Source organism: Lissotriton vulgaris, chromosome 7 (assembly GCF_964263255.1).
Source record: "Lissotriton vulgaris chromosome 7, aLisVul1.2, whole genome shotgun sequence".
Classification (NCBI taxonomy): Eukaryota; Metazoa; Chordata; class Amphibia; order Caudata; family Salamandridae; genus Lissotriton; species Lissotriton vulgaris.
The window spans coordinates 340,576,855-340,721,033 of record NC_141695.1 but is presented as its reverse complement, the minus strand read 5'-3'; positions in this window follow the sequence as shown (position 1 = coordinate 340,721,033).

Here is a 144,179-nt window from a genome sequence, read left to right as displayed (position 1 = left end):
GCCATAAGGAGGTGATCCAGCGCGGGGGGGGGGGGCGTTCCGGCGCAGGAACGCCTATTAAAAGTGGCTGAGTGAAATCTACAAGATTTCCCTCAGTCACTTTTAGGCCAATGCTGCGTCAAAACCCTGCCCCTGCTTGAAGCAGCATTGGAAGAATAGGCCCCCAGAGCATTGCTGGAGCTGCGTCGCGCTTGTGATGGAACTCCAAAAATGCGCCGCCTTTACGGCACAGATGCGTGACGCATCTGTGCCGTTTTTGCCCCATGGTGTGCCGCATTGTAAATGCGGCGTATCATGGGTGGCGGAGCTGCGGCGCACAATTACTGGCGCATCCCTGCTAATTTGCAGGGATGCGCCAATAATTGTAAATCTGCCCCATTTTGTCTGAAAAGTGTCTGTAATAGACTCCTACACATTAAAAATTAATGATAGAAAAACGCTATTTACAACGCTATTTACACATTTAGAACAGAGCTGGCTCTTTCAGTCACCCCCCCCCCCCCCCCCCCCCCCCCAAACCCACCCCTCCCCCTTTGAAAGGCTGGGGCCCTGAGCCAGAGCCCACCTTGCCCAGAGCCCACTTCGCCCATGCCTTGAAACGTCCCTGGAAAATGTGTCTCCTCTCTGGTAAGAGCTAACTCTCCCAGGAGGGGGTTAATTCATAAGAGTTGAAATGCTTCAGCTGCAGTGGGAGGCAGGGGTCTCCTCTGCTAAAACCGACGTGTCTGTTGGTTTGCTTTCCGTTTTAGCAGAGGAGTCATCCTGCCTCCCACTGCAGCTGAAGCTGTCAGGTGAATTAGCCCCCTCCTGGGAGGGTTAACATAACAAAAGCACGGGCACTTCCTGCCCTGGATTTCCCCTCCCTCCTCCCTCCAGCCATACCGGAGTTCTCCAAGGGATTACAGTGGAGTGCGCGACCCACAGATTGAAGAACTCTGCATTAAGGGGAAGAGGTGGGGCTGGCCGACAGCAACACAGTGCAGTGGGTGGGAACGATTAGCACTGCTTTCGTCTTTGCACTGTTAGGCGGCTCTTTCATTGGATAATGGAAGCTGCTGGGGGTGTGGGTTACTGAGCTCAGTTCAGCTCTTCTGGGATTTATCACGTTTTGGCTGACTGTTTATTAAGGCGTGCAAGTGCAATTTAACGGACGTACACCATCAAGTTGCTCCAGTCGATCTCGTGACCCACAGGGCTACAGGCACTCGTTACAGCAGTTTGTAGTTGTCTAAAACTGTTAAATACTTTGCCGGCTCCCTGCACAAATTAAAAGCGGTGCTTTGTAGTCCGCGCCTTATTTCAATTGAACTCTGTGCCACAACTATTTGTTTTCCTTTAGTGGCTACAGCCGGAGCCGGGCTCGTTTTAGCATTAACTGTTTATTCCACACACTGCTCACATAACTGATGCTACCACGTAAGCTGTAATGAGAAATAATACTCTTTGCAAGCAGTCGAACGTGCTGTTGACAGATGCCAAGGTGTGGTTTGTTTGTAGGAAATGATGAAAATAAAACATGTACAGACAAAGTTTGAATCCTTGATATGTGAGCATGAGCATTCTGCTGGTATGGCTGACTCCCTCTTTCATTCTCCCCACGTTGACAAGCTCATTATCATTGTCGGGTCAGATTACAGTATCTATTATTCAAACGTCGACGCATAGTGCATTTTGTATCATGTGCTGCTCTGTGCATTGTTTCTACCAACCGCACCCCCTGTCTGCTGTAGGCGTTTGTGGGGTCTATCATCCTCTTGTACCATTTTCCACGAGGCACATTCACATAGGTACAGTTTGTTTTGTCCTTTTTAACAGTCTTTAGCTCTGAACTATCCCCCCACCACCACCTCCTCCCACAGTTGAAATGAGGATGAATTCAGTGCTTTGGTGAATTGCTGCTTCTAATTATGTAGTGTGTTTCTTGTCACAATTTGCCACATGCTTTTTTAAAACTTTCTCGGGGGTAGAGGGAGAGAACCCCCTTTATGTTGCTGGGCTCGCTCGCTTCATGACGTAACACTCCTCACCCACTTTTACGCCCTACCACTTTGAAATGTCACCAGCCGCCACTGGCTCTGAGGCCTTCGTGCCTTGTCCACGCTATATAAAATTGCAAATATTTATTAAAACGTAGTAATTGGTTGTTTCATTTGCATGCCAAACTGACTGTGTTAAGTTTTGAAAAAGATTGTTTTACACTTTAACCCAGGGCTTTACGTGTGATTAATTAACTAGGGGAGGTGGGGGGTTCTCCAAGGGTTGTGGCCGATGTAATTATGGGGCGTGGCTTAAAAATATGCAAGCTAAAAATCTGTGCTTATTATAGTGTGCCGTTTTGCGGTTTCTGTCATTGCATACAGATGCATAATACAACAAGTAACGTTACACCTACAAGAAGTCAGGGTTATTGGCTTTGCCAATGGTTGTTAGTTGCGTAAGATAAGTAAGCAACAGCTATGGCTTCGTTGTACATAATATTAAAAATGCTTCCGTTTTGAAATTATGAGACTATGAAAGATCTATAACAAGTTTCATTGTAGAGACAGGGAAGGGTGGCGCTGCTGCAGAATTAAGATTTTTTTTTTTCACTGAGAAAGTGAGGGCGAAAATGGAGAGCCCAATAGGGACCTGTTTCAGCACCTGCCTTTTAGAACTGCCGGTGCAGAGTACTGGCAGCCCGCTTAAAGTGATGATTTAACCCCCTTCTGGCCATATTGGTTAAGCTTTTATTATCCCTTCAAAGACTGTTTTCACAAGCTGATCGTTCCTTAATGTGGTTGATCGCTATGAAGAACGGTGAACAAGGCAAGTAGGTACACTCCTTCTGGTTTATTTTCAGAGACAGCGAACGTGCTGGTGCCACAATTGCCTCTACCAGGCACTTTAAAGGCAATCCATTCCATCACAGGACTCCAACACAGAACAGGACTTGCAGTGCCTGGACCAGTGATATTCAAAGTACGGGCCAGGGACCGCATGCGGCCCTCCTCACCCTTTACATTTGATCCCCTGGGCAGCAGCAGCACTGGGCTGCTGTTTACTTGACTCCGCACTGACATGGAATTTTTTTTGAAATATGCAGCAATCACTTATTTAAAGGTTAATTGCAGTTAGGAGAAGGAAGTAGCTAGGCCCTTAACTAAAGATAGCTACTAGATATGCATGCTTTGCTTTCCCTACACCTATTTTACATCCCCCGCTGGCATCGGCCCTTCGGACACACCAAAGACCAAACTTTGCAGCCCCCGGGAAAATGTTTGTGAGTACCCATGGCCTGGACCTTCCCATTCTAGACAGAAGCTATATGTATGCAAAAAAAGAGAAAAGTAGAACTCTCATGTAAGATTCACATGACCAGACACTACAATATCAAACCACAACCTGAATAACATAGACTGGCCAATGGCTGAGGCAAGCGTACATGGTTGTGAAATCACAAAACCCCGCTAATGACCGGGCGGCGGCGACTCCTTGAAGGACCTTGTTCCAGAATACCCTCCCTGTGTTACTCATGCTTTCAGGTGCTTATGCAGATTGTGTTTTACTGAAGTGATTGTCACTTTCATCTCTTCTTTTCTACGATAATTTCCGTCAGACATTGCCCCTCCGACCATCCTCGTCCACACTACTCACAAAGTCTTGTAAAGTGTGACTTTTCACCCCGTGGGGTCTACAGGTGCTGGGTGGAAGTGGGGACCTCTTTCGGGGAGGTTGTGGTTGAAGATCCACGTCTTAGCTGTTTTCTGAAGTCCTTCAGGGATGGGGAGTTGCAAAGGTGAAGAGGCTGGTCGTTCCAGGACTTAGCGGCGAAGTATGAGAAGGAGCGACCTGCAATGAATACGGGGGATGTGGGCCAAGGCGAGGGTGGAGGAGTGGAGCTCTGGTGGGTTGGTGGAAAGTCAGGTGGCTGTCGATGTAGGCGGATCTAGTTCTGTGGAGGGCTTTGCAGGTGTGTGAGAGGAGCTTGAAGAGATCTCTCTTCTGGACTGGGAGCCAGTGAAGGGCTCTGAGGTGCGGGGTGATGCTGGATTTTCTGGGGACGTTGAGTAGAAGTCTGGCTGCTGAGTTCTGGATGGTTTGGAGGGGTTCAAGAGCAATGTTCCCTCTAATTTTTATCCTCTGTGTGCGGCAGTATAAGGTCTCTGTGCGCTGCATCTGAGGCTATGTGCGCGGGAACCAGACTGCGTATGTGGGGGCAGCGCCAAATATCACTCCAAACCTTTGCTTAAAAAAGTGAAAAGAGAGTGCATTTCCACACATGTAGTGCCGCATGAAATGTCTTAAGGCAGGTTTTCAATTTAGATACACACGCAATGACATGAATTGGTTACACAGGGGAGTACACTTTGGGTTTAGAAAAGCACAGGACTCCAATAGTGGTATCAAAATACGATTTTGCTGAAGATCCTCAGCTCAAGGACTGTTCATAGGGTGGGGAGTGTTGGGAGCCTATACAAGATCACATATATACACAATTACATAACATATTTACAATTAGACGTGCAAGCTACGGAGTAATGTCTGGATATCCCGTCAGAGATAGTTTGTCACCATTCCAAAAACGAGTCCCCTACACCAAGTCGTCGTAACAACTTCTAGGTGAGTGTGAGTGAATTGTTGAATACAGGTGGGTAAGTATGTGAATGAAAATAAGTGAGTAGGTGAATGAGGGAAGATTAGTGTGTAGCGGGGAGCAACATAAAGAGTTGGAATTGGAATTGGAATTGGAAGGTTCTTATATAGCGCATGGCTACTCGGAAGCATCCCAGCGCTTGAAGAAGGATGGAAATTGATGCAGAGACTAGGAGAAGGAGAAGACAGGTTATGGCCTAGGAAACAATAATGTTTTTAGTTGTTTTCGGAACACCAGAAGGCTGGGTTCTAGACGAAGTGATAGTGGTAGGGCGTTCCATAGTTTCGCCGCGTTTCGGGAGAAAAGGCGGTCCCCAGACCGGACTTTATTGGTCCTGGGCGTTATGAGGAGGTTTTGGTGGTTAGAGCGAAGGTGCCTAGATGGAACGTAAGGTCTGATCATATCCTTCAGAATGGGGGGGCCGTTCCCATGGAGAGTTTTATGTACCAGACATAGAGTCTTGAAATGGATTCGCTCCTTCATTGGGAGCCAGTGCAAAGCCCTTAATGCAGGGGCTGCGGTGGTACGATGGCTGGTTCCGGTAAGTAGCCTTGCTGCAGAGTTTTGAGCTATCTGCAGTTGACGGATGACTGAGGTGGGGGCTCCTAAGTAAAGAGCGTTCCCATAGTCCAGCCTGGACAGAATGAGGGACTGGACTATGGTTTTCTTCGCAGTTTCCGGCAACTGGGGAAGAATTTTCCGGATAGCTTTTATTAGACCGAAGCACGTAGCCACTGTCTTTTTCGCCTGAGTTTTAAAAGAGAGCTCCGTGTCGAGCCAGAACCCTAGGCTTTTTATCTCCGTTTTGGGGGTGGGCCCGGGTCCCATGCAGGAAGGCCACATGGAGGGGGTGTTAAAGGAAGCCTTTCTTCCGAGCAACATCAGCTCGGTTTTTCCTCCATTCAGTTTTAGTTGGGATGCATCCATCCATCCTGCGACTTCAACCAGGCAGCTACAGAGATTGTTTTGAGGGGAGTCTGCCTGGGTGAGAGAGACTACTAGCTGGGTGTCATCAGCGTAGCTCACCAGTTGGATTCCGAAGGGGGCTACTACCTCAGCCAAGGGGGCCATATACACATTAAACAGTGTGGGGCTAAGGGAGGAGCCCTGTGGCACCCCACACTGCAATGGTATTGGGAGGGAGCAGTTGGTGACTAAATAAAACATGCAGTCCTCAGTAAAGCCTCTTGATAAATAAAAAGCCAACAGTGAGTGGGTGAGTAAAGTGATTTGAGATAATCAGTGGGATTGTCAGTGAATAAAAATGTGTGTGGGTGGATGTTATGTATTATATTATGTACCAGAGGGTGGGAGGGAGCGTGCCATGGAATGCATGGTTGCATTTCATCACAGTGTTCCAGTCCAGGACATTGAGTCTTTAGCGGTGTCTTGGAGTGGAAGCCGACCTGCCTGGGTATCGGCTGTTCCTTTTTATGACTAGCTCAATAAAACTTGTTGGAGACATTACAGAGTACTTGGTTCCTTTAACAATTGGCGTCCCCAATTTGAAATGCTACTTGATGGCTGATGTTAGTGACAAGGGTTTGGGTGTGGTTCTATCGCAGAAATGTGTTGATGGTTGTGAAAAAATGATTTTGTTTGCATCAAGATCATTATCGCCCACGGAAACTAAATATCCAAAGGCAGCTATATGCGAGCAGTAGGATTGTAAACTGGAGTTGCAAAAGGCTGTTTGGGCGTATAGGGTGACTACTCATGATGCTACTGGTTTATCTCCTTTTGTGCTGATGAGAGGTAGGAAACCCAGATGTAAGTTCATTCCTGTTTGGCTTTCTGATGGTATGGTGGAGCAGTGGTCAGCGGCAGCTGTTAAAAATAGATTGAACGAGGTGCACAATAAAAGCAAGGTTTATTATGATAAAAGTCATAGTGTGAAGGACGTGAAAGTAAAGGTTGGTGATTGGGTTTGGGCTCGAGTGAGGAAGCCTGGTATGATTCCTAAGGGTGAGAGTCAGTTTGGAGCACCACAAGAAGTTGTGGAGCTTCTGTGTAATGCTGTGCAGTTGGATGATGGCAGAGTTTGGAATCTCAAAAGTATTGCCTTGGGATCTGGACAAAATTGTGGTGTCATGCGAGGAGAAATTCTGCGTGCCAATGGGGTGAAGGATGCAGAGTGGGTGGAAGATTTCTTTGTTCGGAGTGCTGTTCAGTCTAGTCTGGCTTCTGACCTTATTCCAGAAAAGGAGGTTGTTGATGAGAGAGTGGTGGGGAGCCAATGTTTTTTGGAAGCAGCGGTTGCTTCGGAGGAGGTGCAATCTGGAATGAATGAGGAGGTGCATTTGGGCACGATAGAACCAGTTGTTGTGGATGAGATTGTTGGTGACGGAGGAAAAAGAAAAAGGGTTCTTCCGTGATGGTTGAAGGGAAATGTAATGTGATTATTCTTTCTTTATGTTATTGTTTTAAGTTGCATATTTGCTTTAATTTATTTGATATTCTTTGTGTTGTAAAGAGGGGGGATGTGTTATGTATTATATTATGTACCACAGCGTGGCAGGGAGCGTGTCGCGGAATGCACGTTTGCATTCCACACGGTGTTCCAGTCCAGGACATTGAGGGACAGATTTACAAGCCCCCTGCACCTCTTTTAAGCCACGGTTGCGTCACTTTTGTGATGCAGCGGTGGCGCAAAAGATGTGCCATGGTGTGGGGTATTTACAACATGATGCATCTCCCAGATGCATCACGTTGTAAAGCCCTGCGCCAGAAGGAGGTGTTCCATCGTGGGAGGGGGGGGGCGTTACGCCACAGAAACGCCTCTCAAAAGTGGCTGAGTGAAATCTACAAGATTTCACTCAGTCACTGTTGGGCCCATGCTGCGTCAAAACCCTATGCCTGCTTGAAGCAGGCGTAAGGATTGACGCAGCATTATGGAGATAGGGCCCCCCAGAGCATTGCTGGAGCTGTGTCATGCTTGCGACGCAACTCCAGCAATGCAACGCTTTTACGGCAGAGATGCGTGACAGATCTGTGCCGTTTTTGCCCCATGGTGCGCTGCATTGTAAATGCGGTGCTTCCAGGGTGGCGGAGCTGCGGCACACAATAACTGGTGCATCCCTGCTGATATGCAGGGATGCGCCAGCCCTGAGTCTTTAGCGGTGTCTTGGAGTGGAAGCCGACCAGCCTGGCTCTTGCCTGTTCATTTTTATGACCAGCTCAATAAAGCTTGTTGGATACATCACGGAGCATTCGGTTCCTTAACAGAAGAGTCAAAAGATAATCAGCCCGATTCATCAAGCTAAATTGCGCTCTCAAAGGGCCAGATTCTGAGAATCTGGCCCTTTGCGAGTGCAATTTTTGCATTTGGGATTCATCATCCCAAATGCAAAAATCGCTATTTGCGAAATCGCATATTTGCGAGGAATTGGATTTAAGGAATCTCTATTAGAGATTCCTTAAATGCAATTCATTAACCAATTTGAAATTGCGAATTCGCAATATTTGGTCGCTATTTACCACGAAGTCTGACTTCGTGGTAAATAGTGAAAAATTTGAAAAAAGCACTTTAGTGCATTTTTCTCTGCTGCATGTTACACACACACATGTCCTTTGGACGTGTGTGTGCGCAACACCTGTGTAAATTTGCATTTCAGGGGTGCTACAGGGTGTCCTTTGGACACCCCTGGCACCCTTGAAATCGCTATCTTATTTGCGATTAGCTAATTTCTAATCGCAAATAAGGAATAACTCCCCATTCATTCCTATGGGCCTTTCTTCCTGCGCTGGTGCGCTGGTGCCATTTCAGAAGCCTAGCGCCAACGTAGGTACCCTTGCACTATATACAACCAAACGTTTTTTATATTTCGAGGCCTTCATTTACATATTTTGGCAGAGGGCAGCGCAGCAAGGCACCTTGCTGCACTGCACTATGCCAAAGCGAAAGGGCAGGAATGACAGGAATGAATGGGGAGTTATACCTTATTTGCGATTAGCAATTTGCTAATCGCAAATAAGTAAGATGTAGGAATCACAATATTTTCTGCAATTCCTACATGAATCCGTTTTGCAAGTCCTTAATAGCGATTCCTTATGAATCGCTATTACAGACTCGCAAAACGGGTCTTTGATGAATCTAGCTGAATAATCTTAATTCAGGCTTAAACAGAATGTATCCTGTAACAGCCTCTTGGCCAGGTTTGAAATCTCAGTGGATTTATGCATTCACCATGGAGGTGTGTGTTTGACTCCCTGGCCAGAGGTTCAATTCCCGGCATGTTCACTCATCCGCACATGAGGTCGATAATAAGAACAATTGAGTTGTATACGAGTGAATATGTGTTCTTCAGCTACAACACAGCCTGAGGTAAATATGTGCTCTGTGAATACATAAATGAATATTTCTGACGCTGGCTTTCTTTGACTTCGAGGTATGGATTCATAATATTCTTCAATCACTCCCTCTCATTGATAGAGTGGCCTTGATTTGTCATAATGGTATATATTGACGACGATTGCTCCTATTTAGAATTCATACAAAGTGGCACCCATCACAGAGCATTAATATACTGCTGCACCAAAAACACAAACTGTCACACAATGAACACACATACGGTCACAACTTACAGATCCGCACAGTTGCAGGCAAAGCAAATAGATTCCCTCAAATACACACAAACAAAATGCATACATGGGAAAACACGAGAGAGAAACACACACAAAGATAAACACAGCAGCACAATAAGTACTAACCTTAGCCACAGCCGTCACATAGAAAACTAGTGGTGCGCGAAGAATGCCAGTGCCCGATGCTCTGAAGTCCTCTGCCAGTGCAATTTAATGTCGGCCTCTTTATTTCACTGCCTGCCAGATACTTCTTTCAATGTTATCAGACACTTTGCATGTTCGTGTTTTCCCCCTTTGTGCCAGTCGGAAGTGTGGAGATGCAAGGGCTAAAAAGGTGTGAAAAAACGACAATGCTCATTAATGTGCTAATGGTCTTTTAATAACCCATGAAGTACTTGGGTGCGGCTGCTGGGTGACCGGGAAGCTGTCTCAGCCTGGGGGGTCCACACATGCGGGAGGGGGGGGGGAGAAGGGACGGCGGCTGAATCTGAAGTCTGAAGCACTTCAAGCAGAGGGGGTTTTGCATCTTTTCCTCTGCCTCTCGCCTGGATTTCGCGCTGCTCGCGTTTTAAAAGCGGCTGCGCGAACGGTCTGGTAGGGGTGTGCGTGCTAAAACCTGGACACTGCGCGCTCCGGATGACCATCGTGGGCGCGCGCCCACGCGCGCAGGTTAGTGGGAACAGTGTTCAAGAGCTATTTGGTGGTTTCAGCATAGAGTGCATTGCAGTAGTCGAGTTGGCTGGAGAGGAGGGCTTGGGTGACTATCTTCCTGGTTGAGATGGGGGATCCATGAGAATCTTGCGAAAGCAGGCAGAAGAGATGATGTGGATCTGTTGCTTCATGGTGAGATGGGAGTCTAGGTCGGTGGGGTTGGGTGCGTGGTCTAGAATGGAGGGCCACCTGGTGTCGTCCCAGGGGTAGAGTTTGTTTCTGAAGATGATTACCTCTGTCTTCATCCAGGTGGCGATACCAGTCATGATGGTCTGGAAGTTGGTTCTTGTGGTGTCTGTGTCTTTTGTGAGGGATAGGGCGAGCTGGGTGTCGGCGGCATAGGAGATGATGTTCAGTCCGTGGGTGCGGGCGATGTTTGCCAGAGGTGTCATGTAGGTGTTGAAGAGGGTGAGTCTGAGGGAGGAGCCTTGGGGACGCCTACTATGATGTCCTTGAGCATGGAGGAGAAGGGAGGAAGGTGGATCCTCTGAGTTTGGCTGGAGAGAAAGTAGGAGATCGAGTCGGTCCTTGCCCTAGATGCCTTTGTAGTGTAGGCTGGTGATGAGGATATTGTGGGAGACTGTGTCGAAGGCTGCTGATAGGTCAAGGAGTATGAGGATGGCCACTCCGCCTCGGTCAAGGAGGCATTTGATTTCATCCATTGCTGCAATTCGGCGGTCTGTGTGCTGTGGTTTGGCCGGAAGCTTGATTGGGAGGGGTCGAGTAGGTGATTTTCTTCGAGGTAGTCAGTGAGATTGCAGTTGATGGCTTTTTCCAGGACTTTGACAGAGAAGGGGAGGAGTGAGATGGGTCGGTAGTTTTTGAGTTTTTTGGGGTTGGCTGATGGTTTCTTCAGGAGGGGTTTGACCTCGGCATGCTTCCAAGCATCTGAGACGGTAGTTGTGGTGATGGAGGTGTTGAGGAGTACTGTAAAGGGGGCTCCGATTGCTTCTTTTCCTAGGTTGTAGATGCAATTTGTGCACGGGTCTGAGGAAGATCCAGAGTGAATGGAGCGCATGATGGAGGCGGTGTCTTCGGTCGAGAGCTGTTTCCAGCCGGTGATTCAGAGGGGGTGGGAGGTGTTGTTTAGGGTGCAGAGGTGGTCGTGGACGGTGGGTCCAAGTTGCTTAAGATGTTGGAGATCTTGTAGTGAAAATAGTCCGCTACGGTGTCGCAGAGGGCTTGGGAAGGTTGAATCGTGTTCTTGGTGGCAGACTGGCAGGAGAATTCTCGAACAATGCTGAAAAGTTCCTTCGTGTGGTTGGCACTCCATGTCGATGCGGGTGTTGAGTGCTTCTTTCTAGACTTCTCTGAGCTGGTGGTCGTACCTACTTCAACAATTTTTCTAGCTACAATGGATGGATTATCAAAACTCCACACCTTCCCATTACCAGTAGTTCAGGTCTGATCTGTATCCTTAGTGATCTACTCTGATGCTTGATTTACACTCGCAAACATGCCTGAAAATCTTGACTCTTGTCCACTAGCAACCCTTTGCCACTTCCATCCCTTTTCACCCTCACTATTTTTGAACTGAATACACCTTCTGACATCCACTACTTGGCTCGGCTTGAAAAGGCCCACATCCCCATGTTCCATCGACACCTGTTTTAACTTGGAACTCTTACTGTAGGCAAAATAAATGGTGCACACTAATGTTGACATAGATGGTGGTTCTCATAGTCCACAGCAAGGTCTGCCTCCACCCTACTCTGTTGGTCAAATCCAGTTCCAATTGGTCCTTAATGTCTCTGTTGACTCGCCCCACTAGCCAATTGCTGCAGGGGTGATAAAGGAAAGTTCTAACATGTTTGATACTAGCAGAATCAATATAGCTCCTCATCTCTTCAGTTATCAATATATCTCTTCATTTTTCAGTTATGAGCTTGCTTGGGTAACCCTCTCTTCCAAACAATTCCAGCAGAAACTCAGTCACTCTGTGTGCAATACATTATCCATTAAGTTAACCTCTACAAGTACCTAAGCACTTGGGTGTTGCCCCAAACGTCAAAGGGCCTGGAGATGGCTAGGGCTGCTTTGATCGACCAATACTGGTTATCTGTGTCTTATTACTAAGCATACATGTGACATTCCCTAACATATCCTTCCACAGATTTGTCAGGGCATGGCCACCTGAAATCATGTCTAATGTTTTGCTTCCATGCCCTGATACGGACACTATGACCCATGTGAGCAAGGCATAACACATTCAGTCTCGAAACTTTGTTTAAAAAAAATATAAATGCCTGTCTCAACTGTCCATTATCACTTGACAATTCACCAAATATTTGGCAAAATGAGGCGACTTCACATGGAGGGCTATCCCTTCGGCCAATATTCCATGAACTGCTTCAATAGCGTGTTCTTTTCCTTTTCTATAACTGCAACAAATGATGGACGGAATGCTGAATGATTCAAACATTCTCCCACAGTCAAGAGATCTGGTTTAAATCCATTGTTTTTTTTGTGCCAACTACGCCACCCCAGTTTTGACCCAGCCATATGCAAATCAGTCTTGACCCTGTGCCTCATGGGAACAGTCCAGACCGGACTGCCAAGCCAGGTCCTCCCTGGACCGGGAACAAGCATCCTGGATCCGGATTCGGGGTATGTCACCCTTCATCAGCCAGGCTAGCTTGAATCCAGTGGCATAGTGAGCAAGTGATTCACGACTGGGCATACCCGTCCCACTTAGGGCAAAAAGTGTAACTGCAACACATGATGGACGGATTGCTGAATGATTCAAACATTCTCCCCCAGTCAAGAGTTCTGGGTTAAATCCATCATTTTCTTGCCCACTATGCCAGCCCAGTTTGGATCCTTCCATAGGCGAATCGGTCTTTACCCTGTGCCTCATGGGAACAGTCGAGACCGAACTGCCAAGCCAGGTCTAACAAGCCAGAAAACTAGCATCCTAGGACCAGTTTTGGGGTATGTCACTTCATCAGCCAGGCTAGCTTGAATCCAGTGGCACAGTGAGCAAGGGACCCACATCTGGGCATATCCCTCCCGATGGACAGAATGCTGAATGATTCAAACATTCTCTCTCAGTCAAGAGATCTGGTTAAATCCATAGTTTTTTTGCCCACTACTTGAACCGCTATCATCAACCCCTCCATAATCACCACCACCTTTCCTTTTTGCTGGAAAAATGCAGAAGCCAACGCTCTATTGAAGAAACCAACAGTGATTCCCAACACACTCAGCAGCTACAGACCCATCTTGCTCCTGCCTATTCCAGCTAAAGTCATTGAGAAAGCCATCAATACCCAACTCGCAGACCACCTTGAACTCCATCAACTCCTAGACAGCTCCCAATCAGGCTTTTGCATCACCAACCGCACAGAAACGGGCCTCCTTGGGGCCCTCAAATAACATCCGAAGCATCTTTGACTGAGGAGAAACAGCAGCACTCATCCTCCTTTACCTCTCCACAGCTTTAGATACAGTCTCCCACAAGTCCTGTATCAGAAAGCTTCAGCGCTTGGGTATCTGCAGACCAGCCTTAAAGTGGATATCCTCCTTCCTCACGGCAGAACTCAGACTTTTCACCCTAAACTTCAGAACCAAAGAAACTATTCTGAGGAGTCCGTCGAGGATCGTCGCTCAGCCCAATAGTCTTCAGCATCTACATGATCAACGCCTACATGATGCCCCTCGTGGACATCGTCAGAGCACAGGGCATCAACATAGTATCTTAAGCTGACGACACACAGCTCATTCTCCCTCTTACCGACTCAACCAGTACTTCCAATGCAAACTTCTCCAACTGCATCAGCAACGCCGCTGCTTGGATAAAGAATAATTGCAGCCAGCTCAACATAGACAAAACCGAAGTCCTAATCTTCAGCAACAACCACTCCCCCTGGGATGCCTCTTGGTGGCCCTCCGAACTGAGCCACCAACCCACCCTGGCGGCCAATGCCAACAACCTCGGGATCATCTTGGACACCAACCTCTCCATGGACAGACAGATCAATGCCGTCTCCTCAATGCTTCTACATCCTGCCAATTCTATGCAAGATTTTCAAGTGGATCCCACTGAACACCAGACGAACAGCACTTAATACAGTAAACTTGATTACGGAAACACCCTTTACATTGGAATCCCAGTCCATGTCCTACGCCGATGCCAAACCTCCCAGAATGCCGCCGCTAGTCTCATTCTGAACATCCCATATATTTCCACTCCTCAACAATCTTCACTGGCTTCCTGACCAGGAAATATGTAAATTCAAGATACTCCCCCAAACCTACAAAGCTCTTCACAACACTGGTCCATCTTACCTCAACCAGTGCCTCAACTTTTACCAACCCAATAGACCGTGTCAATCTGCGTCCCAGGCCATTGGCATAATGAAACTGGAGCCCCCCCTGCTAGGCATGTTGAGGGGCCACCTTTAAACTCAATCAGGATATTTCCAGCCAGATTACTGTGCTGAGGGGGCCACTCGGAACTTAGGGGCCCCTCGCACTGCGGGGGCTACGGGGGCCTGTGTTACACCACTGTCCCAGGCAAGTGCTACGCAAACAATTGATGGACAGATCTGGGTTAATTCCATTGTTCTTTTGCTCACCATGCCACCCCAGTTTAGACTCAGCCATATGAAAATCAGTCATGACCCTGTGCCTCATGGGAACAGTCCAGACCAAACTGCCAAGCCAGGTCCTCCCAGGACCGGAAACCAGCACCCTGGGACGGGTGTCTGGGTATTACCCTTCATCAGCTAGGCTAGCATGAATCTAGTGGCACAGTGAGCAAGGGACCCACGTCTGGGCATACCCATCCACTTAGGGTGAAAAGTGCTATGCAAACAAATGATGGACAGAATGCTGAATAAATCATGCTTTCACACCCAGTCAAGAGATCTGGGTTAAATCTGTTGTTCTTTTTCTCACCATGCCAGCCCAGTTTAGACCCAGCCATATGGAAATCAGTCTTGACCCTGTGCCTCATGGGAACAGTCCAGACTGAACTGTCAAGGCAGGTCCTCCCTGGACCGGAAATAAGCATCCTGGGACCAGTTTCTGGGTATTACCCTTCATCAGCCAGGATAGCTTGAATCCAATGCATGTCGTGTGTATGACTTGTCGGCTCCAATGCATGTTCTGTGTATGACTTGTCTGCTCCAATGCATGTCGTGTGTATGACTTGTAGGCCCCAATGCATGTCGTGTGCATGACTTGTCTGCTTCAATGCATGTCATGTGTAGGACTTGTCTGCTCCAATGCTTATCGTGTACATGACATGTCTCCTCCAATGCATGTTACCAGTAGAATTAAGCAAATGAAACATTTGGAATCCGAGGGCATGAATATCAATTGTTAGATTTTCCTTCGACCTACAAGGATATGATCAGAACGTTTTCCTGCCAGACTTGTGGGGAAGGCTAAGCTCAGCCTCACGTGTATGAACAGAACATCCTTGAAGCTTCTGCCTCCTCTGCCAGTGTGCTGAGCTCAAGGCCCCTCTCTAGACAAGCGAAGAAAGCATTGGTAATTGGAAAACAATTTGAAAATCAAATGATGTAAAGTAAATGTGTACAAATGAATGCAAGTACCAGTGACAAGAAGGACAAACAGACCGGAGGGGGCAGGTAGGGATGAGACCGAGAGCACCTATTAATACAGAATTAAGGGGAGGGGCAAAAATACCTAAAATTATTCAAAGTGCTTGAGAGGTACAAAAGTCTCTAAAATCTCTAAAAGTTGAACTTAAAAATAACGTTGTAGAAAGTCCCTTTTGAAATGCAAAAATGTGCACTAAAGTTTCCTGCAAAAAAAAGGGTTTGCGAACTGTGATACATTTTCAGTTAAACTAACCCTGATTATAGAGGGCACGGATTGTTTTTGTGGGTGGATTTCTAGCTCTATGTTAAAGAGGGTTATTTGGATCAATTTGATAGAACATACATAACACATTACAGTCTGTGATAAGGTTTTTATGTTATGCTTTGTTTATGTAATGTTATGTTAAGCCAATTTATAATGTGCAACTTATCACCCATGAGGGTATCCAGGTGCTGGAATAGAAATGTGGGTAGGGCGGGTCTGCTTAAGTCAGGTCTTAAGTTTTTTGCAGAAGTTGAGTAGCAATTGGGTGGTCCTGATGTGTTGCGGCAGGTCATTCCAGGTCTTGGCGGCGAAACAGGAGAAGGATTGTCCTACTGACCTTCTACTGCGGATATGGGGGACTCATACAAAGGTGAGTGAGGCTGAGCATAGATGTGTGGTTGCATGATAGAGTTGAAGTCAGTTGTTAAGGTATGCAGGTCCGGCACTTGAGTGGGGTTTGTAGATGTGGATGAGCAGCTTGAATTGGCATCGTTTCTGGATGGGTAACCAGTGTAGTTCTATGAGGTGGGGAGTGATGTGACTGCTTCGGGGGACATCAAGGATGAGTCTGGCAGTGGTGTTTGGATTGTCTGGAGTCTTTGAGTGAGCCGGTTGGAGATGCCATAGTCCAGTTTGCTGGGTATGAGGGCCTAGGTGACGCGCGTCTCGTGTACGTGGGGAGCCATTTGAAGATCTTGTGGAGCATTCAACGTATGAGGAACTTTCACCTGTTTAGTCATTGTGAGTTTGTTGTCCAGGAGGTTTCTTGTGTGTTCTGTGGGGGTGGGCAGGGGTCCCAGTTCAGCAGACCATTAGGAGTCCAAAGGAGAGCTCTTGTTTCCGATGATCAGGATCTCTGTTTTGTCCGTGTTGAGTTTTAAGCGGTTCTCCCTCTTCCAGTTAGCCACGTTTGTCATGCAGGTTGGGAAGTTGGTCTGGTGGTGCTGACTCATCAATCCATCAGTTGATTTATAGAGCCGCTAATCACCCGAGAGGGTATCCAGGAGCTTGCAGGGTGCAACAGGCTCAGTCAAATAACCAGGTCTTGAGTGATCTTCAGAATTCTTGTCAAGATGGTGAGGTAAGGAGCTACAGGGGAGGTTGTTCCAAGCTTTCTCTGCTAGATAGGAGAGGGAGTACCATCCCCTTACACTTTTATTGATGCAGGGAGTGTGGGAGAGCGATAAGAAGGCAGAGCGTAGTTCTCTGGCTGGTTGATGGAAGGTCAGGTGGTGGTTGATGTAGGCCGGTCCTAGGTTGTGAAGGGCTTTGTATACGTGGATCAGTAGCTTGAATTGGCATCTCTTCTGTACTGGGAGCCAGTGGAGTTACCTGAGGTGAGGGGAGATGAGGGTCTGTCGGGCTGGTCAAGGATGAATGTGGTTACGTTGTTTTGGATGGCCTTTTGTCTGTGGAGGAGGTGTGTAGTGATCCCGAAGTAGAGGCTGTTGCCGTAGTCCATTCTTCTTGTGATGAGTTTTTTTTGTGACTGTGCGTCTAGTTTTCATGGAAAGCCACTTGAAAATCTTTTGTAGCAAGGGCAGAGTTAAGAAGCAGGCTGAGGAGACTGTGTTGATCTGGGACTTCATTGTCAGCTTGCTGTTGAGGATGATGCCAAGGTTTCTGGCAGAGTCAAATGGTGAGGGCGATGGTCCTAGTTCCACGGGCCACCAGGTGGCTTTCCAGGGGGTGGAGTTATTGCTGAAGACCAGTACCTCCGCCTTGCTGGCGTTGAGCTTCATGCAGTTGTCTCTCATCCAGTTGGCACCATTTTTCATGCTCCTGTGGAATCTGACTCTGGTGGTGGTGGTGGCGGCGTCCTTGGAGAAGGAGAGTTTGATTTGAATGTCATCTACGTTATCAGATGATGTTGAGCTCTTGGGATCCGACAGTGTTGGCCAAGGGTGTTGTGTGTGTTATAGAGGGCGGCTGAGTGATGAGATGATTTCCTTGAGTTCAGAGGTGAACAGAGGTAGGCAGATTTTCTGAGTTCTTCCAGTGAGGAATGAGGTTATCCATCGGAGTGCATTCCCTTGCATACCGATATTGTGATCGGAGTATGGTGAAATACTGTGTCGAACGCTGTTGAGAGGTTGACGAGTATCAGGGCCGCCATCTCTCCTTGGTCAAGGAGGGATCGGATATCATTTGTGAATGCGATCAGGGCGGTCTCGTGCTGTGATTGCTGCGGATTCCGGACTGGGAGGAGTCGAGACGGTTGTTTCGCTTGAGATGTGCAGTGAGTTGTGTGTTGATGGCTTTCTACATTACTTTGGCTGGGAAAGGGAGCAGGGAGATGGGCCGGTAGTTCTTGAGTTCGATGGGGGCAGCTGGTGGTTTCTTGAGTAGGGGTTGGAGCTCGGCGTGCTTCCAGTCTTCTGGGAATGTGCCCGTGGTTATTGAGGTTTTGAGCAGGCGGATGAGTTTGTGGCTGATTTAGTCCCTTCCGAGTTTAAAGATGTGGTGTGGGTAGTGGTCAATTTCAATTCAATTCAATTCAAAAATGCTTTATTCGGTATGTAAAATTACAACCATATAGCAACAGACATAGTAACAAACAACATACATATATATCAGATTTTTAAAATACATTTCCGCTAAAATATTTACAAAATGTTATCAGAGGTAAAGCACAAATGATTATAGAATTATTTCTACGTGCAATACAATATAGCGGCATTCATCTGATATTGATATATGTGCAAAGTAGCCAAATAAAGTGCAAATATTAATTCCGTCGTTACTAAAGTGCAATGTACATTTAGCAGCACAGAATCAAATACTTAAAGTGTCTAAGCTAAGCTACCTCATAATAAAGTGCAAGTGCTATGGCCTATTTTCAGTGCTCAGAGAAACGATAGCAGCAAGTATACAATATTCATATATGTGCAAATTTGCATGATAAAGTGCAAGGTGTCAGTAACATCATAGCAAAAATACACAATATGGTTAACAGCACAAATTTCAAGTACTTAAGAATGGTAATAAAGTGCAAATGCTATGGCCTACTTTCAGTGCTCAGAGAAACGATAGCAGCGATTATACAATATTAATATATGTGCAAATTAGCATGATAAAGTGCAAGGTGTCAATAGCATCATACCAAAAATACACAATACGTTCAACAGCCCAGATTTCAAGTACTTAGAAATGATAAAGCATTATTGGATGAGTTCATATAATAATTGACTTTCTTACAGAAATACATTTTAAAATATAAGTGGCCACATGGAAACATACATCTGGGGTCTCTAGATTGACCATCAGTTGCATTGCTTTTTGTATATTACACGTGTTATATTTTAAAAAGATGGGTTTCAAGTAAAATTTTCTATAAAAAGTGTAAAAGTTACAGGATAACATAAAGTGGCAAATGCTCTGCTTGGATTTACTGTCACAAGGACACAGACAGGTGGTAGGTTTCTTAACCACGGGAAAGGCTACTAGGTGGTGCACAATTCCCAAACGGAGACGGGTCAATACAAAACGGTGTGAGTTAGTACTAACAATGCTAAGATAATGTTGGAAGCCTTCATTAATATTGTATTCCAAATAGAGATTGAACGTACTTTGTTTTGCATATTTTTCCGCTCTAATCCCAGCCGAACGTTTAAGGAATACATTTTTAAGCTCCCGCTTTGATGGTACAAAATTAGTTACAGGGTCTTTAAAGATGTTTAGGCCGTAAAGTGACTTGTACCAACGTTGTATATGATTTAACCAGGGAATAGTTGATCGACGATCAAGTTTAATACAGTCATTAATTACATCCTGTGTAAACTTTGTCTCCTCTTTTGCCCAAATTGAGCGCCAAAGGGACAGAGGACGTAAAACAATTAAATCATTAACATGATTTATATTAAGTTCCCTGTGTGTTAATTCAGTTGAAGCAGTGGCCGGCACACTAATTAAACGTTTTAAAAACACATTTTCCTCACGTTGAATTATTTTGGCACTCTGTGCATCATATCCCCATACTCCGGCTCCATATATGGCTGAGGATATACATCTTGCGTTAAATATAGATATCATTTCATGAATTCTACGACCCCCTAATTTTGCAGCAAATCTAAAAATACAACTTGTATTCCTAACCATTTTAAAAAGGACACTTTTTTGTTCATTAACCCATCTACCATCTCCTGAAAAGGTAATACCTAGATAACAGAAACTATTGACAGATTCTAGTTTTTCCCCTTCTAAAAAGAAGGGTTTACATTTTCTCTGTTTCTTACCACAAACCATTGTAACCGTCTTTCCCTTATTAACTTTCAACTTCCTATTTTCAATAAAAAAAAGAAATTGATTAATTAGATGTTGCAGTCCATTATGTGTCCTAGAAAGGAGGACCGCGTCATCCGCATATAAAAGAATTGGGATTGGGTTACCATTAATGGTGGGTGCATCTGCATTAGTCTGTCTTAAAGTTTGATCTACCTGGTTAATAAAAAGCGAAAATAATAGAGGGGCAAGTACGCATCCTTGCCGGATACCTCTTCTAATTAAAAAAAATGGGGTACATTCACCATCTCTTCCGAATCTCACTTTGCTAGACAGATTGTTATACAGTCGGGCAAGCAGATGGATAATTTCAGTGGGGGCGCCCATCTCCAACAAGGTAGGCCAGAGCAGCGCGTGTTCCACCAGATCAAATGCTGAGCTCAAGTCGGCAAAGCACAGGTAAAGATTGCCAGCTTTAGCCTTAGTGTACTTGCCGACTATGAGCTCCAGGTTCACGCACTGCTCCATTGTACCCAACCCCCTACGGAACCCATACTGGACTGGGGATAGGATGTTCTTTTCCTCAGCCCAGGCTTCCAATCTCACTAATAGGACTCGACTAAGGATTTTAACTGTCGAGTTCAAGAGTGAGATGGGCCGATAATTTTAGGCCTCAGACCTAGATCCTTTTTTGTGGAGGGGAACAATGATTGACTGACCCCATGTCAGTGGCAAAGTATCTTCCACTGCAGCATTAAAGTAACGTGTTAAAATTGGGGCCCATAGGATTATTTCATGTTTGTAGAAATCCATGGGTACCCCATCCGGCCCAGGTGCTTTGCCACCCTTACTATTTTTGATTGCCTCTATGACTTCCTCCAGAGTTAAAAAGAGATGCATTTTCTGCCATTCAAGGCGTAATAATGCATCTACATTAACCCCTTCCATGCTGATGACGGAACGGTTCCGTCATCAGCATCGGTTGAGCTGTGCTGATGACGGAACCGTTCCGTCATGACTCCGCCCGCGCAAGGCGGAGTCAGCACAGGCGGGGAATACGCCCCGCACGCAAGGGGTTAATCAGAGTTAAAATCAGAGTTAAAAATCTCTGAAAAATGAGCAATCCAGGCCTGGCAGCTAACATGAGAGCTAACTTCGGGAATATTGTCATTCTTTAACACCTTGGCTGCTAATGGTTTTCCCCTCCTGTGCTGAAAGGCTTTGAAAGTCCATTGTTCATGACGAGCTCAGCTCGTCATCAGCACAGCTCAACCGTGCCTCATGACGAGCTGAGCTCGTCATGAGCATGGAAGGGGTTAAAAAAGGACCATTAACAATTTCCCAAAAAAGTTTGTGACCTTTGGTTTCAGCAGCCCTGTCTAGTTTATGCCAAGCATCATTTTGCAACTCTTTTTTCCTATATACCAGAGCTGATTTATAATTAATTTGTCCTTCTCTAACTCTTTCTTTGTCTCTTGGTTTATCATACAGCGCTATTTTTAGATTTTTTAAAGCCTGGGCACACTGCTTATCGAACCACACAGTTTTAATTCTTTTAGGCTTTCTATTTTTTGCCAAAGAGTTCTCAACGGTATTTGTTATTTTTAAAAAGTTAGAGAGTATAGTGGGCGCAGTCACAATTGGTGCTAAGCAATATTCGATCTCTGTATTACATTTACAAATAATATCCTTCGTCAATTTATTGGGGTCTATCTTGGTCCATTTGATCCTCGTGCCGTTTGGTCTCTCGGCCGTGATCCCTTGGACGGGCCTGCCATATACTGTTGTTTTCAGGCCCCAACCCAATAGTTCCACTGAGATGCTGTTGTGGTCACTCACGGGCTGCTCTATTACCCAGACATTGGAGTAAACAGAGCCATTAGTCACCAAAATATGATCAATGTTAGAGTGGGCGTCCCTCCCTCTAAACGTGGGGCACTTTTCGTTATTTTTGTTCTTTGTACATTCTAGTAGCTCCAGATTTAGTTTAGCTACCAGATTGTTCAGTGCACTACCATAGTTACTGTGTGGGAAATGGTTAAAGAAGATATTATCACCGCCCGGATACTCTTCATGATGTCCACAGATCCCCTTTCGGGCTTGACTACATGCTTGGATGTTAAAATCTCCTGCCCATAGTATCACAGTTCTGTTATTTGAGCGTGCAATTGCTGCTTCTATTGCGCACTCAACTTCAGGAACGATCTTATCCCGATTAGGACCCACAATATTGTTATAAAAGTTCACAATAATTAAATCCCTGCCTTTGCTGTGTATTAAGCGCAAGACTGAGGCGTGCTCACCCACCACCACATATCCTCCATCATTGAACTCCGTTAATGTTGTAGAAACCAAAGTCAGTAAACCCCCCTTTGCTCTGCCGGCCTTAGAAGCCACTGCTGCCACGCTGTGAGAGGTGTAACCATCAACTTGTATTTGTTCTCTGTGCCACGTCTCTTGTAAACAAATAATGTCGTAACCTTGTTTGATAAAGTTGTCCCAGAATGGTGTATTTAGTTTAGCAGCAATTCCCGCTATGTTCCAGGTGGTAATTACAAGGGAATCAACATGATTGTCTCTTGTGTCCTCAGAGTGATTAGATAACGATGGTGTTTCTATGCTTGGTGTCATATTGTTGATTTGTAAAGCATTGGTGGTCATCATTATTACATCATTATCTTTACTTAGTCCATTGTTGGGCACATTTAAAATTTGGACGGCTTCAACTCTTATACAGCTTTGACCCCCCAACTCTTTTGTCAAAGTTACTAAATCACCAGGTACAATAGTCTCAGGTTGTGCGACCGTAGATAATGCATTCAGTCAATCAGTCTCCTCTAATGAGTTGAACACCTGGAATCTATTGTAAGTTGGGACTGTAAGATTATCGTATATATTGAACAGTGGGGCCGGGATGGGGGGGGGGGGCATTTGGATGGTTAATATGTACAACTCTTGGATGCTGAAATGGATGTGAGGTGATTTTCCTTCCTGACTGATTCCTATAAAAATAATCAAGTGGGAATAAGGTGGTGTTATATTCCACATTAGATGGCATGGGTGCGTGTAATATCGAATCTCTCTCCCATTCGGTGGTCCTATAGTTTATAACTATGCAATCCCCATCTATCTCCTTTTTATTTGGTCCCACCCATCCTACCCTCTATGTAGAAATAATCTCTCCAGCCCCACGTATTGGGAAGCCACAATTTTTCACCAACCAGTGCAGGGTTTTATTTTTTAAGGTTTCCTGGTTTTCGAATTGGGTGGGCTGTAATTTGGGTACTTTAGCCAAGATCGCCACATATGGTCTACATTCCGGTGGTAAATTAATTGTAGCCGGAACGATATTATTGTTATGACGCCTAGGTACTGGCAGGTTCTTATTGTTATGAACATAGTCACCTGTGTTCTTCTGACCACCTGCGGTTTTTAGCCCATTGGTTATGTTAGGGTAAGTAGTCGCTGGTCTCTTGCTGCCACTTATAGTAGCTGCAGAGTTCACCGCCGGAGCAGTCACAGTAGGGGTTCTGTTTGCTACACTTGTTGTATTTTTATTCAATTTACCGGGTGGTACATTAGTTGTGGGGACCCTAGACTGTGTACCCAGTTGTTCTAAGACGTCCAGGTTAGCTATACCCAGTTTTTCTAAGTTCTCTATTTTTTTCTTGAGAATTTCTAAGGTTTCTGTCACTGGAGCGATATGGGTTGTTACGATTTTCTCAAAATATTGCATCAGTCCCTCAACGCTAGTTGGAGTTAGTGCTTCCTCGGGGTACATGTTTCCACTGTTTTGATGTTTCTCACCCTCCCTCTCACGGTCTACGTGAGTGTGTGTCGCTCTCTTTTTTTTTTACATCTAACTACCTTACCCTGCTTGCTGATTATCACCCTTTTCCTACAAAGGGTAGATTTCCTCTTAGGCTGCACAGACCCACAATCAGTTTCGCAACTTACCAAACTGATATCACTTGTTCTTACAGTGGGGGTGATACCGTTGGTATCACGACCATCTAGATCCCCTAAATCATTAGACGCGTCATTATGGGTTGCAGGCTGCGGTATGACACTTATACTCAGGTCTGGTGTTAGCGACAGTCTGCTATCCCTGACACATGTAATAGATGGTTCTAAATGTTGTGATACAACAGATTGATTATGGTCATTCCTTAGTAAACCGGCAAAAGATTGTAACAGAAGGGAGTCATGAGATAATGATGTTTCATTTGTGATGTCAACTAATGTGTTAACCAATTTGGGGGATTGAGTTATTAAACACATGCTAGCTGGCAGTGAGAGTCTTCTCTCCGTGTTCTCAATGGCATTAACCACAACCCCAATAGTTTGCTGTAGCATTCTATCGATAGCAGTTAGGGTGGGTAAAGGGGGTGGTACCAATGTCTGTTTTCTTGTGACCGAACGTGTATGCATAGGGTTTTTTTTTGCTACCACTCTACTTTTAGTTTTACCCTCCATCAGGGCTATTACCAGCTACTACTCTTTACAGTCAGACGTACAGGAGAGTTACCTTAGTGGCAATGAGAAAATTCAAAGAGTGTGGCCCAGCCCAGTCTCTTGCGGTCTCTGAGGGCCTCAGAGGGCCCGCCCTTTGCACGGGCTTAGCCCGGCACGCGTCCTCGCGGGACGAGGAAGTGGTATCTGCTTTATGCGCCTCCTGGCGCTGTGCGCTGATGATGGGGGAGGCGTCCTGCCCACAGGGCTGCTGGGGGCTGTAGTTGCACAGGCTCCCGACCGGCGGAGCCAAGCCGGCCAGCCGGAAGTACAGGGTGGAGCGCTGTAGCGGCAGAGCAAAGCCCGGCCGCCCCTCGGTCAAGATGAGCACGTTGCACGCCTCAGTGGAGCCTCGGCAAACAGGAGGTAGGCTCTCCCGGCGTGTGACCCTCCCAATGACTGCCACCAGGTCCTCGATAGTGGTATCTGCTTTATGCGCCTCCTGGCGCTGTGCGCTGATGATGGGGGAGGCGTCCTGCCCACAGGGCTGCTGGGGGCTGTAGTTGCACAGGCTCCTGACCGGCGGAGCCAAGCCCGGCCAGCCGGAAGTACAGGGTGGAGCGCTGTAGCGGCGGAGCAAAGCCCGGCCGCCCCTCGGTCAAGATGAGCACGTTGCACGCCTCAGTGGAGCCTCGGCAAACAGGAGGTAGGCTCTCCCGGCGTGTGACCCTCCCAATGACTGCCATTTGGTGCTCCTGAGTGGATGTTGTTCATGAAGGCAGCGGTTTCCGGGGTGGTGAGCAGATTCCAAGTTGTCAGTCGGAGTTATGTGCTGGTTGCGGTAGGGGAAATCAGTAGGCTCCGGTTGGAGTTTGAGGTTTTTGTAGATGGTGGAGATCTTGTCGGGAAAGAAATTGGCGAGGTTGTTGCAGAGCTCCTGCGAAGGAGTGATGCTGCTCTGTTACTATGGGGTTGGAAAACTCCCTGATGATGTTGAAGAGTTTCTTGCTGTGTTTGGAGCAAATGGTAGAGGTTTAGGTAGGTCTTGAAGGGGGTTCTGTCAGTGGTGTCTTGGTAGTACACCATTAACCTTTCCCGCGGGTTGCTGCCTTTGATGAGGGCGACGTTGTTGGTGCAGTTCGTGATCCATGCGTTGAAGTTCCAGATCCCACGAGGAGTGCAATGAAGTCAATGATGGAGTTGCAAAAGTTGGGGTGCAGTCCTGGGGGCGGTAAGCGAGGGTGCCTCTGATGGTCGATTTTCCATCAGTTTGGAGTTTGAAATTGGTGTTCCATTATCGGGGTGGGATAGTCAGTAGTGATGTTGCACTGGATGGTCTCTTTGTAGATGATGGCAATTCCTCCTCTAGGTTAGTTGGCGTGGTCCCTGTGGGTGATCTTGTGTCCTTCAGGTACCGCTGTGGCGATGTTTGGGTTAGATGAAGGGTTGAGCCAGGTCTTGGTGAGGAAGACTATGTTGGGTGCAAGGGAGGAGATGAAGTCCCACAGCTTATCTGGCATAGCATGTTTGCACAGAGAGCACGTGTTGAGGAGGATGCTTGGAAGCTAGTGGTGAGGCACTGTTGTGGCATGGTGTGAGGTCCAAGCAGTGGCTGTGTGGTGGGAAGTCAATGTGGTGTGCTGAGGCAGGTGAAGCTGAAGTGGGTGCAGTAGAAAGGGCCTTCCATGCAGCAAGGGGAGGTATGGCAGCAGGATTTGCTAGTGTGTCCAGTGTTCAGTGTGCGTAGTATATTGACAGAGTAGTTTAGGGCAGAGTAGAACCATGGTTTCTAGCACTGGGCTTGGTACAGGTGTAGACGAGCTTGCCTTTGGCATACCATTGGTGCAACCACCTTTAAATAGGTCCTGGGAGGTTGGAGGAGTGTGGGGGTGTGGTGGGAGGTGCTAGTAGAGGTGGGAGAAACGCTCAGGAGAGCAGCTATGGAGTAGGGGGAGGTCAGAAGAGAGAATGTAGGAGAGACTGTGAGGGGGAACCGGGGGGAGAGGTCAAAAATGAGGTGAAAGCAAGAAGGAAGAAGAAATGAGAGCAAAAAAGGCACAAAAAGACCACATCAGACAAAACAAGAGTGAGAGAAACTAGAGAAAAAAAGGCACCAGGCAAACCGAAAGTGTGAGAAACGAGAACAAGGAAGTCACAAAGACAAAACGAGAGTCAGAGAAACAAGAGCAGGCTCGAAAAGAGCATGCGTAAATAAGACACAGGAATGAAAGTAAAAAGACACAAAAAGGCAAGAGGCAGAGAAACGCAAGACTGAGAAAGGTGAGAAAGACACAAAGGTGTGAGAAATGCGGCGCAGACGGCGTACAGTCGGAGGCCCAGTCCAGGTAAGTGGCGAGCCTGGTCTGTGAGGGAGAGGAAGAGCTGTCTGTCATCAGCGTTGGAGACAAGGTTTATGTTGTGAGCTCTCTAATGCTGGGGATCGCCATGTACACATTGAATAGGGAGGATACTTTGGGAATTTCGCAGACTAGTTTCTTGGGTTTGGGGGAGTATGACTCATTGGGTTCTGTCAGAGAGGAAGAAGGCAATCCATCTCAGGGTGGGTCCTTGAATTCCTGAGTCATTAAGTCTTGAGATGAGGGCGCCATGGGATAAGGTTGCGAAACCCGCTGAGAGGTCGAGGAGAATTCTAGCAGTGGTTTCTTCTGTATCCGTGATGGTTTGGATATCATCTATTGCTGCCAAGAGGGTGGTTCCATGCTGTGGTTGCTGTGGTAACCTGACTGGGTGATGTCCAGGAAGTGGTGCTGTTCGAGGTAGGTGGCGAGTTGCCTGCTGATCTTTCTTCATGACTATGGATGGGAATGGTAGGAGAAAGATGGGTCTGCAGTTACTGAGTTCTTCCGGGTCTGCCGAAGGTTTCTTCATGAGAGCTTTGACCTTACTGTGTTTCCATTTATCTGGGAAGGTTCCACTATGGATGGAGTGTAAGAGAGTAGGATCTGCTTCTTATGATTATCCCCACTTTCTGCTGATGTATCACTGTTTTTGACTTAGACTGACTGAGATCCTGCTATCCAGGACCATAGTCTATCTGCTTTCTCCTATAAATTGATTGCATGTACTTTAGGTACACCTCAGATTGGATACTGAGGTACCCTTATCAGTCCCTAGTATATGGTTAATGGTACACCCAGGGCATAGGTACCCCAGAGGCCTCCCAGGTGCTGCAGCATGTATTATGGCACCCATGAGAGACCATTCAAACTGACACCACAAGTCTGCACTGCAGCCTGTGTAAGGTGGTGCATGCACCCCTTACTTAGATATAGGATACCTATATCTATTCTAAATCACTGTACATATAAGCCTATCAGTCATCCCTATGGCAGGCCTTCTCAATCCTGAACAGCAAAACACACAAGATGATGGACGGAATGTTGCACAATGGCAAAACATTCACCCCCAGTCACAGATCTGGGTTTAATCCATCGTTATTTTGCTCACCAAGCCACCCCAGTTCAGACATGGCCATATGCAAATCAGTCTTGACCCTGTGCCTCATGGGAACAGTCCAGACTGTTGGCAGTTCGGTCTGGACTGTTCCCATGAGGCACAGGGTCAAGACTGATTTGCATATGGCCATGTCTGAACTGGGGTAGCTTGGTGAGCAAAATAACAATGGATTAAACCCAGATCTGTGACTGGGGGTGAGTGTTTTGCTATTGTGCAAAATTCTATCCATAATCTTGTGTGTTTCGCTTCTCGATCCTGAAGACAGGGTGCTGGGTTATGTGTGAGAGGGTACTCCTGCATGAGCTGAGCCCCCCTGCAGCCTTCGGAATCTATTCTCTGGGGTTGTCTGTGATGCAGCCAAACCATATATACTTAAGTGCATTATAACCTCGCGGTAAATACAAACTTGAAAACGGCTGCTTAGAAACATGTTGTGTTTGGTGTCAAACACCTTGGAATAATACCTCCGCACCAGTAACTGGTGTAGGAGATATGATTCCTCCCTTGTAGAACCACTACTGTGGGTCACCGGTCTACTCGGTACCAGCTTTCTCGACCTAGGCAGCTTAAAATGGATCCTGCCAGCCAGAGACATGAGTCTGCCCTCCTACTGCTGAGCTGAGCTCGAGCAGGGGAAGGTCTGACAATAGGTTTCCTGTCACAGAGAGGTGTGACCACTTCCCAGACAGGCTTTAGTGTATCAGGGTGGGTTGGGTGAACTCTGAGAGTGCCTGAAAGTCTGCACTGGGGGCACATGTGTTGTCCCTGTGCATAGTCCAGGTCAAACCGGTTGAAGGAGCCATTTGCTCCTGCTCTGGTGCAAAACTGGACAACGGACATGGGTGTAACCGCCCCTCTGTCCTGTCCCTACCCTAGGAGGGTCCCCAGAGTTTGTCCAACTCCTTCCATTGGTATAAAGTAGGAAACCTGACTACAGGACTTTAGATTTTACCTGGACTAAACTGCAAACAGAAACTAAGTACTTCAACGGTCTACGCTGGACGACAGAAGAATCTCCCTTGTACTAAAGGATTTACTCCCCTGCTGCAGCAGGCCCCTTAACGCATCTGACCAGTTTGCCTATCCCAAGCTCCTGAGGGCTCTGAAGATTTCTGCAACACAGGAGGTGGTTTTTCTGAGCGTCTCTGAGGTTGATCTGCTCTCAGCATTTCTGAGACCAGTATCCCTCGTGGGGACTGTGCAACCCAAGCCCCTGTGCAGTGTGTACTTTTGCAACAACATATGCTTTATGGCACTCCTTGAGGCTGTGCTTTGGGCTATGTGTAGTCCTGACCCGAGCAGTATTTCCACTGAAGATTTCCGGCATCCACTCCATGAGTGCTCCGTGGGCCTGTACTTCATGATTCAGCTCAAGGTCCCTTTGCGATCCCTGGTCCGCTGGCCTGTGGGACTCTGTGAGGATAACTTTGATTTCTCTTGGGCTTTCCTGGTTGCTCCAGATGTGCCCTGACTCCCCATCGTTTGGACAGTCTCCGGGACCTTGCTAGTCCCCACCGTAACATTTTTCCTCTGCCCGCAAGTGTTGCATTTGCCAAGGCTTGTTGGTGTTCAACCGGGCACTGACCCCTCAGCACTCTACATCCTTTGTGGGACAGCTCACCTCGGGTCATCGTCGATGTCTCCTGGTCCCCCTAGCTGCAGAGTCAAGCATCCAGTCTTCTCACCTGAAGCACCTGACATCGGTGGGCATTCGTCTACCGAGCTCCTGGTCACCCTGAAGTGACCAGACTCTGTCCCTTCTGCTTTCAGGTTCTTCTCACCTTGGATCCAGGCTTGGATTCTACTGGACACGTTTCATCTTCCTGGCAGCAGCACTTCTTTGAGCCACATCATAGAAAACGACAAAGGTTTCAGACACCTCTTGACCCCTATGCACCCGGCTTCCCTGGGATAGGTAACACAGGTACCTTGGTACTTACAAGGGTGCTGGCCTTGGAACCTTCTATGTTCCAAAGGGTTTGCTTGAAGTGTTCTCCAAAGTGTCCTTAAACTTTAATTTTCCAACCGCGACTTTCCCAAAGAATTGTACGGAACTCGTGTCTGTGTTCACACACTGCACCCGTCCTCTGTGGGCTCCCTGTGTCACTCCTTTGGGTGGTTCCTTGGGGTCCCAGCGAATCTATGTGCTCTAGGCACTGTGTCTAGTGAAGCCGTTGTTTTTATACCATTGCTTTAGTGTATGGTGCGGTCTCCCCCTGGAGCCTGCTGTGTATTGTGCTATTTACTGTCATTCTATTGATAAAGTATTTTGTGCATTGTGCTCTAATCTCTTAAAGAGGTTTGTAGAGAATGTTTAGTAATCAAGACATATATTTTATATATCTTTTGTGTGGTTCTCCTTTCATTTGGTTATTCAGGAGGTTCTGATCCTCTAAAACAGGATTGGTGACGGTACAACGCGTACCGTCACAACGCGTGCTGTTACAACGCGTCCCTTACAACGCAAGTCGTTACCACGACTTGCGTTGGGGGCGCGGATATCGAATAGTATAATTTACTATTCTAACACCAGTCCCCGTGGACACTAGGGAAGGTGTTGGAATAGTAAATTTACTATTTTTAATCTTCTAGCGCCCTCCAGCGCAAGTCGTGGTAACGACTTGCGTTGTTACGGACGCGTCGTAACAGCACCGCGTTGTAACACCCGCGTTGTAACGGATGTTTCCCGGTAAAACAAGCAGCTTTACATCCCTTCAAGACTTAGCCTGAAGGCTGCTCTCCATAGATACCACTAGGATGGATATATTTCATAAAGGTTATCTTAAACCTCATCGTCAAGAAGGGTTGTTTAGACTGGTACAGGGTGCCCACTTTAGGTTTAAAGTATTTTATTCGACATAACATGTTGGGACAAGACATATCTTCAAAAAGCAATACGACAGGGCGGAAACAACCCACAAAGCTCAAGTGCACCCTCAGCCAAGATTATCATGACGGGTTACGCCCCCACAGAAATATATGTCATGTTCTGTCACAGCATGAAATTACTTTCCCCGCACAACCCCACCCCAAACCCCAACTACCCAACTCCCTTCCCCCAACCCCCCTTCCCCTCCATCCTCACCCCCCGTCCAGTGCACAGTCCCCAACCAGAAAGAAAATACATCAAGCTATGCCTCACTTGGAGAAGAAGTTCAGTAACAAATCATTGGGCAGGCTCCATCGGGCTTGGAAGCCGCAGAAGGCGGAGGTACCTAGGGCAGGTGAGTTCTCTAAATTCCGTGAGCAATAGGGAATGAATTGGCAGCCAGAGCTCCCTGAATTGTTCCACATCTCCCGTCACTGTGAGGGACATTCTCTCCATCCCCAACACATGCCACAGCCTATGGAGCCAACCTGTGGTGGAGGGTATCGTAGCAGTGTGCCAGTGTATTAAAATGCTTTGGACTGCAGAGCCTAGAGCTATCGCTATCTGTCTGCCCCTACCGGATCTAAGAGGGTACATCAATCCGTTTGGAAGCCCCAACAAGGTATAAGCAGGGAAGCGTGGTAATTCAATGTTGAAGTGTGTATCAATATCATCCAACACTTCCTTCCAGTAAGGCTCCAGTAACGGGCAGTCCCATAGAATGTGCGTGAGTGTCCCCCGGTGCCCGCACCCCCTCCAACATGTGTCCTCCTTGCTATGATCAAATTCGTGGACTCGTTCAGGCGTGTAATACCAGTAGGTGGAGACCTTGGTCAGAGTATCAGTGAGCCCCATGTGGTATGCCGAGTGCCTTGCCCTATAAGATATGTGCTCCCATTCCCTAGGGCTCAGTGTCCTCCCCAGTTCCCTTTCCCAGCGCTCCCTCCCGGGGTGATAACTGTGTGTTGCAGGTGGTTGCAGAAGCTTGTAGAGATCCGTAATCAATTTGGCATCCGATGTGCGCGATAAGAGCCACTTTTCGTAAGGAAGAAAAAGCCTATCGGCTGACTCCCTCACTTGCGGCTGGAGGGCCCAGTGGCGAGCCTGCATATAGCGGTGTCGGTCGCTCTCCGGGAGTGAAAACTCCTGACTGAGTTGGGAGAAGGGGACAACCCCTTCAGGGCCATACAAATGGCACAGGGCTCGACACCCCGCCTGCCTCCAATGCGTGAACGCCCCTCTCTCCAGTCCTGGTGTGAAATCTGGGTTGTCCACTAGCGGTGTGAGCGGGGACGGGAACGTGGTGAGACCATGTGGAAGGTTAGTAGCGTCCCATACCCGTAGGGGGACCCTCGTAATAAAGGAGGCGTAGAGGTTTTTAGGCCTATGGGGACGACGCAGGAAAGGAATCTCCTGCAAAGGACTCCCCGCCACCGCCTGGTCCTGGAAGAGCCAATGTTTATCGGACTCCTATCTACTCCATTCCACTAGGTAACGGAGCTGCGCAGCCTGGAAGTATTTGCGGAAATCTGGTATCCCTAAACCGCCCGCCTTGGGGGCCAGCAGCGAGAGGGCTCTGCGCATTCTAGGCTTCTTACCCTGCCAGACAAAGCGTGAAACATCTGCTTGTAGTTGCGGTATCCACCCAACCGGCGGTTGGAGCGGCAAGGCCCGGAAAAGATAAAGTACTTGGGGCAAAATCGTCATTTTGACAGCAGCTATCTTGCCCAGCCAAGAGAGTGTTCCGTGATTCCATCGCCCTAATTCCTCCCTAATCTTTGCTCCTAGGGCTTGATAATTGGCCGACACCATGGCCGACAAAGTGGGAGCGATCTGAATCCCCAGGTAAGGCACTGCACCCGAAGACCAAAGCATGGGAAACCTGTGTTGCAAATAGGCTCTGGTAGCCGGCTTGAGGGAGATGTTTAAAGCCACCGACTTCCCCATATTCATTTTGAACCCCGCTACCGTGCCGAAGGAGTCCAATTCCTCTATACAAGCCGGGAGGGCCTTCCGGGGTCTGTCAATGGACAGGATGACATCATCTGCGTAGAGGCTGATAGCGTGCGTGAAACCCCCCATCCGGATTCCGGTCACCGCAGGATTATCACGCACCCGTTGAGCGAACGGCTCCATATAAAGAGCAAAGAGTAAGGGCGAGAGCGGGCAGCCCTGCCGGGTGCCACGTTCAATGTCAAAGGTCGCAGACGTAAACCCGTTAACCCGGACTACTGCAGATGGTTGTTTGTAACAGTTAAGAATCATGGATCGGAACTTATCCCCTATCCCCGCTTTCACTAAAACTCGCTCCAGAAAGGGCCAATGGACTCGGTCAAAGGCCTTCTCGGCGTCTACTGCCAGCATCATTCGTTCTTCCGGAATCCGGGAAGCCTTCTCCAGAAGGTGGACAATCCGTTTCGTATTGTCCACTGTCTGTCTCCCAGGGGCAAAACCTGCTTGGTCAGGGTCGATGAGACCGGGCAAGTGAAGAGCTAGGCGCGCGGCTAAAATCCCAGTGTACAGCTTCAAGTCAATATTTAAAAGAGAAATCGGTCGGTAGGACCCACAATGTTTCGGATCCTTCCCAGGCTTAGGGATAACCATAACAGAGGCCCGGAGGAGATCAAGTGTAATAGCTCCGGGAGCAGCAAAGGAATTGAAGAGATGCATGAGCACGGGGGCTAAAGATGTGCAGAAAGTTTTATAATAGAGGGCCGTGAATCCATCCGGTCCAGGCGCCTTGCCATGTTTAAGTCTGGCAATAGCAGAGATCACCTCCTCTATCCGGATGTCCCTATCCAAATACTCTGCCTGCAAAGGATCCAGGGACGGCAACGTAACCGAATCCAAGTAGGCAGTCATAGCTATCTCGTCCGGGGGCTCTCCAGTGTAGAGGCCCTTGTAAAAATCGCGGAAAACGGCCGCGATCCCAGCGTCCTCCTTCTCCACGTTCCCTGCCTGATCAGAAATTTCCTTAACCAGCTGGTTCTGACGTGTCACCCGGAGCTTGTGGGCCAGCAATTTACCACAGCGGTCACCTCCAGTATAAAAGGTGTGACGCAGCCGGAGCGCCGCATACTCCGCCCGATCGAGATCCAAGGCTGCCAGAAGCTTCCTCGCTTCCTTAAGCTGCCTCCAAATCCTGGGAGCCCCAGTCCTACGATGTATCTGCTCAAGTTCTCTAACCCGACCCGTGAGTTCATCTCTCTTGGCCTGCCGTTCTTTGTTGTCAGCCGCGGAGATTGCCAAGAATTCCCCTCGAATCACCGCCTTTAGCGCCGCCCATTGCGTAGCCCGGCTAGTGTCGGCGTTATCATTATGGGATTGATAGTCCCGGATCGCCTCCTCAATGCGGACCACCACCTCCTTCCTATGTAACAGCGTGTCACGTAGACGCCACGTCCTGGGCCGAGAGACAGCCGGCGGCAAACACAACGTAGCCTCAACTGGGGCGTGGTCCGAAAGGGAGATCACACCCATCTCTGACCCCGAGGTTAGCGCCTGCACCAGGGAGGTAACTAAAAGATGGTCCAATCTCGCGTACGTCTTGTGCGCATGGGAATAGTACGAGTAGTCCCTGTCCGTGGGGTGCATGTATCGCCACAGATCAAGGAGGTCAACCTCCTCCAGCTGAGCCTTACGGTCCGCGGAGAGTTCCCCTACCTGCGGGGAGCGTTGCGCCGATCTATCCATTGCAGAGTTAAAGACCATGTTGAAGTCACCACCGAGTATAATATGACGGTCCTGGGAAGAAGTGATATCCTCGATCGCGGTCTGCAAGAAACGATCCTGCCTTTCGTTAGGACTATATAGGGACCCGATCGTAAACAGAAGGCCCCCTATCTTGAACCGATATGCAAGGAGCCTGCCCTTTTGTTCGGCGAACTTGTGGAGGACCTCTCCCCTAAAGTGTCTGGCTACTAGTATCGCCACCCCAGCCGTTTTAGTAGTACAAGAGGAGAAGAACTGTGATGGGAACTTATGAGAACGGAGTCTGTGCGTGTCTTGCGATAGGAGGTGCGTCTCCTGGAGAAGACAAATGTCTGCCTGGGTATTCTCCAGAAGTGAGAGCACCGCCCGTCTCTTGACTGGATTATTCAGCCCCCGGACATTCAGGGTCACTACCTTGCAAGTGTCAGGAGGCATGCAGAGGGGTGTAGCAGGAAGCAATGGGGCCCCATAGCAACAGGGCAACAAGGGCACAAATGCTGCCGTGTGACAGAGGTGACACAATAGGGAACAGAGCACTAACATATGTGGGGCAGAAGTGACCGATCAAAGCCAGAGGCCTAGTCAATGTCCGGATAGTCATAGGCCACAACAAGCACTGGACAGCCCACCCCGTCCCTCCCCTTCTCTTCAGCAAATCAAATAGAAAGTCAAAACTGTAATTGCGGCAGTCAATTCTGAGCAAACCAAGAAGCATATGCATTGCCTGAATAACAAGGAACCCCATTGTGCACTGGATGACCCTCCCCCGCCCCCGCCAACACCCGGATCCCCACCCCTTGCCTGTCCCCCCCCTTCCAATCCCTCCAAAAACTGTTCCCCCCCCTTCCAACTTCCCAACTGCCCCCAGTCCCCACCCGCAACTGGGACTGTCCCAACAACCCCGGCCCCACCCCCCCCGATCCCCCAACAACCCACCAGAAACCATTGTCCAAGTCCGGTCCGTAGCGGAAAAGCCTGTGGAAAGTCAAAAAAGTGGACGTCCAGCCACTACGCACCACCCCGCCCCCCCCGGCCCCCCCGAATCCCCAAACCTGCATTACAGTCATGGCGATGTCAATCTCCCCCCGGAGTTCATTCAAGCTATCAACGCGACGTCACTTGTCGCTGTGACGGTGGCTACAGCTCGTGGTGCATCGTCCAGGTCCGCAGCTGCAGTAGGCGAACCCGGTCTCGTTGAGGAGGCCGAGGACCGCCAGCCAGGGATCGTCTGCCAGCCATCCCTGGTGATACGGCGCTGGCGAGGTGTGAATGTTCCGTCGTCCGTAGCAGTGATACCCAGCACCCCACATGTATCCTGAAGGGAACGCAGCTGATGTAGAGTCCCATTCCACCGGAAAATAAGGCGGAAAGGGTGCCCCCAGGAGTATTGAGTGCCATACTCCAGAAGAAAGTCTGTCGCAATTTTTAAGGCCTTGCGTTTCTGCAGGGTGGATGCTGCGAGATCCTGGTAGAATGCTACACGGTGACCCCTAAAGTCCATGGACGATCTCTTCCGCGCCTCGCGAAGTATTTGTTCTTTCAGGGGATAGTCCGGCAGGAAGGCCAAAATGTCAGGGGGGGGTGCCGAGGCCCGGCGCTGCAGGCCCACTCTGTGCGCCCTATCGATACGAATAGGGAAATCAGCCGATTCACCCAGCACCTCTCTGAATAGGTCTCGCAGGTACGCAGCCACATCCTCCCCCTCCTCTCGGGACGGCACTCCCCGGACTCGGATGTTGTTCCTCCGGGAACGGTTTTCAAGGTCCTCGGTATGTGACTGAAGATCAAGATTCTGGTCCCGGAGCCTTATAACCTCTTGCTGCAACTGCGTAATCTCCTCGTCCCTGGCATGGCCAGCGCCTTCCACCGATGCCACTCTCTCTCCCAGGCCATCCACCTCTCGTCGTATCTCCCGGACCTCACCCGCCACTTCCTGCTTGAGGGTTTGGAAGTCGTCCCGCAATGTGCCGAAGAGGGACTCAAGGAAGGATCTCGTGACCGGGGGCTCCCCTCCACTCGCTCCCTGGGAGCCACCCGGAAGACTCGGAGATGGCTGCCCTCTATCCTGTCTCGCGGCAGTCCTGCCCAACATGTCCGGCAGGGTGCGATCCCCCTTCTTGGACCCTTTGTTGTTCGCCATTGAGTCAACTAGGGCGCCTTCCAGAACGTTCGGCGGGGCCTCGACCAAGCCACTAGTCGGGTCTCAGGCCAGGCCGCTACTACTCTGTACCCCACTACCCACAGCCAAGGGGGTCTCTGCCCACACCGCCAGCAGGTCTCGTCCGACGAGCAATGGAGCGACCCACGATCCGTTCAACCCGAGTCTCCAGGCCCGATCAGCCTGGTCCTGTTCCTTCGTCCACCACCGCCGATACCACCGGCAAAATCCCCGATTCCTCCTCAGTTGGCCCCCCCTTGAATCGGTCTGGCAAATTCCTCTCAGGCACCTCAGCATGGGGGGCCGCGCCAATTTTCAACGTGCCACCACATTACCTCCAAGTCTGTACCGGACATTGCACACCAAACGCCCTCTTTTCCAGCCTCTCAAAGGCGATGAATCGGCGTCGGTAGTGGGGTCGCCTCCGGGGGGGATACAGGCATCCAAGCTCCGCTAAAACCTCCACAAGTGCACCTCCGGGGCTCCCGGGGAGGTAGGCCGCAGTCTCGGCGCCACGTGTAGGATCTTCCTGGGCCGCAATATCAAGTCTCTCGACCCCCTTCTCAATACTTGCGGATCCGGGAACGCAGTCCCGCACCCAGAGGGTCCTTCCGATGGGTTATTGGGCAAGCGCAGCGCCTCGCGACCTCTAGTGCCTCCGCTGTCCGGGGGTATAGGCCAAAGCCACGGCCTCGCGTAATGCCCGGCCCCGTGGCTCCCTCCTTCGATGCCCCGCCTCCGGGCGCCAAGCCGCGCAACTCCTCGGGGTTCGCCGCAGGGTAGGGTGCTGTGGTGAAGGTCGGGGTCAGATGAGAAGCAACGGCGGCCCCTCTGCAATCACCAAGGCGGACGGTCTCCCAAACCAAGCTCCGGCTCCACTTCCGCTCCGGGCCAAGGGCCCTCTTCGTTCCTGGCAAGGACTCCGGGACCGTTCAACCTCCAATGCCGGCGATTTCTGCCCTCACAGCCTCCACTCCGACATCCAGCGCCTATATCTCGCTAAATGCAGGGTCCCAGGGGGGAGACCAGTGCTAAATTAGTAGGTTAAGGGCTCAGGTCCGGCGGAGCTCACAGCGAGTGCGACCGCTCAGCCCGCCATCTTGGCCACGCCCCAGGGTGCCCACTTTAATTAGTGGACTGCATATACCAGGTAAATTTCTCACATGGAGGTGTTGATGATGTTCATGAGGTTGGCGCTAATCAGTGTTACTCCCAACTTGTATACATTGTGAGGGCAGGGATAAGTGGGGGCTCCCGGTGGATGGTCTTCAAAATTCTGGTGGTGTCTTCTGTAGTGATGGGGCCCAAGTCCTTTAGTTGATGGACTTCTTGGCAGTGGTGGGCAGTTGTCTGATGAGGTCTTCTGAGGTGGGTTGAGGTTCGAAATGACTGCAGATCTTGAGTATTTTATTGTGGAAAAGGTTAGAGAGGTTGCCGCAGAGGTCCTGTAATGGTGTGATGGTGTTGGTGGCTGCAGTCCAGTTGGAGAATTCCCCAATGATGTTGAAGAGTTCTTTGCTGAAGTTGGAGTCAGATTCCAGTCTCTGTGTGAGGGTTGCTTTCCTGGCTTCTTTGATCTAGGCTTGATATCTTCTAAGTGCAGATTTGTAGGTGTCTCTTGATGTGCTGTCTCGACTAGTTCTCCATCTCCTCTCTAGCTATTCACAGTAATGTATGGAATTTCTTAGGTTTTCCGTGCACCAGCAGGCTAGAACATTTCTTCTTGCTTGCCTGACTTTCCTCAAGGGAGTCAGTGTGATGGTGCAGCCTGAGATCCAGTTATTGAATGTGGTTATGTCATTTTTTAGGTTGCTGGTGAGAACAGGCTGGTTGGATCTGAGGGTTCTAGTCAATTTTGTCTCTGCTATCTTGGTCCAGCTACGCCTGAAATTGCAGGCTGCCTTCAGGTTTCTGGAGTAGGGTGCATTAATGTAGAAATGTACAATGTACTGGTCCGTCCATGTGAGTTGGGTGTGGTGGATGGCTGTGAAGACTCGGTCAAAGGTATGTGCTGCGTTGTGGGCAGGGTCTTAGATAAGATGTTTTGAGTCCAATGTTGTTTAAGCTCTCAAGAAGGGTGGTAAAGTTGGGGTCGGTTCGGATGTCGAGATGAAGGTTGTATTCACCGAGCAGTAAGACGTTGTTAAATCTGATGGTGATGGAAAGGATGAAGTCGATGATGAGGTTGCTAAAGGTGGTGAGTGGTCCGGATGGTCGGTATGCGATGAGGCCTTTGATTGCGTGGTGTGGCTGACTTGTAGTTGGAAATGCATATGTTCTATGATGTGGTGGGTTCATCAGTGGCAGTGGTGCAGGTGATACTCTCTCAGTTTATGTTTGCGAGGTTTCCTCTGGGTTTATGGTGCTTGTCCGGGCGGGCAATCTTGTAGCCTGGAGGGATGGCCATGGCAATGGCTAGGGGTGGATGATGAGTGGAGCCTGGTTTCTGTGAGAAAAAGGATGCCGGGGAGTGGTGTCGATGAGGTCCCAAACCTCGGTGGTGTGCTTGCAGAGAGATCTGGTGTTGAGAACAGTGCATGTGATACAAGGTATGGAAGAGTAGGATTGTTGTTGCAAGAGAAGTGGCATTCAGCACATGAGAAAGGTCCTACCGTGGAGTGAGGTGTGGTGTGGTGTGGAGGCACTTGTGGTGGAGTCTGGCTGTTAGTGCTTGCAGGTCGGAGGATGTGCAGCGACGGAGGTCAGATGCACTAGGGTCCCTGGCACTGGGCGCGGTCCAGGAGCGGATGGGCACATACGGACTTGCGCAGCTGCCACTATTAAATAGGTCCTGGGAAGGGGAAGAGGGCAGGATGGGCTAGGGTGGGGTTTGGGTGGGCCAGGAAGCAGAAGTCAGGAGAAGGCACAAGGAAGAGATGGGAGAAACAGGTAATGAGGGAGGGAGGATGGGAGGCAGAAGAGTCCCTGGAGAGATGGGAGAAACAGGGGAGAAAAGAAGGGAAAAACAGTCATGGGTACAGGATTAAGACAAAGCACAAATGGCACAAAAATGAGGGGGAGCACACATGGACACAAAAACGAGGTGAAGCAAGAGTGAAAGAGGAGCACAACCAAGAGCAGAGAGAAGTGAGATGAGTCAAAAAGTCCAAGGGTGTGCAAGGCAGATTCGCTGAAGGTGAGAACTCAGCAAAGGAGGCACAAAAGTGGCCAACAGGCGAGAAGCCAGAAACAGAGTGAAAAGAATGAGAGAGAGTGAGTCAAAAGCAGGCACAGGAGAGAGTGAGAAAAAAGAGTGCAGTAAGACGTAAAAGTGAAAGTAGCGGCGAGGCGAGCAGGAGAACAAAAAGACAGCAGTGAGAGAGAGGGAGGGAGGGAGGAGGAGCGCAATGAGGCGTGATCTCAGGCAGATGGCTGGGTCCAAAGAGTTTTAGATTGGACATAGGATCAGTCCATGTAAGTGGGAGTGTAGTGTAGTTCCTATATTCCCAATAGGCTCTGCGCATTTGAATAATATATCCTATAGATTTCACGTAGGGCTTATGTCTACTAGGTCTCTATTGAATATATTAAACTTAATTGTGAGTGCCAGCTAGCTCGGAGGTCACTAGAAACTTTCTCGAATAAACAAGAAGGGATTTAGTTTCTGACAACAACTTTGTTTCCTAAGATAAAACTGAACTTCAGAGTCGTGAAAACAAAAGATAGGTATTTTACTCAGTCAATTGTGCATGCTTCGTTTCACCAGAGGTGCAGAAAAAATAGAGAGACGGGTGTTTTCAATATAAGTATTTATTAAACAGTTTTCTATCTCATGCAGAAGAAATGAACGGCTACAATCGTAATACTGGCTGTAAAGTATAGTGCGTACAGCAAGAAGAGTATTATAAAATAGTACTGTAAAAGCATGGTATGGTTTCTAGACCATAGATAAATACATACATAAAATAACAAAGGCTAAAAAGTACTCAACTGGTGCTTCTAAAATATGCCTACCCCGATGTACCTAACCTAAGTCTAGTACGAGGGAAGAAGAGTGAGGTGTAGCATAAATTTAGTATTCTTTGCCAATAATCTATCCAAGATTTCTCTTAGGGTCTAATCAGCTCCGTACCTTGGTTTAGAATGAAGGAGGTCTGGTATCTCTGTCTCGGGACTCGATTTCACAACAACCCACAAGGGTAGCTTGGAAACACTGGAGCTGGATTTCTCGGCCAGCGAAAAGATAGCATCTCTCTCAGAGCGTCTGCTGGAGGGTCGGCTTCCTTCTGCACTTGCTGTAACAGGATGTGTCGGGCAAGTAGATAGTCGAACTGCTCCAAACCACTGTGTGTTTGCTAAGGCAAGTGTGGGCATATTTATACATTGAAGGTGCCGAGATTGACATAAAGGTGGACATAATAATTTCATCAAAGAGTCTCAGTTCTTTGAAAACTCCATAAGTTCTTGGATAAATCAATATTCAAGCAAGGGGAAGTCCCTAGCTGCTGAAGCCGAGTTTTCCAAGAAATCATTGTGGATTTTCGGAACTAGTGGAAGTAGCCATGCCGTTTTTGGACTGCATGAGCTATGGCTAAATATGGTTATGATTTCTATGCCTATATATGGACATGGTGATTTATACCTATATAAGGGAGTGAATCGGGAAAATTACACTAGGGTCCTAAAATGTTCTACAAAAAAGCCCCTTGGGGCATGAAGTTTGTGTATTGAAAAAAAATCTTTCTTTATGGAATAAAATCATTAACTATGTGCTATCATTTTCTGATCTGATCTCTTTTGGTTTGGGTGGTTCTAAAGGTATTAAAGGACCTCTGTGTGAGGCCTATATTTCATTGTTTGGCAGGTATCTCCTTTCTCTTTGTATTTCCTAAAATGTTCTACAACAGGAGCAGGGGCCTAGGTAACAACCCATAAATCTACATTAAAATACACTAAAACAATAGATCAAGGAATGTCCTATACAGACAATAATTTTATAAAGCATATCATCCAAAATTAATGGAACAACATCTAATTATCCAGGTGTCCATAAGGTAACCTGGCAATGCAAAGACCACGGTTCTTGAGGTTTCTGTTCTCACTAGGTCCAGTGCCAACTTCATTTTGAGAATATCAGCATTTCTCAACACCTGCTTGAACCATTTTGGTCCTCGAAGTACCACACAATTGGATGAAGAAAAATAAGTGCATCCTTATTTTATACCTAGCTGAGGCAAAGTGCCAAAGTAAAAAGATGTTATTCTCAACCCAATCTGGCTAATTCAGACGTATCAGCAGTAGTCTTGTTGGATCATTTCTACAGCCCTTTTAGTCGAAAGGCCCTATTTCTGCTCCAAGCCAGGATGTTCATACAGCGGCTCGATTTAAGATGCCATTGCTCAGAATCAAAATATATTTACTCTCATTAATATGAATCTGCTGGGATTTTATCGGACCTGTGACCTTATCCCTTTTTTTGTCTTTTAATTGCATGTAAACATTGTTTAAGGTGCATAGCTCTATGTGGGATGATTCTCCAGGTTGCAACTTGCAACAAAGTTAATTCCTTCCCTTAGATCACATTTTAAATATGGTAAAATGTTCATTTTATTCTCATTGGTCACAACCTTCATTTGTTCTAATTAATGATATTGTGTGTGGTTAGTTTCAATGTGCTAAGGAACAGATTGAGACTAGAAATAAAACTCTTTTTTAGTTGAAGTGTCTTTTTCTTAGGGCAGTTCGTGTGTATAATGGGAGAAGGAACGAAATAGGGTTGTTTCGGGACTGTTAGTAGCCCAAAAGCATTAACCTCTTAAGCGCTGCTGACGGCCAACGGTCGTCACAAGCGCTACCTCCCCAGTGCTGCGCACGACCATTGGACGTCCATTCAGCACTAGTTCCAATGGACAGTGCAGCACTGGGGAGGGATATTTGCGAAGCAGCTAAGGTGTTAACAGCACTTCAGCTATGTATTGGGTGAGGTTCTGCAGGGCTACAATCACCAGTCTTTTGCATTCATGCATTGGTGCATTGAACTAGGTTCACTTGTGCCTCCAGTGGGCGTGGAAACAAACCTTGGAGAGCTAAGCTAAAGACTCAGCTCACGCAGACGTCTTCATCAACACTGTACAAGGATGAATAATGCGCAAGCCAGTCGTCTTCAGTTTAATACAAAACTGGCTTTGAAATTTAGATTTTACTACCATTTGATGCAACATGCCAATATGTCTGGACATCTCTTGATCTAACTGCTGCAAGTAGGTCAAGCTAACTAGAATATGCTTGCTATAAAAGATCACATCACCCTCATCCATAGCTGCCAAGTGTCACAGGTTCATGCATGATGTTCTGCTCCAATCTATGTTTTTTTCTTTGAATTCTGGGGCTTGTAATTTTGTTTTATAAAGAAAAACAAGACTGTAGGCTCCAGAATCCAAAGAAAACAACCAGACAGGAACCATACAACATATATGTACCCGGGAATCTTGGCAGTTATGCCCACCCTGATAGACCAAGCTCCTGAGCTTCCCAGTTCAGTTGCTCACAATTGTAGTCCTGATTTGTAATGGTATAATCAGGACTACAAGTGTCAGAATGCAAAGAAGAAAGACCTGGCCTGAATGAATTACTGGTCAATGGAATTAAGAAACGTCAGAGCTCTCTGATGGATAGGTGTACGTATAATTTGAGGATGAACTTGCAAGCTTCACAGATCCACGTGTAAGCATAATAATGTGGAGAAGTTAGTGCTTTGCATTCAACGCCCAAGGTTACCACTCGTCCGTTTTTTTTACCAGCATAACCAGTAGTTTAACTGTTGGGCCTTTGCAAAATCTTAAAACATAAACAAATGGCCAGTATTTTTCTCTGAGAAAGGTGGCAACCCTATCTACAAATTGGAATCCTGGTTTTATGATTGAATAAACAGGACTACAAATCCCAGCATGCACATAGAAAAAAATCATAATTGAGGAGTTACTTGCGCATGGACCTGGTAAACGTGAGAGCTCTGGCTCATACTTTAAATAATGGCTGAGGTAGTCCCCCGTATGCGTTCCAGATCGTGACCTATGCAGACGACACACAGTTAGTCGTAGCCCTCAACCACCCTAAGAAGATCTCAGTCGACCTTGAAGCCTGCTTAGGAACGGTGGCCACTTAAATGGACCAATCATACCTTAAGCTTAACGGGGACAAGACTGAGCTAATGATTCTTGGCAATCACACGAGCAGCTCTCCAGCTGTAAATTGGCCCAATTGTTTGGGTCCACTTCCAAAACCCAAAGAAAGGATAAAAAGCTTAGGAATCTGGCTATACAGGTCACTAAAACTTGACCACCAAGCAGTACAATTAGCAGCTACATGCTATGGAATCTTAAGGCAATTGCGGAAAATACTGCCACTACTCCTGGTAACGGCACGCTGAACTATGGTACAAGCATTGGTGTTTCCACGGTTGGACTATTGTAACTCATTATACCTGGGCACCATGAATGCTACCACAAGGAAACCACAGATGGTGCAGAATTGCGCAGTTAGGCTGCTACACAACATCCCCAGAAAAAAATCTGCCAAACCAGCACTGAAGGCACTGCATTGGCTACCCATCACAGAATGCATAATGTTCATATCACTTTGCATGGCGCACAAAACCGTTTGGGGTACAGGTCCAAAAATTAACCAATCATTGATGTCTTTTTATTGGCCCTCTCGTAGCCTGAGATCGGCCAACCTATTCCATGCGAGTGGTCCTAAAATCATGAAAGTACGTTCGGGTGGGCGCATGTTCTCATACAATGCGTCGACTCTATGGAACATGCTACAAATCTAGCTTTGATCAAGGACTAACCACCTAGCATTCAGGAAGAAATTTAAAACTTGGCTCTTCCAGAACTTGCTGTGAGACCGGATTCTTCTAGTGGTTGCAATCAGCGCTGGGATGCCTAAGGGTAGCTATGCGCTTTATCAAGAATGAATTAATAATAATAATAACTCAGTATTGCAGCACCATATAGTAGGGAGAGAGCCGAGATTTGCAACTATCCTGATTGCTTCCGTGTATGAATAGCTCTCCAAGTAAGTTTTTTTTTCTTTGCATTCTGTGCATGTACTTCTGAATTTGTTCTGAGATAAACAAAGCGAGGCGTATGAAAATAATACAGTTCCATCATAAGCCTTTTTTTTAGATCTTGCCTGAGTTAGCCCAAATGCGCTGCTCTTTAAGGACTTCCAACTCAGACCACATACTCGTGAGGGTGTTTTTTTTTTTTTGCTCACACGCTATTGGCCTTCGCGTGCGTCTTTCTAAAAAAAACAGCACACAATTGGCCAAAGGCAGATGTATGTCCCGCCTTCTCTCTCCCCTGGCCTAGGGAGCTCGGGAGCGAGCAGCGGCCCCGCACTGTCTGCTGCATTCCTTAAATTCTTTGTAGTGCCACGCGCGCACCACTAGCGGGCTTTTTTTTTAATTCCCTTTAGTGCGTGCACCACTCTCGGGCTCGTTTTTTTTTTTTTTTGCAGTTTTATCTAGCACGAACTCGGCCGAAGGGAATAGAGCCGCCTTACATGAGCACTAGGTTACCGCCTTATCCAAGGTCAGGTTATTTATTTGTTTACTTTTTTTCAGGCATGTGAAGATTTGATTGCTGAGAAGCACAAGATGTTTAGCCGATGCCGGTGCTCGAACCCCTCAGTTCGAAAGTTGGCAGGTCTGGTGACTGTCTATAGGGTGACCACATGTCCATTATTTACACGGACAGCCGGTAATTTGGGCCAAATATCTTTTGTCCGTTGCCTTTTGACAGCCAATGGGTGTCGTCTGTCCATTTCTCCCAGGTGAAGCAGGTTCATGATACAGAGGCTTCAAAACCGACCCTCAGTTTACCTGTCAAACTGCCCCTTTCCATTCAATTGACTGAGAATACCCTGGTCTAAGGGTATTTAGTTTGTACCCAGTGTATGACAATGGGTCATCGTTTGGTGCAAAGTTCTAGTAAATGGCAGCAACCGAACAAAAAGCAAGTTTTCTTTTTTCTCCCGTTTGGGAAAGGGCTGAGTGAGCAGGCCTTTTAAAGGTATTTAGGCGAGTTGCGGGACGTCTCTAAAAGGCAGTGTGTCCCAGAAGATGAAAAACAAGCTCGTTTTCACCCCATCATGCCCCTTCCATGAAAATGGCAGAAGCTTTTCTCACGAAATGTCTCTGGTGCGGTGTTCAGTTGCTTGAATATCGTGTTTGTTTTCAACGAGAGCCTTTGCTGCGATGACCAAAGAGTCTACATGTATTATTACTTATTTTAGAGCGCTGTCTTGTGACCAAGAGCCCCTTTGCAGCGCTCTCAATTTGTTCTATTTGCCTAATTTTACTTGTTCTGTCGCATTCTGATCCCAGTGAAGCTTGGACGTAAAGTAGTGCACCTGCCTCAAAATGCACTTTTCAACCTTCAAGGTAGAGCCGCTGCTGCAGCAGCACCCGAAGTGCTTTAGCGAACAGCAAAGTCCCGTCTCGGTGGGGTGAGCTTTTTGCCAGAGCCCTTGGTATGCCTGAACTTGGAGATCACGGTCTGGAGCCTTCATTTTAATCTGTTACACTCCGGGATTTGTAATTTTGATTGATATTAATTAAAACACATTGGTCTGAGGTGCCGTTGATTTCCATGGTGTTAATAGGAGAGCCCACGAGTGTGGTGGGGTGATCCTGTATTCCTGTTGACACAGAGTCATCTGTTATAATCCTGTATTGCCAGTTGCTTTTTGTCGAATTCTGATTCCAATTGGGTGAACTTCCCCTTTAAACCCTGCTCATGAGTAAGGACGCCCTCACCCTACAACCCATTTGGGCGATACCATTTCGTACATGGGTGGATTAGGCCAGCCTCTTTAGAAGCTTTTGTGGACAAAACGAAACCCGTGGCCAGCCCCTGACCCAGATAACCCGATTTCAATCCCGGCTTCATCCCAGGTTGACTAAAGGGTGTGACGCTGAACAATTACTTTTCTTCGCGGTGCCTCCTTTTTCGTAATGGTCACACTCGAGATCACCCTGAAGTGATTAAATTCAGGATGTTGTAAAGTAGAGATGGAGGCAAGTTATATCTCATAAGGTTTATTGAGATAAACGATAAAACAGGTGGAGCCAGGAAGCACAGCTATACAGTAGCTCAGGAAGGCTTCAACTGGCCTCTCATGGAATACGAACCTAAGAGCAATAATTAACATTCTACAGAGTGGCTCGCTCTAACGCGAGCCTTAAAGCAAAACACAAAGAATAAAGATAAGCACAACATAACACATCCCCCCCCCCTCACAATGATAGGCAAAAGGAACTGCAAAGGAAAGGCAAGGGAACAAGGGAAGGGAGGAAGGAAACAAAGGGGGAACTAATAAACTACTTCACATAATCCTTAAGCCAACAAGGCAACACTCGTGTCCTATTGGAAACTTTAACAGCAGGTAATGTGGGTGCTGAAACAGTGTCACTGTTAACAGAAGAGGAACTTACATTTGGGAGGGAAGGCACATTATCACGCACATGACCAGTGTCAACTGAGCTGGGTTCCTGTTCAATATTGCAAGGTTTATGTGAGAATTCATTTGTCTGACAGTCAGGAGAAACAGGAGAATCGGTTACCCCATCCTCCTCCCTTAATTGAGGCAGAGAAATATTAGGCGCAAGTTGGGACTGCAAACTGCTGCCCTGAAAGTAATCCTCAACCCAATCAAAATCAGTAAGTTTGCCTTTCACAATCTCATCCCCATCATGGTTTTGACAAATATCCAAAGCCACATCTTTCAGGTTCCAAACCTTCCCGTCACTTAACCTGACTGAGTTCCTAAGAACTTCAAGAACCTGTTTAGGCGAATCAAACTTGTTCTCACCTTTCAAAACCTTGTACGGTTTCTTAATCCTGACCCAATCACCAGTTTTTACAATGACATTTTTCACGCCATGGCGCTGATCATAGTAAGCTTTGCTCTTGTCATGCACTAATTCCAAACTTTTCTTGACCTCAATAGGTGACCACTGCTGGACGTTATCTTTGAATAACCAACCGGGGTTAAATTTACACCTAGGTAACCTGCCACGCATCATCACAAAAGGGGAAACTCCTGTGCAGTTATTTAAAGTCACTTTGTAAGACCACACAGCTTTTTGTATTTCCAATTTCCAATCTAAACCTTTGTAATTCGCAGCTTGCAAAATCCCCTTAATGACTCTATTGAAGCGCTCAACAGTTCCATTCCCGCTAGGATTGTACAAAGAGGTCGTTTTGTGTGTAATCCCACATTTCGCAAAATAATCTTGGGCAACTTTGGACAAGAACTGTACACCATTGTCCGTTAGGATGTTAACGGGTAGACCTTCCACTATAAAAATGTTATCCAAAAACTTCAACACAGTCTGAGTATCCACTCTATCCACAAATTTCACTACGGGCCACTTGGTAAACAGATCAATGGCAACGAACCCATATTCCTTCGGGTCCCCTACAGGACCAAAAATATCTACAGCGATAGTTTCCCAAGGCATGCTAGGAATGAGTCCATCACTCATAGCTGGTCTAAGAGTCCTCAAAGACTTGTCTGCAGAGCTGCAAACAGGGCAACCTCTGACAAAAGTCTCCACTTCACTGTCAACTTTGGGCCACCAAAACAAATTTTTAACAGATAACTTAGTCCTTACTATACCGAAATGTCCCTCGTGACATAACTCTAAGATTTTTTTCCTTAGCCCAGAAGGTGGAACAATCCTGTCCCCTCTCAGTAGAACCTCTTTCTCAAATGATAATTCAGAACGTACCTCCCAAAACGGCTTCACAGTGCCAGATAAAAATCTCTCCTTTGGCCAGCCGTGGCAAATAAACTTTGAGACTTCTACTAATTCCTTGTCAGCATTGTGTTCTCTTAACCAATCCTCCCTGCTAATGGCTGGGAACCCAGAATCATGAATAAATGCCACACTGTTTCCCCAAGGGTCATCAACGCATTCTTCCAGGGGGGAAGGAAGTCTAGACAGGCAATCAGCAACAACATTGTCTTTTCCTGGTACATATGTGATCTCGTAAATGTATTCTTTCATCCGCATAGAGATCCTTGCCAACCTAGCAGAAGCAGTAGCTGTGCCATCAGTGGATAAAATGTGGACCAACGGTTTGTGATCAGTCCTAATGTGAACCATTTTCCCCCAAACAAATGCGCGAAAGTGTTCTAAAGCCCAAGCGCAAGCCAAGACTTCCCTTTCTATTATCGGGTATCTGCTTTCAGCAGGTGACAGGGCCCTGGATGCAAACAAAATTATTCTGTCTTTACCCTTCTCATCAACCTGTGATAAGACTGCGCCCAAACCCTTGTCGCTCGCGTCCGTTGTCAGATAACAATCCAAATTAGGGTCGAAACTAGACAAGGCGCTCACTTTTTGTAATTCCCACTTGATTCCAGAAAACTCTTTCTCACACTCTTTAGACCATTCAAATTTCACATTTTTCTTCAATAGGGATCTGATGTTATATACCTTTGAAGCAAAGTCTTTGATGAACTTAGCACAATACTCAGCCATACCCAAAAAGGATTTGATTCCTTCTTTAGAATCAGGTGCAGGTGAGTTAACAATACTTTCTATTAGTGAAGTTTTTGGTCTGACGCCCTCCTCACTAATTATATGGCCAAGATATGAAACGCTTCTTTCCCCAAATTTGCATTTAGACAGTTCAACAGTCAAACCAGCAGAACTAAGTGTGTTAAAAACTTTCCACAACTTGGTGTCATGATCCTCTTTGTCATTGCCAGCAATCAGAACATCATCCTGAAAGAAACAAATGCCATCCATGTCACCAAACAATTTGTGCATTAGGCGTTGAAATACAGCCGCGGCTGATGCAAGGCCGAATGGCATCCTTATAAATTGGAAACAGCCAAATGGTGTGATGAAGGCTGTTAGATGCCTAGACTCAGGATCCAAAACTACCTGGTGGTATGCAGCGAAGAGGTCTACTGTGGAAAACCAAGTCGCTCCCCTTAAGGAAGAAACCATTTCATTAATTTTGGGCAAGGGGAAACGTTCAATCACTATATTTTGATTAAGATGGCGTAAATCAATACATAAACGGATTTTACCGTTGGGTTTCCTCGCTACGACTATTGGACTAATCCACTCCGAAGAGTCTACCTCCTCGATAACACCTTTAGCTAATAGACCCTGAATTTCCTTTTTGACTTCGTCTCTTATCAAAAGGGGAATAGGCCTAACCTTATGCACTTTAGGTTGTGCATTGCCTTTGAGCATGATTCTATGCTCAAAACCTCTAAGCTTGCCTAACTGTCCGCTTACTACGCTGGTGAATTTGCTCTTCAAAATATCTTCCAATTTGCTGCCCTCATCTACAACAAGTACCTTCTCTTTGCTATTCGGGTCTAAAATGATATGAAGATTTTTCTGGTCATACCACCCCAGAACAGAAGGTCCTTTTTTTGCAATGTATAACTTGCCCCTGGTCACCCTGCCTTTAAATATGAAGGTGAGCCATCTGAAGCCTAAAAGTTCAATTTTACCACCAGTATAACTTACCGGACTAACATCTGAGGCATTTAACTTATCCCCTATTTTCTGTGTGAAATTCTTTTTCCATATCTCCTCGTTGACAATCGTATATGGAGATCCTGAATCTGCATATACCTTAACTTTAACACCACCAAAAGAGACTTCACAGATAGGTTTGCCCTCCATTGCTTCATCAGTAATGTTCAACATATAATTGCCTTCCTCAGTAATGTTCAACATGTAATTCCCTCTCACATTCTTTACACAACCATCCTCATCATCACTACTTCCATCAACACACACATCCTCATTCCAAATACATTTGACATTAGTACGCCTGCGGCACATTTTGCTAAAATGGCCAATGAGACCACAAACACTACACTTTTTCCGTAAGGCAGGACATGACTTGTAGTAAGCCATATGTTCTTTGCTACCACAACGGTAACACTTTTTATCTTCCAACTTGTTATCCATTCCTTGGCTCTTAAAAGGTTGACCAAAGTTTTTGTTATAAACTTGCTTATTCTGATATTTTGGTGTTCCTTGGATTTTGAAGACAGCCGATGACGCCTTGTCAGAATCTTTAACAGTATCTTTAACTACAGTAGCGCATCTTCCCGACATTTCTGATTTCCTCATTATTGCAAGTACATCGTCGAGAGGTGCATCGCCATTTACCCAAAGGCGATCTTGAATAGGAGAATTGTCGTTGTGCATAACCAACTGATCTCGAATAAGTTCGTCATGTAAGTCTCCAAATTTACAATCAATAGCAAGTTTTTCAAGGTCATCAACCCATTGATCTACCAATTCATCCTTTTTCTGTTTTCTTTGGAAGAATTTGTGTCTCACAACACCTATACACACTTTAGGTGCGAAATATCTGTCCATATCAGCAATGGCATTGTCAAATTCACTTGAATCAGCATCAGCTAACTTCTGCATACGTGAATATGTTTTTAATCCTTTAGGACCCAGGGAATGTAGAAGTATTCTTTTCTTTTGCTCCGGCTTCATTTTAGCATTCTCATCAATAGCACAGATGTAATTATTAAAATACTCTTTCCACTCCACCCACTTCATGTCTGGTTGTGAACCAGTAGCCCAAAAGGGTTGTGGGGGACTAATAACAAAGCTTTGTTGAGCCATTACTACCTCAGAACCACTTTCACTTTGGGATTGATCCCCAGAATCCATATATATATATATAATATGTAAGGAGTTTGTTCAGTAACCTGTTTTAAAACAAAACACTTGGTTGATTAACAAGGAAAACAAGTGCCCCGACAGTCTCACCTGTTTATCTTTAACCTCCTTAGCTGAATTAATGTTATCCAAATGTTGTGAGCCAAGGATAGATTAGCGCTGGTTCAATAGCGCTGGTTCAATAAAGTTCGTTTGTCTATTTTTTTTTTTTAATATGAGTTTCCTCGGTGACAGAGTCTCGGTAACTGATTTTCCGATATTTACTTGACCAACTTAAAATGGCCGCCACGCAGGGTCACGCAACGTGACCTTAGCGCAAATACGTCATCACGCGATTAAACTAAGAGCGCGTGACAGACGTAAGGCATTCTGTGGTCGCGCGTAGAGAGATCGCGCTTGGAACTCGGCTCCAGATTGAAAGATGCCGGCCTGCGCAACCAACTGGCGTCTGTAAGTCAGTGAGTCTCAGTTACAATGAAATGTAAATATACGAACCAGCTTGAATCGTTGAATGTAGATGGATCGTTGAATGTAGATGGCTCAATAAATAGTAGAGCTGTAAAGCGATTCTCTTCTTCTTTGTTAGACGAGGAAATGAAGAGGAAAAAAAAAAAAATCCAAGGTTGTATGATGCAGGGTGTCGATCCCGATCGTCGCCAATTGTAAAGTAGAGATGGAGGCAAGTTATATCTCATAAGGTTTATTGAGATAAACGATAAAACAGGTGGAGCCAGGAAGCACAGCTATACAGTAGCTCAGGAAGGCTTCAACTGGCCTCTCATGGAATACGAACCTAAGAGCAATAATTAACATTCTACAGAGTGGCTCGCTCTAACGCGAGCCTTAAAGCAAAACACAAAGAATAAAGATAAGCACAACATAACAGATGTGCATTGTACAAACATCTCTCTTGAGCGCAGCAGTCGAAGTGCATTAAAACATGAATGGGACCTGTAATGCTGTGAGCAAAGGAGACAGGGCGAGTGAGAGTAGGACGGGGTCATGGGCGTAGCTAAAAACAATCTATTCTTTAACTTTTCTTCTGTCTACCACCTTCAGGTCACTGCATATAAAATATGGCAAAATAAAAAATAAATACAACTTTACTTAATCAGTGGGAAATGCAGATTTTACATTATGAAACGTCTATTAATGCACAGCAGAGGTCTGTGTGAGCACCCAGAGGACCACATATTCCTGGTTGATGCAGTGGGGAATAGGGATTTGTGTATGTTTAGTGCTACGAGATCAGTCTGTGATAGAAAGCACTGTGAATATGTAGGTCATTGTTTTAACTTACACACATAGGCTGCTACAAAATGCACAAAAAAGTTTGATTTAAAAAAAGTGCTTTAAAAATATAGATTTTAGTAATATTCAGACTGTGTGCAGTGCAAATTTTTTAATAACTGACTTCTAAAAGCACACATTTCACAGCTAAGTTGGTAGCTCCTTTACAATACACCTAAAAAAGAATCAATGTGTGTCAGCAGGTAACTTCAAGTGATTCCATTAATTAAAGCTAATTCTGGCTTCTAAACACCCTTCACATTTGCATATCAACCTGTTGCACACATTTACATTTCTTTCAGGTAAGCAGGCACCCTGGCAAGAAGACTTGTTTAGCTGCTAGGCCTCCCTCGGTTTCATTGCACAGGAGACTCCCTGCCTAACACTTTAGCTGATGCATTTCAACAGTAGAAACGATTCGTCCCGGGACGGTTGCCTTTTCACAAAAGTCAGGGGAACTGTTTTTGTGAAAATAAAAAAGTAACCGCACATTGTGCCCCTCAGATCCCAACCACTTAGACCATTGCTTGTACGTGGTTTAATAGACCATAATGTTGTCCATCGATAATACCAACAAGCATTGGCATAGGTCTCGCCTTTGGGACCTTATAAGTGTTTAGCCATGCAACAGTTGATATTGTTGCACCAGGATATTATCTGCATAACTAAATATTTATACAGGCCTGCCAAAGTATCATGCATGCGGTGTGACACTAACGCATTTCAGTGTGGTGTTCCGCATCACCGCACTGAAATGCATTGTCACGCATTTTTAATCATGCCAGTCTGAAACTGGCTACGCGGTGGTGCCAGCGCGCGCCGCCGGCACCTATAGCATATTCTGTGCCTCGGCTCTGCTGCTTCCGACTGTCTTGTGTTGCCAGCAGCACTCTGGCTCCGTAAGTTAATAGTTAAAGATCTGACTGCACAGCTCTGGAGTCAGCGTGCTACAATGTTATAATCTGCCTCCCCTGCTGCCTGGCTGCATTTAATTTCCTGCAGCGGGCGCGGCTTTCAGATGCCACTGACTCGCACTCTCATCAGACTGGCAGCTGACACCGTGGGGGGCCCCAGGATTGGATGTGACCTTGTGTGTCATTACGTCCTGGAGGAGCCAAGAGGAAGTGAGGTATGGTGGTTGGCAGGTCAGAGAAACGGCGGGGGATTCAAGAGTCGGCGAGTCCTGGTAGTGGTTCACTGCTGTCTGCCCAATAAAACCTGTATTAGACCGGAGGGAGGCGGCAAGCATTGAGTGACTAACTAGTCACTCACTTGACTTGAGTCTTTCATGGCATCAGCGGCGCATCAACATCGTGGTAGCGATCGACCGCTTGTGCAAACTAAGAAGTGCGGGGCAGCTACAATTCAATTAAACTTGTGGCAGCGCTGCTTGCAGCATGGCAAAGTTATGCAATGATTATTTCATCACACAGGCAACGGGCCCGACCAGCGGGTCAGCTAAGACCCCCACACAGACCGGGGCAGCCACTGGAGTTTCTGAGCCACACCATCATGCCCAGGCAAGTGTTTGCTGCTGCCGGAGTCATTAGGCAAGGTGCGGCCCGTATGAAGAATCGTGTTGCAAAGTTAGTAAGTAGTGTTTCGTGATATATCTCTCTATGCTGTAAATTGTTTAATAATGGCGTGCCGTGCTGTCGGTCGACTACGTGCTTTTACTAATATGATTGAGCTTAGATAACTCACTGCATGCAGCAATACAGCAGGTCTAGGAAAAACTAGACCGGTTTAAACTTGATCAATTGCCAAATAGGGGAGGCACTGTAAGAGGGACCGTTCGCCCTCTGCCTCCAGAATGCAGCACCAGATCTTTTGACTGGGTGTGAGTGTTTGATTGATTCAGATGCTCCGTCCATCACCACCCCCTTTTGTACCGCTTTTGGCCGCCATAAGTGTGGCAGGGTATGCTCAGACGTGAGTCCCTTGCTCACTTTGCCACTGGATTCAAGCAAGCCGGGCTGAAGACGGCTGGAATGCCAGAAACCCTTCCTCGGAAGCTTGTTTCCGGTCCAGGGAAGACATGGCTTGGCAGTTCGGGCTGTACTGTTCCCATGAGGCACAGGGTCAGACTGATTTGCATATAGCCATGTCTGAACTGGGGTGGCAGAGTGGGCTAAAGAACGGTGATGGATTAAACCCAGATCTTTTGACTGGGTGTGAGTGTTTGATTGATTCAGATGCTCCGTCCATCCCCACCCCCTTTTGTACCGCTTTTGGCCGCCATAAGTGTGGCAGGGTATGCTCAGACGTGAGTCCCTTGCTCACTTTGCCACTGGATTCAAGCAAGCCGGGCTGAAGACGGCTGAAATGCCAGAAACCGGTCCTCGGAAGCTTGTTTCTGGTCCAGGGAAGACATGGCTTGGCAGTTCAGGCTGGACTGTTCCCATGAGGCACAGGGTCAGACTGATTTGCATATAGCCATGTCTGAACTGGGGTGGCAGAGTGGGCTAAAGAACGGTGATGGATTAAACCCAGATCTTTTGACTGGGTGTGAGTGTTTGATTGATTCAGATGCTCCGTCCATCACCACCCCCTTTTGTACCGCTTTTGGCCGCCATAAGTGTGGCAGGGTATGCTCAGACGTGAGTCCCTTGCTCACTTTGCCACTGGATTCAAGCAAGCCGGGCTGAAGGCGGCTGGAATGCCAGAAACCGGTCCTCGGAAGCTTGTTTCCGGTCCAGGGAAGACATGGCTTGGCAGTTCGGGCTGGACTGTTCCCAAGAGGAACAGGGTCAGACTGATTTGCATATAGCCATGTCTGAACTGGGGTGGCAGAGTGGGCTAAAGAACGGTGATGGATTAAACCCAGATCTTTTGACTGGGTGTGAGTGTTTGATTGATTCAGATGCTCCGTCCATCCCCACCCCCTTTTGTACCGCTTTTGGCCGCCATAAGTGTGGCAGGGTATGCTCAGACGTGAGTCCCTTGCTCACTTTGCCACTGGATTCAAGCAAGCCGGGCTGAAGACGGCTGAAATGCCAGAAACCGGTCCTCGGAAGCTTGTTTCTGGTCCAGGGAAGACATGGCTTGGCAGTTCAGGCTGGACTGTTCCCATGAGGCACAGGGTCAGACTGATTTGCATATAGCCATGTCTGAACTGGGGTGGCAGAGTGGGCTAAAGAACGGTGATGGATTAAACCCAGATCTTTTGACTGGGTGTGAGTGTTTGATTGATTCAGATGCTCCGTCCATCACCATCCCCTTTTGTACCGCTTTTGGCCGCCATAAGTGTGGCAGGGTATGCTCAGACGTGAGTCCCTTGCTCACTTTGCCACTGGATTCAAGCAAGCCGGGCTGAAGGCGGCTGGAATGCCAGAAACCGGTCCTCGGAAGCTTGTTTCCGGTCCAGGGAAGACATGGCTTGGCAGTTCGGGCTGGACTGTTCCCACGAGGAACAGGGTCAGACTGATTTGCATATAGCCATGTCTGAACTGGGGTGGCAGAGTGGGCTAAAGAACGGTGATGGATTAAACCCAGATCTTTTGACTGGGCGTGAGTGTTTGATTGATTCAGATGCTCTGTCCATCACCACCCCCTTTTGTACTGCTTTTGGCCGCCATAAGTGTGGCAGGGTATGCCCAGACGTGAGTCCCATGCTCACTTTGCCACTGGATTCAAGCAAGCCGGGCTGAAGACGGCTGGAATGCCAGAAACCGGTCCTCGGAAGCTTGTTTCCGGTCCAGGCAAGACATGGCTTGGCAGTTCGGGCTGGACTGTTCCCATGAGGCACGGGGTCAGACTGATTTGCATATAGCCATGTCTGAACTGGGGTGGCAGAGTGGGCTAAAGAACGGTGATGGATTAAACCCAGATCTTCTGACTGGGTGTGAGTGTTTGATTGATTCAGATGCTCCGTCCATCACCACCCCCTTTTGTACTGCTTTTGGCCGCCATAAGTGTGGCAGGGTATGCCCAGACGTGAGTCCCTTGCTCACTTTGCCACTGGATTCAAGCAAGCCGGGCTGAAGGCGGCTGGAATGCCAGAAACCGGTCCTCAGAAGCTTGTTTCCGGTCCAGGGAAGACATGGCTTGGTAGTTCGGGCTGGACTGTTCCCATGAGGCACAGGGTCAGACTGTTTTGCATATAGCCATGTCTGAACTGGGGTGGCAGAGTGGGCTAAAGAACGGTGATGGATTAAACCCAGATCTTTTGACTGGGTGTGAGTGCTTGATTGATTCAGATGCTCCGTCCATCACCACCCCCTTTTGTACCGCTTTTGGCCGCCATAAGTGTGGCAGGGTATGCTCAGACGTGAGTCCCTTGCTCACTTTGCCACTGGATTCAAGCAAGCCGGGCTGAAGACGGCTGGAATGCCAGAAACCGGTCCTCGGAAGCTTGTTTCCGGTCCAGGGAAGACATGGCTTGGCAAGTCGGGCTGGACTGTTCCCATGAGGCACAGGGTCAGACTGATTTGCATATAGCAATGTCTGAACTGGGGTGGCAGAGTGGGCTAAAGAACGGTGATGGATTAAACCCAGATCTTTTGACTGGGTGTGAGTGTTTGATTGATTCAGATGCTCCATCCATCACCACCCATTTTTGTACCGCTTTTGGCCGCCATAAGTGTGGCAGGGTATGCTCAGACGTGAGTCCCTTGCTCACTTTGCCACTGGATTCAAGCAAGCCGGGCTGAAGACGGCTGGAATGCCAGAAACCGGTCCTCGGAAGCTTGTTTCCGGTCCAGGGAAAACATGGCTTGGCAGTTCGGGCTGGACTGTTCCCATGAGGCACAGGGTCACAGAGGAAGTGAGGTATGGTGGTTGGCAGGTCAGAGAAACGGCGGGGGATTCAAGAGTCAGCGAGTCCTGGTAGTGGTTCGCTGCTGTCTGCCCAATAAAACCTGTATTAGACCGGAGGGAGGCGGCAAGCATCGAGTGACTAACTAGTCACTCACTTGACTTGAGTCTTTCAAGGCATCAGAGGTGCATCAACATAGTGGTAGCGATCGACCGCTTGTGCAAACTAAGAAGTGCGGGGCGGCTACAATTCAATTAAACTTGTGGCAGCGCTGCTTGCAGCATGGCAAAGTTATGCAATGGTTATTTCATCACACAGGCAATGGGCCCGACCAGCGGCTTAGCTAAGACCCCCAAACAGACCGGGGCAGCCACTGGAGTTTCTGAGCCACACCATCATGCCCAGGCAAGTGTTTGCTGCTGCCGGAGTCATTAGGCAAGGTGCGGCCCGTATGAAGAATCGTGTCGCAAAGTTAGTAAGTAGTGTTTCGTGATGTATCTCTCTATGCTGTAAATTGTTTAATAATGGCGCGCCATGCTGCCGGTCGACTACGTTCTTTTACTACTATGATTGAGCTTGGATAACTCACTGCATGCAGCAATAGAGCAGGTCTAGGAAAAACTAGACCGGTTTAAACTTGATCAATTGCCAAATAGGGGAGGCACTGTAAGAGTGACCGTTCGCCCTCTGCCTCCAGAATGCAGCATCAGTAGCCTCTCTGTTTATCTGGGCAGCTTGTGGGCTCTGTATTCACATCACGTTATGTTAGAATTGCAAGTTATCTCATAACGTGTTGCAGAGGCGTCATAGAGACTCGTTGAGCAGCTCGTTTTCAGAGAAGTTTTCATGGAGTGTAAGTTTTAGCGTTGGGTCGAATTTAACTGTGCATGTTTTTTTAGGTCTCGCCTATTCCATCCCTTTAGGGATGGAATAGGCGAAATTATAGTAAGCAGTCCGAAAAGTCTACCTAGCTGCGGATCGCGTACAGTTCATGTGAGGCAGGCGTGTGAGGCAGGCGCATGCACATCAAACACCATCGGCCTTGGCATCAGACTCCAAAGGAAGCCACTCGCACACCACCATGTGTCTGAGCCTCGGCATCAGACTTCAAAGGAATCCGCTCCCAAGCCGCTCCCCCGCCTCCCATCAGACTTCAAAGGAATGCGCTCGCGCTCCTGAGCCCCCTCGGCCACAGCAATGCCGAGAGCTTGTTTTTTTTTTTGCATCCATTTCGCGGGGAAGCCGTGTTTTGTTCGGCGTTCTCTGCAACTTTCTCTGTTTTTTTTCTGGACAAAAGTGAAAGCCTACCGTGCTTGTTTACAGTAGCCTTGCTCCTCAAATGCTTTTGCTGTGTTGCCATTTTTCTAGGGACACTCAGCTTGAAAACACTCAACTTGCTAGCTGCAATGCTACATCCACAATGCTTTGTCTCTAGACACGTTGATCCCTCGCAGACTTGCTGACTCTGCCCCTCCTGATTCTGAAACTGTCCAATGCAGTCACCACGCAGTCTCTCCAGAGTGATACCGCTGCCCAACACCAATTCCCCAGTAGGGCTGAGCCAGTTGCCGTTTCAGTGCCCATATACCCCACAGAGGCGGAGCAAGTTGCAGAGTTTTCACACTCACCTCCAATCCTCACTACCGCGTTTTTATTCATCCCATGCTTGTTTTTTTAATTATTCCTTTGCGGCCAATGCTTGTTATGTAAAGTCTGCACTGTATTGTAAGGCTGATTAGTTGGTAATTTACTTAATATAGATATATTTCTAGCAGTTTGACTCCATCATAACTCATGCCAGCACAACTCTCGGCAATAAGCATTTGCACGCACATTAGGTTTAGGTTCAGTTTTACATGTCCCTCTCGCCATACCACGCATTAACAAAGCAATATCTGTCCTGGCATTTTTGAAAGAGAGTTGGCTGAGCATGTACAATGGTGTGTATGTTACTGTGTTCATTCACATGTTTCTGGCTTCTCGGAGTATGCTTACTATTAAGTGTATTCAAAATTATTTACACAAGTGCCACTCTACCTCAAACCTATTGACTGCAACATTATGCCCGGTGTTACCACCTTGAAGCAGAGGAAAGGAATATTTCAGAATGGGCCATGGATTACCACCCATTGCCCACAGTACATCAAGAATTACCACCATTCTAGCTCAACTTGAAAAGACATGCCACTACAGACAACATTGTACCAGGGGTAGGCATCATGTCATGGATGCCCACATGTTGCAAAGAATTGCCATCTTTGTGCCAGGGCCATCATTACAGTGGGAGTAGATAGAGGACATCATGCCATGGATGGCCACAAGTTTGCTAAGAATTACTATCCAAGGGAAAGCATTGTATCCAAGTGGGCACACTGACATACCCACTCCCATGCACTCATGGACACCTATGAGGGCACACACAAACATGTATGTAACGTTGATTCATTTTGTTTATGCTAATCTTCAACTGTTATCCTGGCTCCTGCTACTGTCCTGACCACACACCCTCACCCTCACCCTCACACACCCTCACTCACCCTCACTCACCCTCACCCTCACAACCCCACACCCTCCCCCACACCCTCACTCACCCTCTCACCCTCACACCCCTCACACCCCCTCACACCCCTTCACCCCCCCCTCACCCTCTCACCCTCATACACCTTTGCTCACCTTCACCCCCTCACCCTCACACCCCCTCACCCTCACACCCCCTCACCCTCACAAACCCTCACACACCCTCACTCACCCTCACACCCTCACCCTCACACCCCCTCACCCTCACACTCCCTCACACTCACACACCCTCTCACCCTCACACACACTCTCACCCTCACACACCCTCTCACCCTCACACACCCTCACCCACTCTCACACCCCATCACCCTCACTCACACACACTCACACACCCTCACCAGCATAGCATAACAAAACATAGCATAGCATAACAAAACAAAGCATAGGATAGCAAAACAAAACATAGCATAACAAAACAAAACATAGCATAACAAAATAAAACATAGCATAGCAAAACACAACAAAGCGTAGCATAACAAAACACAACAAAACATAGCATAGCATAACAAAACATAGCATGACAAAACAAAGCATAGCATAACAAAGCATAGCCAAACAAAACATAGCATAGTCGAACAAAACATAGCATAACAAAACACAACAAAACATAGCATAACATAACAGTACATAGCATAACATAACATAAAACTAAACATAGCATAACAAAACAGCACAACAAAACATAGCATAACAAAACATAGCATACATAACAAAACATAGCATTGCAAAGCATAGCAAAACATAGCATAACAAAACACAACAAAACATAGCATAGCATAACAAAACATAGCATAACAAAACATTGCATAGCAAAATAAAGCATAGAATAATAAAACACAACAAAACATAGCATAGCATAACAAAACATAGCATAGCATAACAAAGCATAGCGTAGCAAAACACAACAAAACATAGCATAGCATAACAAAACACAACAAAACATAGCATAGCATAACAAAACAAAGCATAGGATAGCAAAACTAAACATAGCATAGCATAAAAAACAAAGCATAGGATAGCAAAACATAGCATAACAAAACGTAGCATAACATAACAAAACACAACACATAGCATAACAAAACATATCAAAACCCAACAAAACATAGCATAGCTTAACAAAACACAACAAAACATAGCATAGCAAAACAAAACATAGCATACCAAACACAACAAAATGTAGCATAGCATACCTCTTGGCTCCTCCAGGACGTAACGACACACAATTGGCATTGTAAATGACAACACTATTATTTTCGCTATTTTCAAAAACAAAACATAAATAAACAAGCATTTGCAATGCAATAGGTCTCGCATTAGGAAAGTTTGAGCTATTGGTATTGTAAATGACAATTTTTGTATGTATGTGTTGGTTTTGAAAATAGCGAAATTAATAGCTTTGTCATTTACAATGCCAATAGCTATAACTTTCGCACATGTCACACCTATAGCATTTGTAATGCAATATGTGTTGTATTTACGTGACTTAGATGTATTGCTATTACAAATAACAATGGCTTTTAATTTGTTTTAATAATGAATACTTAAATAACAGTTATTGTAATTTATAATGGCAATAGCTTAAACTTTTGTAAATAACTTTTGTGAAGATTATGTTCAGTGTATTTTATTGTGACGAAAATCCAAGAACAGAAGTGAAATATTAACATCTTTTTGTGACATTTGTAATAAAGCTTGAAACATTGAGAGAACATATTTGAACCAGTTGTTGAATGGTTGCACAGATTGATGCTGTGGTGGCGCTGAGTGATGCTGTTGTGGCGCTGAGTGATGTTGTGTTGGCGCCGAGTGATGCTGTGGTGTTCAGTGATGCTGTGGTAGTGCATAGTTATGTTGTGGTGCCCCTGAGTGATGCTGTGGTGGTGCTGAGTGATGCTGTGGTGATGCAATAGAGTGAGGGTGATAGATAGATAGAGGGAGGGCTATGAGATAGATAGATAGAGGGAGGGCGATAGATAGATAGATTGAGGGCGATCGATAGATAGATTGAGGGCGATCGATGGATAGATTGAGGGCGATCGATAGATAGAGTGAGGGCGATAGATAGAGTGAGGGCGATAGATAGAGTGAGGGCGATAGAGTGAGGGCGATAGAGAGAGTGAGGGCGATAGAGAGAGTGAGGGTGATAGAGAGAGTGAGGGCGATAGATAGAGTGACAGATAGAGTGAGGGCGATAGATAGATAGACAGATAGATAGATGGTTGTGTGTGGTTGTGTGTGTTGTTGTGTGTGTGTGTTGTGTGTGTTATTCTGCTATGCTATTTTTTGTTATGTTATGTTTTGTTATGCTATGTTTTGTTATGTTATGTTTTGTTGTGTTTGGTATGCTATGCTATGTTTTGCTATGCTATGATATGTTTTGTTTTGTTATGTTATGTTATGCTATGTTTTGTTGTGTTTTGTTATGCTATGCTATGTTATGCTAGGTTTTGTTTTGTTTTGCTATGTTATGCTATGCTTTGTTGTGTTTTGTTATGCTATGTTTTGTTGTGTTTTGTTATGCTATACTATGTTTTGTTTTGCTATGCTATATTTTGCTATCCTGGTGTGTGGTTGTGTGTGTGGGGTTGTGTGTGTGTGTGGTTGTGTGTGTGGGGTTGAGTGTGTGGGGTGGGGTTGTGTGTGTGGGTGTGTGTGTGTGTGTGTGTGTGGGGTGTGTGGGTGGGTGTGTTGGTGTGTGTGTGTGTGGTTGTGTGGGTGTGCGTGTGTGGTGGTGTGCGTGTGTGGTTGTGTGTGTGTGTGGTTGTGTGTATGTGTGGTTGTGGGTGCAGTTGTGGGTGTCTGTGGATGTGTGGTTGGGTGTGGTTGTGTTTGTGGTTGTGGTTGTGTGTGTGTGGTTTTGTGTGTGTGTATGGTTTGTGTGTGTGGTTGTGCGTGTGTGTGGTTGTGCGTGTGTGTTTGGTTGTGTGTGTGTGAGAAAGAGAATGTGTATGTGTGCGTGCTTGTGTGTGTGTGTGAGAGAGAGAGTAAGAGAGAGATAGCGTGCATGTGTGTGTGAGGGGGAGAGAAAGAGAGCAGAGCCTGCATGTGTGAGTATGCGTGTGTGTGTGTGAGTGCGAGAGAGCGTGCATGTGTGCCTGTGTGTGTGTGAGAAAGATAGTGCGTGCATGTGTGTGTGAGGGGGAGAGGGAGAGAGAGTATGCATGTGTGAGTGCATGCGTGTGTGAGAGGGAGAGAGCTTGTGTGCGTGAAAAAGAGAGAATTGTAGGGAGAGCGGGTATATCCTATCAATGAGAGGAAAGGCGCCCCGCGGCACCGGTTCTCATGCAATATTTATGTGTTTTAGGTATTTCAAATGCTGTATTTTTCGGACCTCTGTAATATACACACGAGGGACAAGCGGGAGCATGGAGTAGAGCAGGAAAAGGTGTGAGGGAACGCACACACAACACCCTAGCCTTTCACAAATGCACCCACTGCTGACTCCGCAGCTGCAGGAGAATCATTAATAGGCACCCGCCCTGAGCAGCTGGAATGAATGATGCACCACCACTGCTGGAGACTTGATAGGGAGCAAAGCTCTCCCGCTGTCAAGCCATGGCCCTATTGAAAGCAGTGAGCACCAATGAATGCCTTACCGTGCATAGCAGAAGGCAAAAGTGCTTCGGCACTGCGCACTGCCACCACTAGGCCACCAGTGCTTGAGGCCTGAAAGGGAGCAAAGGGGTCCTTGTATCATACCACAGTAAAGCTAAAAGCACCAGTGAAGGTCTTACTGTAACTACCCCCACCACGCCACAAGTGCTAGAGGCCTGGCAGGGAGCAAGGGGTCCTTGTATCATAATAAAAGCACCCTTGAATGGCTTACCATGGCTAGCAGGAATAAATGGTACTTCGGCACTACACACCAAAGAAAGAGAGAATGCATGTGTGCGTAAGTGCCTGTGTGTGTGCGCGAGAGACGGGGGAAGAGAGAAAGAGCGTGCGCGTGGGCGTGTGTATATTAAAAGGTGTTAAAGCGGGCAGTTTCCCTTGGGCTTGTGAAATTGCTTTGGATTGCTTATGGGAGAGAACTCTCACGCCCGCCTTCCACCCACACTTTGCCTTTCTGCTGACACTTGTGACAAAGAACATTGCTGGACCAGTCTGCGTGAAAATAGCAAAAGATCAGAAGCACGCATAACCATTCACTGAAGGGAACTGCTTGATTACCCACAAACTGCCTGCAGCATGGTTATAAGGATGGGACAGAAACTTTCTGTGACAGCATCTACAACGCTACGAAGCATCTGCAATGTGAAAACGTCTGGCTCATAGTTGCAAGTGCCACTTCGGTCACTGGTGAATTTTAGGTCTCCATACCCAATCACACGTGCGCACTGCCACTCAAGCTTGCACTGATCCATCCATCCATCAACTGACTCATTCTTGCATTCATCCACTTACGAACCCACAAAAACACCCTCATATTCTCAAGAAAAATATGCAGGATAAATTAAAATAATAAAAGCAGAAAAAGATCAATGTAGCATATAATTTTGGCAGGCAAGTGCGTACAATAAAAATAGGTTAAAATAAATACACTGTCTGGTTGTCTTGGAATAGTATTGTGCTTAGTCTATTGTTTCTATTCTGATCCAAGGTGGCTGACCTCTTGCTTCTGAACATGAATGGAAAATAATGATGCAGCAAGGAAAATATGATTCCCATATGGCAGTCTGATTTCGAAGCAGTGGGCTTATGGGATGCGATGCACTGTAGATTAAATGAATGGCAAGTGAGTCGGTCATTGGTTTTAACACAGTGCAATAATAATCCATCCTCAAAGGTATGTTGGCTTTGCCAATAAATAATTCAGGCCTACTGCTGTTTTCATACCGTTTCAGGCACGGGCTCACAGCTGTTATACATTTGCTTTTGTAATTTGCGCACTTGTAATTTTCTCCTCATGTATCTTTACTGTTCCTATTGTGAAGCGCTCTGACGCCTTCAGGTAAAGTCCGCGCTATATAAAAACTATATAAAAACACTAAAATTAGTCGCATGAAATAATAAAAACTCACCGCCGCAGCCCGGCTTGAACAGGAAGCCAGGCAACCTGTGTTGGGACGGGAGCGGGGCCGCAAAAAGACAGGAAGCAGACGGGAGCCTACCCCACGCTCCTGTGCTGAAGCGCTCCTGTGCCCGTCAGCCGGAAGATTTGCGTGTCAGCTAGCGGGGCTCCCGTGCTCGTGGAGAGCCCCGCCTGCTGCTGAGAATGACCCGCTGCCTGCCGAGGGAGAGAGGGACACACGAAAAGAACCCGGTGAGTGGGGTGTGAGAGGGGGATGTGTGCACGCGCGTGTGTGTGCGAGTGTGTCTGTGTGCGAGTGTGTCTGTGTGCGAGTGTGTCTCTGTGTGTGTGTGTGTGTTTGTGCGCGTGTGTGCCTGTGTGTGTGTGTCTGTGTGTGCGCGTGTGTCTGTGTGCTTGTATGTGCGCGTGTGTGTGTGTGTGTGTGTGTATGTATGCATGCGTGCGTGTGTAAAAAAAGCCCGATGACTGGTGGGGGGATGGAAAGTGAAAGTAACCAGCAGGCTTGCAGTGGAGACAGGAGATGGGTGTGCGCGCGTGTGTTTCAGTCTGTGTGGTGTGGGGGTTGGCTGTGTGCACACGGGAATATGGGCACGGCACCGTGTGCGCCCACGAGGAGGAATCTGAGACAGCAGAGGCGCGGCCCCGAACGCTGTCTCAGATTCCCCCGAAACCGCCAACAAAAGGTACTTTGCTACGCTCGACCTAAAAATGTGTCATTTACAATACCAATAGCTCAAACTTTCCTAATGCGAGACCTATTGCATTGCAAATGCTTGTTTTCTTGTGCCACAGCCATGAATTTCTTATGAGCCTCCACCTGTCTGCCCTGTTACAGCTGAGAACTGACTGTACATCACATAGCAGTCTGTCTTCTCGCTGACTGTAAGTTGTGTTAGTAGTCGCTCGCACCTGGGTCAGGTGATTGTGAGAGCCACTGTGGTGCTTGCCAACGTAACTTCTCAGTGCGCCAAGTATCACTGAGTCAGCAGAGCTTGTAGTGTAGCTCTGTGTGACAAACTGCGAGTGGAGTAATGGTGCCACCAGCAGGGTTTGGCAGGTAGTGGGCGGCATGCAGGACCAAGGCACATTGTTCAGTAATACAGCTTGTGGATTATGATGTGATTCGTCTTAGAGGTCCTTGTTGCTTTAATGGGTGTAATTTCTGTAATTTACATGTTTTTCTTGTCTTCATTGCTAGATTTTGCTCATGAGAAAGTGTCACTCATAGTCATTGAAATGTCGCTCATAATTACAATGCATTTAAGAAAATGTCACACATAGCAATCTGAAACCTTGGCAGCTATGCTTCTAAGGTCGCAAAAGCGAGACCTATTGGAGATGCCAATGCTTGTTCTGGTTTGTCGATAGTCTCTTTCCTAAGAGACTATCGACAAACCAGACTGCGTGCAGCTCGAGTAGCCTTAGCGAGCCCTGACACTGGAAGCAGGGGAAACACTGGAGATGAAGCAGTGCGCTCCAAGAAAAGGATCGGCCAGCGCTACACGCAGTGAAAGGACATCGAAGCGCTACACGCCGTGAAAGGGAATTGAGCAGCGCTTCACCCAGTGGAAGGGGTTCGAGCAGTGCCAAACGGTGAAAGGGGGTCGAGCAGCACCACACGCAGTAAAAAGACACCGAGCAGCACTACACGCAGTGAAAGGACATTGAAGCGCTCCCCTGAAACACTGCATCCAATAGGGGGATCGTGCAGCAAAGAAGCACTGCATGCAGTGGAAGGGCTCCAAGGGCTGAGTCTATATTTCTTTAGTTTTCTGATCTTTATTTTTAGCTTTTATTTGTATTTATTTTACTGGGCTAGCTTGCTGGGTTCTTCAAACCTATATTTAGTATATCAAGAGTTTCTAGTTCTGTGTTGCCAAATGTGGAAGGTTTCCCATTGCACAGATTGAAGTGGACGGCCATCTTAACTTTTCTGGCCCATCCATCTAGAAGGTACTGCAGGGCAGAGTGGAGGCTGTCCTCGAATGCCCTAATCGCAGAAAGGGAAAGAGGACTGAACTTTTGCCTTCACTAAAACAGAAAGAGGACTGAGCCAGAAGCTCACCACATGCATAGAAAGATGTTTACTACAGCGGCCATCTTGGGTTGGGAATAGAGTTTATAGCCATCTCAATCTATTCCACTACAGATTCCTAGTAAAACTCCCACCCTGGATATGGGCATTTGTTAAACAATCCTTGCTTGTGGTCCCGCTGTCTTAAGACGTGCCGCACAGCGCAGACCGTCAGGCTGGCTGTGAAGGAGGACTACAAGGCCATCAGGAGGATGCTGTTGCCTCATCTACAGCTGTGCAACAAGTAGTGCCAGCTGCACCGTTTAGGCCTTTTACAGCTGCGCAGCAAGTAGTGCTAGCTGCACCGTTTAGGCCTTTCTACAGCTGCGCAGCAAGTAGTGCCAGCTACACCGTTTAGGTCATGAACAGCTGTGCAGCAAGCAGTGCCAGCTGCATTGTTTAGGCCCTTTACAGCTGCGCAGCAAGTAGTGACAGCTGCACCGTTTAGGCCTTTTACAGCTGCGCAGCAAGTAGTGCCAGTTGCACCGTTTAGGCCTTTTACAGCTGCGTAGCAAGTAGTGCCAGCTGCACCGTTTAGGCCTTTTACAGCTACGCAGCAAGTAGTGCCAGCTGCACCGTTCAGAACTTTAACAGCTGTGCAGCAAGTAGTGCCAGCTGCATCGTTTAAACTACTTTATCAGTGGAGTCAGTTCTGATTGAGTAGGACTCCCGCTGCCTTTACAGCAGCCTTGACATTATGGATTCAGGGCATCTGTTCCCCCTGCTTAGATGGCCAGTTGGCCTGGGAGACTGCGAGGTATGTAGGGCGCCAGGCCCTTATACAGACATGTGGTGCTTGGAAATGTTCTCCTTGTAGTATGAGTTTCGCACCCTAATCTGAGCTCCGCTAAAGGTGGTCTTATGATGACGAGGTTGTCGTGCATATTTAGACCTTGTTAGTCAGATTTTGCATATTTAGACCTTGTTAGTCAGATTTTGTTTCACCCCATGCTCTTTGCCCCTAATGTTTGTTATTCTCAGGCGATTAGGGTGCAATAGTAGTCTGTTGAGATTATGGGCGTACAACACGTTTGGTGCCGAATGGGATTCTGTCATAGGCTGATGCTAAGTTCAGTGATCACCAGTGGTCACTGGGTGTTCGTTTATAATCTGTTCTACTTTGACCAAATTTGCTTTGTGATGGGTCTGAAAGTGGTCCAGTTGGTCCTATCTATGTAAACAATTCCTTTGTTTATCTAGTGCCAGGTGACATCATGCATACCTAGATGAAGGGCCCATCAAATACCCACCTCACTTCCCAGACGGCACATTAGTTCTGATTTCTTCACCCAACATTTGGAATATGTGCCCCCTTCTTGTCCTTCTACTTCTCATCACCACCGCTTTCCTAGTAACACTCTTCTCATACCCCCCCACCCTCCCCCGTCTCCTTTTCCCAACATGGCCACCACTCGAGTTAATGCTGGAATTAATTGCTACAAAATCATGTATCCTCCCAACCAGACGAAAGCTTCAGTAAAACGATTGAAGCATAACACTATTGAACGTTTCCCTGATTCCCTTTTTGTTGATCAATTTTACAATGGTCGTTTTGGGAGGCTCAAAAATGATTTCATCTTTTTCACTCATGACACCCCCTCTTGGTCCACCAGCTTATATAATTCCCTTTAGGTCACCTCCTCCTACTCCATCCCTCATGGCAAACAACTAAAAATTTCCCCCTCTGCGTGTTTCAACGGCTACCTCACTATCTCACTCTATAACAACGGTACTGTCATGATCCAAGGCAAAGACACCTGTCTCTCGCTCTTTGACCACCTCTTCCCCTCCCTACTCCCCTCCTCTGCGACTGTGTTATCCCCTGACTCTTCATCTAGCTCCACCCACTACTCACTTTCTCCTCCCCTGACCCCCCTACATTCCATCAGGGTGCACCCTCGAGAAGCACAGGTAGCCCCTTTTCCCTCCCCCTCCCCTGTGCCCTCCTCACCTATGCCTCCCCCCTTACAGTTTGCCCCCCATTTATCAATTCAGCCTTACCTCTAACGAATACGCTCCTCATCCAATCTGCACCATCCCGGTTCCCCAATCTCTTCACCTCACCCATACTCCTACCTGCCACACCCCTTTTCAGTTCACCTCTCCTCCAACCCTCTCCCCCGGTTAACCTTCCCCACGCTCCCCTTATGGCTCCTTCCCCCCCTCTCCTCTACCCCCCTCCTCCCCTCGTTATTCACCCTCATTTCTCCACAAACCTATTGCATCTCTCTCCTTCCCCCCACTCCTCCAGCTGTGCTGTGCTACCCCCTTTCCCCCCTTGGTAACCCTTTCCATTTCCCTCCCTCGGGCACAGCAGAACCACTTCCTTTCTTCAGCTTCCCATTCTCCCAACCCCCCTCACTCTGCCAGATGCCAGTTTCCTCACAGCCACCCCTTCTCGATGACAGGACCTCTTCAACCACCTCCCCTCTTTTCCTCCCTAACCCCCTACATTCCATGACGCCACTCAGGTCTCCCCTCTCCTTCTACCATACCGCCCTGATCCGCACCCATCTCCCCCTAAATTTGTCCTTAATTCCTTTCCTTGTTGCATTTCCAACAAAGACAACTCTCCCTTCACCTCTGACTCACCAACTCCCGCTCTCAACCTCCACCTTTCCCCACTTTTGAACCCTATACCCCAACTCCCCTCCTGTACCCCCACCTCTCCCTGCCTTCCACCACCATTTCCACCCCCTCCCGTTTCCATCCAGCCACCCAACCATCCGTGCTCTGCCTTACTCTGTCTGGAAAATAAGCTAGACTCTCTGATCACCTCCATCTCCCAGCTTGTAACTGCCATTTCACTTTTAAGCTCCAAGATTTCCACCTTTCCATATACCTCTACTCCTTTGGAAAACCCTCACCATCCCATGAGATGTACCTCGTCCCCTCACCCCACTATAGCCAAGCTGAACCTGTCATCTACAAACTTTGTCAACTCACACAAGCCTTTGAATGCCTCCCTTCTGCAACCTGCACCTCCCAGTAACCCTACTATCTACTCTATTCTGACCATCTCCTCTGTCAGAACCAAGCATCCACCTAAACCCTCCCGAGCACCCTCGTATAAACACAATATCCCGATCACCCTTCAGAGCCCAATTGCCCCCGTCACCAAAACAGTCTTGACAGAGCTGCGCTGTCTGCTCCACAACTGCAGATCTGCAGTAAAACACAAACTTGAAATCTCCGATACCATCACCCTTCATAATATAGACATGCTCTTTCTCACAGAGACCTGGTTCAACGATACCTCTCACTCGATCTTGGATCTCCTATTACCCACAGGCTATTCTTTACTTAGGAATGACAGAACTGACAGCGTTGGGGTAGGTGTTGCAGTCATCTTTAGGAACTCCCTTCAACTGAAGGCTTCTCCTTTCAGCTCCTTCCGCACTTTTGAATGCCTTTCTCTTGAGCTCCAATTGCACCACCGCTCACCCATCAGAATCCGTGTCATTTACCGCCCGCCGGGTAGCGGCCCTTCGTTTATGGAGGAACTCACTGACTTCATCAGCGACCAATACTCGCAAAGTGACAATCAGACCTTTGTGGGTGACTGCAATCTCCACTGGGGCTCACCGCAAGACTCTTCTGCGAACTCGCTGGCCACCTTCCTCTCAGCTAACGATCTTATCCAACACTGCACAGAATCAGCACACTCTAAGGGCTCAATCCTGGACCTTGTTATTTCTAAAGCAGACATGCTTTCTATCACTTCCCCTATTCATGTAGACTGGTCTGACCACCTCCTCATCCCATTTTCTCTTCACCTATCACACTCTATAACTCTTGGCCAACCTAAGAGGGCTACCGCCTGGTTCCGTGATGCTAAAAATATTGATGTTGTTTCCCTCTGTGAATCAGCTTTGTTATCACTTCCAAGGCTAGACCCGAACCTAGATGTTGACGAACTCACCTCCCAATGCCTCACAGTCCTTGCAGTCGAAATCAACAACGTCGCTCCTCTCCAAAGTAAAAAGATAAGGCCCACTCCCTCAGCACCCTGGTTCAACAAATCCCTCTATGAAGAAAGGAAGCAACTAAGATTCCTGGAGAAACAATGGAGGCAAGCGCCCTCCACTGATAATCTGGCCACGCTTCGCTCAGCAAGATCCAAGTACCACAAGAACATCTTCCTTGAGAAAGCGTCGCACTTCAGACCCCTCCTTGACTCTGCCAAAAATAGACCCAAAAAATTATTCGATCTCATCAAGGTTCCTAACAGCTCTCCCCCAACTTCCATGCTGGAGGATTCTACAAAGAAAGCAGCAGATTTTGGTATATTCTTTGACGAAAAAGTGAAATCCCTTGTGGCTCAGGTCACTCATCCTACCCCTCCAGAGGAGCGCAAATCCTTAGCTATTCGGCAGAACTTTGACCCCATCTCTGAAGATGCCCTCCTCAAGTGCATCCTCGAAACAAAGCCCTCCAACCATTCTCTTGACCCCATCCCCAGTGCCATTGCCATTGACTTCTATTCCCATTCTCTTTCCTATTGGACCACTCTGGTCAACCTCTCCCTCTGTCAAGGCTCCCTTCCTGTCTCCTTCAAAACTGGACAGGTCACCCCTCTGCTTAAAAAACCCACTGCTGATGCTAAAGACCTCAACAACTTCCGCCCCATCACTAATCTACCCTTTCTTGCGAAGATCACAGAAAGATTTGTAGCGAAACAACTCTCTCGTCATATCAAGGACAATGATCTTCTTGACAATTGTCAGTCTGGCTACATCCAAAACTGCAGCACTGAAACAGCCCTATTGCAAGTGGTCGATGACGCGCTGAGGATACTCGACCGGGGGGGGGGGGGGGGGGGGGTCCTGTCTTCTAATTCTCCTCGACCTTTCTGCAGCCTTTGACACTGTCAATCACGACACTCTCCTCAACACTCTGCATCAGAGAATGGGCATGGAGGGCACTGTGCTTAAATGGTTTGCTTCCTTCCTCTCTGATAGATCCCAAATGATCAAAATAGCGAACAGTCTTTCATCTCCTTTGGCGGTAGGTCAAGGTGTTCCTCAGGGCTCTATACTTGCACCTACATTGTTCAATCTCTACCTAGAACCACTGGGAAATCTCCTAAGTAAATCCGGGATCCACTATCATCTCTACGCAGATGACACTCAAATCTACCTCAAGGTTGCCTCCACTCATGATCTCGCCATCCTAAGCTCGACTCTTGACTCCATTCAAAACTGGATGTCAACTCATCAACTGATTCTGAATCCCTCCAAAACTGAATTCCTCCTCCTCTCTTCCTCACTTTCTCCTCCCCCGGTTCAATCATGGATGGATCAGATGAATCTTCTGAAAAATAAACCCATCATTGTCGACAGCGCAAAATCCCTTGGTGTCATACTCGACAAGAAACTCAATCTCATCCCCCACATCAACTCCATTGCAAAATCTGCACGATACCAACTGCGCCTTCTTTGGGGAATTCGTCGCTTTTTCCCTGAACAAGACCTTAAAACACTGGTGCAATCGCTGGTCCTCTCAAGACTGGACTACTGCAATTCTCTGCTTACTGGCCTCCCCAAATCCCACCTGTCCTCCCTTAAATCTGTCCTCCACTCAGCAGCCCGTTTCATTTGTGGGGCGAAAAGAAGCGACCACATCACACCGTTGTTATCCACCCTTCGCTGGCTTCCAATCGAGGCTAGAGCTATCTACAAGACTGCCTGTATCACCCACAAAGCCTTGCACTCCTCCTCTCCTCTCTACCTGTCGAATAAACTGAAACTGTCTAGAGGCTCTAGACCATCTCGTAATGCGGAAAATCTACTGCTTGAACCCCCCACTTTCAAGAAGGAAAGATTGCTGGCCCAATCCTTTTCAGGCAGCGCAATGAGAATCTGGAACTCACTTCCACCTCAGCTCCGGACCACCTCCTCCTCCCAGGCCTTCAAAATGGACCTCAAAGTTCTCCTCCTCCAAAGACACCTCCAAATCTAATTCACGCCCTCTCTATCACCTGAAGGAAGGCCTCCCATTATTGAAAATTCTATTGTCCTTGACTATTGAAGTGCTTTCCCAGTGTGTTCTGGCAGTTTGAGTGTTTACCATTTATTACAGTATTATCCTTGTACCTGTGTATGGTACCCTTTTGTAACTTGCACATGTCACTTTCTCTTGTATCACACTGTATGCTACCTCTCACTTTTTGTTTCCTTTAGATACTTGCACAAGTGCCACCATTGCCTAAGTAACGTTTGTTCTTGTGCTGGAGTGTCTGCCATTTATTGCAGTATTATACCTCTACTTGTACTTTGTACGCTTTTGTAACCTGCACACATATCACGTTTTCCTCCTGTAATGTACCGATTGCTACCTCATGTATTTTGTTTGCTCACTATTGTCATTTTTGATTCATGTAACGTAACGTTTGCTTTTGTAATTTGTTCACTTGTAATTTTTCTCCTCATGTATCATTGCTGTTCCTATTGTGAAGCGCTCTGACACCTTCGGGTAAAGTCCGCACTATATAAAATCGCATTAATAAATACATAAATAAATAAATAAAAGATGGCAGTGGTACAACAAGGGTCCCGAATTTCACGTGCGCGCCACATGAGGGCAGTGTTTCTTTAGTCACCCAAGAGCATACATTATAAAACAGGGTCATGTTCCAGAAACCGTAGACTGTGGGTTTCCTGGGGAATCGATCGCTCTACTACTTACTCAACAGTAATTACCCATCAGGCTTCTGGGTGTAGCACGCATGCCGTGCCCAACCCGCCGTAAGTCCTGGCAGGTGTGAAGTAACGTGAACTGCGTGCTCGTGAACAGAAGAGGGGGTGGCAGAGTGTTAGAAGTCGTGGACACTGCTGGATAGTGTTTGGGGGAGCCAGAGAGCCCTGGGTTGAAGGGGTCTGCCTCCGTTATCCTCCCCGTTGTCCCCAAGACCCCTTCGTGGTTCCTCTCCCTAATAGAAGTATTTGTTTTGTGTCCACAGTAGGAGGGATTGTCCGAGGGACAGCTGGGACTCGAGCTCCTCGTTTCATAAGGGCTCGCATTACTAGTTGGGCGGAGATCACACGTCTGGCACGCCCGGTTGGACTAGGCCTTCGGGTTGTTGTGAGACACATGTACCACTGTTTGAGGAAGAGCCCCCCAGAGGGTCCTGAAGATGTGGCGCTGCCTTGGCAAGGCCTGGATTGGATCTTCATGTAGTCTTTACACCTTAATGACCCACTGGCAGGCACTTTGAGAAACCTGCACTCCCTTCAGCCTCTTACCCATCAATTGTGACCCACTAGAAGAAGCACATACAATCTGAATGTAAAGAGACCCCTACCAATAAGCCACGCCACAGCGCACACAATACAACATCAATAAGCAGTCTGAGGAAAAACAACATGTTGGAAAAAGCAAGTAAATAAAGTAAAACTCGAGGAATGTAAACATGAGCGTTCTCACTGTCATGGATTCATTATCATTACATTATTCTGATTACTCACTGCTGCCTTTTGGCATTAGTTTCTCCAGATATCACACTTATGTTTTTGAGGAGACCAAGCCCAAGGGCACAGTCCATGTGGATTAGAAAAGTGCCTGCTCACCAAGACCAGGCGCAGCTGGTGCTGTTTTTTTTCTGGCTCACACCCACACAAGGGAGGCACAGCTGTAAAGCATGTTTATTTATTTATTTATTTATGCATTTTTATATAGCGCGGACTATACCCGAAGGTGTCAGATCGCTTCACAAAAGGAACAGAAATGAAACATAATGAGAAACATTACAAAAGAACAGATTACAAAAGCTTACGTTACGTTACATAAGGTAATAGTGACAATTTTGAGCAAACAAAATACATGAGGTAGTAAAAATTGTGAGCAACCAAAAATACATGAGGTAGTAAAGGTAATAGTGACAATTGTGAGCAAACAAAATACATGAGGTAGTAAAAATTGTGAGCAACCAAAAACATGAGGTAGTAAAAAGTGCACAAGAGGAAAAAGTGACAAGTGTGCAATTACAAGAGAAAACAAAGTATAATTTGAGGTATAATACTGCAATAAGTATATAATAACTAACCCTGGGCGTAGTGGGCCTAGTGGGGCTTCGCGGAGCTACGTGAAGTGGGCGAGGAACTAAGCCCACCTCCGCACTCCGCGTAGCCCCACTACGCACCGCAGGCCTCCCTCCCGCCCTCCCTAAATACTTTAAATTACATCTGTAAAAGAATTAAAAGGCACTTACCTTGCCCGCCGCTGCCCACCGCTGCCCGTCGCGTCTCCGGGGCACCCTCTCTTCATCGCCGCCGTCTTGGGTAATAATGCGCATGCGCGGGCGGCCGCGCATGCGCATTTCTCGTGAGAAATGCGCATGCGCGGCCGCCCGCGCATGCGCATTATTACCCAAGACGGAAGCGACGAAGAGAGCGAGCCCCGGGGACGCGGCGGGCAGCGGCGGGCAAGGTAAGTGCCTTTTAATTCTTTTACAGATTTAATTTAAAGTATTTAGGGAGGGCGGGAGGGAGGCGGGTGGCGGCCAGCTACGCTCCGTCTGCGGAGCGTGCGTAGTGCCGAATTCTACGCCTGCTACGCAAAATGCGTAGAAGCCGGCACTACGCACACTCTGTGCACGGAGCGTAGCTGCCCGCCCACCCTTAATAATAACTCAGGCACAAGAACAAGCGTTACGTAGACAAAGGTGGCACTTGAGCAAGTATCAAAGGTAAAAACATGTGAGAGTTAGCAAACCATGTGTTACAAGGGCAAAGTGGTGTGTGCATGTTACAAAAGGGCACCAAACACAAGTACATGGAAAATACTGCAAAAAGGCAGACACTCCAACCCCAGGAATACACTGGGAAGGCACTTCCATGGTCATGGAAAGTAGAATTTATCAGTAGTGGGAAGTCTTCCTCCAAATAACACGAGGACGTGAATTACTTTTGGAGGTGTCTCTGGAGGAGGAGAACTTTGAGGTCCCTTTTGAAGGCCTGGGAGGAGGCGGTGGTCCGGAGCTGAGGCAGAAAGGAGTTCCAGATTCTCACTGCGTTGCCTGAAAAGGATTGGGCCATTGTTCTCTCCTTCTTGAAAGTGGGAGGTTCAAGCAGTAGATTCTCCGCATTGCGTGAAGGTCTAGAGCCTCCAGAGAGTTTCAGTTTATTCGCCAGGTAGCGAGGAGAGGAGGAGTGCAAGGCTTTGTGGGTGATACAAGCGGTCTTGTAGATAGCTCTAGCCTCGAAGGGAAGCCAGCGGAGGGTGGATAACATTGGTGTGATGTGATCGCTTCTTTTGGCCCCATAAATGAAGCGAGCTGCTGAATGGAAAACAGACTTAAGTGGGGACAGGTGAGATTTGGGGAGGCCAGTAAGAAGAGAATTGCAGTAGTCTAGTCTGGAGAGGACCAACGATTGCACCAGGGTTATAAGGTCCTGCTCCGGGAAGAAGCGTTGGATTCCCCAAAGAAGGCGCAGTTGGTAACGAGCAGATTTTGCAATAGAATTGATGTGAGGAGTTAGATTGAGTTTTTTTGTCTAGAATGACACCAAGGGATTTTGCGCTGTCGACAATGATGGGTTTATTGTTTAGTAGATTCATCTGATCCATCCATGATTGAACCGGGGGAGGAGAGAGTGAGGAGGAGAAGAGGAGGAATTCAGTTTTGGAGGGATTCAGAATCAGTTGATGAGTTGACATCCAGTTTTGGATGGAGTCCAGAGTAGAGCTTAGGATGGAGAGATCATGAGTGGAGGCAACCTTGAGGTAGAGTTGAGTGTCGTCTGCATAGAGATGATAGTGAATCCCGGATTTGTTTAGGAGGTTTCCCAGTGGTTCTAAGTAGAGATTGAACAATGTGGGTGCAAGTATAGAGCCTTGAGGAACACCCTGACCTACTGCCATAGGAGAAGAAAGACTGTTCGCTATTTTGATCATTTGGGATCTGTCAGAGAGGAATGATGCAAACCATTTAAGCACAGTGCCCTCCATGCCCATTCTCCGTTGAAGGATATTGAGGACGGTGTTGTGATTGACAGTGTCTTAGGCTGTAGAAAGGTCAAGGAGAATTAGAAGACAGGACCCCCCCCGAATCGAGTATCCTCAGCGCGTCATCAACCACTTGCAGTAGGGCTGTTTCAGTGATGCAGTTTTGGATGAAGCCGGACTGACAATTGTCAAGAAGATCATTGTCCTTGATATGACGAGAGAGTTGTTTTGCTACACATCTTTCTGTGATCTTCGCAAGAAAGGGTAGATTAGTAATGGGGCGGAAGTTGTTGAGGTCTTTAGCATCAGCAGTGGGTTTTTTAAGCAGAGGGGTGACCTGTCCAGTTTTGAAGGAGACAGGAAGGGAGCCTTGACAGAGGGAAAGGTTGATCAGAGTGGTCCAATAGGAAAGGGAATGGGTATAGAAGTCAAAGGCAATGGCACTGGGGATAGGGTCAAGAGAATGGTTGGAGGGCTTTGTTTCGCGTATGCACTCGAGAAGGGCATCTTCAGATATGGGGTCAAAGCTCTGCCAAATGGCTAAGGATTTGCGCTCCTCTGGAGGTGTAGGATGAGCGACCTGATCCACAAGTGATTTCACTTTTTCATCGAAGAAAATAGCGAAATCCGCTGCTCTCTTAGTAGAATCCTCCACCTCGGAGGATGGGGGAGAGCAGCTCGTAATCTTGATGAGATCGAATAGTTTTTTGGGTCTATTTTTGGCGGAGTCAAGGAGGGTTTTGAAGTGCGCCGCTTTCTCAAGGAAGATATGCTTGTGGTACTTGGATCTTGCTGTGCGAAGCATGGCTAAATTGTCTGTGGAGGGCACTTGCCTCCATTGCTTCTCCAGGAATCTTAGCTGCTTCCTTTCCTCATAAAGGGACTTGTTGAACCAAGGTGCTGAGGGAGTGGGCCTTATCCTTTTGCTTTTGAGTGGAGCGACGTTATTAATTTCAGCTGCAAGAACTGTGAGGCATTGGGAGGTGAGATCATCAACAGCTATGTTCGGGTCTAGCCTTGGAAGTGATAGCAAAGCTGATTCACAGAGGGGACCGACATCAATATTATTGGCATCCCGGAACCAGGAGATGGCCCTCTTGGGTTTGCCAAGAGTTATAGAGTGTGAGAGTTGAAGAGAGAATGGGATGAGGTGGTGCTCAGACCAATCTACATGGATTGGGGTAGTGGTAGAAAGCATGCCTGCTTTAGAGGCGTGTATGTATGATGTATGCGTGCATGTAGATGCATGTAGGCGAGGCGTGGCCGGTCCTAGGAGAGAGAACAAGTGGTTCTCTGCCTTACTGACTGAACAACAGCAGCGCAGTCTCAGACTTAAGTAACCGGGCTCCACAGCTCACGCTGGGCTACACTTTAGAACAGCGAAATAAGCCCAGATCACCCTGCAACTTGCATAGACCTTCATGATGATTGTCCTGTTTTTTTTCAGTCCCACTCCTCTGTGCTTCCGTTCAGTGGCGGCTCCTCCACAATGGCAGAGGAGCGTCTCCCCACTGGCTCCGAGCCAGCAGCTGAAAAACCAAACAATACTTTACTCTAGTTTTAGTTTTAGCTGCTGGCTCAGAGCCAGCGCATGTAGGAAGGAGAGGGGCAGGGCGATTAGAGGGGGGCGATTGTGCACTTCTAAGTCCATGGCCGGCCAAACATACATGCACACGTAGGTTTCTCTAACAAGCTGTATTCTACAGCCGGGTTAGCGAAAGGCACAGACTCCCTGTGCCTGAGAGGAGCATAAAACCAGCCCACTTCGGCCAATCCCCACTCTGCTCTCATACTCATGGCTCCCCGTTAGAGAGAGAATCAAGTTTAAATCCATGTGCATCGCTCATCAAGCCTATTGGAAAGCTGGCCCTACAATCAACCATGCTTTGATCACCCCCTATTATCCAAAAAAGAACTTCGCTCCTCTCATGCTTTTCTAGCAGTAGTTCCCAGGATTAAGAGATCCAGAGCAGGAAACCGATCCTTTTCACACAACTCACCCAAGTTATGGAATTCACTTCCCTTGCACCTCAGATCTAATCCCAATCTGCTGACCTTCCGGAAACAACTTAAAACTTTCCTCTTTGACTAATTCTACTCCTTGTTGGTTCCATCTCACTGGAAGCTGTGCTCTTGATTCCTAGTGCCTGGACGCCTCAGGGCAACTGCAGCGCTTTATAAAACCTTTTTTCATTTCATACTATGAGAGCAGCGTCTGGATTGGAAGGGGAGTCTGTTGTCCCAGGGACTACTGGGAGCAGCAGAACGGTGGAGTACCGAAGCGTGAGGTGGCTGCATGAACAGGTAAGTTTTATAGCTTCCGTTCACAGTACTTGTGTGATGTGACTGAGCACAGGGGTGCTATTGACAGCGGATGTATTGCATTACAACGCAGGCTTTTACCCCGCATGCCATAACAACGCAGGGATTACAACGAAACTCGTTACAACGACTTTCACTGGAGGGCGCTGAATAGTGGAATAGTTTAATTTTCTATTCCAACTCCAGCCCACTTTGACAGTAGGGAAGGTGTTGGATAGAAAATAAACTATTCCCTATCCAACAGCGCCCTCCAGCGAAAGTCGTTGTAACAACTTTCGTTGTAATCCCCGCTTTGCAATGGCAGTGCGGGGTAATCCCCGCGTTGTCATGGCTGTTCCCCATTGACAGCCAATGCCTCAGATGGTTGGAGACCAGCTTGCAACTCCTTGAGATAACATTGTGGACCCCTGGGAGTCTGTGGCCCACAGGTTAAGAACCGCAGCTTTACATTTTACACGCACTGATTATAGATTGACAATAAATCATGTGTACAACAGTGTACAGGTTGTTTCACATACAACAATGTTGGTTACAAGCTGGGCAACAGAAATTATGCCTCAGGAGAGGGTCAAATTACGGCACAGGATTTAGTAGATTATGTGGCAAGAAAATGCAAATTATGCTGCATAATGCAGCGTATTTTTAAATAGCATTCCTTCATTATTTAGTCATTTTTAAACTTGTTAACACTGTCTGGGTATTGATTGTACCTCATTAGTACCATTTTAATATCGAAATATAGCAATAAGCAACAAAAAACTTGACCAGTCCAGCTTTGCAAAGGGCTTTTCAGTGAGCTGCAACACGTGTTGCTGTATTTTTTGGAACCGTTTGAGCATGAAACAAAATGTTTTTTTCTTAACATCTGCAGATGGATTATGTGGCAAATGCAGCAAATACATTATTATATGGAAGTTGCCATGGCCGCACAATTGCATATTTCCAGCGGCCCTGGTTACAAGGTGTAGGGGTCACACATTGAGCTTCATATCTCACTGTGCTAGATTATAAGGATTGTAAACAAAAAGATCTCTGTGTTAAAAGCAGTAACCCACTTACCTAGCTACATAAAATAAAAATATGTTTTCTGCATATTACACAATGTACTTTGCAGAAGACACATTAAGCCACAACAGATTTACTGTCATATTTCTCCTTCTTGCCAATTTCTTTGTGACAGAGCTTTTATTTTTTGACAATAAATGTATAAGTTGACTGAATGACCACTTTCCATGACTCCCTTTTCACTGCGCCCGTGACCCCTGATTTCTGGGTTCATGGTGTAACGATTTTCCAATTTCTGCATTACAGTAAGCATCTCTCACAGGGCAATAGCAAGGCTGGAAAAACACTGTGAAGCCTCGTTTCTGTCTGTGATTTTCACGGGAATGCCCAGTGCCAAAGCCTAGAAGAAATCAGCAGGTAGAACACTGAAAAATCTCCATCCTGCGATTCACCTGGAATACGGCGCTTCACATTCGTTGCACTCCATTTAAGAGGGTGAGCAACCAGAATGTTAGTCTTGTTTGTTCCTGAGTCCCTACATCTGCCTTAGCCCCCCTGTGCCATTGGAGCTGGAGCACCCGCTGCACACGGACAGAAAGATGAAGAAAGCAGCCCAATAGAGCTTGCTAGTGGGGTGGAGTCTGCTGTATGCATGCCTTCATTCCAGCTCTTGGTAAGTACTACTACCCCACCCAGAATTCAGCACTCCCCCCTGAAAAAGAAATACTGCATCTTATTATTGGAAAAAATGTTGTAGTGGGATGGGGCATCTGACTGGCATGCTTCTCAGGATTTTTTTCCGACTGCAAAGGCTTGGACGAGGGTACAGTTATAATCAACTAGTCCCCAGCCTTGCTTTCAAATGGTAGCTGGTCTAGAAGTGGGCGAGCTAAGGGGCATATTATCAAGCCTGTGCGCTAAAATTATCGCCGCTTTATCGGCCGAAAACGGCCGATAAAGCGGCGATAATGGGCTTGATAATATGCTCTGTGGAATTCCAATCGAAGCCCATGTTAGATGTCTTCACATCTAACATGTGCTTCGATTGGAATTCCATAGAGCATATTATCAAGCCCATTATCGCCACTTTATCGGCCGTTTTCGGCCGATAAAGCGGCGATAATTTTAGCGCACAGGCTTGATAATATGCCCCTAAGTTATTTACAGGGAGAACCTGTGGATGAGCTAGTCATGAAACTAGCAAGTAATGAATGCAAATAAAATGTAAAGTCACTTCACAATTTTGAAAAAAGTGTATTTCACCTAAATACAGAAATGTTTCAACATAGTATTTCAGATTATATCACTGCATTGACAGGCATTTGCTAAAGATGATAGCTTGAATTTAGTGTGAATTTAGAGACATTCAGACCCACCTCTTCCCTAACAACAATGCTATTAATGAACTAAGAGTCAAGTCAATTGTCATAAGTACCTTCTATGTGGCCTAGATTCTTATTATACATGGAGCAACATTATAGTCCATCATATCAAACACAAACGAAACATTTGCCTATGATCACACAATTTGATCAAGTGTGGAAGCCGGGATTGACCCCAGGATTTCTACTTTAACAATATTCTAATCAGCCACTTGACGGGCATCTCTTTATTATTACTCCTTTTTTACACATCAAAGGTTAATGAATGCGTTGTCTTTAATTTTTGGCACAAGTAGTTGGAGCGTAGCGGCAGGAAGAAGCCACTTGCAAGTCAATTGTTATGTGCACTCTATAAATGTCCTAGATACTTTTTATGTATGGAACATGATTATAGTTGATCAGATCACTCAAAAGAGTTATCTACCGAGCATTCATAGCTACGTGAAAGTGTATAGACTGATGTCTGTATGTTATAATTGTCAACTTGTAATGATTGTTTTACGTTTGGCCAGTACCACAGATTGTTGTGCACTTTCTTTTGCCTACTTGTAGATATTGTGTGCTTGTTTTTTTCTCATTCACGCTGCAACTGTACATTTTCCATTCAAATAGGAGCTGTCCTGCATAATCCTGCTGCTCCTCCATTACCTAAATATTTCAGATTTGTGCAGAAGTATCTAAATCCATCACACCTTAACAAAAATTATTTCCAAACATTTAAAATTTGTTGTTTTTACCAGTTCCAACCACTAAATGTTGAAAAGCTGTTTTCCTTGAAAGGGAGACAAGTTGTATTTTTTTTATAGCTCTGGAAATTTGAGAGCATTGGATAAAGCAGTGTTAACGTTTGCCAAGTTGTCACCCTCCTGGGGATGGCTGGCCTTGTTCCTTGCCCTTCTCACCCCTAACTACTGCAGCAATGCTGCAGAGTTTTTGCGATGTACTGTATCATAACACAATAACACAGGACATTTGCATGTTACAATGCTCTTAGGTCTGGCAGGCTGGTGCAGTTCAGAGCTACGCTATGTATAGAGATGAATGATCAGATGTGCTTACATAGGGCTGGCACCTTTAGGATGAGATAACAGTTACTATGTGAGCCCACCGGTCAGTGTTACTGTACACAAGCAGGCCTTCTTTAGTGCACCATGCTGGCAGCTAACAGTCTAGGATTTTGTTAACCACATGATAGGGATTCAATTATGTAAAATGTGTGACTAATTATTTATTTTGTATGGTTAAGCATCCTTTAGCAAGATAGCAGAAACCTTAATGTCTGAATTAACATATGTGCAGAATTTCCAGTTACATCTGAATCTTTCATAGGGAATATCGTTTACATGTTCAGAATACCAAATGCATTGTGCAACTTGCAGTTTTTGATAATGGCCAAAGTGTGCTAAAATTGTCAGTGTGTTATGTGTGGCAGGTTAATAAATTATATCGTTTTGATATTCACAATTTTAATTTCTTGCATTTTAAATGTAGTTCATGAACTATGCTCTACTTTTGGTGCCTAGTTCAGCGTGCTTAGGTTGTAGTACTTAGATGTTTTTTCTAATGTAGTTAGTCAGACACCAAACTTAATCCAGATTCGGGCTGTTGATTCCTTCAAACAGGGAATTCAGTTCACAGGCTTATTGCTCTCAACTGTACTCATGCTAGACCTGCAAAGCTTACGTGTAAGTTCTTTAATATGGCGTCTCGTCTTGATATGTCACTTCCTGTGGTCAAGTTTTGTGATGCCACACACAATGTCACACACAAGTGAAGCTGCATGCCGTGGTGTCACTTGCATACTTCTTAGCTTAGTTAGTCTCCACCACTGCTTTTTTTTTGGATAAATACGTTTTATTGTTTTTGTGCTCTGGAAAAAATACAATCAATCAGTTTTACAGCATCACAGACAACACAACAGTGCATATACACAGTCCATTTAACCATCCAGGTCCAGCCCATGATATTCCCACCATTTACTCCAGATCTTCTCATGCTTTTGTGGGCAACCTCTACCCGTATAAATGTTTTTTTTCTTGCTGGGCGCAACAGTCCACCCTGTCCGCTACTTGGCAACCGAGGACAAGCCCATGGATTTCCATTTCCAGGCAATGTCTCGCTTGGCGACCAGTGTGGCTATCCCAATTAATATGTGCTCTGCTCATGGGCCACCAAGGTCCTCCATCAAGCCCAGCAGGACGATTCTAGGGGAAAGGTCTAGTGGCAGGTTTAGCACAAACGACAGCCCTTGCGAGATCCTCCGCCAGTATTGGACCATCACAGGGCAGGATCAAACCATATGAGAAAAGATCCGCCTCCGGTGCAGAACAGCAGAAATGGGTTGTCTGGGGAACCCTGCCAGCCCGTTGGAGTTGCACTATGGTCATATAAGTTAAGATAGTTAAACTGGTTCAACCGGAGGCGTGTAGAAATAGCGAGTTCACGGGCGCCAGTCTCCCCTCCATCATCAAGTTTGCCAACCCACGCCTCCCAGTTCTGTTTCAGTTGGTGAATCAGTCTGGGGCGTTATTGATCAAGGATCTAAACACCTGTTAAATGGCACCCATGGTGATCTTTTCCATCAGTAATGTTTGCTGGGAAGAGTAGAATATATGGAAGGTTGAGAGCACAGAGTTTTTGCTTGACTTCGTCGAAGAATCATCTACATTGTTGAATTGCAGGGTGTATTCAGGGAAGATCATGATACTTGAATTGTGGAATCGGAAGTCAGGTTGTTTTCGAGTCTTGGTAAGGATGGTATCCTTATCGCGATAGTAGGTTGTTCAGTAGACACATTGGAGCCACAGGGGGTCCTCTGGGCTAACGATCTGTGGGCCTCTTCTACTACAGACCACGGCGACAGCTTGATTTCAGGGACCCACGATCTTAGCTATAGTTCCAAGAAGCTCTCCATGTCAAAAGTATCCGAGCCCTCCGGGAAGCCAGCAAACCTCAAATTGTTTCTGCATGAGCTATTTTCAGTATCTTCAGCAAGCTCCTCAAGAACCACCATGGAGGAGAGCAGTTTAGATACCTGTTTTTAAGGATGGTCACATCATCTTCCACTGAAGATATACGCTTTTCATTCTATGTTAGACCTGACTTTTTTAGCGAGTTCACCCCCAGACCTTTTGATTTTTGGCCTCCTGTTTCTGACCTTGTTTGTGTTGACTTTAGGACTCTGGACACTTTACCACTGCTATTCAGTGCTAAAGTGCATATGCTCTCCATGTAAATTGTGTTTAGGGATTTGTGTTTCCATAATTGGCTTATTTGATTTGACTTCTAAATCCCGAGTACAGTGCAATGTGTGCTCAGGGCCTGTAAATCAAATGCTACTAGTGGGCCTGCAGCACTGGTTTTGCCAGCCACACAAGTAGCTTTTCAAAGTTGTCTCAGACCTGCCACTGCAGCGTCTGCGTGCAGTTTTTAACTGCCATGTTGACCTGGCAAGTGTACCCACTTGCCAGGCCCTTCCTTTATCTTACATCTAAGTCACCCCTAATGTAGGCCCAAGGTAGCCTCATGGGTAGGGTGCAGTGTATTTAAAAGGTAGGACATGTAGTGGTGTATTTTTGCATGTCCTAATAGTGAAATACTGTGTATTTCATTTTCACGGATGTACCATGTTACAACGCATACTATTACAACTACCTACCGTTACAACGCGACCATTACAACGCATACCATTACAACGCATAGCGCTTTGAGGTGCTGGATAGTGGTAAGTATAATTTACTATTCTAACTCCAGTCCCCGTGGACCCTAGGGAAGGTGTTGGATAGTAAATTATACTTATTCCCTATCCTAGAGCGCCCCCCAGCGCAATGCGTTGTAATGGTATGCGTTGTAAAAGTCGCGTTGTAATGGTAGTGTGGAGTAAAAGATGCGTTGTAACGGGTGTATACCGTTTTCACTGTTGAAAGGCTTTCCCTCCCATTGGTTAACATGGGAGCTGCTTTGTAGCACTTTACCTAGGTAGTTTGACAATTGGAGCTGATAGGAAAATAGAGTTTAGTATGCCTGAACTCAGGATTTAAAAAATACATCTTTTAGTAAAGATGATTTTTATATTATGTGTGTGAAAATACCACTTTTAGAAAGTAGAGGATATTTTCTTGTCTAACCATTCTGTGTGCCTCTGCCTTTTGTGTATTTCCTGTGTGGGCTTAGAGTGACAGGAGCTGGGGATGTGCATTCAAGCTAGACAAACACAAGGGGGGGTTTGAGGTGTGCCTAGTCTTTCCTGGGTGACTCATAGCCAGGCTGAATAGACCTGACTGCATTTAGAGTAGTGGGAGGAGTTGAAAGGTGCCCCTGAATGGACTGTTGCTGCCTTACACAAAGCTGCCTCTCCCTCCTGGAGTGAACTGGTTTATGTATGCCAGTGGAACTTTGTTGTGCCAACTTCAAAGAGAAATGTGGTATACAAATTGGGGCCCTGGCCCCAGAACTTTAGAACTCTTTTGGATCAAGGAACCTGCCAAGAAGAAAAACTGGAGAAGCTGTGAGGAGAGACTACTACCCCTTTGTGTGAACTTTGCTGTGCTGGACTGCAGTAGCTGCTTCTGTCTTGGGCAGAGAAAGGACTGGACTGAACTTTTATGCAAATTCTTTCTTAGTGTCTCCAAGGGCTTGAGGTAGAGATTGCCCCCGGTTCAAGAAGTCTCAGGAACAACAAGAACTTCAAGCCCATCTGGGTACCAGGTTCTGGAACTGGTTGTTTCAGTTGCCACAGAGGAGCTGACCTTGATGCCACTGCCTGCACCGTGGTTTGGGGGCACCGCTTGTAAGTTACACGACGCACCAACTCATCACACACTGGAGTCTTGGCACACCGACATCGGCACCATCGACTCCCGTTCGTCAGCCTATGACAGTGCTCCAACAATGATGAAACGGCTGCCTGCACTGTGACCTGCCAGCACTGTGACAAGCACCGTCCCACTTCGCACCCAGCCCTTGTCTCACTGATGCTGATGGACCACTGTCACAAAGCTGCTGCCTGCACCATGACCTAAAGGCACCGCATGCTGCACTACTGCACTTCGCACCTCAGTCCCAACGCCCAACGATGCCGGCGCTCCTGACTTCAACTGCACAGCGTTTCATCTGCAATGCATGTGACTTCAAGGCCCGAACGACTCCTGCACCAACCTCCAGAACCGACGCATACTGATGCCGGCTCTTTGGAGTCCTGCATTTCTAAGATATTATTTTGCTGGATGTCTCAACACTGTAGCTGGCCCGTGATGCCGTGGCAGGACAGAACTGTTGAATTTGTGTGTTCACAATGTCCTGATAGCCCCCGGACCAAGCTATTAACTTCAAGGAACTGTTTATGAAGTCTATTTTTGCTTTAGGAGTATTTTTAATAACTATATGCTGGATTCTTTCTTTAGTTTTGGTATTGTTTTACTCGGCTAAATATTGGCTATTTTTCTAACTGGGTGTGGTGTCCTTTTGTAGCGTTTTCACTGTATTGCTGTATGTTATGTGTAAATGCGTTACACACTGCCTCTGAGATAAGCCTGACTGCTTGTGCCAAGCTACCAGGGGGGTGAGCAGCGGTTAATTTAGAAGTGTAGGTCCCTTATCCGACCAGGAAGAAGGATCCCTACTTGGCCAGGGAAAAAATCTGCCAACTAGAACCCCCCATTTCTAACAGTATCTGAGGCTTGAGTGCTGCCATTTCAAACGTCCTGTTATAGGAGTTAAACATCGATCTTAACCCCCATCCACTTCAACTTCCACTGCCTTTCACAATTTTTGGATTGCCTGAAGAATGGTAGGTAGGTCAGATGGTGAAGTGTGTTGTTGCTACACCGGTGGGTCAAAGGCTAGACTGACCTGCTCATGACCGCAATCGTGTACTAGTACATCCTGTTTTGTAGTTATGGAGGCGGTGCAGGTTTATCCTCCCCCCATGGCTGCCACAGTATATTGGGTTCAGAGGCAGGCCAGAGAATGTCAGAGGCACCATTGGCCTCTTACCCGAAGGGGCAACACGAGTAGCCTGGCTGTAGCACCGACATGAAGACAGTCATTGGGGTTGCCTGTTTCAGATCCTGAAAAAGTCTTGGTGCCAGTATTGAAAGTTCTTGCCCGCAGGTATTCTAGGCAGACGTAGTCCAGAGAATATTCAATATGCATGCCAGTGCGCCACCACAGGAGACTCGCCCACAGGTATCTGGTTTCTCACAGTTTCCAGGGAGCAGGTCACTGTTCTTCCTCATTTGTGGGCACCCCAGTCCTTAGTCCTCCCCTCAATCACCCACCAGGCTCCAAGTCCCCAACATCGCAGGCTCCCACGAGGAGGCCCCTGCAGCCTGATCCCAGGGAAGTATCTCTTGGACAAGGTCTCCGGAGTCCCGGGATCCGTCAGGCCAGAATTCCACAATCTGTGTGGTGAGGATTACGAGTACCTCTCATAAGAGGGTCTCTCACTGGTGGTATAGGCTACCAAACCTGGGGCCCCAAAACATAAGTATGGGCCGAACTAGTCCCCCGGCAGCGCAGGAGGCATGCTCGCACCGGGCTACCTCTGTCCACTTATCGTGGCTCCAGCAGGCACAGGCTTGCACCTCTACCTGCGGCTCTGCAGCATCTCTCTAGGCAGTGGCAGTTCGCCACTCAGTTCTGCCAAATGAGCCTCAGGATCCTACTATGGACCTCCCAGGTCCACAGTACCATCGTCTTTCACTGTGTTCAGAGAGCTGCCATGATGGGCGGACTAGCGCCACGAGTGCCAGTCTCTCCCCACTTCATTGGGACCCAGTAGACATCCTAAGCAAGGCTCTAGGTGGCTGGCACACTGGAGGGCAAGGAGAGTATTCGATGGAAGCTTCTGCAATTAATCTGGTGGAAAATGGCAAAGGATGAAGGAGGAGTTCAGGAGCAGTTCTAAACTGTGACCGCCATCTTGGCCACATTGGCAACGCCCCATTTCTTTTTTTTTTTACGACTTGTGCCCTTGTAAGGCGCATAGCTCTGAGCTCCCCATGTTGGGCTGTAAGGTTTCTGGTACACAGGTAAAGAGACAGATTTGCAGGCCACTGGCCTTATAAACAGAAGACTGCTGGAACAACAGAGGGTGAGCACAGCTTTGAAATATAAAACAATACAATGCAAAATGTATTTATTTGTTTGGGACTTTTGTGTTGTGCTGCTTGTAGCCGGGTGCTTACTTCAGAGTGCAAAAAGCGATAGAAATATGGTACTGTCCTTAAGACAAAGTGAGGTAATGGGAGAACATGTCCATTCAGATAGCTATCCATCGCTGATGTTCTGCGGTCACTGCTGTCCCTCCCAGATGGCCGCTGGTCATCTGGAAAGTATGATCATAGAAGGCATGGCTTTTAGTTTTCAAATTTCTTGACGTGACTGTGATTGGATTAGGGATCAGAGTAGGGCTGGAGGGCATTCGGTGGTTTTTGAACCCTGCTCTCCTTGATTCAGTGCAGCAGCCAATAAGTGGAGGTGGCAGCTGATCTAAGGGTTACCAAAAATATGAATTATCATCCATGGATTGATGTGAGTTTGAGCCTCTGCTTTATTCTTTCTGTGCATGTGTTCTTTCTCTGTATTGGGATCTCCCACTTCTCAGTGTGTTTGATGCTTTGAAAACCACCACTCCCTCTGCTCTTGTCTTGCTACATGATGAGGTTGCCTAGATTTCCTCCTCCTTATGCGCCTCCTTATCCTTAGTAAATAACAACAGGAGTATAATCCGTAGACCAGATTGAGATCCAGGTGAGTAAGTAAAAGCTAACAACACTATCTCATCTTGATTCAATGAGGAAGACCAATACATAAGCATGCACACGACGTTGCAAAAGGAAGAAAGGGAGACTTCTAATTGTTTTTATAAATGTGCTCATGGCATCATATATTTAGAAAACACGGTTTATCCATTACAGTTTCAACAGCACTGTGAGCATAAATTGTGGTGGCAATCAAGGAAGCAAAATGCACGTTGTGCTTGTGACAAGAAAGTGACGGCACAAGTGACTAGTGCAAAACACAGCCGGCGGTGCAGAGTGACAAGGAGTCAAAAAGCTATATACAGTGATCAATGGTTCAGCATGAAAAGTTATATACAATGACTGTACAAAGTGTTTAATTTTGGAAGAACCAAAGAGAGAAGTTCGCCGTAAGTTGCGCTGAGGGAGAAGTCGACGACGTTTCGGTCCTATTCATTCAGGACCATCATCAGAACCGGATTGCCAAAGTTTAAGAAGTGCTGTAGGGAGGTGGATAAAGAGAATCAGGAGAGGGACAAGGGGTATCAGGGTGCAGACGTACTGTTGAGTAAAGAGGGGTAGGGCCTACCTGTAGAGTTAGGGTACAGGCAGGCAATTGGAAGATAAATCAACTGGTGCCGATGGATGGGGACGCGGCACGGTCTGGCATAGTGGAGAAACTATCTATGCGAGGAAGGATTAGTACCTAGGGGGAGTGAGGGGAGGCATGAGCAGTCTACTCCAGCATGGGTGGAGCACGCATGAAGAGTCGAGCGGGCAGACTCACCTGCGTAATGGCCAGGACTTAGCAGGGCTGAAGGGGACCTGGTAGTAGTGCAGCGAGAGGTCTGCTTGATTCTTTGGTAATATCCTGTCAGGAATTCCTTGATAGCTGTGTCTGCAGTGTCAGAGCCCCGATCGACTGCAATGGTTACATCGGGGAACCATGGACAGAGTCACTCGTTTGGTAATGGAAACAATCCAGGAGATACCATGAGGTAGGGTCGGGTCCCGATTCACTGTAACGGTTTCCCCGGTGATACCGTATTTGTAGTCCAAGGGCCAGCGGGAATCAAGAGATCTGGCAAAGCGCAGAGTGATTCAGGAACCGCCACGGACTTGTGCGGTGTTGGCCGTAAAACGAGGACACCCCTTTCTTCCTTTTGCAATGTCGTGTACATGCTTCTATATTTGTCTTCCTCATTGAATCCAGTTGAGATATTGTTGTTAGCTTTTGCTTCCTTATCCTTGGCAGTCCGTGCAATTCCAGCCACTATCATACTTCATCAGGTACAGAGAAAAAAAGGCTTTCTCCACCATTACTTTAAAACTTTAAACCTTGCAGTGAACAGCAATGCATACCATATTCTCTCCTCGTGTAGCCGGTTTTTAACTTAAAAAACAACGCTCTCTTCAGTTGAATCATCGCTGTGTTATCAGGAAAAAGAGAACAGTCGTGTTATTCATGCTCAGCTGACCCAGTATCTACGCTTTCTGTAGAGTAAGTCTCTATAGTGATAATGGTGCACATACGCAGCCACAGGTGTGGTTGGAGCACCTGCAAGAGGCTGTGCAATAGGTACACTATGGGCCCTGTTGAGTGCATAAAATGTTGAGCCTGATTTAGTTTGGCAGATGGACCATCATGGACCATAATGGAGGAACAGATCAGTTCATCAAGCCAGTGGTTAATCATCTCCATGTTTTGGGTTTGGGCTGACGGACTGCCATCCGTCATGACTGAGGAAGGACCTGCAGCTGTCCTTTGGTCCTCTGTTGCTAGCCTCCCATTCTCCGCCGTCAGATATTATTCCGTCAGCGTTGATATTGTGGACATCAGTCTGCCATATTTAGAGTTGTCCACGATCAAAGTGAGCCAATGGCAGCATAGGGCGCTTGTCGTGGCCAATTTGATTGAAAATTAGTTGGTGTAAGATTCTAAAAGATTCCGGAGGCTCGATAGTGTATGGAGGATTGTGAGAAGATTCTAAAAAAATCCTTGAGCTGTTTAAATGTGACTTGTGATGACAAAACATAAATCATATTATTTGATATTAATCCCAGGGAAGCAATGCATAATAACCTTGGGAGATGTAATAAGGAGGCTGATCCCTTCTTTTACGATGTTGGGTCTTGGAATATTGCCCATTTCTTTTTTTATATTCCTGTGGGAATGTGAGGACGTCTCTCTGGTTAGCCCAAATCGTAGCTCTAACTTTGTAGGCATTTTGACAACTCTTCTTAATGATGTGCTAGGTGGAACATTTTATGTTCAAATGAATATCAGATCAAGGCAGATTTTGTCCAAAATGTTTCGTCATAATGAGGTTTCAATAGACCTGGACTGTGGAGGACAAAGCCCTACCAGATGCTTTCTTTTTCGATGTGAAGACCTAGAAAGTGGGTAGAGAGAGACAATCTTTAAAGTTTGAAAGGAAGTTTATTATTATATAGCAATTATCATAATACAGTACAGCAATAATAACAAAGATGAGCTAAAATGCTATTCTTGGAACAATGCATCAAAGATGAATTCAACAAACAGTAAGGTAAAAAAAGGAGGGGGAGAAAAGTTAAGATTTGGAATATATAATTATAAACATTTGCAGGAATATAATAAAACCGTCTGATGACGTGTAAATTTGAATAACAGTTCTTAGGAATAATAAACAGTTGGTTCATAACAACAGTAAAAAAGTCAAGGAGGTTTAGCAATCTGTTCAATTTGTGGTCTAAGTAATGTAGACTATTGTTTGGAATGTAAAGTTCCACGCTGGATTAAATGTGTGTTCAGACAATAACTGAACATGTGGACTGCCGTTTTATAACCGCAATGTTCAAGCTATCCTGGCTGAAGACGGCTGATAGCCAGAAACTGGCCCTAGTATGCTTGATTCTGGTCCAGGAAAGACATGGCTTGGCAGTTCGGGCTGGACTGTTACCATGAGGCACAGGGTCAAGGCTGATTTGCATATGGCCATCTCTGAACTGGGGTGGTGTGGAGTGCAAAAAAACGATGGATTTAGGCCCAGATCTCTGTACTGGGGTGAATGTATGACATTGTTCTGCATTCTGTCCATCAATTGTTGTTTTTGTATGTTTTAATTGATTGTCATCATTTTTATAGACCACGTTGCTTGATTTTAAAACCTCTTTAAAAAATATCCAATATCAATTGTAGAAATGATGCACTAGAACTTCTCTTAAGGATGGAATTTTTTTATGTGACTTGCGCACTGGTTAAATTTGGGTTAATGTCTTATAGTGTTAATAGTAGGGGTTTGGAGCTTTTAGTGTATTATAATTGGTATTTATGTGGTATAATTATATAACATTTGTTATTGCTTTTAAGGACTGTATGTTTTAAAGAGGACAGCTACATTGATTTAATCATCCGCATTTTGTTTATTTTCCAAGTCCTAACGGTGGCTGCATCTGAATTTGTAGCTAAAAAAAGTTTTACGCATTTCAGATAAAGCATTATTGCCTGCTTTTCATGACAAATTAGTTGAATACAATAATTATCAAAAATATCATTCAAGAAGATCAATTGGCATCTATTAAAAATTAGATTTACGACGTTGAGGGAATTCTGGTAATTACAATTAAGCCCAAATATAAAATATATTTTGTTGGAAAAGAGCATTTTGGGCGAGTTGATAAGGAGTGTGGAATGGCTAAAAAGATAGTTTCAATGTTAATTGTTTGCCTACTAAAATGGGGATTGGCAAAGCCAATAGGTCTTTTAATGAAAGTGCAAATTACATGTGTGGATTGGTGAGTGGATGGATGCGAGAATAAGCTAAAGGGTGGATGAATAACTCACACACTGAGTCGGACGCCCACACACATCATCACTCACTAGCAGACACTCAAAAACACGACATGTAATCAGGCACAGAACAAGACATGGGCACACTTCCCAACCATCATCCGTGTGCACAGACACCCTCACACAATGTAATACAATCACACATTCCTTCATAAACCTATCAGACAGCTACACAGCGTTATAAATCCACACAGCATAAGATAGCCCCACAAACGTGAGCAAATACCATATTCCTTATCAGACACCCACGCGTGATCTAACACCCACTCACATGACCTACCACCAACAGACGATCAAAGACCCACACAGACCATCAATAGCTATGTACTTCATCAGACATCCCATTCATTGGCACACCGCGCTGTGGATTTCAGCACAGCCGCAGCCCCTCGACAAACTCCCCTCAGCTGCCGCCATCACCGGCGTGCAACCGGTCACGCCCCCAGCGAGGCCACAGCCCCCCTCCTGCCCTCTCCCGTCTATAAATCATGTGTATGTGGAGGAAGCGCAGCGGACGAGCGCAGCGGGCGCGACGATTGCGCGCCAAAGGCGCGCTTAAGGCAAGCTCGTCTGCGCTCGTCCGCGCCGAGTCCGGGCCTAGGGCCACCCCCCTTAAACCCCTAATTGCGAAACCCAGGCAGTATAGCTCCGAAAAACTCCAAGAACTAAGACTCCTACAAAAGAACTGTAGCCAACATCCTTATCACGTTGAATGTCTTCCATACACATGCAACCTCTGTAAATCTACCCTCAAGCCCCAGCCACCCTTAGACCAATGCCACGAGTACCGCATGTTCTTGCTAAACTGTAGGTCTCTGCCCAAGCATAAGAACGAATTTGCACTCCTGATGGAAGAACGTAAGCCCGACATTGTCTTCCTAACGGAAACTTGGCTCACCTCAGACTCTGATCCGGCCTTGGTCACAGCCATTCCCCCTGGCTATCAAATCTCCCGCCAAGACCGGCCAAAAGGCAGAGGAGGAGGACTAGCAATTGTCCACAAAGAGCAGTTCCTTTGCCGAATCATCTCAGAATGCATTCCGGATTGCGAAAGCCTAGCTTTTAGTCTGGAGCTTTCCCCGAACAACTGTTTTTCAGGTACCCTCATCTGCCGGCCCCCCAAAACAATTCCACAACCAACTAGCACGGATTGTGGCAGACCGAGTCAGCACTACTGCCAACTTCACTTTGTTGGGTGACCTTAACTTTCACTTCAATTCCAAAGCAGATCATACGGCAGCTCTTCTTACAGATGACCTTGCCGCGCTACAATTACACCAATCGGTCAGCTCCCATACCCACGCTCAAGGGCACCTGCTGGATCCTGTTTTCAGTAACTGTCCTAACCTGACAACTGGTCTACCTCTCCCTCTCCCATGGACTGACCATCTACTGGTCCCCTTTTCTTGGTCTACCCCCAGACCCTCAGCCGTCAAACCCACTATAAGAATAGCCAGGCCTTGGTCCCGCCTCCCTACAGAGATGTGGACCAAAAAACTGTCCAGCAACCTACCACCGCATAATGAGGACCCATGCCTCGCAAACCTCTCTTACGAGGAATGGATCACCCAGTCACTTGATCACTCTTTACCTAAACGGAAAACCACCACAAAACGCTCTCACAAATCTGCTCCTTGGTACTTAGAATCCCTCAGAACAATGAAACGCCAGTGTAGGCAAGCGGAAAGGAAATGGCGCCTGGATTCATTACCAGAAAACAAAACCCAATACCAAAAGCTACTTAAAGAGTACAAAGAACAAATCAAGGCCAGCAAAACAGCATACTTCGCTAACGAAATTATCCTAGCCAAATCTAAACCTAGAGAAATCTTCCGTATTGTGAAAAGCCTCACCAAACTACCACCCAGCCTGGGTGAGACCAAGACTGCAGAACACTGCAATAACATGGCAGACTTCTTCCTGCAAAAAAATCACTACCATCTATGAATCCTTTCCTGTCTTACCCAGCACCTCCCCTACCCCTAGCAACGCTGTCCTGAACACCCCTCCCATACTGGACCACTTTACCCATCTCAACCTTACGACTCTAGAGTCCGTGGCAAAAAAGTCAAATCTGGGTCTCCTGGGGACCCAGCCCCGCCAGACATCATTATGTCAGCTTCTGCTATCACCCTGCCCGTCATAATGGACCTCCTTAATTCCTCCATTACTACCGGCATAGTCCCGCTAGAATGGAAACAAGCCATGGTTCGAGCCCTATTAAAGAAGCCCAACCTAGACCCCTCAAACCTCAGTAACTACCGGCCAATCTCTCTTCTCCCCTGGCTAAGTAAAATCCTAGAGAGACATATCAACAGCCAGCTAGTCAAATATCTAGAAAACCACCAGCTTCTCGATCCTATTCAAACGGGCTTCAGACCAAGACATGGCACCGAAATCGCGCTCCTCATGGTCACCGAGGAATCCAGAACCATCCTGGATCAGGGAGGATCAGTGGCAGTGATCCTCCTTGACTTAAGTGCGGCCTTCGACACGGTCAGCCATGACATACTGCTGGACCGTATGGCAAACATCGGCATAAAAGACAAAGCTTTGTCTTGGTTTGAATCATTTTTACAGGACAGATCCTTCCGGGTATTTGACAGAACATCATCTTCTACCAGCAGACCATTAAGATGTGGAGTACCACAGGGCTCCTCATTAAGTCCGGCGCTCTTCAACATCTATATGAGGCCACTAGCTGAAGTTGTTCGTCAGTATGGAGTTAAAATCATTTTCTATGCTGACGACACTCAGCTGGTGGTCTCACTGGCGCAGGAAGCTAACCAGACTACGAAAGGGGGGCTCAAGAAATGCCTAGAGGAAGTCAAAGATTGGATGTCCTCCTCCTCACTAAAAATGAAAGGGGACAAGACTGAGCTTATGCTCCTGGGCTCTGCCGACCCCAACTCCCTCAGCACTCTATGGCCACCCTGCTTGGGCGTCCCCCCGGCCCCCAAGGACAGTATTAAGAGCCTTGGGGTATGGCTAGACAGATCTCTGTCTTTTGGCACCCAAGCCACCAAACTTGCAGCCACCTGCTTCGGCCTCCTCAAAGTGCTAAGGAAGGTCCTCCATCTCCTACCGATGGAGGCAAAACAAGTAGCCATCCAGGGCCTTATCCAGTCACGACTGGATTATAACAACGCCCTTTACCTCGCTGCCCCAGAATATACGATGCGGAGACTACAAACGGTGCAGAACTGCGCCGCGCGCACTCTACTTCAGATCCCTCGGCATCAATCAGTCAAAAACGGATTGATAAAATTGCATTGGCTACCCATTCGCCAAAGAATACAATTCCAGGCGTTCTGGAAAACGGGCCCCCTTATCACCCTCAACCTAGTTTCACATTACCAACCCACTAGGAATCTTCGATCCAACCAGACTTATACGGCCACAATTCCCAGAATAAAAAAATACAGAACTGGCGGTAGGACCTTCACCCACAACGCCTCCAAGCTATGGAACACCCTACCCCTTTACCTAAGAAACAACCCCAATCTCTCTTCATTTAGGAAACAGCTAAAAACGTTCCTCTTCAATGCCCCCCAATAATTCCCTGGTCACCCCCTCTCGATCTGTTGGTTTTTAGCGCTTGGACGCCCCTGGGCAGCAATCGCGCTCTACAAGTCTACATACAATACAATACAATACAATACAATACAATACAATACAATACAATGTCATAAGATTCTGACAAACACACAGACACTCGCACACCCAGGCACCAGCGCACATCAAGACACCATCCATAGGATAGAAATCCAATCACACAGTTATACAGTTGTGTACACAGTTAGATATCTATGCCTGCCATCAAACACTGACCCACACTCTGGTATGCGACCAGAAAAACAAGCAGAGTTCCACATATGCCAACATAAACATTTGCGTGACAGCAGGCACCAGTAGGCATACTCCGGCACCCACACAATATACACAATTGGATACCAAGTATGTCATCATACACACGCGTTCACACACCCGTACAAGCCATCAAACGTGTGTGCACACCATCAGACATTAACGACCACTCGGACAACCATGCAAGTGATCAGAAACCCACAAACAATCGACACCCCAAGCAATGCTGAAATGTCCACCACCCTAAAAGATCCCGTTCTACCCACACTCAACATACACTCTGCGTCTGCCTCCTGGGATAACTTTAGTACACAAAGGTGCACCATCAGGCTCTGGGTCTCACATGATCAAGCACATAGGTACTCAACCAGATTATACTTTACGAAAACTCACAAAGTGACATAAAACCTCACTCACTCATTCACTATCAGGATCACACGGACTCTCAGAAGCCTGCACGAATCTAGGCACCAACAAAAGGAATTAAAAGGTACATGCATCAATATTGCTTTTTGCGATTCCTTAATTGCGAAAAATAAGGAATCGGAATTAAGGAATTGCAAAATGCAATGCATCAAGAAATCGCTAAATAAATTGCGATTTCTTAATATTCCTTAATTGCGACTCGCAAATTGCGAGTCGCAATTAAGGAATACCTCCCCATTCATTCCTATGGGCCTAGAGGCCCATAGGAATGAATGGGAAGACATTCACAATTTGTGATTAGCAATTAGCAAATCGCAAATTGAGAATGCGATTTCAAGGGTGCAGGGGTGTCCAAAGGACACCCTGTTGCACCCCTGAAATCAATCTGTGCACATATGTTGTGCACACACATGTCCTTAGGGCATGTGTGTGCACAACATGAAACTTTGAAAAATGCACAAAAGTGCATTTTTCAAAGTTTTCGCAAATTACCATGAGGTTCAACCTCATGGTAATTTGCTCCCCCTAATTGCGAAATCGCAATTTTTTAAAGTTTCATGCATTGCATTTAAGGAATCACAAAATGCGATTCCTTAAATGCAATCGCAATTTGAGAATTCGCAAATATTTGCGAATTCTCAAATTGCGAGGGCCTTCACCCGTCATGCATTCCAAAAGCAGATTTTGCGATCGCAAACGGACGATTTTTGCGATTCGCACAGTTTGCGATTGCAAAATCCTTTGATGCATGTTCCTGTAAGAGCTGGGTCACCGGGATGCATCTGACCTGGGGAGGGTGTTTGCAAGATGGACGGAGCTGGGGGAAGGAGAGATCTCCACATTTGTGTACACACAATGAAGGGGATGGGATGTAGCTTCCATCGCCCTTGGCGCCTTAAAGTCTAAGCTGACACTGAGATGTTTTTAGGTAATGTATTTTTTATCTGTTCACATAATTCACATTAAGGCTACTTTTAAATCAAATAAAAGAAAGTAAAGCCCTCTTGATACTGCTTATCAGAATGGCACTCTGGGTTAGAAAAGACAGCAGAACAAATGATAAACAAAGCATCAGTTTCTAAACACCCCCACAGAACATGTTTTGGTATTTCCTTGATATGCTTTGATTAAAAAAACACCCTGTTCCAAACACAGTGCAGAATCCAGGAACGCGCTGTCTCTTGAAAGATATTCTCCACGTTACCGAAATGACACAGTGTTCTTTAGTTTGTTCTTTGACGCAGGATATGACTGTCCCTGGAAGGACACAATTGGCTAAAACATACTTGTGGGATTAATAGGAGAATGCGATAGGGTTAGACGCCCTCCTTTAAATAACAGGTACTCCCACGTGTGACCTCACCACAGAATGGGAACTTCGTTTTTGAGAAGAAGAAATGACTGCAAGGAAAGGAATAGGATTTTACGGAAAAGAAGAAAAGAACGGGAATCAAAGACCGAAAGAATGGGAAGGGATGAAAGAAAGGAAGGAAAGAAAGAAAGGAATGCAGTAAAGAAGGAAGCAAAGGAAGAAACAAGAAAGGAAGTAATGAAAGTAATAAGGAAGGAAAAAGGAAGAAGAAAAGGAAAGCAGCGGAAGAAAGAAATCAGGAATGTCGGGAAGAAGTAAGGAAGGATAGAAGGACTATGAATGAAAGAAGAAAACACGAAGGTGGGAAAGATAAAAGTAAAAACAAAAAGGAGTGAAGGTAAGGGTAAAAAAGGAGAGAAAGAAAGACAAAGGGGAAAGAAAGAAGCAAATAAATGAATACAAAAGGAAGGATAGGAGGACAAAGGCAAGAAATAAAACCAGGAAGAACAGAATAAAGGAAGAAAAGAAGGAAGAAGGAAGGAATGAAAAGCTATAAAGTGAGGAAGGGCAACGAAGCAAAGAACGAAGAAATGGAAGAAGGCAAACCGTAACAAATGAATGAGAAGGAAGGACAGAAAGAAACAAAGAAAAAGATGAAAGAAAGGTGAAATAGAGGAAATAATAAGAAGGAAGATGACAAAAGGATGAAAGAAGGACAAAATAAAAGAAGGAATGGGACAAGAAGGGATAAAGTGCCAAAGGGAGGAAAGAAGGGATTGAAGGAAAAAGAAAGAAATCTACTGTTTAACTGCTCGACTTATGACCGTGGTATCTCCATTAACTTGGAGAATCTAGAGTAGTTTTAGGATTTTCCCATTCAGTGATTCCGAAACACCTAGAGTCACCTATATTTATACAAATAAAAGTCCTTTCAGCACACTCCCAGCAAGTTGGCCAGGAGGTTCATGTTCAGCACGGAGTACTCGTTCAGTCAGTCTGTGGGCTTCTCTCCTCCTCTTTTTCCTTGTGAAAACATTGCTCACAGATAAGAAACCTAGAATAACCCGCACCCGGTGAGTAAAAGGCATACACAGGACAGGATTTCAGGGCTTATTGTAAGCGCTTACCTAAAACCTTTAAGGAGGTGTTAAATTGATGCATCCCTAATTTATAACCTGGAGTGAAGAATGCCTCTCCTCACTTATGAAGAAATCAGCTGATCATACTGTTCTTAAAAGGAACTACCATCATGGCAGTTCCCTGCTACGGTCAAAAGGTTTGGTCGACTGACAATATCAGTTTTGACGTCCAGTTACCAAAGTTTTAAATTAACTTGCAAAGCAGGAGTTTGACAAACGAAAAACCAATGCCCCCATACCCTGTACGTTTTCTAATTAATTATTTTCTGTCCTTCGCCAGCAAGCTTTATCTGGGAGTGATGGATAGAAAAAAAAGACATGACACCATCCGCATTAAATGCTCTTTCAAAATGGAAAAACATCAAAGTTGTGTTTTTTTACGTCAGTGGAGTAAAGTTATAGACATTATAGAAGCAGAGAACTACATGCTTTTCGACTACTAGTTAAACTGTGTGAGGGTAGGACTAGTAATCAGTGTTCTTACTCCCTATTTGAGTAAATGGTTTAGCTTATTCCGTCCAGTGGAGTAAAACTCTCCCCTCATCCCCAGTTGTAATTGGTTTTGCCCCCAGGAGTCCTGTGTGTGAAAGAAGAAGGGTACTGGGTTTATTAACCTTGAGCTTTGTCTACTATGTTCATTGGCACACTTGTTTCCTATGCCTTTTGAAAGTAGCTGAAGTATATGCTATTGAATTCACTTTGTTATGTAGGAGTGTAGAGAGTTGCATCTGCGACTTAATTTAGATAGGTTTTTTATTCAGATATATCTTCTACTTAGTTTGAAAAATTGATGAAAACTGCTCTGAATTCCTATAGGAAGATACTTTATGTAATGTTTTATAGGCAGCTAAATCGACACCCTCCCCTTTTTGTATGGATGAAAACAGTGGATGGCCCAAGCTACATCTATTAGAGTTGCAGGCTATGCAAGGAAATTATTCCTTAGGTTAAGAAAGGAAATTCGCCTTCAGAAAAGATGTATCTGTGGAAGAGAGGTTGGTGGTAGACTGCTATTACACTTTATTGCTGCTTGTTTATAGCTCAGAGAATGAAATCTTTAGATGAATATTTAAAATTAATGGTGAACTTTGCAATTGGGCAAAAGCGTAATTGTCTGTAATTAAAAAAATTTATAGTTTTGAAGTGCTGCAAGTTAAGACATACATGAAATAATTCAATGCATTTATAATTCAGTGGAGTGGTGTGGAGTGGTGTGGCTCACTGGTTAGCAGCGGCAGACCCGGAAGCAGAGAATGGCCCGGGACCAGGGTTCAATTCCCAACCGGAAGGGTCGTGGACCAGGGTCAGCGGACTCGATAATTCTCGCCTCGGTGCCTACTCTAACCAGGGATCACACTCCTATAGGAAGATACTTTATGTAATGCCCCGGTTACTTACCGGTAATCTTCATTACTCCGAGTCCATGTCTTCCTCGCCACAGTAATAAACATATGAGCCTCCGGCTCCACACAGAACTCCAAGTAAAATAAAAGAGCAGCGCTCTAGTCTCCCCTCCCTCCTCCCATATGGCCCCAGAGGCTTCCACCAATCACATAAAAGGACACATATCAAGCAACTCAGCCTGAAAACCAAGCCGCAGACATGAAGCCACCACCAGGGCCGGGAGGGAAGGGAAACTATACTGTGGCGAGGAAGACATGGACTCGGAGTAATGAAGATTATCGGTAAGTAACCGGGGCATTACCTCCTCGTCCTGTCTTCCTCGCCACAGTAATAAACATATGAGCCGATACCAAAGCAATCAGCTTCATGTAAGGAAAACAGACCACACCATCAGTGCAGCGAAACATATTTTAATATACAGAGGCACAACAACCCAAAAATGGACAACCTCTTAAGGCACCCCAGCAGTCAAAACAGAAGAGGCAAACGAAACAGAACCCCCACCCCCAATCTGGAGGCGGTAATGGGACATGAAGGTATGCGGAGAAGACCACGTAGCAGCCCTGCAAACATCCTCCATAGACACCCCTTTGAAAGAAGCCCAGGATACAGCAACAGACCTGGTGGAACGACCCTGAACAGGAAGAGATGGAACCACAGATACCGAAGCATAGGCCAAAAGAATGGCTTCCTTAATCCACCGACTGATCGTGGACAGGGAGGGCTTCATACCCTGACGCGACAAACCATAATTTACAAACAAGCAGTCAACCTTACAAAAGGGAGAAGTGCGAGAAATGTAAATCAGTAAGGCACGCCGAACATCTAAGAGGTGCAAAAGGGCCTCCTCAGCCGAGGAGGGATCAGGACACAGAACCGGAAGAACCACCTCGGCAGACCGGTGAAAAAAAGAATCCACTTTAGGAACAAAGGTGGGATGAGGGCGCAAGACCACACGGTCCGCCAAAACCAACAAAAACGGGGCAGAACGAAGGAAAGCACCCAACTCTCCCACACGCCTGGCAGAGGCAATCGCCACCAGAAACACCACCTTGAGAGTCAAAAACTTCAGGTCCACAGACTCCAAAGGCTCGAACGGAGCCGACTGCAAGGAACGCAAAACTAAAGGAAGGTCCCAAGGAGGAGGACACAAGATAGGACGTGGCCGCTGGAAAGAAAGAGACTTAAAAAGTCGAGCAACCAACGGAGAAATGGAAACCAAAGGCAGGACATGAAATGCCCGAATGGCGGCCCACTGAGCCCGAAGGGTCGAAATGGCCAAACCCAACACAAACCCATCGTTCAGAAAGTCCAGAATGCGAGCTGGATCCAAAGAATCCAACGTCAGCCCACGATCAACACACCAAGAAGCAAAATGATCCCAATGCTTGGCGTAAGACTTAAGCGTAGAAGGCCTCCGTGACTGCTGAATGACACCAGCCACAGCCACCGAACAACCGCCACGTATCAGAGACTCCCTCTCAAGAGCCAGGCCCGCAGACCCAGGGAACGGAACACAGGCAGCGGAAGAAGAGGACCCATCAGAGGATACGGCACAAACGGCAAGGGCCACCCCGGAGACACAGCCAATTCCCTCAGAAGGGGAAACCAAGGGCGACGCTTCCAACAAGGTGCAATCAGAAGCACCAACGACCCCTCCCTCTTGATCTTCCGTAGCACAGCCGGAAGCAGGGGAACAGGGGGAAAGGCATACAGCAGACCCTCCGGCCAAGGGAACGAAAGGGCGTCCACCCTCCAGGCGTCCCGGCAAGGCATAATCGTGCAAAAACAACGGGTCTGGGCATTGTCCTGGGAGGCAAACAGGTCCACAATCGGACAACCAAACATCACCTGCAACCTCCTGAACATCCACCTCGTGAGAGACAAGGATCCCATGGAAGGAAACACCCGGCTCAGACAATCCGCCACCGTGTTCTCCGCACCAGGTAGGTAGATGGCAGACAGGGACAACAGATGCACCTCCGCCCAAGAACCAATCCGACGAGCCAGGCAACTGAGGGAGCGAACCCTGCACCCCCCTTGATGGTTCACATAAGACATCACAACCTGATTGTCCGTCCGGATCTGCACGTGGTGACCCCGAACAAGAGCCGAGAATTCCAACAGACCCAGAAGGACGGCCTTCAGTTCCTTGTAGTTGGAGGAACATGACAAAACCAACTGAGGCCAAATCCCTTGAGCCGCCGAAACCCCCAGAGTAGCACCCCATCCCAGCAGGCTGGCATCGGTAGTGAGCACGCGGGTGGGAACAATCAGAAAAGGGCGGCCTTTGGACAGATGACCCTCGTCCAACCACCAACCCAGGACCACCCGAACCTCCTCCGACATAGGAACCAGAACATCCATATCGAGGGAACAGGGGTCCCAATGCGATAAAACGTGGGACACCACCGGGTACATATGAAGGCGAGCCCACGGCCCCGTCAACAAGGAAGCCGACATTAGACCCTGAACTCGCAACCACAGGCTCACAGGATGAGAAACCCCCACCAACAGGGAGCGAACAGCAGACATCAGGGACAAAACACGGGGAGGGGGCAGGAACACCATCCCCAACTGAGTCTTGAACAGAGCCCCAATGAAAGTCAATTCTTGTGCAGGAACCAGGGAGGACTTCGGCACATTCACGAGGAACCCATGATGCGTCAGGACATGGCACACCTTCTGGACATGCAACTCCGCCTTAGGAAGTGAAGAAGCAGAAATCAGAATGTCGTCCAGATAAGGAAAAACACTAACCCCCTCCCCATGTAAATGTCCAATAAGAGGAGCCAGAATCTTAGTAAAGATCCGTGGAGCAGAGCAGAGTCCAAAAGGCAATACCTGGAATTGGTAATGACGACCCTGCACACAAAACCGGAAAAACTTCTGAAAATCCGGATGAAGAGGAACATGAAGGTAAGCATCCCTCAGGTCGATCGAAGCAAGGAAATCCCCCTGAGAGATCAGAGGAAGGATCAAAGGCAGGGAAACCATCTTGAACCGTTGGTGAGGGACGAAAGTATTCACCCACTTCAGGTCCATCACTGGTCGAAGATCCCCCGTGCGCTTGGACACCAGAAAAAGTATGGAATACACCCCCTTCCCCACTTGGTCGCAGGGCACAGGAATCACCGCCTTTTTGACCACCATGGAAGCGATGCCGTCCAAAAGCGCCAACCTTTTCACAGGATCTCCGGGACAAGGAGTGGCCTTGAAATAGTCTGGGGGCGTCAGGGCAAATCCAATGCGCAACCCCTCCGAAATCACGCGAAGCACCCATTGGTCTGACACAGTCTCGCGCCAAGAGTCCATGAAGCAAGAAAGTCGACCCCCAACCGGACCGACACCAGGAGCGATCCAGTCAGGATTTGGAAGCAGGAGCGGAGGAGGCAGAAGCGCCGGAGAACCGGGACTTATCAAAGGAGGGAGCACCCCGGCCACGCCCCCGTCCACGAAAGGGCTGACCAGCCCGACCCCTCTTCGAGGTACCAAAAGACCGCTGGGAACCAAAAGCACGGAATCTGCCAGGACGTCAGGAGCAAGCAGTTTACGGTCCTCCGCCGTCTTCTTCACCATGTCGTCAAGAGATGAACCAAAAAGTTTAACCCCAGAAAAAGGGATTTTCATGAGCAAGTTTTTCTGTGCAGCATCAGCCTTCCAGGAACGGAGCCACAACTGACGCCTCGCAGCTACAGAGGATCCGGCCGCAGAAGCAGCAGCCCCCAGCGAATCAAAGGAGACATCCGACAGCAGACGGACCTGCTGCTCCATCATCGCCAGGGTAGAAGAAACATCCTCCCCTTGGTCCAACAACTCCGACAGAGACTGAAAATCCTTGAGCAAGGACTGGATAGTGTAAGATGAATAGGCCGCAGCCCTGATAGAAAAATTTGCAGCCGCAAAAGTGCGTTTCACAGCACCATCCACCTTACGGTCAACCGGGTCCGCAGGAGAAGAGTCCTCCGATACAACGGACCCATGTGAAGACATGCTCGCCAACAAAGAGTCAACCTTCACGGAGGCAGGGTATTTCACCGCAAAATCCTGAAGAGGGTACCTCCTACTTAAGAAACGGGGAAAGGAACCTTTGTCCACATCCTTCCATTAATTCTCCAAGACCTTCAAAACAGAAGAATGGAGAGGCAAAGAATCAGGCTCAGGACGATGATATTGCGAAAACAGATCGTCTTCCAGAGGCACCACAGAAGCAGGAAACACCAAGTTATCGCAAATGTGACCCAGCACCTCCTTCAGGTCGGCACCCTGCACAAAGCGACCCCTGACATCAACCTCCTCCTCATTCTCAGAATCAGCAGGAGCAGCAGCGCCATCAACCCTCGCCTTCTTCGCAGGAGGGACAGGCACCTGACCGCTTAAAGCAGCAGACACAGCAGAATTGATCATCTGCTGCAACATCTCCATCGAAGGAATTTGCACCCCAGAACCAGAAGCCACAGCCAAAGAATCAGGAGCACGAACATCAGATGAAACATCCATGATATCCAGCCACGTGAAGCAGTGCAAAACAAACACAGGCAAAAGGTAGAACAGCCCGTCAAAATAAGGACCAGAGGTTGCCAAGCAACCCCACAAACCCCACCTCGACGCATGCTCAAAGAATAAAAGCAGCCGGAAACTCCGCGCGCGCACCCATAGCCACAGACTGAGAGCGTGCCGAGCCCTGAATGCGCCCCTGAAGTAGCAGAGAGCGAAGAGGCAGCAAACCATGCCGACTCCAACCGGCAGCAGGTAAGACAACGCCCACGGAAGCCTCCGGCCCCCACAGACAATGCCCCCGGCCGCGCAACGTCCGCTCAGCAGGACGCGCGGCCGGTAAAAGTAAAGCAACCAAACGGCAGACAGGACACAAGGCGTCCCGGCCATACAGCGCACACAGCCGCAAATGAACGCCACGTACGTCCGCTAAGCAGGACACGAGGCACATAGGCAGAAGAAGGGGGGAAAAAACCCCCAAATTTTAAATACACACGCAATTGAAAAACGGCAATACATCGCAAAAGTGAAACAATCAATACTTTCCCCCAACTAGATACCAACGGACTAAGGGAACCGCTAAAGCAGGAACCCAGCCCACTCACCTGACCAGCAGGGAACACAGCACTCGGAGAAGTGCAGAAAAAAAGAACAGGCTGAGTTGCTTGATATGTGTCCTTTTATGTGATTGGTGGAAGCCTCTGGGGCCATATGGGAGGAGGGAGGGGAGACTAGAGCGCTGCTCTTTTATTTTACTTGGAGTTCTGTGTGGAGCCGGAGGCTCATATGTTTATTACTGTGGCGAGGAAGACAGGACGAGGAGGTAATGTTTTATAGGCAGCTAAATCGACACCCTCCCCTTTTTGTATGGATGAAAACAGTGGATGGCCCAAGCTACATCTATTAGAGTTGCTGGCTATGCAAGGAAATTATTCCTTAGGTTAAGAAAGGAAATTCGCCTTCAGAAAAGATGTTGTATCTGTGGAAGAGAGGTTGGTGGTAGACTGCTATTACACTTTATTGCTGCTTGTTTATAGCTCAGAGAATGAAATCTTTAGATGAATATTTAAAATTAATGGTGAACTTTGCAATTGGGCAAAAGCGTAATTGTCCGTAATTTAAAAAATTAATAGTTTTGAAGTGCTGCAAGTTAAGACATACATGAAATAATTCAATGCATTTATAATTCAGTGGAGTGGTGTGGAGTGGTGTGGCTCACTGGTTAGCAGCGGCAGACCCGGAAGCAGAGAATGGCCCGGGACCAGGGTTCAATTCCCGACCGGCAGGGTCGTGGACCAGGGTCAGCGGACTCGATAATTCTCGCCTCGGTGCCTACTCTAACCAGGGATCACACTCGGCAACTCTGGGCATTAGCTTGCCTCATCTCTACAATGGCCCCCCACATTCGCCGGGGATGCCTGGTTTCACCTTGGAGATACCCAGTAGGGACCATCTCACAGGGATAGCCAGGACGGGTTCCCCAGCGGTCTACACCACCACGACGCCTCAGGGCAGCAGTGCGCTTTACAAGACATTTACATTTACATTTTAATTGATGGGTTGTACTGGTGCAAGCAGACATGCCAACCCTCCCGATTCAGACGTGAGACTACCGATTTGAAGGCTAGTCTCCCGCCTCCCGATTCCTGCAAGCAAAAACCCGATTCCTCAGGGGTTTCAGCTGACAGGGCTTGGTATTTATTGTGTAACGTGTTAATTCTTCCAGCAATAGATGCAGGCGCTCTAGAAGGGGTGAAAAACCAACAAGGCGTCATTAACAAAGGAATGGTCTTTTAAAGACCTGTGAAGTACTGGGGGGGGGGGCTGTGTGTGTGCCCTGGAAGCCCACGGGTGTGGGGGTGGGGTTGGGTGCATGCACTGCCAGCAACCTGCCAGGCCAGTGCACAGCACTTGTATCACCCTCTGTCTGCCTGCCATTGAGATTCAATGTCCGATCCTACAGCAGCACACTTTCAAAGCCCATACATACTAGTAACCCGATTCAAGGCCCCATTCTCCCGATTTCTTTTTTAATCTCCCACTTTGCTCTTCTGAAATGTTGGCATGTATGGGTGCAAGTGTGTTTTGAGTTTGTCTTTTCTTGTAAAGGTTTTGTATCTATACAATAAACACACGAAAAATTATGTTGCTGCTTTGGAGAGAGAAGGTACAAACCAGCTTTGCTCCAATTTTGAGAACTATGTCAAGAGTGCTCTCTGCGGACAAACAACTGTTTTCACTTGTGTGTGTCACTAAATGAAAGTGAAATGACCTTTACAAGACTGAAAATAGTTTTGAAGATTTCAGTGGGATTCCACTCTACCTACTGTCATAAGAAATATGTGCAGCAGTTAAAACATTATGCAATTTGAAAGCAGATCACGTGGTCGGACTGATGGCGCCATTTGCCGCTTCGGTGACCAATCAATTCACGGTGAAGAATATTGCTCATGAAATACCTTTTTTGGCTTTATACGCCAGATACCTTTTTTGTGTGCCTTTTCTGGCACATTCTCCATGTCATTCGATGGGAGCTCTCTGGTGAGTAAATGAAAATGACTACTTATATACTGGGGTCTTGGGTACTGTTGTAACACATTGTTTCACTTATATACTATGTTGCCAGCAACGGTGAGGCGCCAAAGCGCTACAGTGCTTTTCTGGACTGCGGCTACCACGCCTAATATACAGGGTTGGAAGCGTGTGTTGCACAATGTGTGTGGTAAGTTTAGTGCTGCACTGAGGGCTAGACAGGTGCTCCAGTCTTCCTGTTATGTAGGTCTACGCATATGCATATTGGTGATGCAATGTTGATAAAGCAGTGCCCTATTAGAACACCCCTTCAAGTTGACATGGCTCTAGAATGGAGTACCTGATTTTAGTGTGTTTAATGGAGTGTTCCATGTGTGTTATCCTTGGTTATTAGCAGTGATGTAGTCAAGGGCAAAGCCTGGTCTCTGTTGCTGTCTGTCTGAAATTCCAGGTGAGTTGAGAGCTTTCTGGTTTACATTAGAGATGTAGTGTACTTTACTGTTCACTGTTGCGGACGTGAGATTTTGATCGATTATCTGATCACTCTGATTCTTATCTCACTTGAGTCCCTTTTGGATCGATTATTGACTGTCATTGAGTAAAAGGCAAACCCTGCATAGGTTAAATCAGCCCAAGAACAAACGCAACTCTAAAGAACCACTTACTACAGAAAAGTTTTAAGTATTTATTATAAAGCCAAAATCAGCTGCAAGTACAGACACCTCATTATAAGGTTCAAAAGATACACAGGCAGTAGAATGAACATGAACTCTCTAAGAGATCTCAATCGACAGAAGAAAACTACCAAAACTAGTTCAAAAATCAGTAAGTTGAATATCATTGACACAAAGTGAATCTTAAGCGTCATTTACAGAAAGAAAATGAATCAGGTTAGACTGGCCCTACACTATGCTAGATGACATCCCTACTTAGCAAATCCTTTACCTAAAAAGGTGTCAGCCGTTGGACTTCCGAAGAAGCTCAATCTCTCTTAGTCTCAGATGGAAACCTATGTCGTGTAGCAGTACCCTTTCTGCCTACCCATCCGCTCTCTAAGGGTCCTCAGGCCATCTGCTCTACCTCCTCCCCGGGGTGCTGTCCCTAATACAAAATCACAGTATGGGTGGAATGCCCCCTTGAGACGCCCACCACGTACACAATTCACGTGGTCTCGCTTCTGGTTTTTTCCATAGTTTCGTTTCTTTGGACCGTCTGTTAAGTTGACCTTGCTTCCCAGGCGCCGTCTCCAGCGTGCCGGTACCCCCATGACATTCCGGTCGACTCCTCCGGACCCGAGCCTATCTCCTCGAACAGAGCTCTATTAATCAAGCTTTTGATTGGTACCCCCCTCGCACCTGCAAACAGACACTTCGAAACAGGGCCCCAAATTCCAGGCTCCCCTTATCGGACTAGGCCGTAAAACTTCGACCAGCATTGGCAATTTATTTTAACGAGGCTTTTGACTTTTAGCTCACACGTGCAGATCAAAGACAACCCTTTATCTCTCCTGGCCTACTAAATTATGTGCAGTAGTCTGCACTCTTTGGAGTCTTATTTCTTCAGCTTAAAATAATATGCTAACATACCACACTAGTTATACAAAACACTTCTATAAAATATTGCCTTTAACATATATGTAAGCAAAATCATTGAATAATATCGAATCCATGCTACATGAAAGATACAATGGTACATTTCGTTCTTACACAGTGCCATGTGGTCTGCACGTTTCTTCATTTTACATTGTACATCCTTCTTCATTTAGCAGCTACATAACATGGAACCTGATTAGCGCATTTAATATTTCTAAGCATTTCCACACATTTTGATTATAGCCCATACTCTATTGGGGCTTTCTATCTCTACTAAAACACTCTTGAGTAAGTACGGATACATTTTCTCATTTCTCAAGTTACATTAGCTAACTTTACGCCGCAGGCTTGTAAATATGGCGTATACACATTTTTCATTCGAATTGCGCTCTCTCAGTACCCCCCTTTGATGACCTCTAGGGGTCATCACTAGTACATCAATTTGAATGTGTCATACAGAACTTGTTGCAAGGCTCCCTCTTTTTATCGTTTCTAGAGCTCTCAGACTCCTATACTGATGATCTTGCATAGCAGCTAATCTCCGCTCCTGTTCTCTCATAGACCTTTGCAATATGTTTGATCTATACCATTTGTACAGTCTCACTAAACCCCACAATATGATTATGCAAATTACAATTATGAAGATAGGCTTCAGAATATACCAGACAAAACTCTTCCCGAGATTGGCAAACCAACCTCCAACCTTACCCATTCCATGACCCACTTTTTCCCAAACATTTACCCTTGTTAGGTCTTCAATTTCTTGGTGTATCTTAGTAATATTCTGTATAGCCTTCTCAAGAGGTTTTGAATTGTCTGGAATGTAAGTGCAGCATTCCTGGACCTTCAAAGCCTTACAGACTCCGCCCTCTTTTGCTAGCAGAACGTCTAAAGCAAGACGGTTCTGAAGGACCATTGCCCTTATCGATTGCATCTCCCCTTCTACCAGCATTAGTGATCTTGCAGTACTGGCAGACAATCTATCTACAACTGTAGCCAGTCTCCTGATCTTGACATCATTAAGTATCAAACCTAAAAGAGGAAACATAGCTCCAAATACGTCTCCAACTACTTCAGCATCACCTACATCCCTTTTCCCTCTTGCTGAAGCTTTTCCCTCTATGATCTCTAAATCCTTTGCATGATATATTTTGGGGAAGACAATTGCCAAATAACATGAACCATACCAATTGTCAGGCAATTTCACATAGGCATTTCTTCCACATACAAAATATACGTTAGGAATCGCCTGCATTCCTTTTAAGAAATCTTTTGTATAATATTCTAATTGAAAAGCATGTTCACAACTAACTTCACCTACAAATACACTCTCTTAATACGTTTTGCTTCGGGTTAGACATAACTTTCCTTTCTGTGTTCGATCTAAAGCTATTGGACCATTACTACCCTTCTTTTTGTGTGCCTTTTCCTCCTCGGTCCAATCTGTTTTCCACTGTCCTGACATTTTCAAAATCTTTTGCCTTCTGTAACGATCATCAACTTGTCCAATAAACTTTTTCTCAATCTCTGACACTTTGCAAGCCAGATTATTTCGGCGTGCATATGAAGTATCTAATGTATCCCAAGGAAGGAAGAATTTAGCCAATCTATCTTCCTTCTTGTAATAGTCCCACTTATTCATTTGCTTATAGTTCGGGACTTCTGGTAACACTGAATCATAATTTGAAAAATAGTACTCAAACCCATCCCGTCCATAAAATATACTAAGCAATAAACTACATGTAATCCCATATGTCAAAGGGAGATGATGATATCGGATGCCCTCATCTACAGAAGCCGGCAATTGCATGCAGACATAGCAATCCTTAGCTTCCATGACGTCAATATACTCATACAATAGTTTGGCATAAGCGTTGGTCCTGAAGTTTCCCTGCGACTCATCTATGTGTAACCTACGGGCCTCAGCTGCCAGTAACACTTTTTCCTGAATCACATTGTTCTCCTCCTTCTTTCCAGTAAGAGCAGGATTCAAAGTCGTTACAGGCTTTACATCTGTTGTCTCAGTTACACTTGCATGTCCCACTATGTATGATACAGTAACTACTATGATTATAAGAGAAATCACTACTGCTATAAGTGTGCCTATTATGCATTTTGCTTTGCGATTCGAACCGCCAGTCTCCATGTTATCAGACAGTGTAGCTTTTCTCTGAAAGAGTCTCTTTTGATTTCTTCACTCGGCTTTCATTTGCTTTTTCAGTCTGCGAACCACTCTTGGAAGATAACAAAGTCTCTTTACAACAAAGTCTCTTTATATTCAACAACAGACAACCCTAGCCCTTCTCCGTCCACTAAATGAAATCCCTAATTTTCTTCTTCTTTCACTAGGCGCTAGGTTATCTTCTTTCTCTCTGGGTTATTCACAAAGTCTTTAGGTATCTACAATAATTCTGGTGCCAGCAGCTCTAATGGCATATTCCAACAATTCTAAACGAAGGATGGTTTCCTCGTGTGCTGGTACTGGATGACCCAAGGTTGGAAACTCTAATCTATTTAGTACCAAGTCTTTGATCCGGCTTAGATACAGAGGGACGGGGAGTGTGAACGTTAGCAACCCTTCAGTTTCGATTCCAGGTGTCAACCGCCGTACTTCCACCGTTACAATTGGATCGAGGTTGGTCACCTGCACTTCCCTCACCCTCCCGGATCTCTGTCCCCAAGACATCTGCCGCCAAGTAGGTCCACTCAGGAGTGGCGTATCTTCTGCAGGGCACACGTACCCTCCTTGATCTTCTTGGACCCTCAGAGTCTGAGTCTGCTGCACCTTCGTCTAGGTCTGAGTCTTCAGAAATCGGGACAAGAGTTCTCTCTGGATTTGCTCTCAGGCTTGGCCTTCTCCTTCTTTCCGGCCAGCTAGCTTCTCCACTCCTTGTCCTCCTGCTCCTTGTTCTCGCACTTGACTCTTGACCACTTGCAGCTTGATCAGTGTCTGATTCGTACTCCCAGCTACTTTCTCCTTCTGTAGCAGCTTCAGTTTTGCTGGTGTATTGACCGTCCTCGGCCTGGTCAGACACGCTCTCAGTCTCCTCTGACACCTCTACAGCTTGGCTGATCCCCTCTGTGGCTTCTCCGCTTTCAGCTGGATTTTCATCCGAGAGAGGAGCTGTTTCTTCCGGAGGTGCTGGAACTCTTCGGGTGTGTGAGGCGTGGATCCAGTTGGGCAAGCGTCCACACTTCAATGCAGTGTTTGTGATCAATATGACTTGAAAAGGTCCACGCCAGCGCACGTCTAGGCAGTTCTTCCTTACGTGCTTCGTCACCACGACCCAGTCCCCAGGGCATAGGTCGTGGCACAAGTCTTGAGACGATGGAACTTCAGCAGCCTGCACCTGAAGGGACACAGAATGAATGGCGTCAGAGAGTCCCTTACAATAGTCCAGGATTAAATCATCTGTGATGTTCAACAATGCTGCAGTTGGAACGGATGGCAGTCTCATAGCCCTCCCCATTAGCACCTCATGTGGGGAGAGACCTGTCCTTCTGTCTGGAGTGCTACGTATGCTCATAAGGACCAGTGGCAGTGCATCAGGCCAGCTCAAGGATGTCGACGAACAAACTTTGGCAAGTCGAGACTTAATAGTACTGTTGATTTGTTCCACGATCCCTGAAGCTTCTGGTCGATAGCTACAGTGCAGCTTCTGATCTATGTTTAGGGCTGAACACAGCATCTTCACAATTTTGCTGTTGAAATGTGTTCCTCTATCTGATTCCAAAGAGGCCGGCACCCCGAATCGCGGTATCAGTTCTCTAAGTAATAACTTTGCTTCTGTAAGTGTGTCACACCTGCGTGTGGGGTAAGCCTTAACCCATCTGGAAAAAATGCAGACAACCACTAGGACGTATCTGAGGCGATTGCATTTTGGCATTTCAATGAAATCTAATTGCATCCTATTGAATGGCCCCCAGACCTCCCGATGTGACTCAATGTGACTGGTGTTCTCTTCCCTACATTCAGTTGTTGACAGATCACACAACGTTGACATACTGCTTCTGCCGCTACTCTAAACTTTGGGTTGTACCAGGTTTGCCTAAATACCCTCACCATGGCATCTCTACCTATGTGTGCTGGTCCATGTAATCTCCTTGCCATTGGACTGACTAATTCGTTTGGTAACACTGCCCTCCCATCTGCAGAGATCCAAAAGCCCATCTCACTCTTTGTGCAACCTGCTGTTTCCCAAGCCTTTTTCTCGAAATCTGGTACATTCTCTTGTATGCATTTCAACTCATCCCAAGTATCTACAGTTTCCAACAACATGGTTAACTCGGTCCTTTCCTGAATCCCACTCACTTCTACCTCTGTAAAGGAATATCCTTGTTCTGCACAATAGCGTGCAACTTCATCGGCATATCTATTGCCTTGTGACACAAAATCGGTATTTCTAGTGTGGGCTGTGCATTTAACAACGCACAAGCAAGCAATAGCTGCTGGACCTTGTAGTGCTGCCAACAATAATCGAACAAATTCTCCATTGCGAATGGGTGAACCTGAAGAGGTCATGTAACCTCTTTGAGACCATAACTGCCCATAGTCATGAACTACCCCGAAACCATACTGGCTATCGGTGTAAATGGTGACTCGAATTTTATTACCTGCTAAACAGGCACGTGTCAAAGCAATGATTTCAGCTACCTGAGCGGAGTGTACTCCTTCCAGGCTGCTCTCAGCTGACCAATATCGTCTCTTACGCATGAGCCATCAACAAAGAATATTTCATCGGGGTCGGTCAATGGCTCATCTACGATATCTGGTCTTGGTTTGGTGCATAGTTCAGTCACATCAAGGCAGTCATGATCTGTACATACATCATCATCAATGTCATTTGGAAGCGGCATCAAGGTGGCAGGATTCAAAACAGAGCATCTCTTGAGGGTCACATTCTCGGCAGCCAAAATGACTTGCTCATAGCGCGTGAGCCTGCTATTCGTCAGATGCTGTGTCTTGGTCCTGGTCATCAACAGTTCAACAGAATGCGGTACATACACCACTAACTGGTGTCCCATCACTATATTCTCACACCTCTCAATGCTGACACCCGTTGCAGCAATGGATTTGAGACATCCGGGCAACGCTGCGGCTACTGGATCTAAGGTAGCCGAGAAGTATGCAACTGGTCTACGGGCATTTCCGTGTATCTGGGCCAAAACTGACAAAGCACAACCTTCCCTTTCACAACAGTAAAGTAGAAATGGTTTCTCATAGTCTGGCATTCCTAGAGCCGGGGCACGACACAAGTCCTCCCTCAGCTGCAAGAACGCCATCAGACAATCCTTGTCCCATGGTACCGGATCACTTACCCCTTTGTGCGTCAGCTTTTGCAAAGGTTTTGCCTTCAGTGAAAAGTTGGCTATCCACTGCCGGCAATAACCAACCATTCCTAGAAACATCCTGACTTCTCTTTGTGTTGTGGGCGAATTCATTTTCATGATCGCCTCTATTCTGTCTGGTGACACCTTCCGTTTTCCCTTTTCGATCCTGTGGCCCAAGTACTGTACTTCTGTCAAGCAGTACTGCAATTTGCTCGGAGACACCTTGTGTCCGTTCTCAGCCAAGTGATTTAGTAAGGTGATGGTGTCTATTTTGCAAGCTTCCTCAGTTTCTGACGCCACAAGTAGGTCGTCTATGTACTGAACCAGAACCGAGTTCATTGGCAGTACTAGACTTTCAAGATTTTTCTTCAGCAGCTGGTTAAAAATCGATGGGCTTTCTGTATACCCCTGTGGGATACAACACCATGTTAAGACGCGATTTTCCAGCTTAAAAGCAAAAAGATACTGGCTATCCTCATTTAAGGGGATTGAAAAGAAGGCCTGGCAAAGGTCTATCACTGTGAACCACTCAGCTTGGAATGGTATCTGAAACAGTATCACTGATGGATTCGGTACCACTGGACAACACGAAACAACTATGTTATTAATCTTTCGAAGGTCCTGCACTATTCTGTATTTCCCACTAGGTTTCTGCAAACCCATGATCGGGGAGTTACATGGACTTCCCACGATTTCCTTCAGTATTCCCTGCTTAATCATGGATTCGATCACAGGCTTTATTCCTGCAATCGTCTCCGGGGTCAACTTGTATTGGGGTGTTCTTGGATACTCAGCATTTGGTTTTACCATGATCTTTACTGGCTCTACCCCTTTGATCAGTCCTATTTCTTCCCCAGTGAAATCCCACACCTCAGATGACACCGCACCTCTCAAGTCCCATGGAAGCTCCTCCACCGTCAAGGTAGGATATAGCTCCACGCATACCTGTGAGTTTGCAACCTTAAAATCGGCATCATCATCATTAGTCTGTACTTCTACTCCTTGAGGTGTGCAATATATCGTACAGTTCAGTTTGCATAACAAGTCCCTTCCTAACAAGCACACAGGACTAGAATCGCAAACTACAAACTGGTGCTCATCACTGTACTTCCCTATTTTCACCGACACTGGTTCTGTCAGAGGATTCGTCATTCTCCTATTTGCGACTCCTACTACTTGGATTGTTTCTCCTGACATTGGCAAACCTGGGACCACTGCTGATCTCAGAGTGGATCGAGTGGCCCCCGTGTCCACCAAGAAGGTCGTAGGACACCCTGCCACTTCAGCCTCCACGTATGGTCCCCTCTGGTCTACCTCTAAGGCTGCCCCTAGGGTACAATCTTCCTCTCTATTCACTCGCTGTCCCGTAAGGGGATCAACGTAGTAGCATTCCTCTCCTCCTACGAACAGTGGCAGATGTCTATAGGTTTTTCCCCCGGTCGCAATTCGGGGTGGTTGAGGGAACTGGGCTCGAGGAGTCGGGGTCCCCCCTTTGATAAACTTTCCCTTTGGTATCGTTGTTCCCTTCACCAGACTGCTCTGGACCTCATCTTCCTCAGGTTCTAATTCTCCAGTCTCGATATTATAGGGGCACTGGCGTTTCCAATGTCCCACCTCGTTACACTGGTGGCACCTGGTCGTCTTTTTCAGTGTCGCAATATCTACCCTAGGTCTCTGTTTTTCCTCATCGTCTTTACTCTGATTATTCTGTTTCTTTCCTAGGGTTCCTGTTCCCTGTTGCCGTTGTCCCCCCTTTCCAGCTGACTGCATCTGTACCAACATCAGTTTCTCCTTAAGTTTCTTTGCTTTGGAGTCTATTTCATCACTGCAGTACCTTGCATATCTCAAAATTTCATCTAATGGTTTGTTTTGCCAACAAATTAAATGCTGCTGGATCATTAAACTGATGTCAGGTCTCAATCCCAGAACGAACTTTGACACAAACTGTCCTATGTCTTTAGGATCCATTACATCCAGCCCACTGTACTGTTTGAACGCTTTCAGCAATCTCTCATAATACTCATGGACAGTCTCTTTAGGTTCTTGGGTGGTTCGATCTATCTTAACCCAGTCTATGTCCTGCAACGGCACTTTCTCTTTCAGCCATGCCATTACCCTCTCGTACTTCTCCATGACTTTCTCTGATGGCCCGTTTGTCTGGGCGTCCCTATCCGGTTCAGCAGTTGGCCATTCAACGCTAAGCTTGCATGCCGTCCACAAATCCCCTGGCACTACAATGTCAAACAGGGTGTTCAGGTCAACCCGCAGTGCTTTGGAGATCTTTACGAACCTCTCTACCTGCTTATACCACTCCACGGGGTTCTACCTCAGCTTAGGAAAAGAGTTGGTAAATGCCGCTAAGTCCCCCCTACTCCAGGGCACATGCACATAGCTTCCATTCGCAATTTCTCGCAAAGGGAAAGCTTCCATTCGCGGTGGCCCTCCCTCTGGGGACATCCCAATTGCACTCCTTCTGACAGTCCCTCTCTTGGACCATCTTTCCTCCCATTTATCCAAATCTCTCCACGTTCTTATTCCCAAGATCAGTTCTTTTATGTGTATTTTTAACCCAATCGTCCTCCTTTCGTCTAAGTCCTGATCCGTGCAATTCAGCCTATGGTTACCTTGTAATGCTTTAGTTCTTGATAAGTCTATCATATACCTGTTTGCCAATTCAGATAGTCTTTCATGTACTGACCTCGCCTTCCGAGTAACATCCTTTGCCATAAACAGTACCTCATCTTGTTCATACAGGTCGATTCTCTCCATTGGCAATGTGCCGTCTATTATCTCATCTAGATCTGATTTTAAACTGGTTACATTGAGTCTCCTTGCCTTTACCTCAGCTCTCAATACCTCACTCCTAGATGGTCCGTTTACATTCCTCTCGTCCCAACTCCGAGTCCTACGCCTAGGCTCAGGTGAGCTATGAGGAGTCCTCCCTTGTTCCCATCTTTCTAAATCCCATGCTCTTCCATCTTCCCTAGGTGTATGGTGGAACAATGCTCTATTCCCCACCACCCCATTCTGTCTCTTCGGTTCTGCCTCTCTAGACACATTATAAGATCCCCCGCTATTTTCCAAGCCTTCTCAATTCCCTTGCTGTCTGGTGTCACTCAGTAAACGATAAGGTCCCTCACAGCTCTCCATGTTCCCGCGATCCCGTCCGTGATCACTGGATACATGGTGAGACCCCTCTCGACTCTCCATACTCCCGCGACTCCAATGTTGCACATTTTCGCCCGGTGTGTGGTGAGTGCACCTGTAACTGTCCCTGTATTCCTGTGTCCTTCGGTCTCCCTCACTGAGGATGGGGCGAGGCACCCCGCCACATCCTGTACTCCTGTCTTCATGCACTTGTCTATTGCCACCTGTGATATGGCGGGTATCTCCTTTGCTTTCCTGACTCTTTCCGTCCCACTCTGGACTGCTTTCGCCAGCTCCGCAGTGAGAGAGTATCCTGTTCTCTCGACCTCTCCATTCAGCTTCCGTTTCTATTCTGTTATTCTGAGTTTCTACGGCAGCATCCCATTCTTTCAAATACTCCCTTAGCTCTTTATGGGATTTCGGTCGTGGTCCCCTCAGATCCATCAGCCCTCTCTGACCCCCCTGCTCTATTAAGGGATCCGTTACTGAATCCAATGGGGTACTCCGACCTCTTGGTCCTAGCAACTGCCTTTGTGAATTAATCGTATTGTTCCTGCTTTCCATCTCTGCTCTTTCCCTGTCCAATCGTGCCTGTTCCTCCTCTCGTACCCTCTCTGGGTTGTAGATCGACACTACAGGACCTATGGTAACAGGTACTTGTAGAGCGTTCGGCAGTTGGTACGACCTTGCACACTCTGTTTCCGGCACCTTTTGTACCACAAACCTTCCGACCACTCTCTGTACTGGGCTAGGTTGAGGTATTTCCTCGCCTTTGTTGGGTTCCCAATCTGATATGGGGAGCGGTCTATATTCCCCTTTTCCGGCCCCGTCCCCCTGCTGGAGCTCGGGACGTTCGGCCTCTCTATTATACGGAGGTGGTCTGTCCAATAATAACCTATTTATCAGGCTGTCATCTGTCTCGCTCTCATCATCCTCCTCTGGAGGCTTCTTTTCTCCTGTGACTTCCATCACTGGGTACAGTTTATCTGCTTCTATTCTCTGCACCCTCCACTTTTTAGCTTCATCATCCCATTTGGCATCCTGCACTGCTCTTACCGATCGTTTCACTCTTTCTTGGCGCCTGTTCAGGCTCCGGTCGTACGCCGCCCGGAACCATGCATTGAGGGCTTCAAACTGTGTTGGCCTGGGTAGAGGTCTCGTTGCGAGCATTACTGCTTTCAGCTGGTTCAATGCTTCTAACCTAAACGTTCCGTATCTCGGGAACGTCAGTTCCTCATTTCCCTCTGTTATCTTGCTCCACTCAGAGATCCATAGTATAGTATGTAACCCAACATTCACAGCCATATAATGAGCTGGTGTACCCTCCGGCGGGGCCTCTTCCCCAGCATACGAATTCCCCCTGTCTCTCTTAAAGACCGCCCTTAGACATTTGAAACACTTCATTTTCAAGAATCTACGATTTCCCTTAATTCCTCTTCCTTGTTTACTTCCCGATGGTGTACCACCAATCCCTGCGCGGCTTTCGCTGACCAGCCTATCCCAGCGCGACTCTACACCAACCAGCCTATCCCAGCGCGGTTCTCGCTGACCAGCCTATCCCAGCGCGGCTTGCTCTGACGTCACTCGTCCCCTTCGCAGCAGTTCCCCTCCTTTCTCAGCTCGTCTCCCGGTCTCGCATGCGTCTCATTCATACACTGAAAAATGACTACTTCCGACCAAGCGATCACTTTTCTTGACTGTACGTCCACAGTCTAACTGTAATTGTCACCTCAACTGACGAAACGTCTTCCGTATACGTTCAGACGATCGCCTTGTCTGATAGGTTTCTTACACACAGTAAGCGTCCGACCAGCGTCCGTTTACTCATACACTCACTCTTACGTTCCCCCTATCACGGTCCTACGGGCGATCAATGGTACCTCATGACCCCCTTCACAATGGTAGACAATTACTCTGGATGTCCGATACACCCGAACCACTTAAGCCCTTTCCTGGACTTAAGATTTTCACCGGTTGCGCGCGCTCACAACCGTCTCACAATCACACTACAGGCATTCAACTCCGCTTGACATTACAACACAGGTACAACACAAAACACCGCAATCTGGCAACGCATGACCCTTATACTCACTCTCGACCGACTCTGCTGCTTTTCTCTCTCGCACCGTCAGCACCTTCTTCCGCGGGTGGCTCTTCTTCTGGTCGTCGATCACTAGGGGCCTTGGGGTAATCTTAACCTAACCTAGGTCGCCTTCCTCAAGAAGCCAACCATCTTTCTCTGCTACCAACTGCGGACGTGAGATTTTGATCGATTATCTGATCACTCTGATTCTTATCTCACTTGAGTCCCTTTTGGATCGATTATTGACTGTCATTGAGTAAAAGGCAAACCCTGCATAGGTTAAATCAGCCCAAGAACAAACGCAACTCTAAAGAACCACTTACTACAGAAAAGTTTTAAGTATTTATTATAAAGCCAAAATCAGCTGCAAGTACAGACACCTCATTATAAGGTTCAAAAGATACACAGGCAGTAGAATGAAAATGAACTCTCTAAGAGATCTCAATCGACAGAAGAAAACTACCAAAACTAGTTCAAAAATCAGTAAGTTGAATATCATTGACACAAAGTGAATCTTAAGCGTCATTTACAGAAAGAAAATGAATCAGGTTAGACTGGCCCTACACTATGCTAGATGACATCCCTACTTAGCAAATCCTTTACCTAAAAAGGTGTCAGCCGTTGGACTTCCGAAGAAGCTCAATCTCTCTTAGTCTCAGATGGAAACCTATGTCGTGTAGCAGTACCCTTTCTGACTACCCATCCGCTCTCTAAGGGTCCTCAGGCCATCTGCTCTACCTCCTCCCCGGGGTGCTGTCCCTAATACAAAATCACAGTATGGGTGGAACGCCCCCTTGAGACGCCCACCACGTACACAATTCACGTGGTCTCGCTTCTGGTTTTTTCCATAGTTTCGTTTCTTTGGATCGTCTGTTAAGTTGACCTTGCTTCCCAGGCGCCGTCTCCAGCGTGCCGGTACCCCCATGACATTCCGGTCGACTCCTCCGGACCCGAGCCTATCTCCTCGAACAGAGCTCTATTCATCAAGCTTTTGATTGGTACCCCCCTCGCACCTGCAAACAGACACTTCGAAACAGGGCCCCAAATTCCAGGCTCCCCTTATCGGACTAGGCCGTAAAACTTCGACCAGCATTGGCAATTTATTTTAACGAGGCTTTTGACTTTTAGCTCACACGTGCAGATCAAAGACAAACCTTTATCTCTCCTGGCCTACTAAATTATGTGCATTAGTCTGCACTCTGTGGACTCTTATTTCTTCAGCTTAAAATAATATGGTAACATACCACACTAGTTATACAAAACACTTCTATAAAATATTGCCTTTAACATATATGTAAGCAAAATCATTGAATAATATCGAATCCATGCTACATGAAAGATACAATGGTACATTTCGTTCTTACACAGTGCCATGTGGTCTGCACGTTTTTTCATTTTACATTGTACATCCTTCTTCATTTCGCAGCTACATAACATGGAACCTGATTAGCGCATTTAATATTTCTAAGCATTTCCACACATTTCGATTATAGCCCATACTCTATTGGGGCTTTCTATCTCTACTAAAACACTCTTGAGTAAGTACGGATACATTTTCTCATTTCTCAAGTTACATTAGCTAACTTTACGCCGCGGGCTTGTAAATATGGCGTATACACATTTTTCATTCAAATTGCGCTCTCTCACTGTAGTCCTGGGGGGATCATTGCAGCCCACAGACTCTCCCCTGTAGCCATCTGTGAACAGTGAAGCCTTCTTTCTGTTTATGCACTGAGCACTAACATTCAGAAAGAGCTCAAAGAAAATGGCAACTATGTATTAACCATTGAAGTAAAGGAGTACAAACACACAAGGAAGGTGCCTGCACCACTTATTTTTAGGAGCATCCTATGCATATACACATCATGCAACAAACGTAAACATCTCATAAACTGTCTGTAAAATTCAGAAAAGTGCATTTCGATAACATGTGGAAGTGTTTCATCAGATTAAATTACCAAAGTTAGTGACATTTACAAGGACTAATAGTTTTCAAAAATGAATTTGAAACATTCATGACCTCCCCCAACAATTCAATTAGTAAACCAATAGGCAAGTCAGTTGTCATGTGCACCCTCTATGTGGTATAGGTTGAAATTAGATGGTAATACATTCTAGTATATAACCTCAAACGCAAGACACTTTTTTATGCAGCACACCTACTGAACATAAGTATTTCAAGGTGCACTCATATGTGATAGTGAAAAAAAGAGGAAAGTTGAAGTAAAACCATTTCCTATGAGCACTCAGTTTGGTCACACAGGGGATCTGGGATTGGCATCCGCTTTTCTGGTTTATGTTGTGCAATTCACCCACTAGATGTGAATCTATTTCATTGTACATCAAAAGTTAATGCTTTGTCTTCAATTCTTGCCATGTTAAATTAGAGCGTGGCTGTCCGACAGAAGCCACAGCTGACCCACACCAGGGGTCTGGTTCGAGATTGGCTTGAGCATTCGGTGTTTCTCCCTCCTCTGCCAGTTATGGCACTTAAGAGGAAAAGGGCATCGGAGGGACATGATGAGACAATGAACAAACAACTTGATGACCCAGGAGCACCAACACCACAGTGCAGGACTCCTTGTTTCAAGGTCCATAACTTTCTCACTACCACACGTTATAGTAAGAGGACTATGAGACTAGGTGTTCTCTACCCACGGGTAAAACTAAATGATTGTTGGGATACAGTGATGTTTTCTTATTACATACTACCAGTGTTCAGTGTGATTTAAGTTGTTCATATCTGTAACAAAAAGGAAGCAGTGAAATATATTCAAAAATCCATTACCAAGACTACACATTTTGTCAAAACAGGATTAGTAAAAAAAAGTGTTCTGGTCCATAGTTTCCACAGTGCTCATTTCACAGCCATTAGAGTTTGAGTGATTCCGATGGTGAGACTCTGGGACTACTCCCATCAAAGAAATGCTACAGTGTTGAGGAACCTGCCCATACTTTGAAAACAGAGTTCACAACTAGCATATTTTGGCAAATTTGTAAAGCCAGGATTAAACGGAAGCAGCTACATCCATGGTTTAAACCCAGTACCACATCAATCAGTGGAGGTTGGGTGTTTTCCCATCTCATTGAATTCCACACTTTGTTGAGAGGTCTTCGTCAAGGTATTTTTTTATAGCACTCACTATCTTCACTGAGCCTGTTCTAAGCTCTCCCAATGTATACAGATAAGAGACTAAAGGCATAAGGGGATTATGAGTCCTAAAATTGTATTACATTATAAATTAATAATCCAGTTACTCCTGTTGTACATTTTAGGCAGAGAAGGCTTACACAAGGGCGTGGTAGAGGGACGGTAACCCAGATACAGCATAACACAGTATTGTTAAATCTATGTCTTTTCTCAGGACTAAATGTTTAAATTAGAGGGAATATATAGAATGAAACTCTCAAAATCACTCCACAACTCACAGCTCACACCATGTACATCCTGCGCTCCCCTATACCCCACCCTCCTGGCATCAAAGCAGCCCTTAGTCACAGCACATATCACACTTTGTGGCTCCTAAGAAAACATTTGTGAAAGCCAATGAGTTATAAGAAGGTTTTTAGGGCATCAGTGGGAGCATTTTCAGGGCTTCGATGAAATACATGCTACTGTTTATGTACAGAAGACCTGCACTGTTGTTTTGGAGAAACGCACACCGCATCACTAAGGAAATAATTTACAGAATGTCAGTTATTTTGCTGTTAAACCTCTAATTGGTAATAGTGTTACCACATTCCATAGTCTAGACAGAGAAATGGGCAGGCATTGTTTCTGTTTTCCGCAATATTAGCACCAGCTTTTTGCATGTACTCTTGTCCTAATAGACACAGAATGCAATACTTTTCTCTAAATGCAAAAATAACATTAAATTAACTGAGAACTAATTTTCACACATCACTGGCTTTCTTTACAGCATCTCACGTACTCTAAATGACTCCAAAAGTAATATGTCCTTAACTGCGCCCAATATTAGTCTTTGACTATTCTAATAAATGTTTTTATAATAATGCCCTCTTTTGTAAGGTAAACCTCCATTTTTAATGTCTGGCTTGACAGTGCAGCTGTCTGGATGACACATTTTTACTAAGTCTTTAAAATATGGAGAGAGGGCTTTGGCTTGGCTCCAACCAGAGAGTATTACTCACCTCATGTGAAAAATAAACTCAACTATGCTGTTTGTTGCCTTCAGTTGTTTTTCTCCTATATGCATTGTACTCAGAAAGCAAGATCTGCTTCATTTTCTCAGCATTGGCATAGCCAATAGGGCAGGCTTTAATGTGATATACTATATTTGTGGATGCAATGTATGTTAACAACGAATTCATGTTATTACATTTGTTGGTACAGTAAAACCAAGCCTATTGGTGTTGCCAATGCTTGTTTTTATACAGCAGTTACTCTTTCCAGTTGAAAAAACATTGCATGTTAGAGCCTGTGAGCCAGCACTTTGTGTGCCCAGAGTTTCAGGAAGAGATATTTGTATCGGTTATTTATAAAGTACACTGTGAACAGAATGGTATCCTGGCGCTAATATAGCTACAACGCTTAGATGAAAGCAGAAATAGAGAAAAGGGTACGGCAGTGGAAGTCCAAAATGTCTTTCCAATGTAGTTAGGGAAGAGTCAAGATCTAAGGGCCATCCTGAAAATGAGCAAGTCAGTCTGGGATCTCACTTGGAATGGTAACTTGGTCCATAACTGTGCAGCTTTATCAGTAAAGGCACGTCCTCCTGGACACACTTTGCTAAATCTCTGGTCTTGGACAAAATGAAGGCGTGGCTGAACAAAGCGACCTTCAGGTTAAGGAGGAGTGCGGCCGAGCTGTTTGTTAGGGCCGGTTTCGGACGATTTTGTTACAGGGGGCCAATATTGCCAGCCCCCGGTAACAAAAACGTCCCTCAGGGGGCAAAAACTAGCCCCCCACCATGGCGGCCCACCGGGAAAACACCTGGTGCCCACCACAGCCAGTCCAGCCCTGGCGAGCTTCCTGGGGTGTATCTCCTCAGCCTAGCCTGCAGTAGCTTTAAACCTTTATTTTGCAGAGGTTTCAAAACAATACCAAGATATTTGAAAATAATCCTCTGTTCAATGTATAGCCAATGGAGATCTCTGAGAACACCAGAGGCGGAGGAGTTCAGCGGTCTATTCAATGTTAGTTTGGCTGGAACTACCTGGACTCGTTCCAGTTTCTTTAACAGGTAGTTAAGAGCTCCCAGAAGAGGGCATTACTGTAGTACAACCTACTGAGTACTACACACCTGGAAATTAAAAATCTTGCTTGGGCAGGTAGCATTGGGTACAGTTTCCTGAGTCCCCGAACAAGGGCTAAACAAACCCCAATTACTCCATTCACGTGCTTCTTAAATGAAAGATTTTATATGTAGCATTACTCCCAGATTCCAGACCATCATTGAGACACCAAGAGGGGGATCCTGTAGACAGAGGCCAAACATTGAAGGGTACAGATCCCGGTATTATATTGGGAGGAGAGCAGAGGAGCTCAGTTTTACCTCCATTTAGCTTGAGGGGATTCACACTCATCCAATTAGAAATGTCTAATATACAGGCCTGAATATTACTGATCGAGTCCAACTGATTATTGTTAAGTGAAAGAATCAGTTATAAGCAGATAATTTAGTCTGTTGGCCCAGGGAGAGGCAAGTCACTCAGTGCAAGGTGCAGAGTTGTTTTGTTTGGCTCTAGGACAAAAATGGTGTGCAACAAAGTGTTGTCACATTGTCTGAGGTACACCCTCAGCCCTCCAGAATTTTTTTTCTAGGAATCGTAATGGGATTAAAGTGTGGATTAATGAAGGTAAGCATTGAAGTAGGACTTGCTGAGAGGTGAGTGCGTAGGTTTTTTCAAGGAATCTCATGTCCTCTGTGTGGTGCTAGCACGAGATCCTCGCCAAGCACCAAGGCAGAATGTGCTATGGAGTAACAAAAACAAAAATGTGTGTGGAGGGTCAAGGGGAATATTTACTGACCTGTCTGCTCACACCCCTGATATCATGACAAAAAACACACAAGAGCAGACCAGGTCTATAAGATGTGGGAGTTGCTGATCATTCAATACCACCTCCGACCATGTATTGTCGGTGCGGGAGTGAATGTCAGTGATCTTAGCCATATTGTCTGTGCTAAAGAGGTGTGGCTCACTGGTTAGAGGCGGCAGACCCGAGTGCAGAGAACAGCCCGGGACCAGGGTTCGATTCCCGACGCGGCAGGGTCTTGGACCAGGATCAGCGGACTGATAATTCTCGCATCGGTGCCTACTCCGACCAGGGAGCACACTCGGCAACTCTGGGCATTAGCTTGCCTCATCTCCACAACGGCCCCACACAAACGCCGGGGATGCCTGGTTTCACCTTGGAGACCCCCAGGAGGGACTATCTCACAGGGAAAGCCAGGACGGGTTCCCCAGCGGTCTATAGCGCTATGAGGCCTCCGGGTAGCAGTGCGCTTTACAAGACACAACAATTTACAAAAATTTACAATTAAAGTGGGGTTGATAGAAGTGCAGTGCTCAGTTAAATGTGAAAATAAAATTGACTACCTAGACTTTAAGAAGCATTCAAACAAAAGTCTATGTGTCAAAGGTTAAAAACACGCCGAGTAGTAAGACTCCTCTATGGCGCAATATAGAACGGTCGACATGTTTCAGCCCCAGGGGCACTGCCCCGGCTTTCTTCAGGACCTATGATGTAGAAGAGGCTACTGCAACCAAGAGTGATGTGTCAAGTGACAGATAACAAAAAATTTACTTAAGAAAAGTTGCATATCTACCAGGAGTGAATCACGTTGGATACCCACTGGAGAGAAAGAAGAATATCTTCTTCCCAGCTTTGTGTGGGTGAAGACCTCACCTCACCCGGCAACCGCTCGGGAGTATGAGGCCCCGCTCTGTCCGTCGGTGCCTCCGGTATTAGACCGCTTGGTTGCAGTAGCCTCTTGGGGCTGAAACATGTCGACCGTTCTATATTGCGCCATAGAGGAGTCTTACTACTCGGCGTGTTTTTAACCTTTGACACATAGACTTTTGTTTGAATGCTTCTTAAAGTCTAGGTAGTCAATTTTATTTTCACATTTAACTGAGCACTGCACTTCTATCACATATACCCCTTGAACACCAAGTGAAAGAACACCACACAAGTTGTTATGAAAATAAAAGTGTATTTATTTAGAACACAACAGCCCTGGACTCTTTATGAGGACAGGGCGCTAAGCACAATACAAAGCTCTTAGGAAAATACTGAAAGTCGCACAAACACAAGTGCCCAGGGGGCACGAAAAACCATATACTCTAAAAGTGGAATGCGAAATTACTAGCATGTAAGTACTACTCTAATAGGCTTTAGGATCACTAGGACTGGACTACTGAACCTTCAGATTACGAGCAGGAGGCCTAGGGAGATCGGGTGCAGAGTGTGCACTCTCATGCGGGATGCGAGACAAAGTCAATGGATGCTAGATTTCGTAAAGTTAGTGTTATCGGATGAATCCGACTAGGTAGAGCTGAAACGAAAAAGGATCTAGACCCTTGGATAGTGAGGCTATGCTGGAGCACCGAAATGCTGAGGTTACCTAGCCCAGGGGCTGCGGCTGCATAGGTATGGAAAGACGTCGGGAATCCTCGTTGCAGTCTATGGAGCCTGAAAGAAGAAGTTGCTGGCAGGCGACCAGTGAAGAGATTCAGAGGGATCCAAGCCTGGATCGGTGATGGAGGATACCTGTAAGCAGAGGGGACCAAGTTCTGAATCACTAGCCAGTGATTAGATGGGCACCAGGATGGCACCGGATGGAGTCACCTCGACCAGGTGAGTGGGCGACGCTGGGCTCTGCAGTCTCACGGACCAGGAGGCGTTGTTGGCAACCAGGATGGAGGTGCGAGCTGTCCCACGAAGGTATCTGCTGTCGACGTCGCTGGACCCAGGATTGGGGCAACAAGTCTTGGCAAATGCAAGCCCACGCGGTGGACTTAAAATGGCGTCTGGAGTGGACCAGGAGGGTCCGGGGTGCTCCTCTGCTGGAGGGGAGCAAGGGCCAGTCTGGAGCAACCAGACCAGCGGTGTTGTTGTCGTGGTGCGTCGTCAGGAGGGCCACAAGCCAGCAGGCAAGTAGCCGGACAACGCGGTGAGCAGCAAAGAGCAGAAGGGCCCCACGCAGATCTCGTGGATGCTGGGGGGCTGGACTTCGGTGCTGGAGCTGCTCAGGGTTAGGGCTTCTCAAACCGCAAAGCACTCACTCGAGGATCCCTCGGCGGTCGTGCTGGGCAAGCGTCGTGCAGTCTTGAAGATGGCCGGTCCCTCGAGGTCTCGTCACACCCACAAATCTCAGCTGAGCTGACGATGTAGGTAGAGGTCAGAGGTGCCAGGGAAGCCGGTTCTCGTCGAGCTGGGCAGTCTTGATCCGGAGGAGAGACTTACAGCAAACCGCGATGCGCTTGGATGGTGCCTGCTGTGCAGGGTGGCTACTCCTTAGCCACAAGGGAGAGTCTTCAGAAAGGTTCAAGAGTAATTTCATGGAAAGTCATCAAGATTCGGAATTATCTAATTTTGGAAGGGTCCCCGCTCCCACCTTTATACTAAAGAAAGGGGCTGGCACGCAACTAGGTCCTGCCCATGGGTGGGACCAGGAAGGGGGGTGGTTACACCCCTCTCCCATGCCAGACTTTCCCCAGCTCAGGGGCTGGTGTGCCCCTGGAACTGGTTCTAGCCGGCCTATGCATAGTGAGCACCGGGGTGCCACTTGCAGTCACCTTCCTATTCAGCCCTGCCTACCCAGGATACACAAAACCCTGTCTGGGATGGTGCTAGCACCACCCCTGACAGGAAACCCTTTGTCCAAGCTCTCCTCGCTGGAAGGACTCCCAGCAGCAGGAGGTCAGACTTGTGTCTGTGGTGGCAGCATCCATTTTGTGATGCTGAGGCTCGAGTTAACTTTAACCGGGGTTCACAGTTACATACATGTCCTGTCCCTCTAGAAGGGTGGAATGCTAACCCCGCCGCCAGAATTTGCGAGGGGTTAGTATTCCAATTCGTATGACACCTTACTCGACATGTTTTGATAAAGCGATACCAGAGTTGGCATATAATCGCAAGGATTATAATGCACTTAAGAGTATATGGTATGCGTTATCATGGAACAGCTATTAGGACTTGGTTCCGCAAGCTGCAAACGGGCTCAGCTCATGCAAGAGCACCATCTCACATGATTCCAAGCACTCTGCCTTCAGGATTGTCAAGGCCTGCCATAGGAGTGACTGATAGGAATACGAGTGTCCATTTTAGGGTTAGATATAGGTATACTATATCTACAGCAAGGGGTGATTACACCACCTTGCCCCAGCTGTCGTGCAGCCAGTTGTGTTAATGTTAATGTTATGTTAATGTTATTGGGATTTGTATAGCGCTCGGCTGCCCCAGCCAAGGGGCGTCCCGGCGCTGCGAGTGAAGCTGAAGGCAGAAAAAGAAGAAAGCACCAGAGGGGAAAAGGGAAAATTACTGAAAGAGGTGGGTTTTGATGGCTTTCCTGAAAGCCAGAAGGTCCTGTATGCCACGAATTGTTTCCGGTAGGCTGTTCCGAAGCTTGGCAGCGAGCAGGCTGAAGGATCGGCCGCCCATTCTGGCCAGTTTGGTACGGGGAATGACCACAAGATGTTGTCCTTCTGAACGAAGTGACCTCCTAGGAATATACTCCGCCAGGAGGGGGCGCAGTATCGGGGGGGGGAGGCGGTTTTAAGGATTTTGAAGGCTAAGCAGAGTGCCTTAAACTGAATCCTTTATCCCACCGGGAGCCAGTGCAGTTTTTTCAAGACTCCAGCCACCGAGGAGTGGCGGGGAAGACCAACCGGAGCCCTGGCGGCCGCATTCTGGACTCTCTGAAGTCTGGTAGTTTCCGCTAGGTTAGCGCCCAGTAAAAGAGAGCTGGCGTAATCCAGCCTAGACAGGATGGTAGCTTGGACAATTAACTGGCGGGTGTGGCAGTCGAAGAACTTTAGGATAGGTCTTAGATTGCGCAGTATGCCGAAGCAGGTGGCTGCCACTTTTTTGGTGTGGTGGGTAAATTTCAATGCCGAGTCTACCCAGACTCCCAGATTTTTAACACATTCCTTGGGCTTAGGAGGTTGGCCCAAGGTGTCGGGCCACCAGCTTTTGCCCCAGGATGCAGTGTTTTTCCCCAGAAGCAGTATCTCTGTTTTCCCCGCATTGAGCTGGAGAAAGTTCTCCGTCATCCAGTTGGTGATGTCAGTAAGGGTCTGTTTGAAGTGATGGGCCTTCAAACCGTTGTTGTCATTGAGAGCTACCACCAACTGGGTGTTGTCTGCGTAAGACACTAACGACAGTCCACTCTTTTTAACCACTTATTCTAGCGGTCGGACATAGACATTGAACAGGGTGGGGCTCAGTGATGACCCCTGAGGCACCCCCTGTCCAATGCCGTGCTCTTTAGAGAGGTAAGGGGGGGTGGAGACTTTAAAGGATCTGTTGGAAAGAAAGTCTCTAAACCATCCCAGGGCAGTCCCTGTGATTCCAATTTCCTCCAGTCTCATCAGAAGGACCTCGTGTGACACCGTGTCGAAGGCAGCACTGAGATCCAACAGGATCAGTGCTGCCGTTCCGCCGGTGTCAAGAATGGCACGGAGGTCCTCTGTAACACTGAGCAAGGCTGTCTCGGTGCTATGGCCAGCTCTAAACCCGTGTTGGGAGTTATCCAGGATGTTATTGGTTAGGAGGAAATTGGTGAGGGTGGTGTTAACGTGTGTCTCTATAATTTTAGCTGGCCAGGGGAGAAGAGAGATAGGCCGAAAATTTTCAGGAAGAGTGGGATCTAGGGTGGGCTTTTTTAAGATGGGAGATACCCATGCCTGCTTCCATTTAGAGGATATTTTGGCAGTGGAAAGAGACAGGTTAATGATATTCCGTATAGGTTCCGTGACAAGCTCGTTGGCTTCACAAAAGGTCTCGGGTTTTAGGGGGTCAGCCGGGGAGCCAGATTTGATTTTTTCACAGATATGTTGAAAGTTCTCACGCTCTAGTGTATGGAGGGAGGAAAGATAGGGTCTGGTGGGGTCCAAAGTGACAGAGATCTGTGGGGAATTGGGGAAAGTATCGTAATTTTTTTTTATTTTGTCAGTAAATAAATTGGCCATAATATTACAAAGGTCCGGAGAGGTGGCGGCAGTAATGGCGTTTTTTTTTTGCAGTAAGGTCTTTTAAAATTTTAAAGACAGTTATCGAGGCGTTGGTGCTACTGTTGATTTTGGTGGCATAATACGCCGCCCTTGTTCTGCAGACATGACGATGATAGGTTTTTTGAAGTTGAACGTATTTAAGTTTGAGGTTGGTATCATAATTTTTCCTCCATCCTCTTTCCGCCTTTTTACATTCTTTTTTCAGAGTGGCTAATTCTGAATTGTACCAGGGGCTAGCCACATGGGCACGGGCTTTGATCCATTTAGCTGTGATTAGGGTGTCTAATGCTTGGGTAATCCAGTGGCAGAACTGGTCATATCCTAAATCAGGGTCGTCACTCGGGGGAGGGGGATTTGTCCTCAGGAGATTATGAAGATCTTCCAGGCGAAGTTTTCTCCACGGACGCTTCTGGACTTGAGGGGAAGGCACAGAAGCGGGGGCAGGTTTGCAAGGGACAGTCATGATCACCAAATGGTGGTCTGTCCAAGCCATGGGAATGGGTGTGTCAGCAATCCCATTCGCGATATTCGAGAAGATAAGATCAAGGAGGTGTCCCGCTCTGTGGGTGGGGTCACTCACGAGTTGATTGAGCTGGAGGGCGGCAAGGTCTGCAAGAAAGGTGGTGATTTTGGGCTCAGTGTCCCTGTCAAGGTGTAGGTTAGGTCACCTATAATCGTGAGATTGGAGGTTTTAGTGATGTTAGTGCCCAGGTACTGTAGCAGCGAGTTAATGAATGGAGTGTCGGCGCCGGGGGGTCTATAAATCAAGAGGCCGGTCGCGCAAAATTGTGGGTTGGCTTTAATAGAAAATCTAGCACTTTCGCTGCCCTTAATATCAGCTTTAACTAAATGGCAGGCGAGGTGCGATTTGGCTATGAGCGCTAGTCCGCCCCCTCTTGAATTCCTGTTCACGGTATATGTGGTAAATCCCGTGGGGGTGGCCAGGTTGATGACCGAGTCCATGTCATCATGGAGCCACGTCTCGGTCATAAACAAGGCATCAAGGGAGTAGTCTGATAGGAGATCGTGTATGTCTAGATGATGCTTCTGCATCGATCTGACGTTAAGGTGTCCCAACCTGAGGGCCGTCTGTGTGGATTGAGGAGGTTTTGGCTTTAATTTAGTGAAAGTGCATAGCTTGGAAGGGTGTGGCAGTGGATGCGAGATATGAGCTGGGTTCCGCCTAGTACAAGTGCAGGTATGATGCTGAAGATTCAGCAGCTCTTGCTTAGAGTAGCACATCTTACCGCACAGGTTACAGCCCCGAAACAGCAGAGGGACTGGTGCTTGGCGCAGCCTTAGCGCGGACGGGCGCAGACGCGCAGCTCTTTGGCGGGTCTTCGGCGGTGCTGCGCGCGACCGCTGCGCGCTCGAGAGGCTGCGAGGGCAAAATAGCCCAGAAATGTAATGCACTAGAGCGCTAACCGCTCTTCGTGCAGGCAGACCGGAAGTGCCCAGGCAGCGTTTAATCGGCTGGTGTGGGGCTAGGAGCAAAGACTGGGTAAGTGCTAGGATTACTGACAGTCTAACATGTGCCACAAGTATTAAAAACGAATTTAGGTGAAAAATGAAGTAAAGTGCAGTTTTTAAAAATAGCAGGCAAGGAATACACTCGGAGCATACAGGTCCCGGCTTCCGCCTCAGGACACTCACACATACACTATTAATCAGTATTAGTGTGAGAAGAGGTCTTTTTGTAGATTACTGGGGCGGGAGGGGCCGAGCACTAGACTGCTTGCTCGATTCACACCCAAGATGGCGGGCGCAATGAAATCAATGCCCAGGCAGCGTTTAATCGGCTGGTGTGGGGCTAGGAGCAAAGACTGGGTAAGCGCTAGGATTACTGACAGTCTAACATGTGCCACAAGTATTAAAAACGAATTTAGGTGAAAAACGAAGTAAAGTGCAGTTTTTAGGTCTCGCGACCTATCGATGTGCGCAAGCGCATCGAGCGGAGCGAGAATTCAAGTGGCGAAAACATTGTGAAACCAAAGGGCTTTCAGCCCCGCGGTTTTCATGCAGTTCCCGTGTTCATGCACGCGCATCGCATGCAAGCCCAGCCTCTCGCATTCCCAGGCTCTCCCGCCCCCATCCGGCATCAGGCTTCTCCTCCCCTAGCAGCACTCCTCCCACACCAGCAACTCTCCCCTCCCACACCAGCACCTCCCCTCTCTCTCACCGCAAACACAGCCTTGCCCTAGCAGCACTCCTCCCACACCAGCACCTCCCCCCTCCCACACCAGCACCTCCCCTCTCTCTCCCCGCAAACACAGCCTTGCCCTAACAGCACTCCTCCCACACCAGCACCTCCCCCCTCCCACACCAGCACCTCCCCTCTCTCTCCCCGCAAACACAGCCTTGCCCTAACAGCACTCCTCCCACACCAGCATCTCCCCCCTCCCACACCAGCACCTCCCCTCTCTCTCCCCGCAAACACAGCCTTGCCCTAACAGCACTCCTCCCACACCAGCACCTCCCCCCTCCCACACCAGCACATCCCCTCAATTTGACGAGGGCTGAGACGTAAGCCTCTTGTTGTAATTCTGTACTGGTACACACTCGCCTTTGCACTTCAAGCGGGGTCCCAAGTCAGACAGTATTTGCCCATATGCATATTGCACATGTGGTATTTTCCCGTGTGCAAACTGCATCCCATGTGCAATTTACTCCGATTTTCAGTAGGTTTAAGAAGCAAGAAATGTAAGTGTGCTGACCGAGAAGCGAAACAAAACGTGCAAAACAGAATTTCGTATTATTTCCAAACAATTCCAAAAACAGATCAAAAGACCAGCTGCCAATTGATCCAGTTAATTTTTGTACCGATGACGGCAGCAGAGAAGGCAGTGAAATGTGCACTGTGCTGAATGAAGAACATTAGAACAAGCTATGAAAGGTAATACTTTCATGGCATGCAGAGCTCTGGCTCAGCTTTTGCCCAGTATTTGACAAAAAGAGTAACACCTCCCTACTTCTTCCATACCTGCATTGTCGTGAGGTAACTCTACCGATAGGCAATGGATTGTTTTACCGGCTGTTGCTGTATGCAGAGTCAACAGACGTGTTCTCTAATGCAGATTGTGGCTTTTGATTCTAGGCACAGCACTATACGATACAAGGGTCTCCACATTTCTAACAGCATACAGGCCTTCCTGGCTTCCATGAACTGACAAACTTCCAGCCCCAAAGCAAGCCTCCCGCCACTGGCAGTATCCTCCTCGTGCAGCCCTGGGCAGTGAAGGGTTAATGCTTATTTCCGGGACGCTGGCACAGCTCATCCACAGCAGTGACTCATCTGCCCATCACCGGCAAACCCCTCCAGGCCCACACTCCCCCACCCTCGGGCCATTCCGATTTCCAGAGTAGGTAGGCAGGGACACGGCCACATACGATTTCATGACACCTGCACCTGCCCGCACGCCTACCAACCAGATAGAGGCCGGTATCTATGCATCAACCACACCAACCACCTCCTCACGCAGGCTGCACCCCCACCCAGAACTCCACATGAAAGCCACACACACTTCAAAGGCTCCACACCCCGCCCCCGTCTGCACTTCGCACTTTCCGACTTCCCCTCCCACCTCCCACGGCTCTTCCCATTCACGCGCTCGTTACCATTTGCTCCCGAGCCGCATTTCTCCTCCCCCCCCCCCTAATCTTAGCAATGCCAAGAGCTTGTTTTCCCCAAGGTCTCTGACTCGATTTCATCTTGTTCTCGTGCTCGCCAAGGATGTTTCACCTTGATCAGTTTGTGCCTTTGATTTCTCCAAAGAGAGATCCGAGTCCAAGGGCTCCCTGGTAGTATTCTGAAGCAGGCAGTGATGTCTTTCGTATAATCCTGCAGCAGCAGCTGAATGACCCCTTAGTCGGCGGTGCCTGAAGATCTGCCAGTGTGGGGAAGTCAACTGTCCTTTGCTGTGCTGAAGAAGCTGACTCAGGGCCGCTTCTCTTTTCAGGGTCTTTCTAGAGCTTTATTCTTCGCAAACGTGTATTTGTTGTTGTCTCATCATCTGTGCAGCACCCACCACAAGTGAATTAAATTATTAGCATCTTACACAGTTGTTTTTGACACCAAGACTCAATCAGCCAGTGTTTTCAAAACACCAGCAGACCTGGCGCTCATTCATCGTAGCACTGCATTTCAAATAAAACCTATGCTGGGAATATATGTTTATATGCCAGAATTAGGAGGGAACTTCACTCTGCCCTATGTAAATATAATACCACCGAACTTCCAACTTGCCACTCACCCACGCAACGCCACTCACCCACGCAACGCCACTCACACACGCAACGCCACTCACCCACGCAACGCCACTCACCCACGCAACGCCACTCACCCACGCAACGCCACTCACCCACGCAACGCCACTCACACATGGCAACGCCACTCACACATGCTACGCCACTGACGCATGCAACGCCACTCACACATGCAACGCCACTCACTCAAAGCAACGCAACTCACTCACACAACGCCACTCACACACGCAACGCCACTCATCCACGCAACACAACTCACACATGCAACGCCACTCACACATGCAACGCCACTCACACACGCAACACAAATCACACACGGAACAACACTCACACAGGCAACGCCACTCACACACGCAACGCCAATCACACAGGCAACGCCACTCACACACGCAACGCCAATCACACACGCAACGCCAATCACACACGCAACGCCACTCACACACGCTACACCACTCACGTTGCCAATAGGTCTCGCAGTAGGAAAGTTGGAGCCATTACCATTGCAAATAACAATGCCTTTTATTTTTTTTTCATTTTAAAAACATAAAGGTCTTTGTCATTTACAAAACCAATAGCTCCAACTTTCCTACTGCGAGACCTATTGGCAACGCCAGTGCTTGTTAAAAATAGCAACGATTCAGAAAAGGGGATGGTGATGAACAGAGTGTCTGAATTAAGCAGACCACTCTTACCCAGTCCAAAGATCAGGGCTTGATCCATCACCGTTATTTATCTCACTGCACCATCCCAGCTCAGAACCTGGCTATATGCAAATCAGTCTGTCACTGGCCCAGTGCATCATGGGAACAGGGCAGACTAAACTACCAAGCCAATTCTTCACCAGAAAGGAGACAAGCTACCGGGGACCGGTTTCTGGCATTTCAGCCTTCTTCGGCCCGGCTTGCTTGAATCCTGATGGTGCAGTGAGAAAGGGACTCATGTCTGAGTATACCCTGCCACACCTATAGTGGCCAGTATAAGAATTGGCTTGGTAGTTTGGTCTGCCCTGTTCCCATGATGCACTGGGGCAGGGTCAGACTAATTTGCATATAGCCAAGTTCTGAGCTGGGATGGTGCAGTGAGCTAAAAAACGGTGATGGATCAAGCCCTGATCTTTGGACTGGGTAAGAGTGGTCTGCTTAATTCAGACACTCTGTTCATCACCACCCCCTTTTCTGAATCATGTTAAAAATAGCAGGCAAGGAATACACTCAGAGCATACAGGTCCCGGCTTCCGCCTCAGGACACTCACACATACACTATTATTATGTCAGATTTAGATGGCCAGCCAGGGGTGGCATAATACATGCTGCAGCCCCTGGTAGGCCCTGGGTACACCTATGCCCTGAGTTACAGGGTCTGATAAGGTGGCCCAGTACCAATTGGATATGTACCTAAGGTACATGGAATCCATTTTACAGAGAGAGCAGTAGGCCTGGGGTACTGATTGGCAGGGTCCCAGGCCAACTATGTCAAAAACCAGCTAAAACACAGGGCAAAAAGTTGGGGGCAACCATAGTCAGGATCTACCTTCCTACAATGAGCCTGATGGTGCAAGCCACCTTTCGTGACGTCACTTCCTGTGGTGACGTCACTTCCGGTGACAGCGTCCCCCCACATCTTTTTTGTGCCCTGGATTACCAGAATGTGCTATGGAGTACCAGAATGTGCTATGGAGTACCGGAATGTGCTATGGAGTAGATGACTTTGCAAACCTGCAGAAACCTTCGAGCTTCAAGATTATCTTTCTGGTTTTTGTGTAGCTCTGGCTGTATGGACTCTAAGGACAAATTTGGGTGCTTGTGTCACAGGTAGTGCGTGAGTAGTTTACAGTTACCCATGTGAGTTTTCTCAAGCAGTGAAGGACTATGACTGTGTGTAGATTCACTCTCATGGCCATAGAACTTGTAAGTATTTCCCTTTCCTGCTCCTGTGAAAGAAAAGTGGAGAACGGCTGATCTTGAGAGCTCTGTGTGCTCTCCAACACCAGTGTCTCGTAGTCCAAAATAGCTTTATAACGTCTTCATTAAATTACCTGCCTGATTGTTTAAACATTGTTATTTTGCTATTTCTCACATTAATAATTTGTTTTGATTTGTGTAATCGTGAACAAGAATTTTCAATTCTATTTAGGTTACGGGGATGAGGATAATGCATTCATTTTCTTACTTTCTTTAATACAGAAGCAGTGTCAAAAATCCCTAAACAATACATTTTGTGCATAGCAGAGCAAAGAAAAGTACAATATCGATAATGTACAAATAAAACCTACAACCCCCATGATCCGAAAAGTCTCTTAACTAATAACAACCCTAAGGCACAAATAAACATTGGAAGGGCGGGATTTTTCTTTTAGAGTCGGCCTACCATACTCCAGAATCCCGGACACAGGTCGACTAGACCTTTTTACCTGTCATAGAGTGAAATAGGAAATCTATTTAAACAATGATTAGACAATTCCAACCAATTCCCCTTTTTCCCCCAAAGAACCACTGACAAGGAACCAAGTTCAAAGATTTATTACAAAGCCAAAAACAACTGGATGTATAAACATCTCAGCAAAAGATTCAAAAGATAAACAGGCACTAATACAAACATAATCCTACGGAAGAATCTCAGACGACTCAGAAATAATACAAGAATCCAGGTTAGTCTGTCCCTACACTATCCTAAATGACATCCCTACTCAACAATGTCCCATTCAGAAAAAGGTGTCAGCAGTGATGACTCTCAAAAGAGTTCACTCACTTTCCCTCAATCTCAATCTTCAGGCTACTCAGTCCTAGCTAAGTTCTCTGCCTGGTCAACCTCTCTCCCTGACTGCTCAGCCCATCTGCTCTACCTCCACCCTCGGGGTGCTGCCCCTAATACAAAACCCCACAATGCGAACGACACGCCTTCAGGTACGCCCCTCTAGAAGGTGTTGGTTTTCAGATTTTTCCATTATGGCACCTCTCCATCCTTGTCCGTTAAAACGTCCTTGGGTCCCAGGCTCTTCTTCGCTTCAAGTTGCTTCCTTGAATTCCTCGGCTACTCCTCCACGTCTGAGCCTAGCATCCTAACTCTCATACACAATGGGCCCTTCTACTCCACTATCTACTTTGTTCTGCACCTGCAAAGGAACGCATGTGAATCGGCTCACAAATTCTAAATGTTGCAATTGACTTTAGCTGAAGCAGCTTTCTCCAAAAACATTTCTACGATTTACTGCTAAGCAAGGCATTTCAAATCAGGCCTACACGATTTCCATGAAATGGGCCTCTTGCACATTTATGTGCACCAACATCCTAACATAAGCAATACATTTACGTTCTTTAACATCAATCTTTAATGCAAAATACAATTCTCTACCTAAGCCATTCAATCGCATTTAAAAGTTACAACTGTGAGTTTAATAAAGCGAATCTAAAGGCACAATGGTAATTTATTAAACACATCTCTTATTAGTGAAATACTCCACAGCAAACGGCATCCCTATGTTAAAACAACATTATTGATTTTTAAAGCACATTACATTAGCTCTTAGTGTAACTCTAATACCAACTACACTAGTTCTCAACCCTACATTATATTTGAACACAATTAGTAAGCCCTCTATATATGTGGGTGCTGACTACTCGTGAATATGATGCACCCCTACAAATTCCAACTCTGTTCTGCGCTCTCTCAGTTCCCCCCTTTGATGACCTGTGTCATCACCATCACCACACCATCCCTAAGGTAAAAACCGAGATAAACAGAGCCTGTCGCCCCTTTCCCTCGCTTGAACATCGCCATCGCTCTCAAACTCTGATATTGACTGTCCTGCAGTCTCTCCATTCTTTGCTCTTGCGCTCTCATCGATCTCTCCAACCTAGTTGACCTATACCACTTGTACACTCTTACCAAACCCCACAACCCAATCACACATGCCACAACTATGATGAGGGGTTTCAGTACAAATCCAAGGAAACTCTTTCCCAAGTTTGCAAACCAGTTTCCAACTTTTCCAAATCCTTTGCCAACCTTCTCCCACACGTTCTCTTGCGTCAGATCCTCAATTTCATAATGAATGGCAGTAATGTTACTTATATATTTCTCCAGATCCTTGGAATTGTCTGGAATATACGTGCAACATTCCTGGACCTTCAAAAGTTTACAGACTCCTCCCTCTTTTGCTAGAAGGACATCTAAGGCAAGACGGTTTTGTAAAACCATCGTCCTTATCGACAACATCTCACCCTCAACCAGCACTAATGACTTAGATGTACTCATTGACAGTTCATCCACCACAGTTGCCAACCGCCGTATCTTCACGTAATTCAAAATCACCCCCAACATGGGTATCACTGATCCAAACACATCTCCAACTATTGCACCAGCACTTTCACCTCGCTTTACTCTCGTCTGGTGTCCTCCCTCCAAGAGAGCAAAATCCTCAGTATGGTATGTCTTGGGAAAAATAATCGCTAGATAACACGTCCCATACAATTTCTCCGGCAATCTCACATACGCATTCCTTCCGCAGACAAAATACACAGTAGGAATTACCTGCACCACGCCCTGCAAGAAATCCTTTGTGTAATACTCCAATAGGTCCATGAAAAGGGCTATGAACAACAATCGGGAAGCCTTACTGGAACCGAGACCTCCCAAGCCGGACCTAGACCGCCTCACCTTTGTCCACACATTTGGTAGCCTCTCAAACAGCATTCAAGGTGCGGTCAAGAAGCATTGGCCTATACTGAACTCTGGGCGCCTTACCCTTCCCCGTCCCCTGGTCTCCTTCAAGAGGGGCCCGAATCTGAGGGACAGACTTGTGCACACCAGGCCACGTGATGAGATGCCCAGAGCCATAGGCACACTGTGGAACCTTCCACCTGTCCAGGGACATCATCCTTGTGGCAACTGCCAGGTCTGTGCTCAGACAAAGAAAACATTGGAAATTGACATAGGGACCACCAGACCATGGAAGCAAGTAAAGTTCACTAATTGCAATAGTGACCACGTGATCTACCTCATCACCTGCCCTTGTGGTTACAAGTATGTGGGCATGACCACACGCAAGGTCCGCATACGGATATCTGAGCACAAGAGCACAATCCGGTGTGCAAGACAAGCCACTAAACTTACTGCCCATTTCCTGGAAGCTAAACACCTAGCCACAGAATTTCAGTGGACTGTTCTTGAACAACCTTTCATACCAACACACACATCAGATGTGGCCAGCTACTTAATGAAAAAAGAACAAAGATGGGTACTCAAATTGAAAACCCACAAAGAGGGTCTGAATGACGACATTCCGTGGTCCTCACTGTAACTGATTTCTCCAGTAGTACCATCGTCTTATTCCAGCTTCACTCAGCAGTGTAGCCTTACCCACAGTAGGAGGCAGATAGCTTTACCCTTAGCAGGAGGGAGACAGATACACAAGATTCCCCGAGACATTTACACCCTGCTTTAAGCTAGGTCTCCAGGTGGGTGAACCACGATACCGTATTATGGATCCCCTGGCATTTGACTCCTTGGCCGATGGGTAGCACTCCATGACAACTTTGCTCTTTTTCTGGTGAATTACAAACATCTTCGCCCTGACCCTACGCAATAAAATTTAAACTCCCTGTGAGTTATGAGTCTTGCGCGTTTACATTTTGTTCGCCAGCGTTTTATATTTAACAGCGTTTCAATCTAACGCGGCTTACATTCCTTAGTTCATTTCCAAAGGTCCGTGCATAATTAGGACTTGTTTACCCCCATCACCCTGACTACATGACGTAAGACCCGGCATTAGCCAGTGACCTGGTATTCTATAGGAGCGCAGCTTAGCACGCACCCTCTCCAATCACAAGACGCGATTGAGCGCCCCACGTGACCACGCGTCCAATAGCAGTGCGGTTATCAAACAGCCCTCCGCCTGCTTGTAGCTGTTTACCTTGACTACGTTGGAACTGGTCAGGCAGCGAGTGGGCGTATAGCTCTATATGCGTCTGTACCAATCCAGAGGCGCCATAGAACGCCCCACGTGACCACGTACCCAATGGGTGTTAGGTTTATCTACAGTCCCGCGCCTGCTGTCGGTACCTCCCCAGACGGCCAGGACGCCGGCCAGGAGTACCGACGGTTAGGTAAGAGGAGCCCTCGCACCCCGCCGCTTTTCCACGCATTTTCCACCATGGGTATTTACTCAGACGGAGCCATTCCTCAGAGAATGACATCACCTCTGTTGGTTAATAGGACCATGCATTGTCGGCTAATGGTTGTGAGAAGAGCCCTGTTCTGTCATGTGCATTTTATGTTTTAACGTGTGTCCTGCATGTTTTCTAGAGCGGTGCTTCATTTTCCCCTGAGCCTCTGCCAGGTGGGGTGAGGCCAGCCTGCCTTACAGATTTAGGTAAGAGCTCAATAACATTTGGCATTTTGAAATTTCGTTCCATATGTATTCAAACTGTGTTTGCACCTAGAAAGTGCTCTTTCTAAACAACACTTTGTGTGTGTTTTCTAGTTTAAACCATAATTGATGGTCTTACTGTTTGGCCCATTTGCTATTGATAGCTATACCTCCCCCTTTTCTCTCTACAGTGACTTGCACAGACTGTAAGGGCACCCGAAGCATTCAGGTGACCGTGTGCACTTGTTTATGTTTCTTTGGTGTCACCTTCCATTTTGATTTACTTTTTCACCTGGTGCAGTAGTATTTGTTGTAATTCTGGTCCTGATGAAGGCAAGGACGCAATTGTCCTTAAATTGCTGAAACTAGTCGACCATACTTACCTTAGGCTGTCTACATAAACAGACAGCTTGCGGTTGCACTGTTTTTAACATTGGTATGTTAAGCACACCTGGAATAATATTTTTGTCTAGTGCTCTTTCAAAACCAATTTTAAACACACTTTTTCTTGGTTTCTTTTCTTTCACACTTTTTCTGCACTGCACACCCCGGTCCCACTTTTTCTGCCACTCACCTACATCGAGTGGTACACCACACTGTCGTCTCTAATACTCATTGAGGATACCCCCTACCACCGGGTTGACCTCCGAGTAGAGCACAAGTAACCTCTGACGGGTGGTACGGATAAAATCCAAAATGATGAAGGGCGGATCCGAATGGTGACTGATGGGTATTTTTCCTCATCCTTGGAGAGCTCTCTGTGACACAACTTGTGAGAAATTGTGGGTTCTCGGTTGGTTTTCTTAACTCATGGGCGTATTGATCTGAGACCCTCTGGTACCTCTGTTGTTTATCAGTTCTTGTGGGGATAGTACCCAGAGCCTGGTCTTTAAACTTCCCCTAGGTCCTCCCCCACCGTATTGTTTTGTTGGAATGAAAAAATGTCCAAGTCGGTCCTCTGACTTATAATAATCAAACTTATTCAGGTGCTTATAAGCAGGGACTTCTGGAAGCACAGCGTCATAATTCGAAAAGAAATACTCAAAATGATTTCGCCCATAAAATATGCTAAGCAGCAAACTACATGAAATTCCATATGTCAATGGAAGGTGATGGTATTTAATACCCTCATCTACTGAAGCCGGCAATTGCATACACACCTAACAGTCTTTCGCATCCATCGCATCAATGTACTCATACAGCAACTTTGCATACGCATTCTGCTTAAAATTGCCTTTAGACAGATCTGCATGTAACCTACGACTCTCTTCTAATAGCAAAGCTTTCTCAGCTCCTACTTTGAACTCTTTCTTGCTAGGAGTGGTAGGTGTCGGTGTTCCCTCAACCTCCACTGCCTGCTCGTGTGGCACTAAATATAAAAACTATAACTACTAAAAAAATAAAAAGTATCACTCCTCCTACAAGTGTGCCTACAATGCACTTAGCTCTACGAGTCGGGTTTCCAGCCTCCATGGTCTCAGAACAGTGTAGTTCGTTCTCAGCAACAACACAAAGTCTCTTTCTTGGCTTTTGAAAGATCTCGAACCACACCTGGAAGCAGAAATCCCCTTGTAGTTTTTAGTTCTTTATTTACATCAACATCAAACAACCCTAACCGTTCTCCGTCTTCTGTTGAAAGTCCCTAAATTTCTTCTTCTTCCACTCGGCTCTAGGTTAGTTCAACAGCTACTTACAAAAGTCTTTAATAATCGATGATCACACTTGC